The 144,179-nt window shown below is 40.5% G+C and overlaps 2 protein-coding genes across 10 annotated transcripts; both read right to left on the reverse strand.

Moving 5' to 3' along the window:
• Positions 1-18,257: 18,257 nt before the first annotated feature.
• zc3h13 (zinc finger CCCH-type containing 13) lies at positions 18,258-116,999 on the reverse strand. Of its 9 annotated transcripts, none has more exons than XM_041211263.1 (21): positions 116,907-116,999; positions 100,918-101,050; positions 94,677-94,786; positions 90,626-90,737; positions 88,704-88,818; positions 83,585-83,724; positions 83,399-83,446; positions 82,369-82,520; positions 72,395-72,595; positions 70,411-70,596; positions 64,573-64,877; positions 55,422-57,278; positions 52,605-52,796; positions 50,026-50,515; positions 46,845-46,942; positions 43,194-44,198; positions 39,572-40,033; positions 33,843-33,992; positions 25,802-26,002; positions 22,344-22,507; positions 18,258-18,706 (listed from the first exon to the last, which is right to left on the reverse strand). In XM_041211263.1, the coding sequence occupies exons 2-21, from the start codon at positions 101,032-101,034 to the stop codon at positions 18,536-18,538; spliced, it is 6,276 nt and encodes a 2,091-aa protein (XP_041067197.1). In that variant the 5' UTR covers positions 101,035-101,050; positions 116,907-116,999; the 3' UTR covers positions 18,258-18,535. The 9 variants fall into 9 exon arrangements, with proteins under 9 accessions (XP_041067197.1, XP_041067196.1, XP_041067199.1 ...); XM_041211262.1 differs by having other exon boundaries at positions 64,573-64,880; XM_041211265.1 differs by lacking the exon at positions 116,907-116,999 and adding an exon at positions 96,227-96,363 and having other exon boundaries at positions 64,573-64,880; positions 100,918-101,052.
• An 8,644-nt stretch (positions 117,000-125,643) lies between these two features.
• LOC121290870 (carboxypeptidase B2-like) lies at positions 125,644-144,043 on the reverse strand. The gene is made up of 8 exons (XM_041211892.1): positions 143,954-144,043; positions 143,756-143,864; positions 143,596-143,601; positions 142,005-142,102; positions 134,258-134,348; positions 129,523-129,725; positions 129,319-129,403; positions 125,644-125,848 (listed from the first exon to the last, which is right to left on the reverse strand). The coding sequence occupies exons 1-8, from the start codon at positions 144,041-144,043 to the stop codon at positions 125,664-125,666; spliced, it is 867 nt and encodes a 288-aa protein (XP_041067826.1). The 3' UTR covers positions 125,644-125,663.
• Positions 144,044-144,179: the final 136 nt, after the last annotated feature.

Below are 144,179 nucleotides of genomic sequence, written 5' to 3' on the forward strand. Positions count from 1 at the left end.
TCATGTAGAGTCTACAAGAACAGTCACGTGACCCCTGATAGGCTATACCTTCATTAGCTACATTTCCCCCCTTTTTAGTTTTTTTCACATTTCCTGTTTACAGAAACATTTTAATCCACAACATATACGTGTGTACAGGTCAGGAGTGATTAAAGATCAAGTCTCTGAGGTGGTTTTCTAATTCAGTTAGAGCAGTGTCACTCTACCACTTGAGGTTCTCCCACTGGATTGACATGTTCAGGGACTGCAGCATCAGGTACATCATTATAAAGTGGCAGTTCAGAGTTGGGCAACTCTACCTCAGGGATTAAAGGTTTGACATTAATCACCAGCGGAATAGTTGGTTGCTGGAATGTCTCTCTACTCCTAAGATGAGCCACATGTTTTCAAACAATTCAGACTTTCACTTCCACCTGTAAGGACAAGGGACCAGTTTCTGAGACAATTGTACCAGGAACTCAACAAGGTCCATTTCCAAAATTGTGCACGGAAACTGTATCTCCTACAGTAAGTCTACGAGCTTTGTTATGAATATTGTGATTCAATTTTTGATTACTCTGATTCTTCTCTACCCTCCCCTCTAAGTTTAGAAACACCAGAATTAACCTTGTACTTAGGTGGTATTTCATCAATAATTCAGAGGACATTGAACCCCTAGTTGAATGAGGCTTCGTACAATAATTGAGAAGAAAGCAGGAAAGTCGAGTTTTTAAGAGTACCTTCGGATAACCTCTTCATTCCAGGTCTGAAAGTGTACACAGCTCTTTTAGCTAACCCATTTGATGAGGGATGATATGGTGCTGGTTTAATATGTTTGTTATGACCGAGCTATTGGTAAAACTGAGTTATTTAAAAATCCCAGAGGGAAACTTTAAACAACTGTCATAACCTATAATTTTAAGTGTTATGCTTCGGATGCGACTCTAAATTCAGTAATCAGACCACCAGTTCTTGAGGTTTTACATTAAACTAAATGAAACATTTTATTAATTTACACAGGTTAAAATATATATACACATGGTTACAAATTACTACTATCATAACTTTAAACAAATTCCCAAACTAATCTCCATTAAGGCAACAGCAAGACATGGAATTAACCAGACACGAGGCAAAGCATTTTCACCTTATGAATTCAAAATGAGGCTCTTTTCACTTTGGCTCCTGTGGAGACAGTTGGAGGCTTATAGCTGTTTTGATCTCACATTGCCTCTGCTCTGCACACACAAAACTGCTAAAGTTATACTTAGCACCACTCATTGAATGTAAGTTCTCATTGTATCACCAGCCTCTTTGAACTCCACCTTTTAACAATAAAACCCCTTTCATAGTACCAATTTTAGTAGTAATATAAACATATTGCTTGGTATCTGCTAGCCAGGTAGTAGTTTTCACCCCATTTCTTGAATGCTCTATTCAAAAAATTCAGATACATTCCATCTCTCTTACATATCAAAACTAGTACACATCAAAGTACCCAGACTAGTTGGCATTAATCTAATTAAGACACATCCACAGACTAAACTTCTATTTAAAAGAAAAATATTTTCCAATAATATAATATACATTAATGGCTTCATGACAATGTCTTATTCCATTTAAATTTGTGAATCTCTGAAACTCTGTACTGGTAAAGACTGTACCATTATCCGAAATGATGAGTAGGTTATGTATACCAAAACATTGACACAGCTTTTCAATCGTACAATTGATGTCGATGATCTGACTTCATACCTATCCATCTATTTAGAATGCACATCAACGATTAATAAAAACATAGTACCTAAGAATGGTCCAAATAATCAATATGTCGTCTAACCCAAAGTCGACCAGGCCACTCCCATGGACGCAGTGGAGCTGAAACAGGCAACTTCCATTGTTGCTGACACTACAGACAGTGCTCGACCACAATTTCAATGTTACTGTCTATGCCTGGCCACCAGGCATAGCTTCATGCAAGCATTTTCATCTTCGATATGCCAAGATGCGCACTGTGAAGCTCTGTCAAGAGTGGTTCTCTTCCTTGCGAAGGGATGATGATTCTTAATCCCTACAATAAGATTCCATGTTGACAACTTAATTCTGTTTCTTGGGCATGGAATGGTCTCATCACTTCAGACACTGGTGAAATCAATCGCCCTTGCAATACAAGGTCTTGGACTTTTGACAAAATTGGATCTCTGTTCGTCCAATTCCTAATTTGCTTCACACAAACAGGCGAAGAGTCCAAGAAATTCAGTACAAGCACAACTCCTTGTGGCACAGGAGCATGTACAATGCTATCTGGTAATGGGAGATGACTGAGTACATCCGCATTTGCAATATGCAAGCCAGGGCAGTGTATAAAGGTAATATCAAAGTCCAACATTGAATTCTTGCTGTTGCTATTGATGGAATAGCTTTATTCTCACTGAATAAACGCATTAATAGTTTATAGTCTGACATAATAGTGAAATGTCGTCCATGCAGATACTGCTGGAATTTCTTCATTCCAAATATCACTGATAAACCTTCCTAATCTATTTGGGAATAACTCTTTCAGAACCATCTTCCATCCTGTGTGATAACACAGCTTACGCACCATCAGGAGGCGCATCATAGGTTAATATGAATTCTTTTGATGGGTCAGATGTACCAGTAGACATTGTGAAAGTTAAGAAGTTATTAGATCCATCAAGGCTTCTTCTTGTTGCCAATTCCATGACCAACGATGATTCTTTTTTAGTAACAAGTGTAATGGTGTTAACACTGTTGACAAGTTTGGCAAGAAGTAGCCATAATAATTGATCATGCCCAAAAAAAGACTTGAGTTCAGTTACACTGGACGGAAAGGGTACCTGTATGATTGCCCTAACTTCCTCTTTTACTGGATGCAACCCCAAGGCATCCACCTTATGACCCAGGTAAGTAACCTCTGGTGCTTGGAATGTATGTTGCTCTTTCTTTAATCGTATACTGGCTTCCAAGAATCATCTTAACACCTCTTCCAGATTGGACAAATGTTAGGCTTCTGTTGATCCTGTGGTCAGAACATCATTGAGGTATATGCTACTTGGGAAGGTCCTTGCAAAAGACTCTCCATTGTCCTGTGGAAGATTGCACGTGCATATGATACTCTAAAGGGTAGGCACATATATTGATACAGGCCCTTGTGTGTGTTAATGGTTACATATCCTCTAGACATTCTATCCAGCTCTAGCTGTTGGCATACATGGCTCATGTCCAGTTTGGTATAGGATTTGCCTCCAGCTAGCTTTGCAAACAAGTTGTCTATCCTCGGGATAGGATATTTATCTAGTTTAGTTGCCTTAGCCTCCACAAATGCATATAGTTTGATCAGGTTTCACTACAGGGACTGTGGGAGCTTTCCATTCCAAATATTGGACTGGTTGGAAGATGCCTAGCTTCTCTAAGCAGCACAATGCTGCATCCACCTTCTCCTTTGGGGCATGTGGCACAGGTCTGGCCTTAAAAAAAGCAGGGTGTTGTTTGAGAATCTACATATATTTTTGCTTGCAAGCCTTTTAACTTTCCCAGTTCATCATGAACTACATTGTTGTATTTTCTTAGCAGCTCAGGAGTTTTTCCTGTTCTCACTTGAAATATTTTGGACCAGTTGATCTTAATTTCTGTAACCAGCCTTGGCCCAGAAGACCAGGTCCTTCACCTGTCACTATGATCACTGGAAACTGAGCTGCCTGTTGCCTGCAGGTCACAGATATCATGATGATGCACTTCATCTGTATGGGTTCTCCAGTGTATGTCTTCAATTGAGCCCTTGTTCGCTCCAGGTTCAGTGGCTGGCTACCTTTATTTAGGTATTTCAATGCGTGCTCTTCCATCACTGTGGTTGAGGCTCCTGTATCTACCTTCATTATTAGTGGCTTTCCATTCACTTGAATTGTGATGGTTATAGGTTCAGTTTTTATTGCTTTGACATTGTACACAGAATAGATATTGATATTGGCAGCATTAGGTTGTTATATTATTCACTTCAATCATTTTGGTGTTCTGCCTTATGGGCTGTCTCGATTTCACCCTGCATTGCTTTATTGCGCGCCCTTTCTTATGGCAGTAATGACATTCTGTCTCCTTGAATCTGCAGGTGTCTGGTACGTGGTCACCACACATCTATAATGGATTAACCTTGGAGTCAATACTGAAATGCTTCCACTAGACCATTTTGTTTATCTAGTAGCAGAGACTGTCTCTTGCTTCACTGCTGTGTCTCTGGTTTCCGCGCCACGCCCAGTGGTAGGTTCTCACCTCACATGAAGAACGGCGCCAAGTTATACATTCAGTAAAGCCTGCGAGTCTCTCATAGCACTTTCCATGGCTAGTGCTATTTCCATGGCACGCTTCAAATCATTGTTGATTTCTACAAGTAAACAGTGCTGAATGGTGTAGTCATGAACTCCACGAACTAATTGGTCCTGAACATATCACTGTGTCTCCAAAGTCGCAGTGTTCAGTCAATTGCCTCAACTTCACTTTGTGGGTTGAAATAGACTCTCCCGAGGCCCTTATTCTGGAATTAAACTTAAACCTCTGCATTATTACGGATGGCTTCATCTGAAAATGTGTCTTCACGAGGTCTACTAATTCATTAAAAGATTTAGAATTGAGCGTGTTTGGGGCTATCAGACTGCAGAAGAGATTGTATATCTTGCTACCACATACACTCAAAAAGGATTGCTTTCTGCTTAACCTCCACAGTAATTTCATTCGACGCGAAATAAAAACCAAGGTGCTCTACACACTGGCTCTAGTCTTTCATAGACGTGTCATAAGGGTCAATTCTGCTGAAGACTGGCATGACTGGTGAGTATACTTTTCTTTCTGTTTCTTAAGAACTGATGTATTCACATTCACAAGGCGGGGTGCAGCATCGGAGCTATTTTACCATTGTCACCAAATGTAATGGCTTGATGTACTGGACAGGTTTCTACTTGAAACAGATAACTTTATTACAGAGAGCTTTTCAGAAGCTACATGCTTGAACCAAGTCCTCGACTAGAAAGCAACACTCCCTTGATTCATCCGTTATTCATCAGTCTACAAGAACAATCACGTGACCCCTGACAGGCAGTAGGAAAATGCTATACCTTCAATCACTACTCTTAGCCAGGAAAATGTTGGACTGGGATTGAAACTGAGATCATGATATCAGGTTGAAATATGGAGATGGATTACTCAGCATAGCTTTTGTAGGGTGGAATTGAGGTGAAATTTGCTCCTTCACTTTGCGAGTGAAGTCATCACAGGCACTGACTGAAGATCTGGGGAACACAATGATACTGACCTTTCATTTAAGATGTTGAGCATGTGCAGGCTCTAATTAACAGATCATTTATAGTAGGAATACGCCATTCAGCTCCTGCACCCTACAAAACATAGTGCAACTCCAAAAATCAATTATTTGGGAGCCATGGAGAAGGCTGAAATTTCACTCTGAACCATGTCCAAACTTTTCAGCTTTTAGTTAAAAAAAATTGCTACCAACATTGATGCTCTTTACTTGTAAAAGCAAACAGAACTCCAGTTAGGTTTGCAGTGCATCCCAGTTATTTTGATCATAGATCACTGCAAATATGCCACTGTTACTGGCAGCTCTGCTAAGCATGTGAGCAAGGCTGGTGCCAACCTGACTGGCTGGAGAGAGCCATTTCCTTGTGCACTCCCATCACCATGAGTGCCGTGGTAGACTTAGTCATATTAACCATCTTGGCATGTCCCTAAGTCTAAAATATATATGTTGGGGTGTTGAGGGAGAGAGTTTAAAGTGTTTAAGCTATGCAAACTGCTCTGAACGTATTGGCACACTTGCACACGAGCCTTTCCTCCTTCAAATGAATTTAACCTTTGTTTTTTTAATCAAAAACAAGTGGCTTTCCTCCATTAGCTGAGATAACTTCAGCTGCCCCCTTGAAGCCTTGAGGAGCCATGGCTTCAATTTTGTCAAAACTGAGTTATTTATGCTTTTAGCCCCAAACCAAAGATATTCATTTTTGTCCTCAGCAAGAAAAAAAGAAATAGCCTTAATGGACCCCTACAGCAATGTTAAAAGAATTTGGCTCAGTTCTGTGAAAATATGCAACAGTAAGGCTAGGATTTTACAGCCCATCCCGCCCAGTGGGATATTACAGTCCCGCCGAAATGAATGGAGATTTAAATGGCTCGTCACATCCATTGGGGGGAGACATGCTGCAGCAGGGCCATATAATCTAGGCCCAATGCTTAACTGAGGGCTATCATGGTAGAAAGAAATACACTGAGTTCTGCCATCCAGAAAAAGAAATAAGTTGTTTTTCAATAAAACGTTCAGTTAATAAGAACATTTTTCTGCTGCCTTGAGCACTAAGAAACCATGATAAAGTGGCACAGTTGATTATAGTGGCCAAGCAGAGAAATGAAGCTACATAAATGCTTAGGGAGGTCATTTACAGCCAATCAAGAAACCTGTACTTGGTAGCTAAATCTACTCCATAAACTATGCTTGTAACCAGTTTTTTTCATTGTCTAATATACTATATCCCTCAGTTTCTAACACTGAATATCGAATTCAGGTACTAGGAGATCTTCACATTCTTGGTCATACTGTGGACCGTGTCTGCAAAAACTAGACAACACAGCATAACATTTCCCAAAAACATGCCAGTTGCTAAAGAATTTGCTCAAGAAGCAACAGGTCAGCAATCTTAAAGGGCCCACAGGGTGCAGAATTCAGGTTTAAACCCAACAGAACTAGCTCGAGCCAATATTGCTTCAGTACCTGGAATACATGATAAATGAAAAATAATAAACAAATATTAACTACCCAAATACTACAGAGAATGATTGAATTTTTTAAAACAAATTTGCATCTCTAATTGACTTCACAAGAATAAATGAATGTACACACTAAATTAAGATTACAAATTATAGTTCTAATATTAATGCCCTAGAACTTTAGGGACTTACTCTGGTGGTGAAGTTCAGTATGGTTGCACACTGAGGTGTGACTCCCTGAACAGGAGCACAAATGTGTAGCATCCTGACTTGGACATAAATCATTGCTGCTTTATAATTACTATATCAATACCTTTGCACTAATTTGGGAACAGCATCACCCACACACTAGAGCAGTCCAAGGAATTGCCACCCCCATCCCCAAAGCCTCACCTTCTCAAGGTGACTAGGGATGGGAATAAACGCTGACCTTGCCAGCACCACTCTCATCCTGAGAAGAAATGTCACAGCTCCTTAAAACTGCACCAGCACTCACTGTTGTGGCATTCTTTGATATGTGTGATATTATACTATGTATTTTTGAGATGCAGCAGGAGTCTGACAAGATGAACAGACGACTGGGAGATCATCAAGCAAAGTGTCTTGAATTGTAGCAGTGGCAGAGCTGAAGCCAACAAAATGGAACTAACCCAAAGAAACAAATAAATGTAATGCAAAGAAGCCAAGCAATTTTGCTTAGGTAAGGTCCCACGTAGCTATGAGATGAATACTCAGTTAATTTGCTTCTTTTCTGGTGATACTGGGGTAAGTTGGGATTTGATCTGGAACAGAACTACCTTTTCTTCTTCAAATAATATCATGGATTCTTTTACATTCCTGAACCTTGGTTTAATAATTCACCTAAATGACAACACCCCCTACAATGTAGTTCTTCCTCAGTACTGCAATAATGCCAGTTTTCATACTAGGTTCAGGCACCACTCCAGAACTTGAACACAATCTAGGCTGGCACTTCAGTGCAATAATGAGGGAGTGCTGCACTGATGGGGGTGCCATTTTTCAGCTGAGACTGTCTCTTGTGCTTTGGGAAAAGCCTGTATTTTCTTTTTGTACAATGTCCTCGTTAAGGCCAAAGTGAAACTAAGGTAAACCTGGCAATGTGTTCTTAAACTTCTGGGAAGTGCTCGTGTGATCTAGATTGCTATGGAGCTGAAAAAAAGTAAATTAACAGCTAATTGGATTTGAGGGCCAAATTTGCTTTTTTATTTTAACTATCCTTTAAGTATCCTTTACCTGTTAATTAATAATGGAATTATGTTGATTTTGGCGATGGAAGCCTTCCATAAGATGATGGTTTGCAGCGTGGTGGTTGACTCTGTGTTAAGCATTGCCTGGTGTGGCTCAGGACCCCCATTCTGGACTGGCAGTCCCTGCCACATTTGCTGCTGAGGAAGACAGTGGGCTGAGAAGGTGAATGACTCGCTGCCCTCCGTTTTCTCTGGGCCCTCTTCTTAGCCAGCTGAGCTTCTTGTTTTTGCTTCTCTTCCAATGCCCTTCCAAACAATCAGCCTCCAGAGGTCACAGTGGTTAGCTACTGTCTCCCAGTTGTCAGTGTCAATGTCCACCATCTTCATATCTCACTCGCCAGTGACCTTGTAGAGGAGGTACAACTCAGATGCCTGCAAAACTATGATCCACAATTTGACATGCCGTGAAACTCTTTGGGAAGATGCTATATAATGCACACCTCTATTTCTATTCAGCATAAAAAACAGCAATGAAAAATCAGTATTTAAATGTCAAAACAGAAAAGCCAATAACTTTTAAAAATTACTTTCATTAGCTGAACTAGTTGGGATCGTAAAGTTTAACCATCAGATTTAACCAGCTACCTGTAAACATCTCCTTCAAACTGACAGATTTGGAACCTACAGGTAATGTACAGTAAAGTCCCGCCATTCACGAATTTACTTCTCCACACAAAACATCATGTAAATCATTTCACCAATTGCAGACCTAATGCTTGCTTATCTGTGGTTTTCTGAAAAAACCCAAAAGAAAAGTTGGAGAAAAAGTCATAAAATAGTAAAAGTGTCAAAATGAATGCTAAAAATAAATACGATACAGAAGGTGTCCATGACTTATTTCCTGGACTAGAAAGTGCACACTTCATGTGCCTCATCTGTCATGTTGCTTACTGGAATGTTTACATGTGGATGTTCATAGCTGTTACGATTTTATTTGTACAGTACAATATCTGGGCAATCTTTAAGTCACCATTATTGAAAAATTAGTGAATCTGAGCCAAGCAGTAAACATCTTAGAAAAGCAAGAGGCTATGACACAAACATGGAAAGAAACATTGAGATAAAAACAAAAAAACTGCGGATGCTGGAAATCCAAAACAATAAGTTCTGTCGAAGGGTCATGAGGACTCGAAACGTCAACTCTTTTCTTCTCCGCCGATGCTGTCAGACCTGCTGAGTTTTTCCAGGTAATTCTGGTTTTGTTTTGGAAAGAAGCATTGTCTTTTGTAAAGTGATCGACGATGCTATTACTCCTTACTGAGAACTTTACAAGATTGAAAAGTAAAAGGTGAAGCAGTCAAAAATAACATTGTTCTTTTTTATCTATTGCCACATCAATATCTACACCAGCCACCTTACCCATTCCCTCCACCTCCAGGTAAACGACCACCAACTCCACCTCTAAACCCATCACATTCTGCTGGACAGCCTTATAAGGGTAAGTATGACTAATATATGTTTATCTTGTTAAACAGCAGGACATATTTATATTTATTAAAAACATTGCTTTTATTGTCTTTTATTCTCTATACCAATCAAATTTTGTATAGATTGAACCTATCTAATTGACTCCCATTAGAAATATGTTTGCCATTGTGAATTTACTGCTTGCCAAGTTTTCCAAGAACATAATCCCACAAACAGCGGGGCTTTACTGTACTACAGGCAAGCTAAACCATTACAGTCAGCAACACAGAAGAGCCCAGAGTAATGCTAGAGTAATACTGTCAGTAAGCATGGAAATAGGCATGATACCAGGCTGAAGAAATTTTATTTTGATTTCTGTGCACTGTTGGAATTTGATTTCACCAAATGTCAAAATGGGCTCACCTTTCATTTCAATGACAAGCAGACAAGGTGTGAGTGCAAATAAATTCAAAGTCACTACCATTGTTTTTCTGCTAATTGAAACACTGAAGTGTTATTAAAATACAGAATTTTGCATGTGTTCTCGAGCCTAGACACAGGTTATTATAATTCAGAATTTTGCAATATTTGGCAGCACCTGGATAAGTTGATAACAGGTTAAAACACAAGGATAGAATATCATTTAGTAATTACCATTTACTTCTGAATACTCCACCAAAAGCCCCCCCACCCCCACCTTTTAATCCTGCAGTGAGGGTGTCTCAGCTATGACTCTTGGGTTGTTTCCAGTCTTCAAACCCTGACAATCTGACCCACAAAGCCAGTCCTATTTGGGCCAGTTTGACTTTTGAGCCTCGAGGTTTGGAAAGGAGATCTCTTAATGGTGGTGGATAAATCCTTGACCAGAATACAAAGATTTATTACTTTCAACAACCTGAGATATGTAGGAATTAATGGGAGCATCTTTATATGTAGTTCTCAAATCTTCATATGTACCCAAGAGATCCACAAAGACACAGCATGTAGACATACCTGCTGTAGACTTCTCACACAATAAGGGACTATCACTTGTTTTATGTTGTCCCTACAACTCTTACTAAAAAGAAACACTATTTGATTTTTAAAAAATCAATAAACTATATACAAAGGAAAAATACTGCAGATGCTGGAAATCTGAAATAAAAAGAAAATACTCAACAGGTCAGGCAGTATCTGTGGAGAGAAAAACAGAGTTAATGTTTCAGGTTGATGACCTTTCTGCAAAACTTAAGTTAAAGAAGTAACAGATAATAAACTGCATGCCACCGATAAAGACTAACCAGACACTGTTGAGTTTAAGGAACTAATTCAATCTTGGGATTTTGTTGCTATTCAGAAGTTACTCAAGTTTCATCCTTACAATTTATAGCATTATCGCAAATGTGAGATTTCTGAATACATCTTATACTGAATGCACTAAATCCAAATGAATGAGCATTTATTAGCTTTGTTAATAGCAAGACATTGACTCTTACACATACACAAAATTTGTATTTAAGTTTGAACAAACTACACTAAGGATGGTGTTAACTGCTTCAAAGTTCCCACTGGGCTTCAGTATATAGTCACACAACAGGATAGCCATGTTGACCAGGAAGGTCTCAGGTTTGGTCATTGATTGTGCTGAGTCAGTGGATCTAAGCCATGACAGCAATAAGATGCTATAATTACTTGGAATGTACAGCATATAAAATTTGCTCAGTTCTACTGGTTTATGCCAGTGTTTAAGCTCTACATGATCCTCCTGTCATCAATCCTTATAGTCTGGGCTTGTATTGGAAGAATAGCCACTTTAGCAAGATAATGAGAGCCATTACAAGACCACAACACTTAGGAGCAGAAGTAGGCCATTTGGCCATCGAGTCTGCTCTGCCATTCAATGAGATCATGGCTGATCTGATAATCCTCAACTCTACTTTCCTGCCTTTTCCCCATAACCCTTCATTCCCTTGCTGGTTAAAAATCTACCTATCTCTGCCTTGAATATACTTAGAGACCCAGCCTCTACAGTAAAGAATTTCACAGACTAACTACCCTCTGAAAGAAGAAATTCCTCCTCATCACTGTTTTAAATGGGCAACCCCATACTCTGAGATTATGACTTCTGGTCCTACACTCTCCCACAAAGGGAAACAACCTCCCAGCATCTACCCTTTCAAGCCCCCTAAGAATCTTATATGTTTCAACAAGGTCGCCTCTCATTCTTCTAAGCTCCAATGAGGCCAGGCCCGACTTCTCCTCATAAGAAAATCCCTCCATACCTGGGATCAACCTAGTGAACCTTCTCTGGACTGCCTCCAATGCCTGTATATCTTTCCTTAGATAAGAGGACCAAAACTGTTCACAGTGTTCTAGGTGTGGTCTAACTAGTGCCTTGTATAGTTTTAGCAAGACTTCCCAATTCTTATACTCCATTCCCTTCGAAATAAAAGCTAACGTTCCATTTGCCTTCCCTACTACCTGTTGAACTTGTATGTTAGCTTTTTGGAATTCATGCACAAGGACTCCCAAATCCCCCTGTGCTGCAGCCTTTCTCCATTTAAATAATATTTAGCTCCTCTATTCTTCTTGCCAAAGTACATTTTCTCACATTATATTCCATCTGCCACTTTTTAGCCCACTCTCTTAACCTGTCTATATCCCTCTATAGACTCCTTGTGTCATCCTCACCACTTGTCTTCCCACCTATTTTTGTATCATCCGTAAATTTGGCAATAGTACATTCTCTTCCCTCATCTAAGTCACTAATATATATTGTAAATAATTGAGGCCCCAGCACTGATCCCTGTGGCACTACACTAGTTACAGGTTGCCATCCTGAAAATGCCCCCTTACCCCAGCTCTCTGTCTTCTATTAGTCAGCCAATCCTCTACCCATGCTAATATACTACCCCCAACACCATGGGCTCTTATCTTATTAAGTAGCCTTACATGCGGAACCTTATCGAACGCCTTTTGGAAATCCAGATAGATTACATTCACTGGTTCCCCTATGTCTATCCTGCTTGTTACCTCCTCAAAGAATTCTAATACATTTGTCAGGCATAATTTCCCCTTCATGAAGCCATGCTGACTTTGCTTGAGATCATGTAATTTTAAATTCTCTGCTATTCCATCCTTTATAATAGTCTCTAACATTTTCCCAATGGCAGATGTTAAGCTAACTGGCCTATAGTTACATGTTTTTTGTCTCCTTTTTTGAATAAGGATGTTACATTGGCAGTTTTTCAATCCTCTGACACTTTTCTAGAATCTAACAATTCTTAGAAGATTACTACCAGTGCATCCACTATCTCTGTAGCTACTTCCTTTAATATCCTAGGATGCAACCCATCAGGTCCAGGGGACTTATTAGCCTTTAGCCCCATTAGTTTCCCTAGAACTTTTTCTCTAGTGATAGTTAATGTATTTATTTCCTCCCCCTCTTTTGCGCCTTGATTATTTAGTATTGGAAAGCTAAGTGTCTTCTACAGTGAAGACTGAGGTATTTATTCTACTCTTCTGCCATTTCCTGGTTCCCCTTTATTATTTCCCCAGCCTCGTTCTGAAGGGGCCTATGTTCACTTTGGTCTCTCTCTCCCTCTTTATATATTTAAAGAAGCTCTTACTGTGCGTTTTTATATTACTTGCTAGTCTACCCTCAAAGTTTACTTTCTCCCTCTGTTATTTTTTGGTCATCTTTGGCCTGGAGGACAATATGGAGCTGGATCAGTTCTTCTTGTTTAGACTTCGCAGGTTTACAAATGCAGACAAGTTATACTCAGATGAGGATTATCTGGCTGCAGGTTGATAACCACACACGGAATTTCAGGCAAGGCAGTGGGGGAGCCAGTTAGGACAACCTTCTTTCTAGGCTTATTTCTCAAAAGACAGAGTTCAAAACCAACAGGTTCAAAACTTAAAGCTTGACTCGGTCATATGATTTCCAATGAATTACTAGCCTTTGCCTTTACCAGATCCCCACCCCACCCCCATCAATTTAAATGATTACTGTTCAAAACAAACAGCTCTTCCCCCTAAAGTACCATGCTGGTCAGGTCATTTTTTGGAAACAGCATTCTTGTTAGCAGTTCCAAAGTGGCCTTTTATTAAAAAAACTTCAGGTCCAAGTGTCCAGATAATGCAATGTCTTTCCATATTTTAAAAGAAAAATATAGTTTTGAAAGAAGTGGTTCTAACAACATGTCTTACATTTACTTAACTGTGTTTTGAAAATGTATATTGTCCTGTTAGCATGGAAGCCTTCGAATACAGGTTCTCTCCCTAGGAGGCTATGTTTTGGGATGCAAGTTATTGACTTCATTGAAACAGAAGCCTGGGCAGAGAAGGAGAACATTTTTGAAGGAGCTCCACGCCAACAGGAAAATGTATGCTTTGGAGATAAAATTAAATGAACCAAAGGTGAGGCCGTTATTTTTCCCTTTAAAAAGAAAGTACTTTGAATAAGAAGTGCTACTCTTGAATTTTCCCTCCTACAAATGATTTCAACTGAAAGGGTACACTCCTTTAAGTTTGGGGTAAATATGTACGATCAGGGACTTTTGGCACTGTGCAAACTAAAGGGATGCAATTTAATAGCAATTTTAGAATTAAAATAAAAATCCAAGTAATAGTAGAACACGTAGTGAGGTAACATTCAGATTAGCTGCTGAACACACTTCCTGAATGGTAAGTTGAGTGCTGAAAGCTGGTACCATTGCTGAGCCAAAAACAAGCTACTGGCATATGTAACTAAAAGCTGAATTTCCCACAGAATCAACACTAACATTTATTTTAAGTGAACAGCCATATGTTAATATGCCTTCTAAATTCTTTGGTTACGAACTTCTGCCATTTACATAGTTTGAACCATCAATAGGCTATGCACTTTGTCGTGCATTCCAGGACATTTTATACCATGAACTCCCAAGCTTTTTATTTCTTACTGAGCATTTCATAAGCACATAAGAAATAGGAGCTGAAGTAGACCATTTGTCTCATCAAGCATGCAACACCTTTCAACAAGATTATGACTGATCTTGTACCTTAACTTCTTGTTCCGGAAATATCCCTATATCCCTTAATTATCTCAGAACCAAAACATCTATCGACCTGAATCCTGAAGGTACTCGATGACCAATGGCCCTCTGGGGTAGAGAATTCCAAAGATTCACATCCTTTGAGTGAAGAAATTTCTTATTAGTCTTAAATGGCTGGCCACTTATTTTAAGACTGTGGACCCCATGTCTAGATTACCCTGACAAGGGAAACATATTCTCAACATCCACCTGTCAAACCCCCTTAAAAATTGTGTGTGTCAATTAAATCATCTCTCATTCTTCTAAACTCCAGAGGATATAGGTCTAGCGCATTTAATCTCTAATCATAGAGCAATCCCCTCATCCCAGGAATCACTCTAATGAACTTTTGGTTGTACTTCCCCTGGTTGTACTCCCCATATGTCCTTCCATAGGCAAAACTACACACACAGTCCAGGTGTGGCCTGGACTAATTGCAGCAAAGGTTCTTTACTATTATATTCCAATCCCTTTGCAACAAAAGCTAACATGTCATGTGCTTTCCTAATTGCTTGCTGCATCTGCATGTTAACTTTCTATACAAGCACACCCAGGACCCTGCTTGCTAGACTCTTGGTTCCCCATTAGTTCCAGAATTATTTTGTCTTTTACTTCCTAATTTTCCATTATAATTTCATGTGTCTCTACTCTAATGGGCCAACACTTACTTTCACTAATCTCTTCCAATTTACATACCTATAGAAACTTTTACAATGTTTTTATATTTCTGTTAAGTCTACTCTCATGTTCTTTTTCCTTATCAATTTCTTGATCCTCCTTTGTTGAATTCAAAAATCCTCTCATTCGCAGGCTTACTATTTTTGGCAACATTATAAGCCTCTTCCTTTGGTCTAATATCTAATACCATGTATAAATCGCCTTGGGAAATTTACTATAGTTACCAAAAACATGGTTAATGCAAACAAGCTTTATTGCTGAAACATTAACAATTCTAGAGAAGAATTCTCCTTCAATTACTGTTCGATGTGCCAAGGGTTAATATAATCTTGGGCACTGTACCTGTATTAGGTACAGCCAGCAAATAGTACATTGATTAAATGGCAGAGCACTTCATATTTCAAATAATATTCTGTAATGTAGGCCATTGATCTGTATAGAGATTTATAGCTGTGGCTTCACTACATGGAAGTCTAGGCATCAGTGAGGTTGTCCAACAAGGCCACCAAAGCCATATTTATTACAGATCAATAATTTGTTCACAACACACATGATGGGTTGGTTTGTTTATTCATTGATCTGATTTACATTTTTCTTCTTTACAGAGGATGATTCATTATACTGGTCTACCTGACAGCACATTCTGCTCAGCATCAGTATAGGGTCACTTTATTTGTGTTGTTTCTTCATACTCTCCACGAGGATATGCATCACAGGTTAGTGCAGTACTTCTGGTATAAAATGACAAGTTGCTAAACATACAAACTGACCCTGAGAGAGAGGAACATGCTGTAAGGGGCTGGTTAGTGCCTCTCATGTACTGCAGTGATAGATCCAGTCTCTACAAGTGCAAGGACACCTGTCTGTGGGTTTGCCCCAAAACAGTGCCTAAAACAGGTAGTATTTAACAACCCTGCAAGCTGCTGTCTCTGTTTACTTGGCAGCTATTAAGCTAAAGCAGTTGGCTCCAAAGACTTTCTTTATCATCTACTGAATCAATTACAACTCATCCCCCCATTATGAGTATAGACATGAGGTCATTAGCTGAGGTTAGAATTTAACATGTACACATGCTAGTACTGATGTTTACATCAGCACACTGGTAATTTGATCACATAATTCACATCATTAGATCTGTCCACCTCAGGGATCTTCCCTGCGTGCCTGCATTTGTACCACTTCATCTTCTGTAAAGCTATACAGTAATCTATGAGCACTTATAACAGTTGTATGAGAAATTTCTAAGGATATGATCTGGTTGTAGTTTCAATGAGCACAATACTTTCTCATTGTTCTAACTCTGATAAGGTTATGGTCCTGACAAAGCCTCTATGATCAATGGCAATGGCCCGTCTAACAGTCATTATCAAAGGGGAAGGTACAAATAAATGATTTCCTTTGCCTGGGAATCATGAAAAGGGAGACATGACCTTAAAATTGTTCTTATTACAATCTTAACATGTAAGAATGAAATCAAGAAGCATTTTTTCCACACAAAGTAATGCAAATCTGGATGCTAGGGCAATTGGAACTTTAAAAAGTGAGATAGATAGCCTAACCCAACAACAATCTATCAGGCCATAAGGAACAAAGGTGGGAAAATGAAGTTGAGATGCGGACCAGGTTATGATCTAATTGCATAACCCTTACTCTAAGTAAACAGTACACAGTGAGCAATACCTATAGGCTGAAAGGCCTATTCCTGTTCCCAATGTTCCTGTTGCGTTTCACATTTTTTTCCTTGAATTTGTCAGGTTTCACCTTTAAACAAACTGATCAGTGAGAGTAATACACCCTAGCATTGCCACCAATCGTCACAATTCAGGCGTTTTCTGGAACTAATTTTTCTTTCAATGGCAGTGCCCACAAATCGATCTATGTGTTTATTCTCTAGAAGTTGTACACTTCCAATACTCTACCCTTATTCAGCTGTTCCATCCGAAGATGACCACACATGTAGAAATGTGTTTACTAAAGTTAAACGTGGATCACGGTAGGGTCTATTGCATTTATTTCAGAATGGTGAATATTAAACTGAGACCCAATTTTACAGGCTAAATCAACTAATATATTTATTTAAAATGAAATAAGGATGTAAAGCATAAAAGTTCATAAAAAATACGAAGTGCAATATATAAATAGGAGATAAGAAAATTGTCTGCCATGGGCTAATTACACTTTGCATGTATTTTTGAAGAAATGTAATAGTCTTATAAATTTGGCAAAATAAAATCTTTGTTAGCACTGATGTAAATTCAGTAAGTTTTGTCTTGTCACGCTAATGTAATATATAGTGTAATGTATAGTGTCAGATTGACTCCAACGAATGACTGAAGTAAGTTTTGTGTGATCAGTTACCAGAAGATACAAGAGTGTGGTACTTTCACAGACCTGCGTTAGCCTCTTAATTTCTTTGAAGTCATGTTTTCAATTGGTGATGGCATCCTTCTGTGTTCTTTCATTCGATTATTCTATGGTCTTGACAATATAAATAACATGATGTATGAAAATATTCTAATGCATTTATGCAAGTTCAGAACCCAACAAAATTCATACCCTGACAATAGGAACATTGAATTTTGCCTGCAAAAATTCACAACTGCCCATATTCAAAGAGGTGTTTTAACTTACGTGTAACCAGACATTCACAATAGTCACACAATTGCTTTGTTTAGTTTGAAGGAAATCCCTGTTGCTTACATCAATATAATCAATATATCTGTAAGAAATTTAAAACTGGTGGACCAACCTGCTCTAAAATCAAAGGTATCGTCTGGTTCTTTAATGCAAAATTAAATGGAGTGAATATGTTTACTTATTAATTGACGAGGTTTCCTTCATTCAAGGTTGCAAGTGTTTCTGGATGAAAAGAAGTGAGAGTGTGACTCAGAATATTAAGTTTAAAGATAGAATACACAAAACGCTCACCTTTCTCTATGTGTCCAACGCTGAGGCTGAAAAATCAATGATCGTTACACAGAATGGTAAGATATTAAATTGTGATCGCTTACAATTTGAATAGATCACCTGCTTTTGCACACACCTTTAAACAAGAATCAACACTTTTAAACAAAAAAAGCACAAAGCTGACAAGGTTTTATTAAAGACTTCAAAACTGTACTGCAAAAATGAAACATTCACTTGTCCAGTACATAGAATAGAACAGTATTTGACAAGGTAATCTGAACTCCTAAACAAATACTCTTGAAAGCTGGAACTTTAAGTTTGACCATTACAGGCCCTGAGTCAGGCTTGTAAATAAGCAAGTGGTATCCGTCCAATGTTCAGGTGTGGGGTCCAGTTCGTTATATACAGATTCACCAAAATCAAAAGCAATCCATGATGCTTGCCAAATATTTATGTAACACAAACTTCTTGTTTAACCTTTGGTCGAGAAATCTTGGTCTCATCACTTTTCTCCTGTCCAGGGCCATGACACAATGCCTTCCGTTTGAACAACCGAAGGCTTGATCTTAGAAGATCGTTGTCCACCACTGGTTGATTTGTATACATCTGTTTGATTGTACCCTGATGAATACAAAACCAACAAAATGAATGTCTCAACACTGATCAATACTTAACATTTTCTTATTATGTATTGCTGTCAAAAAAGGTGTCTCATAAAAATCCCTCAAGTGGCCAATTCAACACCAGACTTATGACAAATTAGGACCTGGTTTCTAGATTGGGCATTGGTACATAGAATCTTTTGGAAGGTTCAGTGAGAAGGAGGGGCACGTGAAAAAGGCACCATGGTACCAAAATGTTTCATAAAGATAGGAGGCAAGATACAGGTGTCAAGCCAAATGAGATGAGATGAGTTTAGGATTGTGGGGGTCGGGAAAGGTGGGGGTGATCAAAGAAAGGACAATGGAAGTGGAGTGGTAGAGGTCTTTAAGATGAATGAATTCTGACAGTCGGACCTAGGCGACTGAAGGCTTCTACAATAATGGTGCGGTTTGTTTGGAATTTAAGATAAGGAGCTTTCAGGAACACATCAATTCCTCTAGGGACCAAAAATAAACAAGTCTCTGACATCAGGTGATATTGTGCCAAAGCAGACCAGGGATAAAATTTGTTAAGGCAATTTGTAATCAACAAAAGCTTTCATTTATATAGTGCTTTAGAAATACAAAACATCCAAAAGCATTTTACAGAGAATAACAAGCACAGCTTTGGAGGGGTGAGTGAATGTGTGGGTTAAAAAATGATTTTAAGGCTTTTTTTTTATAAGGAGATAGAAAACAAGAAGAAAAAAGGAGACTGCATGAGGAGAAAAAAACTAAGAGGGAGATGAGTTTAGAGAAGATGTTCCAGAAAGCAGAGATCAGGTATTTGAAAGTTCTGCTGAAGGAAGATGCATAGGTGGCCGGAGTTGGATACTGAATGGTGTGGGAGAGAGGAAGTCTGGAGGAGATTGCAAAGGAGAAGTGGAACACATAAGGATTTGAAGACAAAAACAGGAATTGTAGATTTAGTGCACCAGGACAGGGAGCTGGTATGGGTCTGCAAGATAACACGGTTATGAAAGAACTTATAGTGGGCTAGGACATAGACAGATAGGTGTATTTTGAGAAAGTTGGAATTTATGGAAGGTGGATAAAGGAAGGGCTGCAAGAGGAATTTTTTAAATTTGTTCATCGGATGAACGCATCGCTGGCTAGGCTAGCATGTATTGCTCTTCCCTAATTGCCCTTGAGAAGGTGCTGGTGTGCTGCCTTCTTGAGCCACTGCAGTCTATGTGCTGTAGGAACACCAACAGCGCTGTTAGGAAGGGAGTTTCAGGATTTTGACCCAGCGATAGTGAAAGAACAGTGATTATAGTTCCAAGTCAGGGTGGTGTGAGGCTTGGAGGGGAACTTGCAGGTGTGGAATTTCCATGCAACTGTTGCCCTTGTCCTTTCAGGCTGTAGAGGTCGGGTTTGGAAGGTGTCAAAGCGGTCTTGGTGAATTGCTACAATGCATCTTGTAGATGATACATACTACTGTCACTGTGTCAATGGTGGAGGGAGCAAATGTTTAAGGTGGTGTGTAGGGTGCCAGTAAAGTGGGCTGCTTTGTTCTGGATGGTGTCATACTTCGAGTGTTGTTGGAGCTGCACGCATCCAGGCAAGTGGAGAGTATTCCATCACAATCCTGACTTGTGCCTTGTAGATGGTGGACAGGCTTTGGGGAGTCAGGTGGTGAGTTATTTATCGCACGATTTCTAGCCTCTGACCTACTCTTGTAGCCACAGTTTTTATATGGCTGGTCCAGTTCAGTTTCTGGTCAATGGTAACCCCCAGGATGTTGATAGTGGGGTATTCAGTGATGGTAATGCCACTGAATGTCAAGGGGCGATGATTAGATTCTCTCTTGCTTGACTAGCACTTGTGTTGCATGAAAGTTACTTGCCACTTCTCAGCCCAAGTCTGAATATTTCCAGGTCTTGCTGCATATGGAGCACGGACTGCTTCAGCATCTGAGCAGTCCTGAATGGTGCTGAACATTATGCAATCATCTGCGAACATCCCCAACTCTGACCTTATGATGGTGGGAAGGTCATTGGTGAAACTGCTGAAGATAGTTGGGCCTAGTGATTAAATAAAAGTTGAGCTGAATGTCGTTGTGGATCCACCATAACAGAGGTGGCCATGGGATCAAGAGAAGAGGCAGACAGCTAAATTTGGGTGTCATCAACATTTCTACTTAGGAGATGATGCCACTGAGGAATGACATGCAGAAGTGAAAAGAGGGGGTAAGGCTAAAGAAAGTGAATGATAGAATTGTTCAGAATTATCAAAGGGTTTGAGAAAGTAAACAGTAATTTTTTTTTAAAAAACTGGTCTATAAATGGGTAACAAAAGATTATAAATTCAAGATTGGTACTAGATGGCTGGGGCCAGTTAACTCATTTGGTTAGATGGCTAGTGTGTGGTTCAGAATAATGCTAACAGCGTGGGCTTGATTCCCATTCTGGCTGAGGTAGACGAGGGACCTGCCTCCTCACTTTGTCCCTGAGTGTGAAAAGCAATGGCAAACTACCCCAGACAAAAGGTGCCAAGAAAACAGTTCAAGATGAAGCATCAGCAGACAATCAGCCAAGGACCTGCCTTCAGGCACAGTACCCTTGAATTAATGAACTAGGTGGACGAAGAGGAAGATTCTGATTTTATCTTGCAAGCAACGGCTTATGAGAACAAGGAATGCTTAAAAACACACCACGACTATTGAAGCAGAATCAAGTATATTTTTAAGAGACAATTAAACAGGAGAGGAAGAGTACAGGAAAAATCAGGGAAAATAGGATTCCAGCAACACAAGGCTGGGCCAAAAGAATTTTCTGCACAAAGGAGACCAATGAATTTTTGAATCTATAGATTCAATCAGTAAAAAGTTTGAAATGACTACCAAGAAGAACATTTTTAACTCTCAAAATGATACATTTTGGGAATACTCTGTCAGGCAAAGTACTGGAAGAAAAACAATGGCTGTTTTCAAGATACAGTTGACTGCTATAATGAGAGGTATGGTGATGAGCTGCAACTGGGAGAGCAATCTTTTCACATGCCTATCTTTTCTTATTTTCTCACCAGACATTTAGATAAATACACTTCAACTTGGTCACTGGATGGTAGTCAGGAGTCAGGACCTAGAGATGGTTTTTCTCCTATTAGGTTGTGGGGCCACGTTGCTTGCGACTACCAAAGCTGAGCCAGCTAATTCAGCACAGGATCAAGAAGCTTCGATGCTTTTCCAAATTACTCTAACCAAGCCAAGACCAGCTAACGGAGCACAGGGATCATACCTGGGGCTTGTCTGGTCTTTATGACTCAGTACAACACTGAGCCACAGGGCATCCCATGACAACCACATACTTTATCTTCATGATAAGGGTCCCAATGAAATTACTTTGACTTGTTTAATCTACATTTAATGCCATACTTTTAGATGTCCACACAGCATACATTATCATTAGCCTTTAAAATTAACAATTTATTCCAAAGTCTGTGTTATGATGGCAAATTGAATAGGAAGAGTTTACCAGATTCAGAATTTATCTGGACTCAAGCTATATGAAAGTTACTCAGACCTAATCACAGTCAAATTTGAATTTATTCCACATACATAAAATTCCGCTTGGCATACTAACGCAGTTATTGATAAATAATGGAAAAATATTTACCTTTTCATTTCTTACTAACTGTTTTCGAATGGCAAGATCCCTACGAGAGCAAAGTGCTTTACAGCAGGGTCCCAGATTACTCAGCAGACTTGCTCTCTCTTCTTTTCTCTGCATAGCAGCCATGTTGAGGGCTCCAAGCTCATGTTCAAAAAGATTTTCTGCATCTTCAAGAAAATTACAAGTACTGTGAATAAACACATTTCAACGCAATACAAAAACTACAAACATACAAACTTGGACAAGAAAAAGATGAATAAGTTAAAACTATAGACCATCATTTATTAACAGAGGTATTTAAAGTTGTGGGAGGTTTTGACAAAGCAGACACAGATAGAGTGTTGTCAAGTAGGGGTTAGAGCAAAACTAGAGGCTATCAATATAAAATAGTCATCAAGAAATCAAATAGGGAATTCAGAAGAAATATCTTTACCCAGAGAACAATGAAAAAGTGGAACTTACTGCTACAGGGCATAGTTGAAGCTAAGGGTATAGATACATTTAAGGTGAAGCTAAATAAACATGAGGAAGAAGGGAATGGAGGGTTATGCTGATAGCGTTAGATAAGAGAGGACGGGGGGGAAGCTCAAGTGGAGCTGGCATCGACTGGTTGGGCCAAATGGTCTGTTTCTGTGCTGTATATTCAATTTTTTCTTGCAATTAACAATCAACATTAGATTGCCTCATTATAACCTTTTATTCTTTGAATGTTATTTACCCTTCACAAATAACATCTAACCAGGGATGTACACTCAAATTCACTGGATCCTGTGCTTGAGGATGTGCAGACCAGATACAGAACATGAAACTGTAGTACTAACTCTCCAATAGCATTCCTATTGAACATGGTTCCATGCTACATGGATTATCTGTCCTAGGATTCCTCTAGGAAGCTGCACAGTGGTCATTTCTAATGACTGCCACAAATTCACCAATTCTAGACTGTGTACGTAGAGAGCTGCAATCTCCAGTTTCTTTTTCTGTCCAATGTAATTAAAAAATAAGGGAACTGGAACTGCATATAAAAGGAACATGCACCAAAATATTTGCCTTGTATATACACAGATAATTATGAACATTCCAAAACTGGGAAGGGAGGTGACTAAGGGCAGCAACACTTGGTATATGGGGAATGATTACACTTAAAGGTAGAAATACTAAGTTTTTAAATCTGATATTCCACCTTTGTTCAATCTCCATGTGGAAATTAATAATTTGGATAGACAGAAAGCTAATACAGGAAGCTCCATGACTTGGGATGCATACCAACTAGAAGCTCCATGACTTGGTATCAACACCAGCTGGAAACTCCATGACTCTGTATGAATGCCAGCTGGCAGGTCTACCTGCACCTACATGCCTTTGGCCTTGGTTCTACAAACCACCCAGTTGAGGAGCTTCAGCATGCTCAACCCAAGCTCAGCTTGCTTCTTTTGCACTTGCTTTGTTACCAAGATTAATTCTTCCACTCCCATAACAATGTTTACTTTCACCCTATTGCTGAAGAATCCTAGTCCATACTTTCATCATTTGGAGGTTAGAATCATAGAACTGTACAGTTTAGAAGTTCATCAGTGGGCAACTATGCCTGTGCCAGCACTTTGAAAGAGCTATGCAATGAGTCCCAATCCTCTGCTCTTTCCACATAGCCCAACAAATTTCTTCTTTTCAATATTAATCCATTTTCTTTTGAAAGTTATATTGAATCTGCTTTTGCCAACCTTTCAGGCAGTGCATTCCAGATCATAACTAACTGCCATGAAGCACTTTGAGATGTCCCGAGGACAGAAAAGGTGGTATATGAAACCAGTTCTTTCTTCAAAAAACATTCTATTTAGCACCAATTCTTAAAAGGACAATGTTCAAAAACTAGTGTTCAGATTACAGGAGAGTGATGTTTAAGCGGAGCATTTTATTAGCACCACTCTCCCTGTCTGTAGTCCTGATAGAAAGAGGTTTACACTTTCAATTCCTCCATCTTATTTTCAGGATTTTGAGGTTGTCAGAGGTGCAGATTGTGCCAGATCATTCCTTTTAATTTGGATATTCTACTCGTTTATATGTGGAGCTACTTAGTCCCATCCATTAAATCCCATAGTTTCAGAAGTCCTCACACAGGCACTGTTCTATTCCAGAGCTCTATGAGGTGAAAGATAGAACAGGAGCCAATCTTTATACACTTTTATTTATGGAGGTACACATTACAAATGTATAACTCCTAAGCCAGCCCCTACAGTTTCAGTCTGTTCTCATTTATAGAAGCGCAAGTGAATCCCTAGTTAATGCCCACCACCTGTCCATAATTCTAAACCTGTCCATAATACTAAACATAATTAATTTATAACTAACAATACTGAGGTTAGAAAGAAATAAAATAAAGCAAAGAGTACACAGCGATGCATTTTTGGTTAGAGTACATTCAATTTACTCAGACCTCTTTCTGGTCTATTTGATCAATAGAAGGGTTATTTGATTTGGAAATAGATTGTGAACCTGTGCAGAGACTAATCCATACGCTCCTACCAATGGAAGAAGTATAATCAATACTGCAGACTTAAGCTCATTTATCAAGAAAGCATACAATGCATCACATTGATTTTTTGATACAGCAATCATTTTTTGGCATCTTTTCTATCGAACACTATGATTCTGAATTCCTTATATAGTAGATATTGCAGGTAAACTAAAATCCTAACCATCTTATGTTCCATCTTTGTAACATTCAATTTACGTAACTTTTTAGTCAAGTAATATTTGTCTGCCTGAGATTTACTTCAGAAAGATGAAATATCAGCCTAAGGGTCTTTGCTATATTTTGAACAATATGTATCCTTCATTGGTGATTATAGTCTAGCTTGAAGGATCAGGGATAAACAGATGCTGGAAATGCACATGAAAGCATCATCATGAGGGCCCATATCATACACAGCTCGTAGTCCTGCACCATTATGCCAACTGGTTCAATTTCTTCACTCAGAGTTGCGAATCTTTGGAATTCTCAACCCTTGAGGGTTGTGGATGCTTTGTCGAAGAATATATTTAAGGCTGAGACAGACAGATTTTTGGTCATTCAGGGAACCAAGGGGTATGGGGAGAGAGTAGGAAAGTGGAGTTAAGGCTGATGGTCAACCATGATCGTACGGAAAGGAGGTGCAGGCTTGAGGGGCCAAATGGTCTACTCTGCTCCTTTTTATGTTCTTAACTCATGACTACAAAAACACATCAAACACAATTTACTATCTTTAGGGACAATTAAATCAGATACTTTAACTGCAGAAATATTTAAAAAGAAAACATAAAATATGTAGTTTCCCACAAGACCATGAAGGTCAACACATTCTCAGTATGGAATGCTAATCAAATACATGTAATAACTGGTCTTCTGCCACTCAGGTAACGCTATTCACCAGATGGGTTTGCAGCACATCAAAAATGATAATGTGGTATGATATTACCAATACCTTTAGTGTTGTTCATGGCGGCTCGGCAAGTTTCATTGACCTTTGCAAACAATTCTGCACCAGCCAAGCGCCTGGATATTCCAGCTCGTAGCAAGATTGCACCAGGGGTGAATTTTAGCAGAGCAGCTCCAGGCTCCCTGGGCTCTTTGGGCTGCTTGGGCAATAGGCTTGACCAATCAACATCAATCACATCCATGGGATCTACAAGATAAGTTGTTTTCTTCAGTTTACTGTGCAAAACACATTCTGAATCGAACATCAAAACACCAACACATATATTCTGAAAAGCATGTACATTATTGTTAAAGTAGCAAATGAGGATCCTCACTCAACAGACCTGGCCATGCTTCAGAAAGTCTTAGCCAGCATTTGAAATTTTTTCATGATTACAGGAAAATTTGGAATAGCCAATTCATATACAAATAGAACTCCTGGCATGACTAGGAATCTCAGTTCACACACTTTACTTGTATATACGTCTTTCTAATAATTAAAACACAGTGCTACTGGTTTGTACTTAAAATACTCCAGTTCCAACTGGAGAACTACAAAAACTACTCCCTACCTCAATTCATTATTACAGATTCCTTTTAATGTTAATTTTACAATTGGCAATATTTTTATTTGTTAATCATATATTATCAATATATGATTACTTGAATAGAGAGGGACATATTAGGAATACCCAACACGGTTTCAGAAAAAGGTCACGTCTTAAAAATGTAATTGTGTTTTTTGAAGTTATGAAATTAATGGATGAGGTAAGCCCAGTTGATGTTGTCTCCTTTGGCTTTCAACAGTACTGCACAAGAGGCTTCTCTATAAGATTGAAGCCTCTGGTATTAATACCTTGAGCTGAACTGAGAACTGGCTGGCAGTATGCAAACATAAAGTAGTTATAACTAGATTTGGATCTATGTGGACACTGGTGGTGTCCTGCAGAGATCAGTTTTGGGACCATTGTTCTTTACTATTTTTATTAATGACCTAGTTAGTTGTAGGTATGATCTGTGAATTTGTAGGTGATACTTAGATCTGTGTAAATGTCAGGACTGTTGATGACGCTCATCTGTTTCAGGTTGATCTTAATGCGTTGTGAGATTGGGCTCACCATAGGCAAACGATACTTAACTTAGATAAGTGAGGTGTTATGAATATGGGCACAGTGAATGCTCAACATTCAAACATTCTTCAGGGAAATGCATTAAAGAAGATGTAGAAAGAAAGAGTTCTGGGCATTAAAGTACATCATCTCTGTAGTGTTATGATCCCAACTGATGTTACTACTGGACAAGCCAGATCCAAAGGTGGAACCCAGCTTGATAGATCCTAACTTTTATTTTTCATTTAGATATGTGGAGAGTACTGAACAGAGTCACAGGAGTCAGCTGATGAACTTTTAACAAAAGAATAAAACATATTACAATACTCCTTCCCCCACAACTACACCTTTACAGATACATACAAATTTGTAAGGATAACACAAGTTACAAAAGCTATCTCATACTCTAATGTTCACAGTAAGTACACAGTCCATGTAAACCAATTGGCACACCACAATCTGAAGTCAAGTGACAGATGCCACCCAAAACAGATGCCAAGGATCTCGCCTCAACTCCTCCCAGACGCTTGTCACACCATGAGCCAACCAGTCCGTATTTCACATGAGGGCTTCCAATCTCCACTCTTGAAGAACTCGCTCTGGAATCTACTCCCAAACAACGCTTTCTCTCACACGCCTTCCAGCAGCATCCACCTCCAGGTTTCCGAACTCTCCTTCCGATGTTCCTCTCCCCTGGATCGCCACGTGCATTCAAGCTTCCTTCCACGCCCTCACTTTCAAATGCTCAGCCATGCCAACAAAACACCACTGCTTCACATGCCCATGGTAAAGAGTTACAGACCTTCAACTGTCTCCTTGGACCTTCTGGCTTCTCGCACGCCTATATTGCTTGAAATCTGCATCCTGCAGCTTTCTTCTCTTTAAGCTTGAAGCCTTCTTCTCTGCTCCTCACTTTCACTTCTACAGAACAGGACCTTTTCCAGATTATTGTCCTTGTCCTTTGACTAGACTATCCTCTTGGATCTTCCTTGTTCCATTTCCCTAGATTTGGGACTTTCTACTTTAGCTTCTGGAACCTGCCCCTGCAGTTCCTTCTCCTGTGTCCAGCTTCTCTTGGCAGCAAGTTTTTACTTTAGCTTGGGACTTGCTATCTGTCTCTCTGTTGTCCAGCCTCTCTGGAATTCTGGCTTCAACGGAACTGAAACTGCAATTCTAGTTTTCTCTGTCTCTATGGGTCCCTCTCTCTCTGGACCCCTGTTGCTAGGCAACAGCACAGTTTTATTTTAACCTTGTATTTGTTTTAACTTCCCTTCAAGAGTTGTAAAGCCTTCATTAAAATGCATGCTTCTTTTAAAGCGGAACTAAAACTCAACCTCCCCCTTTTAACACACAAATACAGAAATACAAATTAAACTTAACTTAAGGCTAAAACTAAAATTTAAAGAGATACCTCATTCCTAACACACTCAAAAGCACATAAATAACTTAATTAAACTCTCTCTATTTCCTAACAGTAGGGACAAGAGTAATACAGTGAATTGAAAGCTAACGCAAATAATGTCAATGTGCATTAAGAGGGCAGCTGTGTGTTAGAGGGGGCACACTATTTTGCCTTTGTACAAGACCTTGGTCAGGCCTCAGTTGGCATACCGCAACCGGTTTTGGTCCCCTCATTTGGTCAGTGATATTGAGGATTTGGGGACTGTGCAGACGAGGGCCACCAGGCTAATTCCCAATATAGAACATCTTAGTTAGGACTCTACACTTTATTAAAAGCATAAACTTAGGGATGATCTGATTAAGGTTTATAAGATTGTGAAAAGAATAGACTGCATTCAAGTTGACAGTTTGTTCCAATTAAATAAGTTGTATAAGGACAAATCTAGGTTAGATCTTAGAAGGTGGTTCTTTTCTGAGACAATTGTGAACCTCTGGAACAGACTTGTTCAATTCCTTTGAGAGAGAGAGAGAGCTACATCTGTTTTTGCTTGGGATGGACATCACCTCTTGCAAAAGGTAGGTACTTTAGAGAATTCAGCATCAGAGTAATTTTCTGGACTAGTTTCGATCTGCTTGATGGGTTAGAATTTTCAGATTCTTCCCCCCCCTTCTGGTAGTCTGAGTTTTGATCTGATTTTTCACCTCTGCCAAGCGATTACATGATTTCAGGTGGGGCAGTTGTGTGTGTCTTGTGTTCCACAAGGTGTTGCAATTCTGTGGGGCAGACTGAATGGACCAGGAGGTCTTTGCTGGTCTGTTATTGTTTGTAGGTTGGTATTTTCACTGGCATCCTCTACATATCACTGAAACCATAACCACAGAGGAGTGAACTTTTGGCAAATTCTAAACTGATATAAGCAATGTTTAGTACAATATGAAGATTGATTTTCAGATATTTTGCATTCCTACATTGCTGAGGTTAGCACAAAATACCAATCAAATAGATTAAATAATTCTTAATTATCATACAAGAATTCCTTCTTACTAATTGATAACAATGGGCACATTTACTTATTTAGTGATGAAAAAAATTGTGCCCAAATTCCATTTGAAATGAGAAGCGAACAGATATAATAGGGAAGCTGAACACAAAAACAAAGCTGACCTTTTTATTTATTCATTCACAGGATGTGGGTGTTACTGGCTGGGCCAGCATTTATTGCCCATCCCTAGTTGCCCACGAGAAGTGCACAGCTCACATCCAAAATAACCAGGAAACAAGCATGTTAAACTTGGTTAATTAAGAGGTTAAACTACAGGCCCCACTAATAGGTTAGGATGATTCTCTTTATTTAACGTCTATGATTCCAACTTCACTCCTGGTGGTGAAGGCGCTCACTGGGGACCAATTCCATATGCAATGGCAACCTTCTGGTACATTTCTCAAATGGACGTTGGCAGGCTGCCTGACTGTAAAGGGCAAGTCCAACCTTGTTTGAACTTATTTTCTAGCTGAGGTTACTGGATATTGATCAGGAATTGACCCCAAACAATCCCCCAACCCCAACCCACCCAAGGCTACCTAGGCCATTTGTAGCATCCAAACTAGTGCTCCTGCTGAGATCAGCGAACTCAGTGTAACACAGTGTACCATAGAATAAATTAACAGCTTGGTTTAAGTAAAGAGCATCACAGACTAATTAGCACAAAGGACTAGAATAAAGGGGAAAGGTGTAGGAACTGCAAATGTACAGTGCCTTGATTCAGAAGGCATTGAAAACCTGTTGCACATTGAGCAAAAATAGCTTAATACGCAAGTTATTATTCATATCTGTGTATTATGAGAATTTATTCTAAGATAGAGGGCAACAGAGTTTCAGATTACATAAATTGATTCTGCAGGGCCAGCAAGACAGGAAGTGGTCATGCCCGAGTTTAGGTCAAATTAAACTGAAATCTATAATTCATCAGAAGATGTGTATAAAGAACTATGGCCTAGTCTACAGACTGCATTTCTGGGCTAGATTACTAATATCCTGAGAAAGGATTGTCAGGAAGATATAATAATTTTCATAATGTTATTGGAATTTATCATTGAGTAATAGTGACGTCTGTGTCTGTGTGTGTGTGTGTGTGTGTTGTATCTGTGTGTGCATGCGTGAGGCTTAATTGAATTAAAGGCAGCTGGTCTGAAGGCTTTGATGTATCAGAAGATAAGCTAAATTTGAAATGTTAAGTAGGTAAACATGGGTGGAGTTTTAGAATGTGAGGTGTGAAGGGAACATCTGCATTTTTAAATAAACTCGACTAGCTTGAATTCAAGAGGGGGTGAAATGTTTCACCTAGCCAGGAGAAGTTAAGAAACAGTGTGTTTATTTTTCTCAAAGATTACTGGTAAAATTGGTGCTATGATAGATTTTCTATTTTTAGAGAGGTAAAGTCCAAAGACATAGTGAAACAATGGGAATTTGCATTTGAAGGGGAAATCCGTATAAAGGAGATAAAGTTGTGTGTAAGAGAAAAGGCAATTTAACATGCAAACACAAGTGTGAAAAGCCTCCAGCATTGAAACCTCAAGCTGCTGTCTACAAGGAACTGAAGCTGAGAAAACTCACATTGAATTCGACTGTCCAGGGTGTATGCTTTGCTTGGGTCTGTTTAAATCTATGTTGTTTTACTGAGGTGTAACTGGGAATTAGATTAATTTGGGGATGTAGAAGTTCTCATAGTAGTAATTTGTAGATCTATATATGTGTTTAAAATCATTTCTTCTGTTAATAAAGGTTTAATTTAGTTTTCTAAGAAACCTATAAGACTCGGTGGTCTTATTACTACTGAATTCAAGGCAAGCATCTCGAAATACATACAAATTGCAAAACAGTTGTGGCGGTTGTTTCAAGTTTCCCTTTAGGATTTGAGCAGCTCAGCATTTATCATCGGTTGTGCCATAACAAGGATGGATAGTAACAATCATATAAGGTTATCTTTTCTTCTGGTAAAATGAAACAGGGCCACCTACATTCCATTAAGTATACGTGATACAAGGTTGTTACCTGTCTGTAAAATAGCATATGCCTCATAAGAATCACATGACAGTCATCTCAGAATTCTGCTATTAACACCTACTCTGGACCAATGTTTTGTTTCTGTACTACGATCATTACCACTCCTTTTGTCTTTTGATCCATGACTTCTGTGGTATTTAATCTCCCTGCTCTCTAACCTATCCCTGACTTTCCCTTCTGTTCCACTTGATGTCCCCCCACCCACCTTTTTCAACAGCATAAAGCCCATCACATTTCTACCTCTCCTCAATTCCAAGGTTCAATTGGACTTAAAACATTAACTGTGTTTCTCTCTCCCCAGATGCTGCCAGGCCTGCTGAGTTTTTTTCCAGCATTTTGTTTTTAATTTCAGATCACCAGCAGCTGCAGTATTTTGATGTTATTGCAGAATTAATGGGTTCAGAATAAGTCATCAACCTTATAGTTGTGTAGTTATGAACCACGTTTAGAGTTTCATCACTATTCAGCACTGAAAACTAGCCTGTACAGGCTGTAGTTCATGGTCTCCAATGTTATTCTACTTTTAAGTATATAGACTTCTTTGAACTTTTTGTCAATATTTATTAAACCAATAGTCTAATTTATCTTTAGTGTCCAAACCTATATGATTGAATTGACCTTTTAATTAGTAAACTGATTGATTGATAAATTCAACACTCAGTACCAATTGGTAATTGAACCTCATTTCCACAGGCCTGAATTGACTCACTGTATACCATGTTTCACCTTTACTCACTGGGTTATCAGAGCTGCTCACGTCAGATATTCAAAAATGTGTTCAACTTCTAAATACAATTCATTGTTAACGTCACACAGAAAATCATATATGGAACTCTTTTATAGTTCAGGGCTGAAACTAGATGGAAGCACAGTATCAGCACTTTAAGAAACTGGATCAAGAACAGAGATTCTTCACAAAATATGTTTATAAGTTTATAAAGCTCTCTTGCAGTTATCATTGGGAATACTATTGCCTACAGACCCATGAGTCATCTTACTTTTCCTAGTGGCACTCTGTTATGTAAGAAATAATATAATTGAAGATATTAAACATGCCATTTAGGTAGTCACATTTTCCAGGATTTTGTTACCACGGGAAAAAGGACTATCTGGTTGGGTGTGCACCCTTAGACATAGAATGATCAATAAAATATATACTTTCCTTAAACTGTGTGTTGACAGACACCTTTTGGTACCATAATTTCCTGAGATACTGAAACTCAACACATTTATGATTAATTTTCAGTTCTGGTCTAATGACTGCATTAAAAGTGGTGAGTGTACTAGCTGTAGGATTGAAATGAAGTTGAATAAAGGCCTTGGATGGAGGAGAAATTGAATGAAAATCAAAATTCTGGGTAATTTATCCATTAACATACCCTGCCAAGAATCATGTATTTTATCACTTACTGGCAGGGTGCAATTTCAATTTAGGCTGTGGCATTACTCACTTCCAGCAGTTTTGTAATGGTTAAGCTAGAACAACTAGAGGAAGAATGTGCCAAGAGATAAGTACTAAACAAACAGTTGGATAAGGTAAATAAACAATCAGAAGAAGCACAGCAACAATCACATACAGAACCATAAGATGCACACAAGAAAAAGGGAAACTCTGACAAACTCATCAACGACGGAGAGCAGATTTCATTGAGCTCCCACTCCCCAGATTGTATAACTGCTTTGTTTGATAAACAGTCAATGAAACAGTTATTCAAACATTATTTTAAAATAATGTCTGGTTGGTCAGTAACCAACAAGTTGGATCCAAAAATCTAAACTCTTACACACTAGAACATTGCCAATGTATTCTGTTCCTCATTTCTCAAATAGATCACTCGTTTGAAGGAATTTCAAATAATTTGACCTGCAGATGCTGGAGGATATTCTCAACCAGGCCTAGAAGGAAACCTTGGCTGGGCTCCTCACACTTATTTCAAAGCTGGATAACTGGTGCCAAGAACTGTGAAATAGAGTGAGGCAAACTTGCAACAATTGAGTGAACTACTGATCAGACACAACTGAACACCAACAGTGTAAACTGCTAATTGAAGATCTTTTTCTTGCTGGTGTAAATCACAATAAATCACGACAAAATGAGAACAAAACCAAGGGAGTCTAGAATGAATCCTTATGTACTCAAGGGTCAGGGAAACATGATGGTTGTAATTCCGTTGTGAGGAAGCCTGTCTGAAAAGGGACAGTGTCCAATGCAACCTTATTTAATACAGTAAATGGCAATATCCTTTTACAAATAAAAGGAAATAATGAAACACGCTTGAGCATGACCAGGTTTAAATCATTAATTATTTTGCATTAAAAGACAAGTCATGCACTACAAAGAGAAAGTTCAATTTAGATTTTGTGAATATGCCTTGTTATTTCTTAACCATGTGTAATTATCAATTAAAAATTACAAAGTAACTATTACAAAACTCATTGTACAAAAACATAATGCAGGTTTTTAAAGAGGTACCTGATATTTTTTCTTCATCCTGGTTCTCTTCTCTTTTTCCTGCATCATCTGCCAGTATTTCATCCAGCTCATCATCACTAATTGGCTCATATTCTTCACAAGGCCCTGACACAGAGGACTGTGCATCATCTACTTTCCCATCTTGCTCACCTAAATGCAAAAGAAAAGCATGTTGGTGACTAAACTGATGGAATGAATAAACAGGAAAACTTCAGATACTCAGTCTCCTTACCCCTTCCCTTAACAAATTTAAATGAAACAGACCATTTTGGTGGTGTCCATTGCTTCTTTTTAATATAGTTTTACTTCAGTTTTGCTATAACTACTTATCTCAAATTGATAGTGACAAGGTGCATTTGCAGCTGGTAGCACCTTCACAGTAACTGCTAGATCCAAGAGAAACCTAAGAGCACACATCCTTGCATGTGCAGTGGCGCTCCCTGTTGTTACATTAAGAACATGGCATTAAATTAATGGAAAGTATGGACTTAAATTATTAAATGTCCAGGAGGACCAATGTATCCTATCAACATTTTATACATCTGGTTTGACAATCTACTGCATCTATACTCCACACTGTCTGAAACTCGAACAACATGAGAGTGTCTCTGACCACCTCCTCTGGAAACAGAATGGGATCTGAGTTATATTGTAACATAAGAGAAAAAAATTGTCACATGGCAACACTAACAATGTTGCTTTCACTTGTTCATGGGACATGGGCATTGCTGGCAAGGCTAGCATTTATTGCCCATCTTTAATTGCCTTTGAAGCAGGTAGTGGGGAGTTGCTTTCTTGAACTACTGTGATCCATGTGAAGGTACTACCAGTTGTAAGCACACACGTAGTGCTGTTAGGCAAGGAGTTCCAGGATTTTGACCTAGCAACAATGAGGGAATAGTGATATGTTTCCAAGTTAGCATAGTAGATGACTTGGAGGGGAGCTTGCAAGTGGTCGTGTACTTCAAGTCTACCCTTGACTTTCTAAACAGTAGAGATTGAGTTTAGAAAGTGCTGTCAAAGAAACCTTGGCAAGTTGCTGCAATGCAAATTGTAGGTAGTACACAGTGCAGCCACAGTGGAAGGAATGAATGTTTGTGATCAATGGGGAGTCATTTATGTGGGCTGCTTTGTCCTAGATGGCAGTGTGTAACTCTTGAAATTAATGGGATAAATTATTGACTGCAACATGGACTCCACACAAAACCACAGCCCATTTGCATTACACTCTGGTGCAACAGGGAACTCTAAGAAACATTTATCGTAAGTATTTTCAGAAACTGTGACAAGGAAGGATATCGCCAAACTTAAGCAAGTCTTCTCAAGGTCAGATGTAACAACTAGCTGACAAGCTCCACTCACCCAAAAGTACATGTACCAGCACTTCCAAGATATGTGATATTTCTTAAACTCCTAAACAAAATAAATCAATGCCCTCAGAATGGCACCTCCTCAAGTCCAAAGGTATACACTGACATAAATCAGCTGTGTTCACTGGACTTACTTCTGCATTAGCAAACCCCATAGAAAGCGTGGAGCCTGGAAACATGACCAAGACTGCCAGATAACGGGAGAAATGAAAGTGTTTGAGATACAGCATCATTAATATACCATGTAACAACACACAGGAGAACCAAGGTGAATAAGTTTCAATCCTGTCTGACAGACAATTGCTGGAGAAACTAGCCACACACGTGCACACCTTCTTATCTCATCCCTAGGTCCAGTTATTCCAGATGGCAGTTCAGGGTGCCACAGTCCTTCTAATCACGTCAAATCCATTTGCCTGCACATAAGAAATATGAACAAGAGTAGGCCATTCAGCCCTTCGGGCCTGTTTTCCCATTCAATAAAATTATGGCTGATCTACCTCAACTCCACTTTTCTGTCCATATCCCTCAATTCCCTTAGTATCCTAATATCTATTGGCCTCTGTTTTAGATATACTCAACAACTGAGCATCCACAGCCCCTTGGGGTAGACAATACCAAAAATTTACAACCCTCCCAGTGAAGAAATTTTCCCTTGGCTCTGTCCTAAATGGCTGACCCATTATTCTGAGGCAGTGGCCCCTAGTTCTGGTCTCCCCAGAGAGGGGAAACATTTTCCCAGCATCTACCCTGTCAAGCCCTTTAAGAATTTTAAATGTTTCAATGAGATCAACTCTCATTTTTTAAAATTCTAGGTAAAACAGCCCGGTCTACTTAATGTCTCATCACTAGACAATTACCTCATCCCAGGAATCAGTCGACTAGTGAACCTTAAATGCATTTCCTCTAAGGCAAGTAAGGTAACCAAAATGTACACAGTCCTCCAGGTGGGGTCTTACCAGGGCCCTATATGATTGCAGTAAGGCTTCTTTACCCTTACATTCCAATACCTTTCTGATAAAAGCTAACATACAATTTGCTTTCCGATTTGTTTGTTGAACTACATGCTAACTTTGTTATTTACGTACAAGGACACCCAAGTCCCTCTAACAATTAACATTTCCCAGTCACTCATCTCTTAACAAATATTTTGCTTTTCTATTTTTCCTACCAAAGTGTATAACTTCACATTTTTCCACATTACATTCCATTTGCCATCATCTTGCCCACTCATTTACCTGTCTATATCTATTTGCGATCAATGTACATCTTCCTTACAGCTTATTTTCCCACCTAGCTTTATATCCTAGATGACACAGATTGCACACATTTTCTAGAGTAACTTTCATTACTGACAGTAATTAACTTGCTACAGTGGAGGCACACATGGTGCTTCACCGTAAACATGCAGGGTAAAACACCTATGGAACCAAGCCAGTCAAAACAGTAATGTTCAGACTCTGCCTAAGGTTGGAAAAATATTAGGTCCACTTCCTAGAATCCTACACCTCTCCAGCAATGAACAAAGCACACATACATCAACAAATGAGAAGTAGGAGTATCATTTCTCCCAATTTGCTGCATGTTCAAGAACATTAACCCAGCCCAATTGTCCTCAAGGCGAGTGAGGAAAAACTCCTGAAAGGCCAGGCCCAACCACCCATTGCAGACACCCTGATCTTAGCATGTAATACTACATACTGTGTCAGATTCACTTTATATTTGTAGTGTCTTCAGAAACATAATATAAACAAAATGTACTAATTGATTATTGATAAAGAAATCAAATCCAAAAGCTCTGGAAAATGGAACAGTGAAAAAAACTCGCGAGTACTTAACGATAGATCAAAGTCAAAAAAACTGTGGCACTCCTGGACCTTCTTGACCCCTCTGTAACCTTTGACATGCATGACCATTACAATCTTCTTAAATGCCACATCTATGATGACCAGCTTAGTAGAACATCTTTCCTGTTGTTCCATTCTGACTTTTTCAATTGTAGCTGGAGTAGCTCCAGCAATGGTTAATCTTCCCTTCCCCACACTGCTACCTTTGGAGTCCCCATTGGTCTATTCTTGACATCCTCTTCTTTATCTAAAGGCTGTCCCTTGGCAACATGATCTGACGATATGGGGATAAGATGACAGCCAGCTCAACTTCTCCACCCACTCACCACTGCCTCTATGATGTTAGATTTCCGTCTGACATATAATCCTAGATGACCACAATTTTTTTTTTTACAGTTAAACACTGGAAAAATTGATGCCATCATCTTTGGTCCCTAACATGAACTCTGTACCCTCACTACCGATTCCATTTCCTTCCTCCTACTCGGGTAGAATCAAACCATTTACAACCTCAATGAGCTTTATGAAGTTTGGCTTCCAACTCCAGACATTGTGTGCCTATACTCCATTCAGCTCATCTTTTGCTGAAACACATCCAAACTGTTGTCATCACTCAGATTCAATGATAATACTGCTTCCCTATCTGGTCTCACGTTCTCCACTCTCCATAAACAGCAACACATCTAAAATTATGCTCTCCATGTACTATCCTGCACAGTCCTGTTCATTCATCACCCATGTGCTGGCTGACCTACATTTGGTCCTGGTCCCTCAGTGCTCTTGAGTTTAAATTCTCATGCATATGTATAAATTAAAAATAAATTCAACAACTCATATTTATATAGCACCTTTAACATAATAGAATGCCTAGCTGCTTCACACAGCATTATAAAATGTTAATAGACACTGAGACACATAGGTGATATTAGGGCAAAGAGACAGGTCTTAAGGAGTGCCTTACAGGAAGAAAGAGAGGTTTCAGAAGGAAATTTCAGAGCTTAGGGCCTAGCGGCTAAAGGCATGGCCACCAGTGGTGGAGGGCAGAATCAGATGAGTGCATCTTGGCTGTGGCTGGAGGAAATGACAGATATGGGGAGGGGTCAGGCCATGAAGGCATTTGAAAACAAGGATGAGAATTTTAAAATTGAGGCGTTGCTTGAATAGGAGCCAATGTAAGTAGAAAGTACAGGGGTGATAGGTGAAAGGGGCTTGGTGTGAGTAAGGACTTGGGCAGTAAAGTTTTGAATGACCTCAAGCTTTCTTTGGGAGACCAGGAACATTGGAACAGTCATGTCAAGAGGTAACAAAGGCATGACTGAGGGTTTCAGCAGCAGATGAATTGAGGCAGGGTTGAAGTTGGGTGTCGTTATGAAGGCAGAAATGAGCAGGCTAAACGATAGCGCACATATGTGGTTGGAAGTTCATCGTGAGGTCAAATACGACACCAAGGTTCCGAACAGTCTGAAAATTTTGAAAATCCTTTCAAGGCCTTGTCTTCCCTGCCCTTGTAACCTTCACCAGTCCTACAAAGTTCAGACAACGTAATACTTCTCTTACTCTGGTCTCTTGTGCATCTGCCAATCCCATTGACAGTGGCACTTACAGCTATCTAGGCCCATTGGAAATTCTCGCTGAATCTCTCCACTTCTCCAATTTTGTGGCTTTCCTTCAAACACACCCTTTTTCAGCATAGCTTTTATTTTTGTCTGATTATGCTTCCATGCATTTTCTGCATAAAAGGTGCCATATAAATGCAAGTTATTAAGATGCAGTGACAAAACTTTAAAATATTCACATTTATTTGCCCTTCATTTCATTTGTAAACAATGGAGCAAATTATAGAGAGGTGTTCAATATGTTTTGAAGCATATTAGCAGTGTTGGTGGGACTTGATTTTTTCCAAGAGAAATGGCAAGCCACCTTCGCAGGCCTCCATTAATGCCACTCTATAACTCATTAGCAATTGCACAGAATGAGCTCTGCTCCCAGGCCTCCATCAAACATAAAAACTTACAGTCGAGGAGGCTGCCATTCTGACACTGTACTTGTGCCAGCTCTTTGAAAGAGTGATTCAATTAGCCCCACTCCCTTCCTCTTTCCATGATAACCCATAGCCCTGCAACTTGCTCTTTTTCAAGTATTTATCAATTCCGTTTTGAAAGTTACGAATATACTCGTATCCATCATCCCTTCAGGTAATGCATTTCAAGTCTTAATAACTCATCACACTAAAAAAAATCTCATCTCACCTCTTTGGCTCTTTGACAATTACTTTAAATCTGTGCCCTCTGGTTACCGACCCTTCAGCCAGTGGAAACAATTTCTCCCTATTTACTCTATCAAAGTCTTTCAATGCCACTCTATAACCAGCTACTAGAAAGTGCACGGAACAAGAGGCGAGGTAATTCTCCAATGATTTTCTCACTTATATAAATATATAGGCACCTTTGATTAATGCTTGGTTCAGTTAGAGTTTTAAGCAAATTTTCTCTGTTCTGTAGTTAAACACTACCTTCAATGCTATCAATGGGTTCATCAGCTTGTATCTCTTCATTCTCTGGCTCTTTCACCAGTTCCTTTACATCTCTTTCACAGCTTATTACAGCTGCAGTTTCAACTTGATCAAATTGTTTCTCAGGTTCTCTTCCTGGTCTTGGTTCTACTCGGGGCTGTTCCAATGAGGAAGCAGATTCTACAGTTCGCTCTTTCTCCTTATCAGGCACTTCTGCTGATGGTTTTTCTCTCTCCTTGTTGACCTCTCTTCGTCGGTCTCTATTTCTGTCCCTGGTCTTAACCCAGTCCCGGTGTTCCCCATCCCGCTCCCATTCCCTTCTCTCTCGTCGTTCTCGATCTCGGTCATGTTCACTCTCCTGAAGCTTTTCTCTACTCTCAAAGGATCCAGCCCTGGAGCGCCCTTGCCGATCAGATTCAGGGGAACTTCGTCTAGAACTGTGACTCCTTGAATCTTGACGATCTACGAAACACATTAACACCAATTAATCACTAAAGTGAAAAAAAAACTTCTGAAAGCATTTTTCCATGAAAAAGACTTGCATTATTTATCAAGAAGATGGCACAACTATTTTGACTAGCTACATGATAACACCATCTCTTGTCTTCCCTCAATCAATAGCTACAGTCACAGTTACACAGGGTGCATGTTTAGCAGCGAATCCATCTGACAAACCAGGCCCTTAAATAAAAACTGAATAGTCAAATCAATAAGTAAATTCAGAAAACAAGTGACATTCCAACCAAGAGTTTAATCTATTGTGTTTTCAATTCCAGAATGCTCTTGCTGTGATACAAAGCCCTTTTAATATAACTAGTGCACACGTTATGCTTTTGGCATTGGTTTTGGCACTATCACGCTAAAGATTGTGGGGATAGATGTTTGCCATACCTTTATTTCCCATTGATGGCATGCCATCCTTTGGCATCTCTAAACATCAAAAAAAAATTGGCAACTTAACTTACTAAATGAGTCAACAGTATTCCAATTAGTATGCACGTTAATTTTAGGATCATCCCTCCAAGGTTGGAAAGTAGTGTCTACATTTGTTCTGATATCTGGAAAAGCATGGGCCCGGTGAACAGTTAAACTCTCTATGGACTAGGTTACATGCTTAATTCCAGAACCATACAGCAGGGTGTATCATATTAATTTTTCTGTTTTCCACATGACCAACCCTAATTCAGCATAACAGGCACTAAATTAGTAAAAATTAGAAGGCAGGTGCAGGAAATCAAAAAATATCACAATAGGGGATGTCTTTCAGATGAGGGGGTTAAACCAAGGCCCTGTCTGCTCTCTCAAGTGGGTGTAAAAGGTCCCATGTTTTGATGCAGTGGAGAGTTTGTGTGTCCTGGCCAAAATTTATTCCTCAACCAGCATCACTGAAACAGATTATCTGATCATCATCACCATGTTTGTGGGAGCTACAAGGTGCAAATGGACTGCTGTTTTTTTCCCAACAACTGTCACCATACTTAAAAGTACTTCTTTGGTTATAATAGTGCTTTGGGGCAGGCAGTGGTCATGAAGGGCACTATAGAAATCCAGGTCAATCTTTTCTTCCGAAGTTTGAGGTGAGACATATTGTAGAGCAAAGGGAATTTTTAACCATGTTCTGATCTGGGAGTGTTAGTTGTGTGAAATCAAAATTGTACTAACTCTCAGCTCAAACATCTTTAATTTTGTTGAGAAAGAAAATTCTCAAAGAGAATTCATGAAAGAAAAAAAAATCAATATTTCATTGGATAAATTCTTTTAAAACTACTGCCTGCTAAAGATGTAAGTAATTCTGGAAACATAATGCAGACACTTATAATTTCCAGATGAAGCAACGTCAAAAAGAGCCGAAAGGTAAAGAAAGATTCTTCATGAAGTTTTGTGAAAACATATTCTGCTGAGATTTAATGGATCTCAATCAATTAATAAAACAAAAACGGATCTGCAGAATTATTTAGTTTTAAAAAATCAAGAAACATCTGCTTTTGGGACCCCTAACCCATTTGGATTGCATCCATGTATTTTAAGAGTCCAGAGAAGAAATGGCAGAGGCATTAAATTTCACTGCTTTTCACAATTTACATCAATAATCAAGACTTTGGAATCAAAAACACAATGTCTAAATTCGCAGATGACACCAAATTGTGGGGGGAGGGGGCGCAGTGGGGATAGCCAATATTGAGGAGGACTGCAATAAATTACAGGACATGGATAAACTTGCAGAGTAGGCAAATAATTGGCAAATGACGATCAGCAGATAAATGTGAGGTAGAAAATATTTGGTACAATGAATAGGTAGGTCACATATTACTTGGAAGGTGCAAGTCTAAGTCAGCTAGAGGAACAAAGATATCATCAATCACTAAAAGTTGCTTCACTAACACAACCTTAATCAGTGGCCCTGGCACCTAGGGGCTGGAATTCTTCCTACTAATCACCACATAACTTTGGAACCCAAAGCCCTATGGATAGGGTAGCAATCCTGGCTAGACAAAGAGCAGAAACCCTATTCGCACTTTGTATTGGGAGGGTGTGCGATTGTTGATTGAAGTTTTGTAGAATTGCCTGAACATACCTGAGGTCTCCAGGTCTGGGCTCCAGTCAAAGTACTCCAAAATTCTCTGGACTTGTGTTTGTAAGCTGTGTCCCTCTGATGAGTGAGCACTCTATGCCTGGCGAGCAAAAATCTGCCTGGGTGAACTTCCCAGTAGTTTGGTTTGGAAATTCTTAAGCATGGTGATGGATTTGTATGCACATCAGGCATCCAGCTGAACAAGTAGCTTAATCTGATATTCACATGTCCAGCCAGGTGAGACTAGATAGAAGCAAGGGAATCAATATTCATTTTCTCCTTAGGCTTCAGTACCCCAACTGAAGTACAAGTCTAATTTCCTTATGAAGATCAATTAACAGCACTGGGGACAAAATCTGGGATCTTCCTAATTGGTGTGGCTCAGTTGCTAAGTGGTTTAACTAAACAACTGAGATTACAGCTAGTGTTCAAACAGACAGTTAAAATTATCACCTATTTATTCTTAATTCTACCTGCAGAATTGTACAGAGTACAGCAGAGCTTTCACTTTGGTGGGTAAAGAAAGAATGCCCAAATATTTGGTTTTATACTTACAGTGATACATGAGGCATGGGAATGAAGACAGGTACAACACGAATGACATAAAATGATGTTAATCTCGACTGGATAGTCGGGTTGGATTTATATTGAGTGGAAGGAAATTGGGTATGTGCAGGCAATGAGGTAATATTTTGTGCAAAGCTTTGTAGCATGAAAAGTCCTGGCAGGTAATCAAGGACAATTGCAATGTGATTAAGGGAAATACACTGTTCAATAGAATTTTAAAACTTTTAATAAACACTAACATTTATGTTGTAATAACAGAATAAGTCCTTTCTAATATCCTCAAGTACAACCATTCTTTGTATAGATTTATTCTGGATCACTACTTCATTAATGGTAAACCTAGCCATTGTTTTCTGCAGATTTCTTTACATTGAATAATCACAACAGTGTGTGAAAAAATTCCATGTAAAAAGATACCAATCTACTTTGCATATTGCAACACGTGCGTGCTAATACATCAAGGGAAGGTCAAAATCTTACTACCTGAGGAGGTGCTGCGGCTGGGTTCCCCCCGTCTGAGCTGGTCTATTCGGGATTTCCGTTCACCAGGCTCAATACTTCTATATTTCTGTCCATCTCGTGATGTTCCATGCTGCAGTCTCCTTCCACCACCCTGGTCATCCCCACTGCGGTGGGTAGATTCATTGGACGGTGATCGCAAACGACTTGAAGTCCGGCTTCGATTACTGCCAAGGCTGCTGCTTCGTTTGTGTTCGTTGGTTTTACGTGGACGATCGTCTGCTATGGTAGGAAGTTCTATTTTCTCCACCTTACTTCGATGACTTTTCTTTCGAGATTCATCGACACTCTTGTCAGAAATTATACTTTCCTCGCGATCCGGCACATCCCCATCTGACCAGTCACTGAAAACCACATCACCTCCTCCTTGGGCATTTCCTTCAACACTCTTTTCAGACACTTCTTCTACAGATTCTTCCTTTAGTGTTACAGGTGGAGTCCTGGGCCCCTTCCACTTTTTGGCTTGTGGCAACGCTTCCTCATCAGAAGGCTCTGAATCACCCTTAGAGCGCTTTCGCTTTTTATCAACGTTTTTCTTCTTTGTAAGCTTCCTGGGTGACAAAACCAAAGTTTCCTCCACCACAGGCTCCGGAATGTATTTTTCAGGTACATAGTCTTCATCCCTTTTGTTTCTCTTCTGAGATTTTCGCTGTCCTTTAGCCTTTTTCTTACCATAGTCAAGAAGCCCTGGAGGTACCTCTCTATCCTCAGCAGCATGGTGAACTGTGTTGTCTGACTCTCTGCCTCGTGAGCTCTCAACAGTATCTGCAACATGCTCCCTTTGCTTGTCCCCTGAAGCAACCCTTTCTCTCACTGTATGGTCTTCACGCCTCCTCGTGCTTTCCTTTTTGTCTGACTTTCTGTCATCCTCTTTCCAGTTGCTTGTTCTGTCTTCAATGACACGTGGTGGGCTAAGAGAGCGAGAATCTTGTGGGCGTACAACCTGACTCAACAACCGGTGCTTTTCACCTGAAACAAAAATGCATTTTATTCAGAAATTGATGGGACATTAACAAATTAACTCTACAACTGTACTAGCCACATCTGCTGCATTTGTGCATTGCTCCAATAGAATCTTGGGTATAAATTTTCATTTTGTTTATCTTTTTATCATCATGCTTCTTGTCTTGCAGGTCCAAAAGCATCATGTGGATATACTTTAATGGAAAGCAAAATCCAATTAATTGTTTTAATTTAAAAAAAAATCATTTTAATGCATTTATGTGCACCCCAAAGTACTGCCAGTTGAATTCAGGAAGCTTTTTACAAAGTTTAACAATTGATTCCATAGTTGGACATTGCCAGTGTAGAGAAGAATTCATAGGCAGCACTCTATGGGAAACTAAGGCTGGCAGCCTGGTTAATTTAAGCAGGCTAAAAATTAGGTAGTATGGGTCTACAATTTCCTGGCCAGGTTTCCCAGTGCTTCTAACTCAGTGTCTGCACATGTTGTTCTGTCCACACTGCTAAATCCAATAAAGAATTCAGGAGAAACTTTTTTGCTCAAAGAGCAGCTAGAAAGGAGAACTTGCTGACACATGGAGTAGCTGAGGAGATTGGCATAGGTGCTTTTACAGGAAAGTTAGATAAGCACATGAGGGAGAAAGAAATAGAAGGATACTGAGATAGGGTTAGATGAAGTAGGGTGGGAGGAGGTTATGTGGAGCACAAATACATTGACTGTTTGGGTCAAATGGGTTATTTCTGCGCTGCTAATTAATATAATTCTACGCAATATAAAGAGAAATGATGGACCTACAAGACCTAAAGGGTGCGTTAAGATATATAAGAACAAAGAAGAGAAGTCGGACTGCGGTAAAGGTTGGGGCACTTTAATTCTATCTATAGTTCACAGGATTGAGTTAGATTCTTCTTGACTGCCTGCTCCTAAACATAATGCAAAGGAGATTTCTGGAATTACAATGCAGCTTCAGGATTAACTGAGGACTCAGAGACATAATCTCTGTCGCTCACCAAATTCAGGAAGCAAAATCAAAACTTTTATACAGACGTTTATTGATTTGAAAGCTTTCAACACTATCAATCAGGCCGGATTTAAGATATAGGATGAAATTTTATTGAGAAGATCGTATGTTCTGAAGCAACTGCATGGTGGAATGCATGGCAAAGTGTACACTGTCTCTGTTCAGATTGTTCCCTGTTTCAAATGGTGTGAAACAAGACTATGTACTGGGGGATGGCTCCAAAGCATTTTTTCTTAAAGTTACTCTGGTGATGCAATTTGGTGTTTGAATATGAATTTGCACAATGGGAAACTCTTCAATCTATCTTGATTGCGAAAGTCAACAAAGGTTGAGATTTGAGATAAAAACAGAAAATGCTGGAAGAACTCAGCAGGTCTGGCAGCATCTGTGGAGAGAGAAACAGAGTTAATGTTTTGTTTAGATGTATCAGAGCTCTGAAGAAGAGTCGTACAGACTCGAAACATTATTCTTTTTCCGCAGATGCTGCCAGGCCAGCTGAGCTTTTCCAGCATTTCCTGCTTTTATTTCAGATTTCCAGCATTCGAAGTATTTCGCTTTTATTTTATTGAGATTTGAGAAACAAGGTTTCATCTCTATAAACAATACCATGGGTGATCAACTAAGTTACAATTAAATAGTGCAATTTTAACCTTGAAAGCAATTATTAAATTTAACACAAGTTGTTCATTCTGAAAAGCCTCCTGCATGATTAAAACATTTGAACCACTTCTAAGTCAATTTTCTCCAGCTGTCACCCAGATACATGGAAATGCATTGGATAAATTCAGCAACACTGCCATATGGCCAATTAATTTTACAGCCACCTGCCAAATGGCAGTTTGACATTTTTACCCCTGGCATTGCTTATTGTAACCTTGGTTCTCCACAACAACAGCTTTCCAAACCAGTGAAGTCACAGGAGTGAAGACCTCCATCTGTTGGTCAGGTCAACAGAGAGAACATGCAGGCAAGCAGCACTGATTTTATCGACCAACATGAAAGCTGACTGCAGCATAATCTAAATCAAAGTTCCTGGAGTAAATTCAAAGACAGGGAAATGGTCCATTATTATAAGTCACATGAGCAATGATACAAGGGAATAACATTAGTGCTATTTATTGCATATAATGTTGCAAAGCAAAAACTGGTGTTAATGATGCGCAAGAGATTGCACACATATGGATTGTACAAATTTAGGAGGCATCATACACAGATGGAATTGTTGCCATAATATTGCTGCAGTGGATTTTCACCCCATTCAGCTTGCATGTTGCTGTGCAGAGCAGGAAAGAAGAGTGGAGAGTTAGGTTACCTATGGACACTCCTGGCTTTGTAGCCAGCTTAAGGTTAGCATTAAAGAGAGCCCTTAGAGCAGATTTTCAGTCCGTATGTGTAGGTGAATAACATGGAATGCGAATAAGGAAGGGTAGACTTCCTCATGAGTAACAATTCCCCACAAATTAACTTTTAGAAAAACTCATGCAATTTCATATCAAGTAGTCAAGAGGTTGCAGTGATTAAAGCCTTTCACACAACGCAGGAATGCAGTGGTGTACAGAATATTTGTTAGCCACCATTTAATGACTTGAAAAAGCTGGGTTCATTAAATTAATACACACGCTAGACTTACCTTTCTCATCACTACTGTTGTAGGTATCACTGTCAGGAGATTCCTCACGGGCACGCTTTGCCAATGGACTGAGACTGCTTTCAGTTCGAGGTCGTTTTCTGGTTAAATACAAAATCAGTATAAATTCAGCATTTCGGACACACTGGATGCACAGCAACTCATAAGATCCATTTGTACAGCCACTTTTGAATCAATGGGAAGCAGTCTTGGGTACAATTTGGCACAAAAGTGCCTCAGGAATCAGAAACTGGTCCCAAAGCTCAGCTAAGTCTCCTGGAAAAGCGAGAGAAAATAATTGCTGCTTATATTATTCCTCAAAACGCAAGTAAAGCATTGCTTCTCCAACTTTTTCCCAGTGTGACTCCATTTTAATGCCTCAGACTTCAAGTAACCCCACAGAGAAAATTTGGGGTGGGGGAGGGGAGCAGTACGATAGTTGTTGAGTGGTGTGGGGTTAAGACAGGGGGGTGCAGGAATTGAAAAGCCAGGCTATAGAAAATGAGCACCTATGTTATTACTGGCGTTTTTTTTGCTGTTAATCAGGCCTCAGAAAGCAGTTCATTAGGCCATGCCCACCAACAAGCTGTCAGAAATCAGTCCAAGCTCTGCAGCAGTCATTGCTGCCAGAGCTCGTGACCCCAAAGTCTCATCGTGTGACCCCACTTGGGATCACGACTCACAGTTTGTGAAGCCCTGATTTAAATCAAAGCCTACGTTGCAATTTCAATTTATCTCAGCCATAGCTGCACTGATTGATCATCTGATTTTCTTCTTCTCGTTCTCAAGATATAACTCATGCTGGGGTATGGCTCCATGGGCTCTAGCAACCTTTTGGCAGGCTAAGTTTCTGCCACTCAGCTGTGAATGTAGACAGTTACAATTAGTGGGCTCTGCAGGGATCCTCACAGCCAACTGATCCTGTCCTCGCCCACTGCTCTACAGGCATACATTCCCAGCACAGATTATCAGAAAGCATTCAAGAGCAGGAAAATGGGCTGTTTTTGCCCCATGCATAGTCTGAGGGGTTGAAACCCACTGTAGTACCCAAATGCACATTGGTCAAGAACAACCAATTTGCTGCAAAAGTGACCTGTTGATCTTCACAGTGCAGTATCACAGTATGTGGTGCACAAAGTTTTCTTGAAAAATAATTTTTAAATGAAGGAAACATTACATAACAAGACCTTTCCCATTTTAACTAAATGTGCTGGGGATTGTGGGACAGTTTTTACTTTGGTTGAGGAACAAAATAATATTCATTGTCATTTTGTAGTAGAGAACTTGAGTACTGCTGAAAAAATAGACATGCTATCGAAGCTTTTCACCTTGCGCTCATCAGGACAGCTCAAGAAAATAACAACTGTAAAAGGAACAATAATTTATACTGCATGAGAAGAGAGTGCTGATTGGTTGGCAAGTGGACTCTGATTGGTAGAGATGTTGCCATGGGGAATGCAGCAGGAATCAGTTAACTGCCAAGCTTTTTATTCAAATTCGAACCAGGCAGATCGACTCTGATTGGTCGAGGCATTGCCATGGCGAAAGAACCAGGGAATGACTATCCCCCAAGCTTTTCAGCTTGGGAATAGCCATTCCCTAGTACAAACTGTTGTTCCCTTACTGTTGTTATTTTCTTGTGAGCTGTCTTGATGAGTGCAAGATGGAAAGCTTCAATAGCATGTCTCCTTTTCCAGAAATAATATTTCTTTCGAAAATTAACCCTTTAAATATTCAGCTCAAGGTTTTCTCAATTCATACTTAAACATGCATGTATTTGCATATTTATGCTTAACTGCTTAAATATTTACATGTATATGTTTGAACATCAATCCACTCATTATTTAAGACATTAATCAAACATTTTAATATCTCAATTTAAACAACCATTTTTGTAATCAAAAGTTACGTGCATAATCTAGTTAATGGTTTTATAATTGTTTGCAAGACACTCTCGCCCTTGCACGATGAGTTTCATTCTATACTAGCCTATGCACGTACAAATTTAGTAAGTCACATTTACATACTCCACATTAAAGATAATTGACGTTGACCAACTGTTACTACACATGTTATTTCCATCATGCTTGGAGCATCATTAACAAAATCCACAATACAGGTAAAACAAGCATGTTTTTAAGCAAGTTCTAACTTTCTCTTGACCTGATGCAGGCCAGTGATGCATAAAGGTTAATTATGTACCACAGAAAAGGTAAACATGAGTGGAAACTGATCTCAATAGGAGTTTTCTCTAATAACTGAAACAATCCTAACTGCATCCTAATCATGCAGTGCCATCTCTATGTTGATAAGGTATGCAAATTGGTCGCACAAGGTGTCATGGCATTAATAAGGAAGGCAAGAGTGTGAATTAGTTACGTACCCAATGCCTGCCATACAACTATGAAGCCGTAAGTAAAAGTTAGTTTCTCCTGAGGAAGGCAACAAAAATTAAAGAGTTACTCCAATCAGCTCTTGCTCAGCTCTGAGAGCAGCACTCTCAACTGCCTGCCTTATTGGCTAAGTGTGGTTTTTGGCAGAGAAAGACCCAAAGAAGGAAAAAGGAAAAGGTACCTTGCAAATGGGTGTCTCACAAAAAGACAATCTGCCCAGCCTCAGCCAAGTTTATAATTTAAACTATTTATGGTATGTCTTATGTTCCAATGTAAGAATTTCACGTTTATGCTTTTCTTGGTACATTCCCTATTAGGAATATCGAAAGATGCTTCTTAGTCTGCCATAGTATTCTGACTGCATCCTGGGACCAAGGATATTGTCATGTTTAGGATACTTAAAAGATCTACAGAAATTAAACAGTACTTCAACTTTGTTTCCCCATTGAAAAGAATCAGAATTACCAGAAGATTTTTCATTATGCAACAGCAACTGTGTTGCTTTGCTGTTTTGCGAAAGCTAACTTACATAGGTGCTGATAATTGATTAGCAGTCAGTATTCACAAAATTAGCCAAATCATGAAAATATTATTATGTGTGGGGGGGCGCGGGGGAATCAGTTAATGATCTTCCAACCTGCATTTAGCAACAGCATCAGACTTTGGACTAATTTTTCTTTAACCCAATGCATTCGTCAATTTGCCCTTAAGTAGTTCAAGCAGCGAGACTGAACATTTGTTCTGTTAAAACATATGGATTAACTTTGCAAATGTACTTAGAATGAATTTACCTTGTCTTTCTTTCTCCATGACTTTCTCTCAAATCTCGATCCTCTCGCAGTTCATCCTTCTTATCTTTGCGTTCATCTCTTCCTTTATCCTTCTCATCCCAGTCCTTTTGCTTCTCCCTCTCCCGGTCCCTTTCTTTAATCCTCTCCCTCTCTCTCTCCTTTTCTCTGTCCCTTTCTCTTTCTCTGTCTCTCTCCCTGTCTCTTTCCCGCTCTCGCTCTCTCTCCTTGCCCCTGTCACGCTCCCGTTCTTTTTCTCGCTCTTTTTCTCGATCTCGTTCACGGACTCTTTCTCGTTCCCGCTCTCGATCTAACTCTCTTTCCTTTTCTCGCTCTCTGTCCCGATCTTTGTCACGATCCCTTTCGCGTTCTCTTTCCCTTAGCCTATCATCCCTCCTCTCTTCTCGATCTGATCTCCGCTCATCTTTTTTGTCCTCATGATCATGATCATCAGTCCGCCCTGGATGTCGTGTAGCAGAACTAGCTGTGTGATCTGTAAAATAAAAGAGCACCTGGATCAGTAAAGAACAAGTCATATAGAATCTTAAGCACAGAAGGAGACTATTTGGTCCGTCATGTCTGTGCCCACTCCTTGAAACACCTATCCTAATTAGTCCTGCTTCTTTCTCTTTCCACCATAACGCTGCAAGAATTTCCTTTTCAAGGATATATTCAATTCCGTTTTGAAAGCTACTATTGCAAAATTCCATATCTTTTCTTTCACAGCCAAAAAGTCATCTTGAAGCTCACCTGCAATAATTTTTTAGCTGTTTTCTTGTCTTTTGTATGTTTAATGAGGGGAATAGAAAATGTAATTAATTAATTATATTCAGCACAGAGCCTAATGCGGAACTTTGAGGTGTGAAAGCTATATTTAGATATAGTTTGTTTTATTTATATTTCCTTGAATTATTTATTAAATTGTATGTTGGCCTTTATTGCAAGAGAATTTGAGTATTGGAGTAAATAAGTCTTGCTGCAGTTGTATAGAGCCTTGGAGAGACAACACCTGGAGTATTGCATACAGGTATGGTCTCCTTACCTAAGGAAGGGTATGCTTGCCATAGGATTACAACAAAGGTTCACCAGACTGATTCCTGGGATGGCACAACCGTCCTATGAGGGGAAATGAGGAGACTGGGCCTGTATTCTCTAGATTAGAAGAATGAGAGACAATCTCATCCAAACATACAAAATTCTTATAGGGTTCAACAAGGTAGATGCAGGAAGGTGCTTCCCCTGCCCATGAGGGTTTACAACCAGAGTCTCAGTATAAGTGGTAGGCCATCTAGGACTGAGATTAGGAGGAATTTCTTCAGAGGGTGGGATATCTTCGGAATTCTTTACCCCAGAGGGTTGTGGAGGCTCAGTTGTTGAGTGTGTTCAAGACAGAGATCGACAGATTTCTAGATGGTAAAGATATCAAGGGGTATAGGGATAGTGCGGGGAAAATGGCGTGAACTAATTGAATGGTGGAGCAGGCTCAAGGGGCTGAATGGCCTATTTCTGCTCCTATTTCTTAAATCTTTATGTTTAGATTATGTAAACACAAAAATTGTGCTTTATAGCAATAGAAAGATCCTGTGTGATTTTAATATGTTTCTTGTTGAATGTTGCTGGACTCTTGCTAATTTTGGATGTTACTGTCAGAAATTTTCACTCTTAAGATATTGTAGGATTATGATTTTAGCTAGTGTTCTCAATATCAGTTTTTTCCAGCTTGTTATTTAGTATTGCGCAGATTACGGAAAAGATGAGGGGGGCCGCGGCGGGATGAGCAACGCTGGGTGGGGGGGGGGGGGGCAGAGAGAGACATAGACATTTTCAATGGATTTTCCACCCACTGGTACCCTGACATTATTTTAGAGGCTGTTTGTGAGAAAGAGGTGATGAACATCATTTGATCCATTTCATCTGGAAGGAACCAGGACCAGTTGGATTAGAATTTAAAAATAATTACTTTCCAGAGACATGAAGGTGCAACGATAGGTCTTCAATTTTAAACAGATTCCAAAACGTTTGGCAAAATCATCTGAAAGCACCATGTCCTGTTGCACATGTATGCTGACAACATCCAGCTCTACTTCATCACCACTTTTTTTCAATCCTTCCATTGCCTCTGATTTGATGCTGCTTGTTCGACATCTAGTGCTGAATGAGCAGAAATTTCCTCCAATTAAACATTGGGAAGCACAGTCTCTGACCCCCATCAAAATCTCTGTTCCCTAGCTACTGATTCCCTCCCGTCTCTAGTCACAGTCTCAGATTGAGCCAGACCGTTCACAACTTCAGCGGACTTTCTAACACCCAGATGAGCTTTCAATTCCATGGCCTCCATATCATATAGACTGCCTACTTCCACCTCTAGCCCCCATGTCCCCATCTACCTCAGCACTCCTTAAAACTCAGAGTTCAAGAACAAAATTTCAAATTTACTTTCAACATTGAAAATAGGCCTTCCTGATCCAAAGAGTAGGATACAGAGAACTTTCAAAGGAAACATTTATCGATTTGAGGCAGGTTTTGAAGACGACTAATTTGGCTTCAAAGTACCAACTGTCATCATCAATTGCTGCCCATACCTCTTTCTCGATCTCTATTTTCACGCCTATCCCTTTCTGCATGAGCACGCCTATCAAAGGAAGCATCTCTGCTTTGGTCTCGATCATATCGATCTCTTTCTGTGTAGCCACTTCTTGTATCCCAGTTTTCATGGTAACTGCTGCTCGTGCTGTGTGTATCAAATTGGGTGCCTCTAGTTGTTCCGCGGCTCCCTGGAGAGATCAGAGATTTGTTTACTTTGTGATTCAAAATGAGCACTTAACAGGAATATGTAGACCCTCTTTATAATATAATCCTTGGCTCTATCATTGAAAAAGCACATGGATGTTTCTCTGCTAATGAACAAAAAAAGACTCAGAATTCAAGGCCAAATGCAAAAATTGATCGCACTCTCCTAAAATTGTGAAAATCAGAGTTGAATCTTGTTTCTTCTTCAGATTCCTTGCTGTAGTGAAACATCTCTAATTCCTAAATTAATTCCACAGTTTTTCTATGATAAAGGGCTGTGTGGTATGACAAGCCGAACAATGCAAAGTATTACACATTTCACTTTATGTGGATAACCTCCATACCAATCTGACAAACTACAGGAAGCACAGGTAGCAACACAGATTAGAAGAGGTAAAGTGAAGACCTGTAGGAAATGTAATATGTCAATTTGACCAAAATAGCAAAAAGATCATGTGAAGAGGCACTCTTTGTGTTGTAATGCAAATAAAATCACTTTTCCTGGTGCATCACAACTTGTTAAAGAATATCAGGGGGAAAATTCTACCAGTTGACAAACACTGCTTAACAATGGATTACTTAGAGATTATAAAAATGCAATTTCTTAGTTGAGCAAGGGTCCTCAGTTCCATCAAGAAGAGACAGAAGGGAAAAAAAAACTTGTTTGTATATAGCACCTTTCACGTTCTCAGGACTTTACAAATGGCTCACAGGCAATTAATTACTTTCGAAGCAATTTGAACATAAAGAGTACTGGTATAAAATGATAATTTTTTGGTGGTGGTTAGCCTTTTATTACTACACTGAAGTGTCAGACTAGATCCTGGAGTGGGGCTTGACTCAGATGTGAATGACACTAATGAGCCAATTTTTAGGTTTTGGCAACTACCTTCCTCTCGGATTGTTGGCATCATCCACCTTCTTCGACCAAGATAAGGCAATGTCACTAAGCAGGAACTGGATGTGTAGGTCAGATGTTGTTTTCCAATTTTTAAACCAGCCACCCAGAACTATTCTGGATTCTGTGAAATCATCGATGAATGTGACAAGGGGATAAGTTCCTTAAATTCAAGGTGCCCACTGCTTATGGGAATGGCATTACTTATGTATTAATTCAGAGCAAGTCACCCAAATTGTAGTCTCCTACTCCCAATTCTAAGCATACTCTCACTTCCAATTGTATTTTCTACACGTAAATAATTAAACTTTAAGTAATCATCGATGATTTCACAGAATCCAGAGTAGTTCTGGGGGTGGCTGGCTTAAAAATTGGAAAACAGCATCTGACTTGCACATCCAGTTCCTGCTTAGTGACATTGTCTTATCTTGGTAAAAGAAGGTGGATGATGCCAACAATCTGAGCAGTAAGGTATTTGCTACTTACAAAACCTAAAAATTGGCTCATTTGTGGTAATTTAAGAGAGGTCAACTTTTACTTTCACAATTCCATATACTCAAAATGTACATGAATCCAACCATACATCAAGACAACCAGGAAATTTAGGGTCAGGGGGAGATGGTGGCATAGCGATGTCACTGGACTAATAATCCAGAGGCCCAGGCTAATGCTCTGGGGACATGGATTCAAATCTCACCACAGCAGCTGGTGGAATTTAAACTCAATTAATAAATATTTAATATAAAAAGTTAGTCTCAGTAATGGTGATCATGAAACTATCATCAATTGTCGTAAAAACCCATCTGTTTCACTAATGTCCTTACCTGATTTGACAATGTGGTTGAGTCTTAACTACCCTCTGATTAGGCCACTCAGTGCATAGACAATTAGGGATGGACAACAAATGCTGGGCTTACCAGTGACGCCCACATCCCATGAAAGATTGTCAGCAAGGGAAGAAAATACAAACCATCAGCTAGGAAGCGATAGTTAGAAGATGGGACACTGCAGCACATGCCATTTGTGGTCAGGTACCTGAAAGAAGATGCTGAAAACTGCTAGATCAGGCCTTATCTTGACAGAGCTGAGCAGGCCAGGACATGAGGATGCAGCTGCATCCAAGGAGAAGGGCCAGAGAAAACAAACAGACCAAGCAAGTTATGACCCAAACACTAAAGCAAAAGAAATTGGGATTATGGCCATGAGCCAGGGAAATATCACATTACTGACAGAAGGAAAAGTGTGCTACACCCATCAGAGTGAGATTTACTTTAGAACAAAAGTTTGTTGCATTCTTTCAGCAACAAACTTTCCTTCATTCAAGGAGGTGAACTTTTTAAAATGACAAGTATTGGCAAATATAACTCATCAGCAGGGATGATTTGTAAATTGAAATTTGCTAACAGGCCTCTCACTCAAATTAAGTCACCCATCATTCACCTTGAGGAAGTAATGCATGAGATGATTTTCATGCTGTTCAGCAATGCTGGCAGAATTGTAAGTTGCATTTATGATTTCACTATTGTAACCAGCAGAAATTTCCCAGTGAACTTTCTCATCTAGTATTTATTTTGGGTTTTATTATCCTGGCAAGGTTGCACCAGAAAAGATTCTGGAAGTTTCCCTCAGGAATTGTGTGTGCTGGTGGTAGTAAACCTTGGGTAATGGACCTGGAGCTCATAAGACTAAAACAAAAACATAGAAATCTCACCCTTTTCGGTTAAATCTGATCCTCTCCCTCTCCCCTTGGCAATCCTTTCATTTCTGGACTCACTTCTGGCATCACTCCTGGTGTCGATCCTGCTCTCGCTCTTGGCGTCACTCCTGCTCTCGCTCCTTGCGTCAATTCTGCTCTCGCTCCTGGCGTCAATCCTACCCTCGCTCCTGGCGTCAATCCTGCCCTCGCTCCTGGAGTCATTCCTGCCCTCGCCCCTGGCGTCAACCCTGCTCTCGCCCCTGGCGTCAACACGGCCCTCGCCCCTGGCGTCAACACGGCCCTCGCCCCTGGCGTCAACACGGCCCTCGCCCCTGGCGTCAACACGGCCCTCGCCCCTGGCGTCAACACGGCCCTCGCCCCTGGAGTCAATCCTGCCCTCGACCCTGGAGTCAGTCCGGCCCTCGACCCTGGAGTCAGTCCTGCCCTCGCCCCTGGCGTCAATCCTGCCCTCGCCCCTGGCGTCAATCCTGCCCTCGCCCCTGGCGTCAATCCTGCCCTCGCCCCTGGCGTCAATCCTGCCCTCGCCCCTGGCGTCAGTCCGGCCCTCGCCCCTGGAGTCAGTCCTGCCCTCGCCCCTGGAGTCAGTCCTGCTCTCGCCCCTGGAGTCAGTCCTGCCCTCGCCCCTGGAGTCAGTCCTGCCCTCGCCCCTGGAGTCAGTCCTGCCCTCGCCCCTGGAGTCAGTCCTGCCCTCGCCCCTGCAGTCAGTCCTGCCCTCGCTCCTGCAGTCAGTCCTGCCCTCGCTCCTGCAGTCAGTCCTGCCCTCGCTCCTGCAGTCAGTCCTGCCCTCGCTCCTGCAGTCAGTCCTGCCCTCGCTCCTGCAGTCAGTCCTGCCCTCGCTCCTGCAGTCAGTCCTGCCCTCGCTCCTGCAGTCAGTCCTGCCCTCGCTCCTGCAGTCAGTCCTGCCCTCGCTCCTGCAGTCAGTCCTGCCCTCGCTCCTGGAGTCAGTCCTGCCCTCGCTCCTGGAGTCAGTCCTGCCCTCGCTCCTGGAGTCAGTCCTGCCCTCGCTCCTGGAGTCAGTCCTGCCCTCGCTCCTGGAGTCAGTCCTGCCCTCGCTCCTGGAGTCAGTCCTGCCCTCGATCCTGGAGTCATTCCTGCCCTCGCTCCGGGAGTCATTCTTGCTTTCGTTCCTGGAGTCATTCCTGCTCTCACCCCTGGAGTCATTCCTGCTCTCACCCCTGGAGTCATTCCTGCTCTCACTCCTGGAGTCATTCCTGCTCTCACCCCTGGAGTCATTCCTGCTCTCACCCCTGGAGTCATTCCTGCTCTCACCCCTGGAGTCATTCCTGCTCTCACCCCTGGAGTCATTCCTGCTCTCACCCCTGGAGTCATTCCTGCTCTCACCCCTGGAGTCATTCCTGCTCTCACCCCTGGAGTCATTCCTGCTCTCACCCCTGGAGTCATTCCTGCTCTCACTCCTGGAGTCAGTCCTGCTCTCACCCCTGGAGTCATTCCTGCTCTCACCCCTGGAGTCAGTTCGGGGATTTTCATCTCTGCCATGGCTTCGGCTGTAACTACGGTCCTCATGATACTGTTCATCTTTCCGATGGGAGTCTCTGCTCTCTCTATAGTCATGAGCATCGCGTGCAGAACGTTGCTCTCTCAGGTCTCGAGAGTCTTTGCTGTCCCTGTAATCTCGGGTGTCTCTGTTATCACGAGTCTCACGAGGTTCCCTGTACTCTCTGCGCTCACTGCTGTCTTTCACTTCTTTGCGATCTCGACTGTTTTTAGTATCACGGCTTTCCCTGTGCGTTCGCTCATCTCTTTCTTGAAGAGTACTCTGATCCAGTTCATAATCACGCTGGTCACGACTATCTTTGCTCTCCTTTTCTCGTTCCCGTTTTCCTCTGCTTTCTAAAAAGAAAATATGTAATTAGTGTTGGAACAACATTAGCTTTTAGTTAATTTGGACAAAGCATGTCCTGTGCAAATAAAACATCCAGGTAATTTTAATTCCTGTTGAGAACTTGAGCCACTTTATGTGGCTGAATGTTGCCTGTAACTGAAAAACAACAAGGTATTAAAACCTTTCTTAATGGTTTTAAGCATTAATTAATCATTCCTCAGGAATTTTATACAATTAATAGCCACAATGATTAGATTCTAGAGATGCCAGAGCAAGGTTCTTAATGAATGGTCAGTACCACTTATTACTGGGGACAATAGAAAAAACTTTCATTACACTAATTTATGAATTTAATGAAATAAAGACTCAACTTTGCAATTTCAGAAAGATATTAAAATCTGTTGATTTTTAAAAATCAGAATATTAGGATATAATAGGGTATTATTCATTCTCTCCATATAGCCCATAACCCATTAGAACAATGGAACATGTAGCAGACATAACCAAGGATGGCTGGTTTACATGGCATTCCTAAAGGGACAAAAATGGGTCTGTTTAGCAGTTCAAGGAGTTTTCCATTGATATCACTTTTACAAGTTAAAGAAACAGCTTGTATTTGTATAGTACATTTCAAGATCTCAGAAAATCCCCAAATGCTTTACAGCCAATGAAGTACTTTGTAGTCAAGTCACGGCTATAATGCAGAAAACAAAACAGCCAACTGACATACAAGAAGCTCCCATAAACAGCAATGTGATAATGACAAGATAAATTGGTTTTTGTGATGGTGATTGGTCAGGACACCAAGGATAACTCCCCTGTTCTTCTTCAAAATATTGCCTTGGGAACTTTTACATCCACCGGAGGGGGAAAACAAGGTTTCAGTTTAATGCCTCATCCAAATGAGCGGCACCTCCAACAGTGCAGCACGCCCTCAGGATTGCACTGCAATCAGCCTTGACTTCTGTGCTCAATTCCTGAAACCTACAACTATCTGAGTGATAGTGCTACCAATTGAGCCATAGTGCTCACTGTTACTTAAATGGTCACAAAACAATTCAATTTGTGTTAACGTTGCACTTTGGGGGAACAAGTTGGAAGGAGTAACTCAGCCATCGCAGAGTGGACTAATAGTCACATTTTAAATGATATGATGCAGCCTGAGGAATTGCCATGCAAAAATTAGAAATGCTTTCAGGTATGGGAAAAACTTGGGTCACAGGAATACAAGACAATGGAGAATAAAGTTAAAATATCCTCTGGTGTCAAGGACTGAATAATTTCCCATGTTTCTTTGGTGAACCTTGACACAAGAGGATGATCTCCAGCAGATTACTTGTTTACACAGAGACAGTAGATCAAAATAATCATTGACTAATGTGATAAAATTAAGAAAGAATGCGAGAACAAATTATAGATATATTATAGCCCCTTAGAGTAGGAGGGCTTTGGAACACAGGGATTGTTAGACAGAAAAAGACCAAGATCAATCTAGTTCATCTTCTGCTATCCTGGTAGTCACATGACAGAACGATAATGGAGTTGTTGGCTATGCAATCAGTCTTGTATCAATTAGTCTACAACAGAATCAGACATGAGGGAAGGAACATATAGTCACGGAGACCTTTAGGAACCACACATCCAAAACCTTCTGTTCCTCCTGTAATGATCTTTGAACCAGAATAGTAACAGTAAGGAAAATTTGTAAATACTTTAAAATGTTTGGGGAATCTGTAATTATTTTAAAGAATGTTTGAAAAGGACCTTTAAGAGTTTATCAGTTGTGAAGGGGTCAATTGCAACTTTCTTGGATAATAACAAATACTGCTCCAAGTGATCCGACAGCTGTTGACCCGGAAGCAGAATCAAAAGGGAGGAAATTAAGATACAAAAGCTATGCGGCTTGACACAAAGGAGAATTGGAGGCAGAAGGCAATCAGCACACAGATGTAGACACAGAGAAAGCAGACAGAAACAGAAAGAGGAACACAGAATTCATATGAGAAGAAACCAGCATCGCTCTCCATGAAAATATCAGTTTTCTGTTTCACAGTAAGGAGAAAAGTAGAACGCCTGAAACATCTGGGGAAATGATGTTCGAGCGAGTTAAAAGGGACTGAATCTTAAAAGCAGTGTGAATAGCTCAGGCATGCAAAAGAGCTGAGAGTTTGTATCAAAGGGCCAGATCATGAAATGGGTAATATTGGTTGGTCGGTTGAAAAAGAACGCTGGAAAGCTACCCTGCAAGTCTGACGTGACTCAAGTGAGAGAGGATCCATAGATGCATGGTTTGGCAGACCTCGGATGGAATCCGTCTGCCAGCGAACTGGGAAATTGAGAGATTCCACCCACCAGAGACCAAGTTAGAGAACTTTGGAACTGCACATGGTGTCACATTTGTGTGGGTAAAGATGCAAGCACTTGTAATGTTGTGAGGCGTATCCCTGCTGTATCAACTTTTTAAAGTGAAATCCATCTTTTCAAGTAAAATACCTTTTGTCTATTAATACATGTTTAATTTACATTGATTCTGATTCATGCTAAAATACAAGTTACAAAAAGTGAAATCCTATTGGTAGTTTCATCATCTGGGTGGTCATTCAGTTAATTCGGTTATTTTGGTTCACGATTTCCCCTACAGGGGAGGCGATGGCGTAGTGGTATAGTTGCTGGACTAGTAATCCAGAGACCCAGGGTAATGCTCTGGGGACCTGGGTTTGAGTTTGAATTCAATAAAAATCTGGAATTAAAAGTCTAATGATGACCATGAAACCATTGTCGATTGTTGTAGAAACCCATCTGATTCACTAAAGTCCTTTAGGGAAGGAAATCTGCATTCTTACCTGGTCTGGCCTCCGTGAATCCAGATCCACAGCAATGTGATTGACTCTTAAATGCCCTCTGAAATGGCCTAACAAGCTACTCAAACTGCTACAGAGTCACAGAAAAGAAATGAAAACAGACGGACCACCCGGCTTCGGCCTAGGCACTGGAAACGACAACAGTAAACTCGGTCCTGTCGATCCTGCAAAGTACTCCTCCTAACATCTGGGAGCTAGCGCCAAAATTGGGAGAGCTGTCTCATAGACTAGTTAAGCAACAGCCTGACACGTCATCCTCACGGAATCATACCTTACAGATAATGTCCCAGACACCACCATCACCATCCCTGGGTATGTCCTGTCCCACAGGCAGGACAGGCCCAGCAGAGGTGGCTGCACAGTGGTATACAGTCAGGAGGGAGTTGCCCTGGGAGTCCTCAACACTGACTCTGCAACCCATGAAGTCTCATGGCACAGGTCAAACATGGGCAAGGAAACTTCCTGCTGAGTACCATGTACCACCCTCCCTCAGCTGATGAATCAGTGCTCCTCCAAGTTGGATGCCACTTGGAGGAAGCACTGAGGATGGCAAGGGCACAGAATATACTCTGGGTGGGGGGTGCTTCCACGTCCATCCCCAAAGTGGCTCAGAAGCACCGCTACTGACCAAGCTGGCTGAGTCCTAAATGACATATCTGCTAGACTGGGTCTGCGGCAGGTGGAGGGAAAAACATATTTGACCTCATCCTCACCAACCTGCCTGCCACGGATGCATCATGGACAGATGCATCTGTCCATGAGAGCATCAGTAGGAGTGACCACCGCACAGTTGTTGTGGAGACAAAATCCCGTCTACACATTGAGGGTACTCTCCATAATGTTGCGTGGCAACCTCCTCCGGGGGTCCCAGCATCACAGATGCCAGTCTCCAGACAATTCGATTCACTCCACGTGATATCAAGAAACGGCTGAAGGCACTGTATACTGCAAAGGCAATGGGCGCTGACAATATTCTGGCCATAGTACTGGAGGCTTGTGCTCCAGAACTCGCTGTGCCCCTAACCAAGCTGTTCCTGTACAGCTACAACACAGGCATCTATCCTATGTGGAAAATTGCACAGATATATCCTGTACACAAAAGGCAGGACAAATCCAACCTGGCCAATTACCGCCCCACCATCAGTAAAGGAATGGAAGGGGTCATCAACGTGCTATCAAACAGCACTTGCTTAGCAATAACCTGTTCACTGCCTCCCAGTTCGGATTCCGCCAGGGCCACTCAGCTCCTGACTACATTACAGCCTTGGTTCAATCATGGACAAAAGAGCTGAATTCCCGAGGTGAGGTGAGAGTGACTGCCCTTGACATCAAGGCAGCATTTGACCGAGTGTGGCATCAAGCAACCTTAGCAAAACTGGAGTCAATGGGAATCAGAGGGAAAACTCTCCACTGGTTGGGGTCATATCTAGCACAAAGGAAGATGGGTTTTGGTTTTTGGAGGTCAGTCATCTCAGCTCCAGGGCGTCACTACACGAGGTCCTCAGGGTAGTGTCCTAGGTTCAACTATCTTCAGCTGCTTCATCAATGACCTTCCTTCCATCAAAGGGTCAGAAGTGGGATGCTCGCTGATGATTGCACAATGTTCAACATCATTGCGATTCCTCAGATACTGAAGCAGTCCATGTCCAAATGCAGCAAGACCTGGACAATATCCAGGTTTGGACTGACAAGTGGCAAGTAACATTCACACTGCACAAGTGCCAGGCAATGACCATCTCCAACAAGAGAGAATCTAACCATCACCCCTTGACGTTCGATGGCATTATCATCACTGAATCCCTATCAACATCCTGGGGGTTACCATTGACCAGAAACTGAACTGGACTAGCCTTATAAATACTGTGGTTACCAGAGCAAGTCAGAGGCTAGGAATCCTATGATGCGTAACTCACCTCCTGACTCCCCAAAGCCTGTCCACCATCTACAAAGCACAAGTTAGGAGTGTGATGGAATACTCCCCACTTGCCTAGATGAGTGCAGCTCCAACAATACTCAATAAGTTTGACACCATCTAGCACAAAGCAACTCGTTTGATTAGTACCACATCCACAAACATTCACTCCCTCCAACCCCGATGCACAGTAGCAGCAGTGTGTACCATCTACAAGATGCGCTGCTGGAATTCACCAAGGCTCCTTAGGCAGCAGCTTCCAAACCCATGACCACTACCATCTAAAAGGACAAGGGCAGCAGATACATGGGAACGCCACCACCTGGAAATCATTCACCATCCTGACCTGGAAGTTTATCTCCGCTCCTTCACTGTTGGTGGGTCAAAATCCTGGAACTCTCTTCCTAACAGCATGGTGGGTGTACCTACACCACATGGACTGCAACGATTCAAGAAAGCAGTTCACCACCACCTTCCCAAGGGCAATTAGGGATGGGCAATAAATGCTGGCCCAGCCAGTGACGCCCAAATCCCGTGAATGAATAAGAACAAACAGGGATCGCAACACTGCCAAGCATACTCTACTTTCCATATTTTATATGTTGTATATCAAATACTGTATCCTATATTGTCTGCTGGAAGAAATCTATCTTATTTGCGCTGGAATTATTTCATACTAACTGCCTCCACTATCTCCATAGGGAGCCCATTCCATAGACATCCACTCGTGCACTGAAATAATGGGCAGAATTTAATGTTCCCTCATGCATCCTGGGGTGGGCTGAGAGGTGGGTGGGCTGTTTAATGGGGCAGGGAAGGTGTGGAGTGGAGAACCTGTCACCTTTCCCACTCACACCTCTGGAAGAGAGGTTTGCTCACGTGCGGGCACTTTGCGCCCAAGGGAGTAACCCGGAGTAAAGTATCCCGCTGCCCTTCAAACTGGCCCGCAGCACTGACCCCCATCAATCCTCCCCCCTACCCCGGCTAGGCCCCAAGGAATGCCTGGTTCTGGGGCTCCTGGGGGGCTTCTCTTCTGAGGCCGTCTCCTGTGCTGGCACTGCCCACTGCTCCCTGTGGTACTAGTGGGGGCAAAGATCTATCAGCCTCTGACTGGCTGGCAGTTCTCAGAGGCAGGACATCTGCCCTGCAGAACTCAGAACCCTGATGATAACCAGGTAATTGCCTGTTTGGCTTTTAATCGCATTGAGGGGACTTAGGACGGCCTTGGCGTGGTTGCCACCAGTTCTTCGGCATTGGACGGGCCCATCACCACGGCCATTAAATCTAGTCCAATGTTTCTGCAGATTTGTTTAAAATTACTCCTTTGAAGTGCAGGACACGTCCCCAGATTCTACTCTTTTGGAAACAGTGAAACTGCTAGCCATGGTCTATTTTACCTAATCCCTTTCTAATCCCAAAAACAGTAATATCACTTCTCAGCCTTTCTTTATCAGTGCAAGCATGCTTAACTTACATAATTATTCCTCAAAATTCAAGCCCTACATTGCCTCAGTCATTCTGGTTCCTCTCTTCTGTATCCTTTCAATAGCTGCAATATCCTTTTGGTACTGCGGTAACCAAAGCTGTACAAAGTATTTTAATTATAGTTGCACTAATGATTTATAAAGTGTCATGACTACCTCACTATTTCAGCTTATAAGGTCATAAGAAACAGGAGCAGGAGTAAACCACTTGGTCGATCGAGCATGCTCCGCTATTCAATAAGATCACAGCTGATCTGATTGTGGCCTTAACTCCACTTTCCTGCCTGTCCCCATAACCTTTGACTCCCTTGAAGGTCAAAAATCTATCTAACTCAGCCCTAAATTTAATCCATCACCCAGTTTCCACCACTCTCTGGAGAAGATAATTCCAAAGGCTAATGATGCTGACAAGAAATTCCACCTCACCTCAATCTTAAAATGGGAGACCCCCTTATTTTTAAATTCTAGTCTCTCCCACAGAGGAAACAGCCTCTCAGTATCTACCCTGTCCAGCCCCCTCAGAATCTTGTATGTTTCAATCTGAAGACCCTTCATTCCTCGAAACTCCAATGAGTATAGACCCAAACCGCTCAGTCTTTTCTGATAAGGCAATCTCTCTTATCCCACTTTGTGAGCTCAAGCATCTATCATGCTTCAAGGTTGCTGTTATTACTCTATTACTAGCTATTATTCTAACTGGTTTCTAAAAAGTACACAAAGTCCAATGTATTGAGTAATATGCCAATTTTCTATCCTGTTTGTGGGACAATAACTTTCATCTATTTGGAGAATCTTTTTCTCTGTCTACTCACTCCTATTACTATGTGGAGAATTGCAGGTGTGAACTAGTGTCTTACTCTGCACATGAGTACTTGCACCAACATTTAAAAATGAAAGTTGAGAGATATGATTATCTCTCAATTGTACATCAATCATTGGATATTCAAATATGTTAATTCTGATGCAACAAATTAGAGCTTTTTGTTAAACAAATAGGATGCGCTTAAATTCAGCTTAATCTTTCTCAAAAGCCATTTGTTTTTACCTTCCCTTTTCTCACGACGTCGCTCTTGTAATGGCGATTTTTCTTGTTCATGTTTGCTTTTTTCCCTGCCAGAGGACCTATGTCTTACTGGACTCTGCTTTCTATGCGGCGATGAAGAACGTGGAGCATATGGTGAAGGGGAACGTCTTCGAGAAGGAGATGCAGCACGATGGTAGCTCGGCGAAGTGGATCGCTTGTGGTGTGGGGAAGTCGATCGTCTAGTTCCAGGTGAACCGGAGCGTGATGATGGAGAGTGATGTCTAGATACTGTGGGAGTTTGATGTTGTCTCTGGGAAGAAGGTGATCTGCTAGAAGGGTAACATTTTAAAAGTTAACTCAAATACTTAAAGCATTTATATAAGTCTTCAAATAGTGTTGTGATTTTACAAATATCAGAATTATTCCCTTGGTGTTGATGAAAAAGAGACACAAGAAACCAGTGTTTCAACAGCTTCACAATTAATGTTAGGTTTAGTTTTCTCATTCTGAGTTATGGCTAATGGGAAGAGATTTTCCTCATCTACCTTATCCAAATTTCTCATAATCTTGTACACCTCTATTACCCTCAATCTCCTTTGCTCCAAGGAGAACATCCCCCAGCTTCTCCAACCTAGCCTTGTTGCTAAAATCCCCAACCCTGGGACCATTCTGGTAAATCTCCTCTGCACCCTCTCAAGGACCTTCACATCTCTCCTAAAGCGTGGCGACTAGAACTGGACACAATACTCGCATTGTGGCCTAATCAGAGCTTTGTTCAGCATAACTTCCTTGCTTTTCTAGTCAGTGTTTCAATTTATGAAGCCCAAGATCCTATATGCTTTTCTAAGCGCACTCTCTCATTTGCCACTTGTCTGCCCATTCAGTTAGCCTGTGACCTGTTGTAGTCGATTTGTATCATTCTCACTGCCACTCCTCTAATTTTGAAATTTCAAAACTTGCTGATGATACCAATGTCCAAGTTATTTGTATATATCAAAAAAGCAGTGGTCCTAGCGCTAATCCTTGCAGAACATCAATCTACCATCCTCCAGTCTGAAAAACAACCATTTACCACAAAACGCTGTTTTCTGTCTTTAAGCCAATTTTTTATCCCAACTGAAACTGACCTTCTTATTCCAAGAGCCTCAATTTTATTAACCAGCCTTTTATGTGGTGCTTTGTCAAATGCTTTCTTAAAATCCATATAAATATCCGTTGCATTCCCTTCATCAATCTGCTCTGTTACTTCATCAAAAAATTCAATTAGATTAATCAAACACAATCTTCCTTTTACAGATTCATGCTGGCTCTCCTTAATGAAGGATAAATTGAGGTACATAAGATGCTAAAGGGAGTAGACAAAGTAGACGTGCAGCGGATGTTTCCCCTTGTGGGGCATTCTAGAACAAGAGGCCATTGTTTTAGGCTAAGGGGTGGTAGATTTAACTCAGAGATGAGAAGGAATTACTTTTCTCAAAGGATCGTGGGTCTGTGGGATTCTCTACCTCAAAGTGCAGTGAATGCCGGGATGCTGAATAAATTTAGAGGAGATACAGATTTTAAATTAGTAACGGGTTGAAAGGTTATGCGGAGAGGGTGGGAAATTGGAGTTGAGGCCAAAACGAGATCAGCCATGATCGTATTGAATGGCAGGGCAGGCTCGAGGGGCTGAATTGCCTAGTCTTGCTCCTAGTTCTTAAGTAATTAACTCAAACCTCTCCAAGTGCCAGTTGATTTTTTTCCCCTGATTATGGTTTATAAAACTTTACCCACCACTGATGTTAAATTAACTGGCCTGTAGTTATTAGGACTATCCTCACACCCTTTCTTGAATGTTTGTCACTTGCCACTCTTCAATCCACTGGCACTACCCAAATATCTAGGGAAGATTGTAGGATTATGGCAAGTCCTTTTGCGATCAACAACCCCACTTCCTTTTACAAGTCATCCAGTCCAGGTGACTTATCCGCTCTAACCATAGCCAGTATCTCCTGCCTCTCAATCTTCACCCCATCCGTTATCTCTACAATCTCCGTTTCTACAGATATTTTGTCAGCTTCCTCTTCCTTATTAGATGCTGATACAAACTACTCGTAAGTATTCTAGCCTTGTCCTGTGCCTCTAAGCATATAGCACCCTCATTATCCCTAATATTCTCTATTTCCCTCATAACCCAAGGAGTTCTGGCTTTGGTTTCCCTACCTTTCGCTCTTGTGGAATGTACCTAGCCTGTACGTGAATTCTGTCCTCCTTAAAGATCATCCAATGTTTCATGACAGTTTTTCCCATCAGCCTTTGGTTCTATTTTACCCTGGCTAGATCCCTTCTCACACATTGAAATTAGCCCTTTACTAATTTAGACGATCTACTTTAAATTGTTCCTTGCTGTTCTGCATTACTCTCTAAACCTTACGATACCATGATCACTCTTACCCAAATGTTACCCCACTGGCACTTAGTCCACCAAGTTGATTGAACATTTCAAAAGAAATTTTAAAAGTACAGTACAAAGATGTGAGGCAGAAACCAAGAAGGTCCATGACTGCCGAGGAGCTTCCTGGCCACAGATTAGAAGGTCCATTTAGTCTTCCTCTTAAATTAGTCTAGGGCCGATGAGAAGTTATAAATTTCTGAACAACCTCAAGAACTGTAAACTTCTATTAAATTGTCTTTTCTGATAAGACATCAAAAAACAAATGTGCTCCATTTGTAATTATATTGCCTGATAGTTATCCAGTGGCAGGGAGATGGTGGCAATATGGTAATGTCACTAGACTAGCAATCCAGAGGCCCAGGCTAATGCTCTGCGGACATAGGTTCAAATTCCACCAAAACAACTGATGAAATTTCAACTTAATAAATAAAAATTGAATATAAAAGCTAGTTTCAGTAGTGGTGGCCATGACAGCTATCATTGATTGTTGTAAAAACCTATTTGGTTCATGAAGTTCCAAAATCTTAACTCCATCGTTTCTCTCTCCACAGATGCTACCAGATCTACAGAGCTTTTTCAGCATTTTCTGTTTTTATTTCAGATTTCCAGCACCCGCAGTATTTTGCTTCTATCATCTGGTTCATTCATGTCCTTTAGGGAAGGAAATCTGCCATCCTTACCTGGTTTGGCCTACATGTGACTCCAGACCCACAGTAATGTGGTTGACTCTTAACTGGTCTCTGAAATGGCCTAGCAAGCCACTCAGTTCAAGGGCAAATAGGGATGGGAAACAAATGCTGGCCTTACGACACCCACATCCATGAAAGAATAAAGAAAAAAAAAAAAACACGTTGACCACTTTCATCTGAAAAACCAGATAGCTAGCCAGTGGGGTGTCATGGTACCAACTACACTAAATTTAACTTTCCCAAAGTATTTGATAGGAAAGAGGTGGAGTTGATTAACGCCATCATAAGTTACCTGAGCATTGAAACACCATTCTTTAAGTGTAACAACTTCCAAAATGGTTTCCTTGCCTTCGAAAGTCTCTTAAACCTGTTTTATCTCCTCTTGTCCATAAGCGTGGGAAAAATTGGAAGGGAACTGGACCAGTAATCCAGGAGCCCAGGCTAATGCTTTGGGGATACAGGTTCAAATCCCACCACGACAGCTAATTAGCTATAACTGAGATAGAGCTCACATCTGAAGGTACACAAGACAGTGGATCTAGTATTTTAATATGGGTGCCTTTTCAATATTCCATTGGGTTAAAATACAATCAAAAACTTGCACACAGTTTAATGTTAACTTGAACACTAAATTATGGCCTGTGACTGTTGCAAAATGTTAACCCTTCAAGTGGTCACTAGTTTTCTAATCCAAATACCTGCCAAATACCTGATCGAATTTAGACCCAATTGCTTCTTTCTTAACAAAAAATCTTAGGAATAATTTGATACCTGTATTCTCATCTCAGAAAATTTAAAAACAATTTCATGAAAGCATTCATTATTAGCATTTCTTAATCGCTTTCAGAAAGGAGAAAACAAAATTGAACAAAATCTTAATCACAGAATACAGATTATTATTCTGTTTCAGTTAATTGCTTCAGCATTGTCACAACTATCTGCCCAGTTATCACTTAAGATTCCCAAATTTAAAACTAAAGAATTACTCAAATACTTATTACTTCAAATTAAGGAATATTCCCCAAACTAGTAATAATTCCAAGCTTAATCAACTGTCAAAACAAGTTTCCACAACGAAATATTAGACAATAAAATAATTTAGTCATGCTTAACGGTTCTATAATTTCTGTCTTTCAATAAACCCTCTCAAAAGATCAAAAGGACTTCATCTACTTGCAAATGGGGGTATCTGTATATTTGCAGCTTTCTTCAAGAATGCTAGCTGGGAAAATCCCACCAGGTATGACCAAGGGAGAAACTGTAACAATGGGCAGAAATGTCACAGCTAATTCACTCCCAAAGCTGCTTATACCAGACATATTATTTTCACTTTAATTAACATAAGAGAAGGTTAATAGGCAGAATTAAAGAGCAGGTGGATAAAGGCTCTATTCTGCTCTCAACCACATGACAATGTATTGGACCGAGGCCAAGAATCTCTCTGCAAAGAGATAGGAAACTTACTGGACTGCCCCGACTGAACTGCTGTCCTTCACCTCTTGGCTTCTTGGACACAAAGAGCAGGATTTTACAACTCGGGCAGGCGCTCACCCGAACTGATCGGGCGTAAAATAGCACGAGAAGACTTCGGGCAAGCATCCCGTTGTCATCCCAAGCTTGTGCGATATTTCGCTTGGCAGACACGTGCAAAAGTCAGAAGTGCGCCCATCGACAATTAAGAGGGCAACTAAGCCCATTAACTGCACAACTGTCTCCAATTTTCTGTGGCCTGTCCAACCTTACAGGCGAGTCGGCTAGGCGGACTTTGCATTTATCATCAAACTTCATCCAAGAGCGGGATGAGATTTCCGTGATTAAATAAAATAAAAATAAAAATCTGTGGACAGATTTATCATCTATATATATTCGGGTGCCTGATTGTGATGCTTGGACTTTTTATTTCTGATTTTCAAAACTTTATTTGATGGTTTTCAGGTCTGCAGCTCCCTGAGGCAGCTCTCTGCCTTCAGGGAGCTTTCACTCAGCGTTGATGTCATTGCCCACTTTCCTCCCAGCAGCGCTGAGCTTTTCAGCACGCATTTCACACTGGCTTGGCTGTTAATTGACCAGCCAGCGTGAAATTATGGTTGGGGGCCAATCGCAGTCGGCAGTCCATTTCCTGGCCAATCCCGGGCCTGCTGATTGCACCTGCCTGCCAAGCTGAAAATTCAGGCTAAAGGCTGGTGACTCAGGGAAGAGTTTTCTGAAGAAAAAAAGATCCTTCTTCTTCATCTGAAGTTAATTATAATAGCCTCAAAAATTATAAGTATATTTACTGCAAAGTTAAAATTATTTTTCTTTCAACTTTGCAGAGTAAAATTATGCCTAGGTTTTTATTATAAAACAATTGGGAGATTTTTCACATCAATATGAAAAAAACATATCCATTACTTGCTACACCTGGAGAAAGCATTCCTTCTTTCAGCAAAAATGTTCTTGTACAACCAGAACTAATTAGAATCTGCTTTGGTTATACCAGACACACCAAACTAGTGAAACATCCCCCATTAATTAGAATGAGCTGCTTTAAATTCTAACCTGCTCAATCACATTATACTATTGCATAGATAATATATGCATGTTTACACAACACAGACTAGTCATCTACAAAAAACTTGCTAATTACTAAGCAGAGTATATGTATGCATTACACCCTTTTTAAATCATTTAAAGATATTCTATTCCCCTGTAGCCATCATCTTCTCATCCTTCTTGTCAACGTTGAGGATTCTATACCTGTGACGTGGGGAGAAAGAATGCTTCCGAGAAGAGGAAGATGAAGTTGACTTAGGTGGAGCTGGAGAGACTGATTTTCTCCTTGATGCCGGTGGGGAATATTCTCTGGAACGAGAAGAGGTGCTGCCAGACTGTTCCTCGGGGCTTATAGACCTCTTCTGTCTATGTAGGCTATCAGAGTGATCCCTGAAAGTTGAACAAGATAGAGATCTAACCTGCAATGGTCTATTATATAATTTCTTCACTCTATCCGCCAAGTGTGACAGAAGCCAAACATCATATAAAATAGTCAAAATTTTCAAGTTTGTTCCATTTGGGCAGAGCAAAAACATAAATGGATGTTTTAAGAAAAAATAATTTCACTGATGATATTCGTAGGAAGAATAATCTTTCACAACATCACAATTGGATTTGATGAACACAGATTTAACTTATTCTTTCTCTAATCCTCATCCCGTTAATGGATGACCTTATTAGGAAAGAGAAAACACTCGCATTTTCAGTGGGATTACAGAACACTCCCTGGTAGGTCATACTGATTTAAAGGGGAGAAAAAAAAGTACCATGAACTGCACTGCTGTGACATTTCAGATGACATGCTAGCCACTTGAAATTTATGATTAATTTTGACAATGTTTTTGTGACATAGTCATCTCAATTAAACAGCATTGTGAATTTCTTGCACATTTCACTGAGTATTCTGTCCAACCATTAGAAAGACCAGGCTGCTATTTTATTTGGAACCAGTTACAGCACAGAAAGAGGCCATTCAGCCCATTGTGTCTGTGCCAGCTAAAAAAGAAATAAATTTTAAAAAACTAGCTGCCCATTTTAATCCCACCTTCCAGCACCTGGTCCATAACCTTGCAGGTTACAGGACTTTAGGTGCAGATCCAGCTGCCCTTTAAATGAGTTGAGGGTTTCTGCCTCCACCACCAAACCAGGTAGTGAAGTCCAAAGACCCACTACCCTCTGGGTGAAGACGTTTTTCCTCATGAATGCCCCCTGGTAATTGATCTCTCTGTTAGAGGAAACAGGGCATTACTCTATCTAGGCCCCTCATAATCTTGTATACCTCAATCAGGTCACCCCTCAGCCTCCTCAATTCCAAGGAAAACAACCTCAGTGTATCCCACCTTTCCTCATAGCTGCATGATCTACCTGATCAAAGGTAAAAGGTTAAAGTGATAAATTTCTGAGACACCCATTCAAATAGTTAAACAGAATTAAATATTGCGCAAGATGGTCCCAAAATTCATAATTTATGACAATTTTCGGATTACTTTAATCCTACAGGACCATAATGAAGCCTTTCATGAAAGTTCTTTCCCCAGCAAAAATATTTTATATTTAGTGTCTATAAATACTGCAACACATTTTTTCAAATATATCCCAAACAGCCCATCTTCCTAATTATGTTTGCTGTTTGATTTGAAACAGATGTGCCTTGTGTAGCCGCAATCAAGTGACAGCTAAGTGTCTCTCAGCAAGAGTCAAAAATTGTTTAACAAGCACTCAAATAAAGTAAGAAACTTTTCTAGAAAAAATCTTAATGTTCAATGGGCAGACTGCTCTTCTAAATATCAACTTGAAATTGGAGCAAATTATTTACATCACACACTGGGGGCCATTTAACGGGAAGTGTAATTGGCTTCAAAAGCAATATTAAATCAATGCACAGATGCTTACATTTTGGATATACTTTCAACTCAAAGGTATCAGTAGTGTTCTGACTGAAAGCTTAGAATGGATAAAGTTGCTCAATTTAAGTCCTTATTAATAATCTTAAAAGCCCACTGAGACACATAGCTGGCACCTAAATGAAGCTGCACAGTGTACAGTAATTACAACTAAGATACCCCATCTCAAATGTAGTTTGTTCTGTATGGTCACACACAGTAGCAATGCGAGATGGTTAAGTATTTTGTAAGGAAGGGAAGTAATGCAAAATAGGTTTAAGCTTCATCAAGGCAGTATCACTCACCTGTGTTTTTCTTTTTTTTCTTTATGTCTTTCTACATCCCTTCCTTTTTCTCTACTCTCTCGGGTTTTCTCTTCGGTTCTCTCCTTTGCCCTTAGCTTTTCTTTATGCTTTTTAGTTACTGGAATCTCTTCATGAATAGGGGGTGGTGGGCTCGGAGTACGAGGCCCTTTCTTTTTACCATGCTGCACTTTTGAAGATCTTCTGGAAAGGAAGATAGTATATTGTTACAACAAAGGACTTTGCTTGGTTGAAGTAATAGAAGCACAAATGGTTTATTAGCAAGTTGCCAGCTTCAAAGATAAAAACAGTATTTTAGTAACGAACAAATGTACTGTGGTGGAAGAGCATACATCTTTAAAAAACCTTGTCCAAATGCACTTTGTAATAACTACTTGTTTTCTGAAGGAAAAAAAAGCCCTACATGGTACAGTCGCATAGCGGCTAGGTAATCCAGAGGACTGGCTCAATGAGGCAAAGACATAAGTCCAAATCTCATCATGGCAACTGGGGAACTTAAATTCAGTTAATTAAATAAATCTGAAAAAAAAAAGCTAGCATCAGTAATGGTGACCGTGACCACAGGATTGCAGTAAGAATCTGTCTGGTTCTCTAATATCCTTTAGGGAGGGAGATCCGCTGTCCTTGCCCGGTCTGGCCTATATGTGACTCCAACCCCACAGTAATGTGCAGCAGAAAAGTCAAAGCTGACACTTCAGTACAGTATTGAGGGAGTGCTGTACTGTAAGTAGTGATTTCTTTCAGATGAGGTGTTAAACCGAAGCCCCATCTGCCCTCTCAAGTGGAAACAAAATATCCCAGGGCACTATTACCAAGAAGAGCAGGGGAGTTATCCCCAGTGCCCTCATCAATATTTATCATTCAACCAACATCAGAAAAATAAACAGAATGTGTGGCCATTATCACAGTGCAAATTGTGGGAGCTTGCTGTGTGCAAACTGGAAACCTCATTTCCTAAAATACAACAGTGTCTACTGTCAAGAAACTAACATATTTTTTCTAGTATTATTGTGGGATATTTTAAAGCAGGGTTATGTGTCTGGGTATATGGTTCTGTGTATGGGGCTAATTTAATTAGAGATGACTAGACTGCAAGGTTTAAATTATCAAAGATTATCAAAGGTGTTTGAAATGGAGATAAGTAAAGCTAGGGTGAGGTCAGCAGATACGGTGTGAATGAGATTTGCATTTTTAGATAAGCGGAGAAGTGTTTTATTTTCACAAAGACATGGAAAATGTTTACAACTGGCAAGATAAATAAGGCAAGGGTAGTACATTGATTTTTTCCCAAACGTGCTGGCCATAATGAAAACATTAAAGATGTTTATATTCTGGGAAAAGTAGCTTCTAAATACAAGTGGGAACAATAGGATTTACAGATCAAAAAGGGAGAAATATACTTAAAGAAGGATGGAAGGCTGCGTGAGGGTTGGCCCTGGTGACTGCGCAAAACAGACTTGGGGAAAAGCCTCTTGCCATCCTGCAGAAGTTTGCTGTTCCAGTAACCAAAGGTGTGTTAAAAGCCTTTTGAAGTCCATTACCCAATGAGTGCTTGTGGTAAAACTGCTGGATGACTTTATAAATTTGGAATCTATTTGGACTGTTGCCTTAAAGAGGATGTGTAGTTGGGAGTCTGGTTAAGTAGAAATTTTGGGAACTGTTATAACTGTGGAACTGTAATCTTGTGTGTGTTTTAAGTTTTTTCTTCTTTTGTTAATAAATGTTTTAATTTAATCTTTAAAGGTGGTAGTGGACTCAATGGGCAGAATTTTCTGCCCTTGGGCGGGCCCGACCCAATCTCCAGCAAGCAGGGAGCCAATCCCCGCCAGCAAAGCAGGCCACATCACCATTTTACGTGGGCAGGCTAATTAAGGCCCGCCTAGCTTGATGTCCGGCAGGAAGCGCTATGCGCTTCCTGTGCGGGCGGGGAGATTCCTTAAAAGCGAGAGTGCACTCTTTCGCGCATGCGCACGAAAGAGCGCACATCTCCCCGAGGCTAAGTGCAGCCTCAGGGATATCGCTTTCACTTTGAAAAATATTAAAAATAGAAAAATAAAATTCCCTATCATGTCCCCCTCATGTGACAATGTCACATGAGATGGGACATATTCATAATCTACAGAAAAATGTTATTAAAATTTTTAAAACCCTGCATGAAACCTCATCCCGTTGCTGGATGAGGTTTCATGTTTTGTCTATTTACCACCGGGGCTCCTGGCCAACCCGCCAACCTTAAGGTTGGACGGGCGGGTCCTTTAATTGTTTAAATGATCCTGTCAATGGCCTCAATTGGCCACTGACAGGTCGGCGGGCCCGCAGCTTATTTTGCTGCGCCCCCGCCTTCCTGAAAATTTAAATGGGGCACGGTGACGTCGGGAGTTCCGCCAGACGTTATCCTACGTCATTTTACACGTCGGCAAGCGGGCACCACCCCCTGTTCGCCAAGGGCAAAATTCTGCCCAATATCTCTGACTTCAAAGCACAAGCTTTGAATACAAATACAAATTGCAAAACCATTGTGATAACATGGCCAAGTTTCCCTTGTGGATTTGGTCAGCCTGGCAAATGCCATCTGCCGTATCATAGCATTCATTTCAAAAAGTACTTAATTGGCTGTAAAGTCCTGTGGTCAAGAAAAGTGCTATGTAAATGAATGTCTGGAGACCGGAGAGGAGAGGTCAGCGACAGCGATATAAAAGGGCGCAAAAAACAAAGGCTGAAACCAGAGGGGAGAGGCTTACCCTCAAGACCTTCAGGCGGTGGAGTTCGAAGGGACATCAAGATTCAAAAAGTGACATAACGCAGGGAAAGGCAGCTGACTGGGAAGTAGGGTCAAGTGAGTACTTCTACTTCTACTTTTTCTACTAATTAAACTGCTGCAGTCCATTCGCTTAAACAAAATAAGGTGAGGACTTTGGACTGTAGTGGGAGCGTTTGGAGTGGAATAAGGTCCCTAGCGTAGTTAGTATTCTTTAAATGGATTAACTAACAAGCTTAATCTAAAGGGAAGTCATGGTAACAAAGCTCGCACCCGTGATATGCTCCTCCTGCGTTATGTGGAAAGTCATGGACACTTCCAGTGTCCCTGGCGACCATGTGTGCAGGAAGTGTGTCCAGCTGCAGCTACTGGCTAACTGCACTTTAGAGCTGGAGCTGCGGGTGGATTCACTGTGGAGCATCTGCGATGCTGAGATTGTCGGGGACAGCAAATTCAGTGAGGTGGTCACACCGCAGATAAACGCTGAACAGGCAGAAAGGGGATGGGTGATGACCAGGCAGAGTAGAGGAAGGCAGGTAATGCAGGAGTCCTGTGGCTGTCCCCCTCTCTAACAGTTATACTGTGTTGGATACTGTTGGGGGGGGAAGACAACTTCTCAGGGGAAAGCCGCAGGAGCCAAGTCCATGGTACCACGGGTGGCTCTGGTACACAAGAGGGGAGGAAGAAGAGTGGCAGGGCTATAGTGATAGTGGATTCAATAGTAAGGGGAACAAATAGACGTTTCTGCGGCCGCAAAAGAGACTCCAGGGTGGTATGTTGCCTTCCTGGTGCCAGGGTCAAGATGTCTCAGAAAGGCTGCAGGGCATTCTGAAGGGGAAAGGCAACGAGCCAGTGATCGTGGTACACATTGGTATCAATGACATAGGTAAAAAAGGGATGAGGTCATATAAGCTGAACAAAGGGAGTTAGGACATAAATTAAAAACTAGGACCTCAAAAGGTAGTAATCTCAGGATAACTACCAGTGTCACGTGCTAGCAAGAGTAGAAATAATAGGATATATCGGATGAATACGTGGCTGAAGAAATAGTGTAGAGGGGAGGGACTCAGATTCCTGGGACATTGGGTAAGGTGGAACCAGTACAAACAGGACGGGTCGCATCTGGGCAGGACTAGGACCAATGTCCTCCGAGGAGTGTTTGCTAGTGCTGTCGGTGAGGGTTTAAGGATGGGAACCTGAGCAGGGAGACAGAGGATAGGGAAACAAGAATAGAAACAAAGACAGAAAAATAAGAAGCAAAGCTGGAAGGCAGAAAGAACAAGGGCAAAAAACAAATGGGGTCATAGTGCAAAATAAAGCTAAGATTACTAACAAGGTTAAAAAGACAAGTCTAAAGGCACGGTATCTTAATGTGCAGAGCATCGCAATAAGGTAGATGAGACAGCGCAAATAGATATAAGAGGTCATGAAATAGTTGCAATTGGGGAGACATGGCTGTAGGGTGACCAAGGATGGGAACTGAACATCCAGGGGTATTAAATATTTAGGAAGGACAGACAAATAAGGAAAGGAGGTGGGGTAGCACTGTTGGTAAAGGAGGAAATCAATATAATAGTGAGGAAAGATATTGGCTCGGAAAATCATGATGTGGAATCTGTTTGGGTGGAGATAAGAAACACCAAGGGGCAAGAAATGTTGGTGGGGGTTGTCTAAAGGTCCTCAAACAGTAAAGGAGGTGTAAGGGAAGGTATTGAACAGGAAATTAGAGACGTAAGCAATAGGAGTATAACTGTAAGCATGGGTGACTTTAGTTTACATATAGATTGGACAAACCAAACTAGCAATAATACTTTGGAGGTGGATTTCTTGAAGTGTGTAGTGATGGTTTTTTTAGACCAATATGTTGAGGAACCAACTGGAGAGCAGGCTACCTTGACTGGGTATTGTGCAATGAGAAAGGATTAATTAACAATCTTGTGCCCTTGGGGAAGAACGACCATAAAATGATAGAACTACCCATTAGATGGAGAGTGAAGAAGTTGAATCCGAAACTAGGGTCCTGAATCTAAATAAAGGGAACTATGAGGGTATGAGGTCCAAGTTGGCAATGATAGATTGGGGAACCTTAATAAAAGGGCTGATGGTGGATAGGCAATAGCTAATATTTAAGGAATGTATGCATGAATTACAACAATTATTCGTTTATGTCTGGTGCAAAAATAAAACAGGAAAGGTGGCTCAATCATGGATTACAAGAGAAATTAGGGATGGTATTAGATCCAAAGAGGGAACACATAATATTGCCAGAAAAACCAGCAAGATTGGGAGCAGTTTATAATTCAGCAAAAGTGGATAAAAAGATTGATCAAGAAGGGGAAAATGGAGTATGAGAGTAAACTTGCAGGGAACATGAGAACTGACTGCAAAAGCTTCTATAAATATATGTGAAGAGAAAAAGATTAGCAGTTTTGGTCTCCCTACCTAAGAAAGAATATACTTGCCATAGAGGGAGTGCAGCGAAGGTTCACTAGGCTGATATCGGGGATGGCAGGACTGTCGTATGAGGAGAGATTGGTTCAACTGGGCCTGTATTCATTAGAGTTTAGAAGAATGAGAAGGGATCTGATTGAAATGTATAAAATTCTGATAGGGCTAGACAGACTAGATGCAGGGAGGATGTTTTCCTTGGTTGGGGTCTAGAACCAGGGGCCACAGTCTCAGGATACAGGGCAGGCCATTTAGGACTGAGATGAGGAAAAATTTCTTCACTCAGAGGGTGGTCAACCTGTGGAATTCTCTACCACAGAGGGCTCTGGAGGCCAGTTCACTGAGTATATATTCAAGAAAGAAACTGATAGATTTTTGGATATTGGGGGCATCAAGGGGTATGGAGAGAAAGCAGGACTATGTCATTGAAATAGAGGATCAGCCATGATCGTATTGAATGGTGGAGCAGGCTCAAAGGGCCAAATGGCCTACTGCTGCTCCTAATTTCTATGCTTTGTTACAAAGCATAATATTTGCTTCTGAGGCACAAAGGAGGCAATCTGAATTAAGTTCAGTAAATGGTGATGATCCAGTCCAAAGGTATAGTATTCCAATAGTTACAATGCAGGCAATAACATCTGATCATATACAGGTGCGAGAAGTAGAGGGCTGGGGATTTGTAGAGGCACTGATAGCATAGGGCTAAGGATGAATGGAACAAAGGGAAGTATAGTGTGATGTGGAATGTGCTATTGTTAGGAAACAGAGATAGTTTAAGTAAGTTATATTGGTATTTGTGGGTGTTCAGAATGAGTTTTAGCTCTAATGTTTAAGTTTGATTTATATTTCTGTATCTGTATGTTAAGAAAAAGTCAAGTTGAGTTTTAGTTTCACTTTAAAAGGTGCCTGCATTTCTAATGAGAGTTTACGACTGTAAGAGAAGTTAAGCAAACACAAGAGTAGAAAAGCTGGGCTTAACAACACGGGTCCAGAGAGGCAGGTCCCTCCCAGAAGAAACTAGAAACAGCAGTTATTTAGTTTAGTTTTGAAGACAGCTGTCAGGCAGAGGCAGCCTAGAAGGCTTAGATAACCAGTTCCAAGCTAAAGTGAGTTGAAGGTAGCTGCCAGGGAGAGACTGGAGCAAAGGGGACATTTAGCCAGTCCCAAGCTAAAGAAGAAAATCCCCAAGAATCCAGGGGAGTGAAAGAGGAGAAAGTCCCAAGCACACCTTCTAGTCAAAGGAAGGACAGGAGCCCAGAAAGTGAAGTTAACAGTGAGGGGCAGAGAAAGGCTCCAAGCTGCAGAAAACAGAGTCAATGCGATATAAAGGCTTGTGAGAAGTCAGAAGGTCCAAAGAGACAGCTGAGGGCCTGTAACTCTTTGCCATGGGCATGTGAAGCAGTGGTGTACTGTTGACAGCCGAGTCGGTGAGAGAGAGTGCTTGGAAAAAAGCTTGAATGTATGTGGTGACCCAGGGGAGAGGCACATTGGAAGGACAGTTCAAAACCCTGGAGGTGAACCCATGCTGAAGGTGCCTGAGAGAAAACATTGGTTTGGGAGAAGATTTCAAAGCGAGTTCTTAGAGAGTGGAGATTGGAAACCCTCGTATGAAAGACGGAGTTCAGTGAGACTAGTTGGCTCACATGTAACAAGCATCTGGGGGGAGTTGAGGAAAGATCCATGGCATCTGTCACTTGATTTGAGTGTGGTGTGTCTGACCACAGGGTGCCATAGGTTTACATGGACTATGTACTTACTGTGAACATTAGAGTATAAGATAGTTTTTGCAGCTTGTGCTATCCTTACAAATCTGTATATATCTGTAAAGGTGTAGCTGTGGGTGAACGAGCATTGTAAAATAGTTCATATTTTCTTGTTTAATAAATGTTTTATGCCTTTGTTAAAAATTGATTAGCTGACTCCAGTGACTCCGTTCAGTAGCCCCTCTCCCTACAAATGAAAGTTAGGATCTATCAAGCTGAGTTCCACCCTGGGATCAGGCTTGTCCAGTGGTAACCTTAGCTAGGTATCATAACTATGGAGAGGGCTAAATAGTACATGAAAAAGATGAGTTCAGTGAAGAAATGATTCTACAGAGCTGATGGGGATTGCAAAGGACACCTTAACGGCTAGCTTCTCAATAGTTGAAGAAAGAACCAAAAAAGCTGGAAAAACTCAGCAGATCAGGCAGCATTTGTAGAGAAGAACAGTGTTGTCGTTTCAGGTCGATAACTTTCCATCAAAACTATAGCAATACTCCAAGCATCAGGGAACCAAATCGGAAATTGTATACTTAATGGTACGATTGCAGGAAAATGCAGCCACTACAACAATAGACAGATGAACTTATACTTCATATTATAGTCCAGACTTCGATGTAGACTAACTGCAGTTTGGTAACTCAACGAGCCAGATACAGAGGGTTTCTTTATTGCAATTTCTGGATAAGCATAAACCAGGTTTAACTGAATAATTATTGATTACTTATAAAAGGTAACAATGGTGTAATTTGTAGCTGTCCTCAACAGCTACAATACATCAGATAACCAAGCAAGTTCATGTTTTGTTTGCTGATGACTATTGCCTACAGAGAAAATGACCTGAGTTAGCATGGACCGTTTCCCAGATGCTTGGAAGAAAACTGGCCTCACTATCAATCTGAAGCATATGGAAGCTTTATACCAGCTTATACCATCAATGAGAAACACATGCTGTCTGAATTGAATAGATTCACCTATCAAGGAAGCACTATGTAATGCAATGTTCACCCAGGAAATGAGGGGAACTATAGATTGTTTAAAGCCAGCAGTGATTTTGGAAGGCTATGTGAGGTTATGGAATAAAAGGGGCCTTAAACTAATACGAAAACTTAAGGTTTACAAGGCAATAGCTGTAACATCCTGACTATAAATTTGCTATAGCTGGGCCACTTAAAGTTGCCCATCAGGAAATATAATGATTTTCACCTAGATTACCTCAGAAAGCTCATGAAAATTCAATGGTGGCACAAGGTCATTGAAATCCTCAGAAGAGCAAATATGCCAGGCACAGAGGCAATGATGTTACAGGCACAGCTAATGTGGGCTATCCCCATATTCTGAAGACCTGATATTAGTGGCAAAAGTTGATTCAAAGTAGTGTGGCCAAACTTGAATAAAGTCAAATGCAGTTAGCCAAAGAAGAGAGCCCAAAGGAAATGAAGGAGAGATCAGGCCTTCAGACAATGGCATCCGATGCTTCAAGTGTGCAGAAACATTTCTTATAAAAATCGGACTTTAGTCGCATGAGAATCCACAACCTGCATCAACCAGGAAATGAATCACAGGCTGCCGTTATCAACAACGATGGACAAACCACCAGCATCATGACAGATACTAAGGATGATAGAAGTCCAGATTTTCATGGGCCCAGTGGTGACATAGGGCAGAATCTTCTGGCTGGCATGCGGGTGGAGGAGCCCGCCCATCAGTGCTTAAAATGGTTAAAATGTTGCGGGGTGACGTCACACAAGTGTCCCGACGTCAGCGCGCGGCATCGCGATACTTAGGTCAGCAGGCGCGCTATGCAGCAGGACGTGCGTCCGCCATTAATTAAAGGCCTTGTTAAGGCCATTAGCTCACCAATCGACCAGGATTTTGAGAGGCCCGTGCAAACTTTGGGTCAAGTGATTTTCTTTACGAATCTCATCCAGTGGCGGGATGAGGTTTGATATCGGAATTACAAAATTGTAATAAAGTTTTTGTGCATTTCATTAACAAGTCCCATTTCGTGTGACGTTTTCACGAGGGGGACATGTTAATGAATTTTAAATTTTTCTATTTTTCATGTTTCAGTGCCCTTCAGCGATCTCCGAGGCAGCACTTTGCCTCGGAGATGTGCGCTTTTTCGCGCGCATGCACGGAACAGCGCACTCTGGCAGTTGGGCAATCCCCCTCCGCCCGACGGGCAGCCCGCTGGGTGGGCCTTAATTGGCCCGCCCACTTAAAATGGAGGTGGGGCCCGTTTCGGTGGCGGCGATCGGCTGTCCACTCAGCGCCGAGTCGGTCGGGCCTGCCTGCCTATCAAGGGCAAAATCATGCCCATAATTTCTAGTTAACAGTATTATTTGCAAGGAAAGCCTCCATATTTTTTGACTATACAAAAGAAAAACAGAAAAGAGGTTGTGCTTCGCCACAGTCAGTTCTGCCACTGTGGTGTAGCTATATACTAGTTTTCAGCTACACAATTTGATACAGTGGGTATCAGGACCCACGGAAGGGATTTTTAAAAACTGAATTTCAGCTTTACCTACAAAAAGCCCCCCTACTTGCAGATCTGTGAATGAGCTTCCAAGAATAGCTTGGTATCTGAGGAAAGGTAATTATTAGGAACCCATTTTGACCCAGGTCAACGGGGAGTTCCTCAAACCATAATATTGGGTAGACCATTTAGGACTGAGATGAGGAGAAATTTCTTCACCCAGAGAGTGGTGAGCCTGTGGAATTTGCTACCACAGAAAGTAGTTGAGGCCAAAACACTGAATGTTTTCAAGGAGTTAGATATAGCTCTTGGGGCAAAAGGGATCAAATGATATGGGGAGAAAGTGGAAGCAGGCTATTGAGTTGAATGATCAGCCATGATTGTAATGAATGGTGCAGCTGGCTCGAAGGGCCGAATGGCCTACTCCTGCTCCTAGTTTCCACGTTTCTATAACGTCCCCCCCAACTTGCAGTACTGATATTTAAAATACAATTCAAACCATCACACCAACCTTTGTTGGTCTCCCACAGGAGAGGAAAACCTTGATGCTTTTTTCTCCTTCTTACCAGATGAAGATAACTTTGGACTTGTTTTACGCTTAGGAGATTTGCTTGCCTTTCTTGGAGATGGGGAGCGCTTACTTCTCACTGGTTCTGGAGAAATCTATAAAATATAACTTCTTTAAAAATCTGAACTGAGACATTAAAATTTGTGAAAGAAATGAAGCTATGGTGGTCTAACAGTTGTCTCTGAATTATGCACATAGGCATCTACGATAGCTGTACTGGTAACCTATATCATTGCCCAAAATGCAAAGTTTATTTTGCCATTACTGTCTACCTGCTAATAGGCTTCAGGTGAAAGTCAAACACATACTTTCAAATTTAAATAGCCTTTGTGATTGGGAACTTCAGTTACTGGCAACGATTTTTAAAAAAAGGTTATATGTATAAGAAATGAAATTTATAATGTAACAGTTTAGCAAACAGCCTTTCACAGCTTTCCCTTTTGAGGAGACAGATGAGAGAATTTCTATTATATCCATGTATATTTCATATTGTTACAAATTTGTTATTTCATTGTTTAATAAATTAGTTTAATAGTTTAAAACTTGAGGGAGGAGCGATGGGATTTTCTTTTACTTAGTGAGAATTGAAAAGTGATCCTGTAGCAGCATAGGAGTAATTCCAATAGTTTGAAAATAACCAGAGATCACTTTCCTTTTATCTTGGGTCCTTATACAACATATACTGGATTGTAAGAATGGTGCAGATACTCTCAAAGACATAGGGATTGGAACTCACCTAAGAGTGTAGTCCAAAATACGAGAAGTGTAAAAATGGTGGTGGGGGGGTGGTGGGGGGAGAAAGACCAAAAAACATAACAATGCTGTTTCTAGAAGATAAAAGTATCAAACTGTCATTAGGTAAACTGGATAATTGCACACTCCCCCCTCAATTAATCCTTAAATACTTGCTCAAAAACAAATGGTCTGCCTTATTATTACATCATTATAAATATAAGTAATAAAAAGTTCAAACCTGTTGTAAAAATGTTCCAAATGTTTGGCACAATATGTTCAATTCGGGCTGTGGTAATAAGAGTTATTCAGTTTTAATTATTGAAACACATGTCACACTCTCAATTGTTAGCATGCTTCGGCCCATCACTATGCCTAGTTCTTACTACTGCAAGATTACATTTAAGAGGTTTCCTTGCTCACAAACCTCCTTCTTGATGACTATTTCCTCTCTTTTTTCCATGTTCTCCTGCTCAAGTTTCATCAGTTCCCGCTGTATTTTCTGCCGCTTCAGCTCAAGGGACAGTTCATGATCATAATCATAGTTAATATCTCCATTATCAGAATCTGTAAATGCACAACATTAGCATGAAAGATAAAAAAGTCACACTTGAAAAATGAACATGCTTAGTAAATACTATGTAATTTCTCCCACCATCCACCTCCCCAAAAGGAGCCAGAAATACTGAAATTATGAAGCCGTAAAAACATATTTTCAAGCAGCCTGCGAATTCTTAAAGTTTCCCATTTGTGACCAGACAATTGTGATTCATTTACTTGCAAAAGAAATAAGGTGTTCTTGGCTGCTGATTAGATGCCTTGACTCAGTTGAACAGTTCAAAATAAGACCTACATTGTTTTTAAATAATCAGAGGTTAGAGCTTGTATAACTTCCTCAGACTCATTCCTCTGGGTTGCTTATACAATGCAGCATTCCACTCGCTCTGATGATTTCACGTCAAGTCACTGCAGAATAGCATAGTGTACTAATATTCCAAGGTCTCCAACACTATTTTGTGTACACTTTATACACACATCTTTGTATTTAAATTCATCAGTTGGGAATTCATTTATTAAATTCAGTTGGGAATTCACTTATCAAAAGAGTCAACAGAATTAATAAGGAATTGCCTTCTCCTTCTAAATGCAAGTTAATATTTATTTTATTTAATCATATGGGAGAGTTCAAGTTTACCTTTGACAGCCAATTCCATTATTTTTTCTGATGGGTTTGTAATTACTTGGCTTGGTCTCGCTATATTTTTGAATTAGATTCCATGTTAGCTCATATGGAATTCACAGAGGCCCAAGTATTCAATTGACATCCTCATAATTGGCACCTCAAAAAGTCTCAGCCCTCAAATTCATTGCCTCAGAATAAACTTCATCTTTTCGTTAGGGTTTGTGACCCCAAAAATTTGGAGGTTCCATTGCAGCAGCCCAGCAAAACACACCAGAGAAGAACAGGGTTCTGGTTGTGCTGAATCCTTACTGTTTCAGGGATTTTTCTCCACCAACACCTTAGGAGACAAATGTTTCCAGAGGGACAGTGACTCCCTACACTGGGGTTCACAGTTTCTTGGATTAGTAGCAACCTGGTGTAGCACTGAGCAAGATGAAACCTGTCACCCTCCAGATGGACAGAAGTGGACCCTACCTGGAAAAGTCTACATCAGGCAAAGCAGATTGAACCTGTTAACAAAGTTAAGATTCATTTTATTTTAAAATATTGATCCAGTGCCAAAGAAATATAGTGATCGAGGGTACTAGCGGGTGCAATCCCAGCATGGCCACCAGTATGGCATTCAAGTATTTTCAGTACCATGCTATTCAGCTCTTTGAGAACCTCCAGCTTATTACATTGAAGCTGTTAATCTTACTAGAATTATCACTGTCAGGAAGATATAATAATTCTCAAAATGTTCTTGGAATTTATTGTAAAATAGAGTAATAGTATAATAATAATAACAATAATAATAATAATAATAACAGGTGGAGCTTAGAAAGTGTGCGTTTATTTTTCCCCAAAGGTTACTGGTAAAACTTAGTGCTGTAAGAGATTTTTATTATCAGAAAGATAAAGTCCAAACACATAGTGAAACAATGGGATTATGCATTCAAAGGAGAATATATGTATAAAGGAGCGAAGGCTGTGTGTAAGGGTAAGGATAGGCAGTTTAAGATCCAACAAGGGTGAAAAGCCTGTAGCCTAAATGTAGCAAACTGCTGCCTCCAGGGACTGAAGTTAAGAGGACTCATTTTGAATCTGACTGTTCACGGTATCGTTTACTTTGCCTGAATCTTTTAAAATCTGTGTGTCTTACTGTTGCCTTAATGAAAGTATAACTGGGAGTTAATTAGGGAATTTAGAAGTTATTTTAGGAGTAATTTGTAGACATACTCATGCGCTTACAATCTTTTTATTAATAAATATTGAATTTAGTTTTATAAAAACCTCTTAATACTCGGTGGTCTCATTGCTGAATTCAAAGCCCGCATCTCAAAACATACAAATTGAAAATTAGCTGTGACAGTTGTTTCAAGTTTCCCTCTGACCATAAGATACAGGAGCAGAAGTAGGCCATTCGGCCCATCGAGCTTGCTCCGCTAAACAATGAGATCATGGCTGATATGATAATCCTCGACTCCACTTTCCTGCCTTTTCCCCATAACCTTTGATTCCCTTACTGATTAAAAATCTGTCCATCTCTGCCTTGAATATACTTAACGACCCAGCATCTACAGCCGTCTGAGGTAAAGAATTCCACATATTCACTACCCTCAGAAGAAATTCCTCCTCATCCCTGTTTTAAATGGGTGACCCCTTACTCTGAGATTATGCCCTCTCAGCATCTACCCTGTCATGCCCCCTAAGAATCTTATATATTTCAATAAGGTCACCTCTCATTCTTCTAAACTCCAATGAGTATAGGTCCAACCTACTCACCCTCTCCTCATAAGAAAATCCCTCCATACCCGGAAATCAACCTAGTGAACTTTCTCTGGACTGCCTCCAATGCCAGTATATCTTTCCTTAGATAAGATGACCAAAATTGTTCACAGTATTCTGGATGTAGTCTAACTAGTGCCTTGTATAGTTTTAGCAAGACTTCCCTATTTTTATATTACATTTCCTTTGAAATAAAGGCCAACATTCCATTTGTCTTACCTATTACCTGTTGAACTTGTATGTTAACTTTTTGGGATTCATGCACAAGGACTCCCAAATCCCTCTGTGCTGCAACCTTCTGCAGTCTTTCTCCATTTAAATAATATTCAGCTCCTCCAATCTTCCTGTCAAAGTGCATAACATAACATTTTCCCACATTATATTCCATCTGCCAAGTTTTTTGCCCACTCACTTAACCTGTCTAAATCCCTCTGTAGACTCCTTGTGTCATCCTCATCACTTGCCTTCCCACCTATTTTTGTCATCTGTAAACTCGGCGATAGTACATTCACTTCCTTCATCTAAGTCATTTATATTGTAAATAAGTAAGGTCCCAGCACCAATCCCTGTGTCACTTGACTAGTTACAGGTTGCCATCCCGAAAATGCCGCCCTTATCCCAACTCTCTGTCTTCTATTAGTTAGCCAGTCCTTTACCCATACTAATATACTATCCCCAGATCCATGGGCTCATATCTTATTAAGTAGCCTTACATGTGGTACCTAATCAAATGCCTTTTGGAAATCCAAATATATTACAGCTACTGATTCCCCTTTATCTATCCTGCTTGGTACCTCCTCAAAGAATTTTAATAATTTTTTTAGGCATGATTTCCCCTTCACAAAGCCATGCTGACTCTGCTTGATTAGATTATGTATTTCTAAATGCTCTGCTATTACATCATTTATAATAGATTCCAAGGCCAGCATCTTCTGGTCGGTGAGAGGAGGCGGAGCCCACTCGCCGATGAGTGGATATGTCAGGCATGCGTCCTGACGTCACCCTGTGTCATTTAGATTTTTAGTTCGGTGGTCGCACAGCCAAATTGGCTGCGCGCCCGCCGAACTGTCAACGGCCTATTAAGGCCATTAAAAAATTAATTAACCTGATTGATGGACCTGCCCATCCAACCTTAAGGTTGGTGGGCAGGCCGAGAGCCCAGGCGGGCCACGGAAAAAGCATGAAACTTCATCCACCGGCAGGATGAGGTTTCATGAGGGTATTTAAATTTTTATCAAATGCTCAAATAAAAGTTATGGACATGTCCCAACTTAAGCATAGCACTTCTTGGTAGACGTCATGCTGACCCACCAGCCCGCGCCGGCACTTCCCCTCCAACAGTGGGGAAAACGTGGCCCCAATATTTTCCCAATGACAGATATTAAGCTAACTGGCCTATAGTTACCTGATTTTTGTCTCCCTCCCTTTTTGAATAAGGGCGTTACATTGGCCGTTCTCCAATCCTCTGGGACTTTTCCAGAATCTAACGATTCTTGGAAAATTACTACAGTTCATCCACTATCTCTGTAGCTACTACCTTTAATACCCTAGGATGCGACCCATCAGGTCCAGGGGACTTATAGGCCTTTAGCCCCATTAGTTTCCCTAGTACTTTTTCTTTAGTGATAGTTATTGTATCTATTTCCTCCACCCCCCCCTTTTGCCCCTTCATTATTCAGTGTTTTTGGAATGCTATTAGTATCTTTAACATGAAGACTAAAGCAAAGTATTTATTCAACTCTGGAATTTGAACAGCTCAGCATTTACCATCTGCTGTGTCATAACATCACTAGTTATGGAGCGCTTGTTATTTGTATCTTATCTGGTATTTTAAAGAAGCATTCAATTAGTTATGTATTCTTGTTCCCCCTCAGTTTTGGATTGTTGGCATTATTTGAATTCACAGTTACTCTCGCTCTTACAGTACCGAAAAATTTTTCATATTGTTATGTTAAGCATCTACATTGGACTTACCCCTAGATTCCTCTCTGCCCTGGTCCCTTTATAAAATTGTTTCTGAAAATTCTTAATTTTCATCCCAGCATCTGCCCTCATCCTTACACCTGCAGGATTTGTGAAATGTATTTTCTTCCTTATTTCACTTCTGAGTCTTTTTGGATCTTCATCACCTTGTTCCAGGCCAGGGTTAAGACAATTAAAACCATTGTTCTGTTTCCAGTAGATGGCAGTAGCCAACCGTCATAGAGCCACAATATTTCCCCCCTCCAGTTGGCAAAATAACATCACACTTAAAAAAAGGTGACTTGCTGAACAGGAATTATTTCCAAGCATAAAGCGTTTGTAACATTAAACACTGTTCATTCTTCCCCTCGGTCTCACCCTGTAGACACATGCAGTGTTCTGGTGGGGAACAGACAAGCGGCAAACATATGGAGAAAAGTTATTAAAATACTTGAAAGAAACTTTGGAATGTTTTGTTGATTTTGAATTAGCTTTATTTGAACTGCCTTACTGTATTTGCTAATGGTACTGATATAATTATGTTCATAACTTTGATCTCACATTGGAAGTGATTTTATAAACGCTATGTTCACATACAAGTCTTTTTTGATTATAGAACTAGAATCCAACTTACCATCCCTGCCTGCTTCCCAATCAGCCGGTTCTTCCTCACTTTCTGGGGTGCGCTCCTTTGTAATTTTCAGGTTAGCGTCTTCTTTTTCTCTGTGTCTGCTCCTTGAAGTATCCCTCTAAATAAAATGAGGACGTTTTTCATTGTACCACAAAAAAACAAAATGCATATATTGCAGGTTATTTCTTTTGATTTATTTTTTCACAATTTAACCTACAAGGAAAAGGTTGGAAAGGCTAGACATGCAACTATTGGAGGTTGGAAAATTGAGATGTGAACTTTGTGAACATAAAATCCTGAAGGGACTTGACAGGGTGGGTACTGAAAGGATGTTTCCTCCTGTGGGAGAGATTAGAACTAAGGGGGACAGTTTGAAAATAAGGGGTTTCCTATTTTAGATAGAGATGGGAATTTTTTTTTCCCTTCAGAGGGTCATGAATCTCTGGAACTCTCTTCCCCAGAGAGCGATGGAGGCAGGGTCAATGAATATTTTTAAGGCAGAGATAGATAGATTCTTGACTAAAAGGGAGTCAAAGGTTATCAGGGGTAGGCGGAATGTGAAGTTGAGGCCACAATCAGATCAGCCATGATCTTATTGAATGGCAGAGCAGGTTCGAGTGCTCCAATGGCCTACTCCTGCTCCTAATTCATATGTTCATTAGTTCTTGCATCGAAATTCATACAAATAAATCATAACAATTTTACAAGCACAAAATTCTGGTACACCTGAATTTTTCAGATGGCAGGGGTTCACCATTCATATCCCCGCTGACTCCAACTGCTCCACAGCAAATTTACACTCCAATAAGCGTTGATTGGCTGTAGGCGGGACTTGCGACCCTCATTCAGAAGGAATTCTCGCCTTAGAGAGCTGCCGGCCAACTTGATTGACTGGCAGTTCTCCAGTCCCTGCAGAGACAGCGCTGCAGTGTACAGAAGAGGAACTACAACAACCTGCCTGAGCCTAAGTCCAGAAGCCAGAGGACAAGGTAAGTGTAAGGAGTCCGAGGGTGGGGTGGATAGGGAAGGCCTGGGGGGATCACGAGGGCAGCGATCGGGGTCTCAGGGGGAACAGGAGAGCGGTCTGGAGGTCACCGGCCCTTAAGAGACGGGCGCCCCAAGAAGGGGGTTTCTGATGACAGCGGTCCCCAGCCCCTTCCCACCCAAGATCTAACTTTGATTCTTTCCAGCCTTCCCCCAGAGATTCAAAAAGTTCCCACTAACCTAAAAATTGAGGCTAGGCAAGAAATGACCCCTAATTGGCCACTTAAAGGCCTCAATTGGGGCAAGGGTGGGCTTCCCAATTGAGGCCTTGCCCACCCCAGCATAAAATCGCTGTGTGGTTGGGAGAAGCGGGGACCCAGAGGGAATTCCGTCACTGCACTCTGCAATTTCACGCTCTCCACCCCCCAACATCGCCTAAAAACCCACCAGGAGGGCACGTAAAATTCAGGCCCATGTCCTCCCTTTGTAGGCAAGTGTTATTTCAATCATAACTTTTTGGGCTATTACTATTCAACTTTCTCAAAAATGTTAACATCTAGAAACAAATTGAATTACTTTAATAAGCTTCAATAGATTCCAAAGTCCAAAATTCCAATGCAATTAAATCTAGCTTCCATTGTAATAAAATATGAAATTCAGTTATTCTATTTGAAATCTTTTTGAAAGGACTAAGCACCATCGGCAGCCTTCATGTTAGCTATTAATGGACACTGACAAATATTATTAAATATTTCTGATTTACAATCCAAAATGTTCCACTACCACTTACTCCTCCTTAATGACTGACAAAACTCTCAACAACTTGATTCAATTTTTTTTTATTTAGGAACAAAAATCAGCCCCTACTCCAAGGTGAAAGTTATTCACTGGAATATCTGTCAGTTAAATTCATAAAATTCTGAAATGGGATTCTTTCTCACCCTTGTTGGGGATGAAGTCTCATCCTGGGCTCTCTTCTGTGGCTCAGATTCCACATCTTGCCTTTTGTTCTTCATTCTCTCTCGTAAATCACCAGTTGGCCTTTCTGGAGATCTGTATACCCACAAAATAAAGTAACACACTTTTCTCTGTTGACACAAAGCAGAAATTTTCTTAAGGGATTCCCATTTCTAGTCTTTAGGTCAGAAACACAGTTGAGAGGGCATGCACGACCACTGCTTTAGAGACATGCAGAAGATATACTTATAGATGGATAACACAGCCCATGCAATTATCCCCATTTTAATTTAATTTTACAAGCCACAATGCAGATAATAACTGATAAAACTAAGTTCAACTTTAATATAGCAACAGGAATATCATGCATCTCCAAATTGTCTGACGTCATTAATTTTTTCCAATTAGCTACCATTAAATACTGAATATTAATTACTTTTAACTTGAAGGAGCTTCAAAATTTTGCTTCTGCCTGAGTTCAAAAAACAAAGGCAATTCTGTACTTAAAAAGCTTAATAACAGCTCGTCAACCAAAAAAAACCTCATCTTATTGCTGACAATTAATTAGACAAGATACTCCAGGCTGTGGGCTTCTACTTGGGTTCATTCAAATTGGACAGCCTTTGCCTAAATGATAATATCCTGACTGTGATCTGGCAGGCTTGAATAGCAGGACACCATGGGACTGTAATTTAGAATTATTCATACATCTCCGAGCTGACCATTTTAAGCTTCAATACATGAAAGTTAAACTGCTGCTCCCACAACATATATCCCAGCCATAATATTTTTTAAAAACTGCATATTCAAATATCAAAATATTTATATTGTACTTATCATATACATATTGGGTTAACAGCAATCAAAAAAGTCAAAATTGAAAGCCTACAACTCATTTGGACCTGTGGCACTGGCGAGGTATTCAGTCGCCCTGACGGATCGGGACAAATTACATTCCTTTCACATATGAGACAGACTCTGCATTCAAGGGCATTTAGTCATAAATTTCACTATCCTCAGAGAAAATATAACTTTATGAGATCATAATAACTATTCTGAAGTCACAACAATTTCACCGTGACATCATAAAGTACATCGTAAAGTATTTTCAAAAAATTAAATTTATCCTGTCATTTCTCCTTATAAAGATGAGCATGGGAACATAGGAGTTGGTGCTACGAAGAGAAGAATCAGTATTTGTATAATATCTTGTCATGTATCTCAGAAATATCCCAGATGCCTCCCGCACAATGCATTATTTTGGAACATAGTCACTGATGTCCTGTAGGCCGACCATGCATCAAAAGGAAATGTCCAACAAAGAGGATGGAGACAAATGACTATTTCATGAGTTCAGGCCCACAATTTCCCAAACAGCAGGTTTGGATCATGGCACTGCATCAATGAAATTGATGAATTGGAGAGACTAGCCACTTCTCCACTGAAGGATGGATAAAGTAGGTTGAAAGAGAATTACGTGGTATAAATATGAACCTCAAAAGGCAAAACGTCTTGATTGCTGTGGCTAATCTGTATAACTCTATATAACTATAAGGATAGGAAGCGAGGAAAAGGTCGAAGGGTGGCTCTGTTAGTTAATGATGGTATAAGCACAATAGCGAGGGATGACCTACATTCAGGAAACCAGGATGTGGAAACAGTTTGGGTAGAGATGAGAAATGGTAAAGGCGTCACTTGTGGGAGTTGACTATAGGCCCCCTAATAGTAGCCACATGGTAACATTGAGCATAAAGGAAGAAATAATTGGAGCTTGTCAGAAAGGCACTGTGATAATCATGGGAGGTTTTAATTTACATATAGACTGGAAAAGTCAGATGGGCAAAGATAGCCTAGATGAGGAGTCCATTGAATGTTTTTGGAATAGTTTCTTGGAACAGCATGTTCTGGAGCCAACCAGAGAGCAGGCTGTATTAGACCTGGTATTGTGCAATGAGATGGGAGTAATTAATGATCTCATAGTGAAGGCGCCCCTAGGTAGCAGTGACCATAATATGATTGAACTTTACGTTCAGTTTGAGGGAGAGAGGAGTGGATCTGAGACTAAGTTTTTAAATTTAAATAAGGGCAATTATGAGGTCATGAAGGCTGAGCTGGCTAAAGTGAATTGGCAAATTAGGTTAAGGAATAGGTCAATAGAGAGGCAGTGGCTAACACTTAAGGGGGATATTTCAGAATGCACAGAATAGATACATTCCAATGAGTAAGAAAAAGTCCAAGGGACAGAAACACCATCCGTGGTTGACTAGAAAGATTAAAGATAGTATCAAACTTAATGAAAAAGCATATAATTGTTCAAAGACTGGTGGCAGGTCAGAAGACTTGACAGAATATAAGGAACAACAAAGAATGACTAAAAGGCTAATAAGGAGGGAAATATTAGAGTATGAGAGAAAGCTCGCGAGAAATAAAAAAGCAGATAGTTTTCTTCATTTTCACTGTTTTATGGGCGGAAGACAGGGGGGATTTCATTCCTGTTGCTAATATGTTATACAAAGTAACACCCTAAAATCGATGCATTATTAGGCAAAAGAGAAATGAATGTGAACACTTACCATGAATTTCAGATTGATTAGATTCCACGTGATGTGATAAAAGCTGCTTGTATTAATTTGCTGTTAAACCTATTATATTCCCACTACTTAAAAATTGCGATAATCATTTTAGATTCATATTAAATTCAATTTCAAAATCGCTGGATATAGATCTTGAATTTTCTGTTTTTTGGGCAAAAACAGCTGTGCTTCCTCACTACTACTACTTTGTTAAGGTACACCGAATGCAAGAACAATTATAAGCAACACCTCAACAACATGTACTGAATGTAATAAAATAGCCTTTTGACGGACACTCACTTCCCTTAGACTTCTATTTCTTCTACAATTTAACATGCAAGTCTCCAGATATTCTTTTAAATCTTTAGTGTTCACCAAGTTACCTTGAGTTGTTACGATCGCAGTAGATTCCGATAACTTTTTAAAAAGATATGAATTTCCCAGTGACCAATGCAAAGAATTGCACAAGATTTTACATTTTAAGACTTTTACTGTAACAAACAAATTAAAATCAACGATAACAATTAAACATTATTTAGTAGGCAACTAAAACAGAAAAACCTATACAACCCCTTCCTTCTCCTGGCCTACAGTTCTCAGGCTCTTGGTTTCCTGCTCCATCTTCCAGATTCCAGTCTCCTATTTATTCCTGTCAATATGCAAAGATGCCAATACCTGAACCCATCTGTGACACTGAATGATAGATGATTTTGTGGCTGGCTAGTAAGTAGTTTTTTTAAATTGCAGCAAATTTAACATTTCATGGTCCAGTCCTTCATTTGTCAGGAACAATTTGGCTTGAGTAGTAGCTTAAAGCCCCTCCCTTACTTCAGTGCACTCAGTCATGTTGCCATGCACATGGTGACAATAGTTCAATCAGTGCTCGTTGATTGTAAAGAAATCTTAAGTTCAACACTAATGGTAGATCCTAAATAGAGGAATTTTATGAGAAAGATGGAGTTTTTTTGCAAAGTTATTTTATCTGTTAATTAACAAGTCTTTTTTTGTAACCTTTGTATTGTTAACTGGCTGAGGGTAGCATCCAAAAACATTTTAGACTATTTTAAGCATCAAATTGATTAATTCCCTCTATTTTTTTGTTGTCTATTGCTGATCACCCCATTTTCATTTTTGCTTATAAAATTCTAAATTTAAGGTTTTTGATTGCTGCTTAACTTGCTGATTGGAATGATGTCTCCCTGATTTGTAGATATGAAATTTGAGCCAATTTAGGTGGACATTGGCAGATGCAGTACCCTTTTTTAAAAAGAAATATTTAAATACAGCAGATTTCCTGTAGCATCACTCATGGTGATGGCAATTTGAAGCATGTTGTTTTATAACAGGATCAATGTATCAAATATACAAATTTTAGTGGATAATCCTGAAGAAATCATACTACAATATTCTACAAAAGGGTTATTAAAATCATTTTAAGTTTTTAAAAATCAGTAATGTTTACCTTCTATATGTGGCACTATATCCTTTACCTCTGGGTGAGGATCCATGCGTAAACCTACAGGTGTTCCCATATGGGCAGAGACCAGTTTTCATCCAATTACGGCATTGTGTCTAGATAGAAATACAGGGAATTTGTCATTATACAATTGTTGACAATAGCTTTTAAAAATAGATTTGACCCATATAATAAACACGGATTATCCTTTTTATAACTTATATATAAAACCTGCTATTGAAAACCTTGTCACACAACCATATTTTCATTACAATTAATCAAAGATTTCGCCTCTTCAGTGTTCAAGGCTAATATTTTGGTTTAGTATTTACAAGTTGTGTTACTGTGCCTTTTGATACAATGTAACATTCACAAAGACCTGAATATGCTCAATGGAGTGTACATATCTCACAAAAACATTCAAAGATGGTTCAAGATTGGTTCAAGATATACAGCAATGTTACTGGACCAAGCTACTGTGTGTGACTTATTAAAGACATTCCTAACACTGGTGCTAAATGATAATGCAAGTTGTGACAACATTTGGAAAATTATGAACTAAGATTCTATAAAGGCAGAGCACTATAGAGAATTTATAGAAAGTTACCATAGTACAGCAGACATCAGTTTCATCAATCTCCCTAATCCCAATTTTCCATTTTCTAAAATTGTTCCCAGCTTTAACAGAATTTCATGTCCAAAGCAACCAAAAACTCCCAATTTTCACTAACCAATGTTCCACCTTACAATGAAAATAAAGTTGAAATTGCTACTTCATGAATTATAAACTCCCACAGTGAATGAAACAAGCTATTACAAGATGTCTGCAGCCACTTTGGGACACAACTAATTATGCACATTCGGGGTATCAGAGATTTCCTGTCCTGTCCTGCTTGTAGCTACTCCTACCATGAGATCTGCTGTCATGGTATGTCATGACTATATATCTTGCACTATCCTCACACCCCCCACAGTAGCTTCTCTGACAATTGTTAATTACCAGTTTTGGGCAACTGTGGTGTGAAACTAACAGCTACAAGTGGACTGAAAATTTATAACTTTTTTTAAACTAATTTTTTTCTACTAATGCTATTGATGTTAGAAATTAGATACAGTTTTCCTGAGTTTATGAAAACTCGGCAGACATGCCTTCCTCTAGCTCAAGGTAATTTGATAATTATTTGTTAGTTTTAGTATATAAAGCTCATCACACCATAAAAAAGCCTCTGTTGATATGAGCAAATTATTAACATAGCATTGGTGTTTCTTTCAGCATCATTCTGTACAAAATAGTCCATGGAGTCTCAAATTGCTCAGGATCTGCTGACCTGTTAAAATATTCTGTTCAGTAGCTTCTTGTTTTTGGATTATTACGCATCTTTTGACACAAATAACGTTGCTAACCTTGTTTGCCCATTAAATATCCTGGTTCTGCAAGTTTTTAGGGTTTCATGGGCATGTTTTTAGTTCAGCAACTTAAGATTTAAAAACTTAGTTTTACAGGTATATAGTCCATCACCCTCACATCTCCTTAATTTAATTAAAGTAACCCGCACCTTTTCTTTGTTTTGAACATAAAATGAATTTGATTCGGAGTGCTGCACCATCCAAGGAAATTAATTTTCATGACTTCTTGTCACATTTGGAAACTAAGAAGTAAGGTCCATTTCCAAACTCAGCTCCTCTTTTTCATCTGTGCAGGTAAGAATTACAACACTTCAAACCACTGAAGCAAGCCACAGAATCAAGTCATTTTGCTAATATAGTTATAAAGGTACATTATTTCAATCCTGACTATTTAATGTAGCTATGAGCCAAGTACATTATGGGTCTCAAAACTGATTAGGAAAACCTTAATATCCACAATAAAAAATGTACATCATGATTGATTAGAGCTTCTGAAAGCAAATCTTTCACATAAGATTGCAATTTAGATACCTCTGCTGTTAAAAATTGTGTAATGTATAAATTGTTTAAATTTAAAAATGTGATTAAAAAACAAAATACTGCAGAAATCAGAAACAGAGCCAGAAAATGTTCAAAGCACTCAGCAGGTCAGTCAGCATTTGTGGAGAGAACAGACAAGTATATATTTTCTCAGTGGAGTCTGCCAATAAAAGAAGAACTTGGCAGCTTTACTGAATAAATGTTGACTGACCTGCTGAATGTTCCCAGCATTTTATAACATGGATGTAACATTGTAGCCTGATGTTCTGAATTTGTCTAGAGTTTTTGGTTTGATTGTGAATAAATAATTCATGGATATACAGAAATTATTCCTTTTACATATCTAATGGCATAGTGCATAAGTGGTTATTAACAGGACAATGTTCTTTTAAGTGAGAATACCTGGTACATTAAACAAGTATTCCAGGTAATAATGTTTATCCTAACTAGTACAGAGCAAGTTGTGAGGTCAACTGTCATCTAATTATAAAATCCAATATGCTTACCAAAAATGGGAGTCAACTAGAAAAATCTAACCAACGGCTGCAGACAGGTAAAAGTGGTAACAATCAACAAATACTACTACCTAATGCTATCTTATGACAAGATTATGTTATCGCCCTTGTTCATGTACAATACTCTACTTAGTAGTCTGGCTAAAAATACCACAAATGAGACTGGCAGCTGAGACTCAAACTCATTGCTCTCATTTTATCAATGACAATGACTGATGAGAAACGTTTTACGAGTAATGTGTTTAATGTGCGTTATGGCTGTATGGCCAAGAGTTTTTAGTTAGCCTTGTTGTGACTCAAATAATTCTGATAATTTTACCATAAACGTGCACCAATGTATTTATTCAGAAATGCTACTACAAAAATTACCAGAGCATTTTAACATCATATTATAAAATTATAGCTAAAGTATAGATACCTTCCATGCAATGTAATATCCTATATGACTGTCAAGCAGGGATTACAAAAGAATCTTTGAAAGAAAACTGATGTTGATACAGGTGATTTCTAATTTAAATCAAACTATACTACAAAGAAGTGCAGGAGCAGAGGGACCTGGGTATATATGTGCCTAGATCATTGAAGATGGCAGGATAGGTGGAGAGAGCAGTTAATAAAACATACTGTTTCCTGGGCTTTATTAATAGGGGCATAGAGTACAAGAGAAAGGGGGTTATGCTGAGTTTACATAAGACACTAGTTAGACCTCAGCTGATGTATTGTGTACAATTCTGGGCACCGCACTACAGTAAGGATGTGAATGCATTGGAGATAGTGCAGAAGAAGTTTACAAGAATGGTTCCAGGGATGAGAAACTTCAGTTGATGATGATAAATTGGAGAGGTTGGGACTGTTCTCCTTGGAGAGGAGAAGGGTAGGAGATTTGATAGATGTGTTCAAAATCATGAAGGGGCTGGATAGAGTAGACGGGGAGAAACTGTCCCCGCTCGTAAAAGGATCAAGAATGATTGGGCACAGATTTAAAGCAATTTGCAAAAGAAGCAAATGCGATGAGAGAAAAAGCTTTTTCACATAGCGAGAGATTCGAATCTGGAATGCACTGCCTGGAAGTCTGGTAGAGACAGGTTCAATCGAGGCATTCAAGAAGGCATTAGATGATTATTTGAATATAAACAATGTGCAAGAGTATGGGGAAAAGGCAGGTGAATGGCACTAAGTCATAATGCTCACTTAGAGGGCCAATGCAGACATGATGGGCCAAATGGCCTCCTTCTGCGCCATAACGATATTGTGATTCTGTGAAATGAACCTCATGGATTAAAAAAACATGACACCGTGGTTATGTTTTTCAAACGTACAAAGAAGCAGTATTTCACAGAGTGGTGTAATGCATAGCAACATTCAAGAGTAATCGTGAAATACAAGTATGAGTTTATGCTGAATTTTCACAATAGTTATATTTAAAATTTTCCAAACACTTCAGTCTGCTTCAGCATCATTGAAACCATTCTTTTCACTCCACAAAAAATGATCTACTATTCTAAGTAACACCAACTCTCCTAAATTAACCTTAGTTTCTTTCATTTCTGGAGGGAGACATTCTTCTCACAACAGTAGAAGTAAAACAGGAGAAACACCACATTTTATTTTGATCATCTAATAAGGCCTGTTGAGTGTATCATACAGTGGGCACTGCTGTACAAACTTTTCTCCGTAATGATTTTATAAAGAGAAAATTGGCAAACAGATGACTCGAAATGAGAAATATGGAGCACACCATGGCACAGCAATGAATCAGTAATATCAGTCAAACACAGTGATACCATAGTGTGAATTCTGCGCTTTACTTCAGGACACCACAGCCACACTTCTGAACAAAGTGCAATGTGAAAATACATACAGAACAGTATTCAAAATCATTTAACAGAAAATGTTCATGAATACATCTTTCCATTGTACGTTAAAAAGTTGTACTCCAGGAAACCAGAAACACATTGGGTCTAATTTAATATTTAAATGAATTTGGTCACCAAGATGACACAGTTAATACCTAGAATTGGAACTATGTCCCAATTTTGGCAGTGTTAGCAAGCACTTCCAGATCAGGAACATCCCAGGATTCTCTAGCCTGCTCTAAAAATGTGCCTTGACCCCCTTCCTCAGAAAATCCTTTGCTAGATTAGGGAAGGAGTAACCCCTTCACCATACATTCTTGTGGAAGGTGTATTTCCTTTACCAACTATTCTTGTTTCCTCTCTGAACGAGGCTGCAATCCACAGCCAAATGAGCTTTGTGCCATGAATTGAAATGCAACTATGTGAGCATTTCACTTAAAGCTCATACAGTCAGTAGAGCTGGGAGTTAAGGTAGGATTCGGCTATGTCGCAAAGGTAAAATGATTGAGTTCCCATACAGTACACTACCCAATTCCCAGATCATTACTCAAGTCGCTTCTGCTAAGCACATCTATATTTTCAAAATATAGCCCTAATTATTTAAGTTGACACAAAAAAGTTGCTCAGGGTACTGTCATAAATACCTTTTGAGAACAATGACTCTCTTATAGACAGCTGTAGGTTTTTAGTCCATTGAAGTACAGGAGTCAAAAAAACTGTAAATTGTTGTATTATACCTGCAAATGATCAAGACAATATGTACCAAACTAACTAGCTAGAGGTAGGCAATTGGTTGTCAGGACAACCCAGAAAAAACTAAATAGGAAGGACTGATTTATGGGGAGGAGGTGACATAGTGGTATTATCACTGGAGTAGTATTCCAGAGACCCACGGTAATGCTCTGGAGACCAGGGTTCGAATCCCACCACAACAGATAGTGAAACATGAAACCATTTAAAACCATGAAACCGTTACCGATTGTCATTAAAAACCCATCTAGTTCACTGCCATCCTTACCTGGTCTGGCCTACATGTGACTCCAGACACACAGCAACGTGGTTGACTCTTAAACTGGATGGGCAATAAACGCTGGCCTTGCCAGCAATGCCCACATCCCATGAACAAATAAAGAAATGTCACGTATAAAATAATAAGTATTCTAAAAACACTATGTTTAAATTACAAGAATTTTAATATCTGAGAAACACATCTGTGAAGTATCCAAATGTTTGAGGAGTTCCTACTTCCAGTCTGTATTAACATTTTGGCTTAGGATAAATTATTCTGCTATCCAATACTCAAAAGATTTAGGAGATACTTATGACACACCAGAAATCACCCAACCTCCTCCACAAGCTTCAACTTGCATTTGATTTAAGCAAATCACTGGATACTCCCTACCCTACCTCTTAGTACTCCACCTTAATCTATCCTCTTTCTCTGATCAATGATCATTTGCATCGATAATTCAGGAGTCCTCTTGATTAGCTGGTCGGTGTTGCTTCAGGGCAATAATGGAAAAACACAAGGTAATAAAAAATGCAAAGGGTGCCATTGTTTTGGGATACTGTGGAGGTAAATATATTTAAGCCTCACAGTGATAATCAATTTGATTTTAAATTTGCTTGACACAGTGGCACATGTATTAGAAAGTGTTATAACCCCTCAGCTTGAGAACAGTGTACAGTGAAAGTGGAGGAATAAATTTCAAAAAGGATCAAAAAATTCGTTCTTTTTCAGAATATCCATCCGAAAATATAAATTGAATTCAAAGGTATTATTAGATTAACAACACTGCAGTGATTAAATGCAATTGTACCATACATTATATTACAGTATTTGTTTCTGTTTGTCCAGAGTATCCTTTTAAGAAAATATTTAGTAGAAAAACTGGAGAGTAGAAGCTGTCCCCATTATAAAATACTGACCTCAGCACTTGACCCTGTGCTAGGCCCAAGCCTTTCAAACACACTGGGTCTACGAGACGTGCTCTCAGAAATGGTCTTTGAATTTTCAACAGTAACCTTCCTCCTCACTTTTGACATTCTGATTCATTGGAAGCTAAAAATAAAAAGACAACCATATGAAAGCGTACAGGACAACATCTAGCTTCTTCATTTGCAGTTTTAGCTTTAATCGTGATAAATGGAAAACTGAAATGCTAAATGTAGCTGTGAGTTAAGTAGATTATGAAATATGAATTTGCAAATTGAAACACCAGATTTATAAAAATAGGCTTCCTGTGTTAAAGAAGATGCACAGTTTTGGGGTTTACTTTATTCCCCTGGTAGGATTTATCGTGCAAATGACTAGATATGTTTATTTGATAGTCTATTGTTTTAAGAATTCACAACCATACTTTTCAAAAGGTCACAAAAACACAAGATAAATATGGATAGGTTCAGCCCAGCTTAGCTCAGAAATTCAGTGAAGCCTACAGTCCCCCATCTCTGTAATCAACTACCCATAAGTTCATTCCAAATAATAATTGCTCTTTGTGAAGAACTTCCTAATATCAGTGCTACATTTGCCTTACCTTACAAGGCTTTTCATTGGTCACTGCAGGGAAGATTTCCTTCATTATATTTGTAAGCAAATTTAATAACACAGGTATCTTAGGCATAATTTTGCAATGTTTTGCAATCAGAGTAAAGCTAGACTAATGGGAGCGTAGGCCAGACAGTGGGCCTCTCTTGTGTCATAGTTATGTCTAGCAAGGATCTGTACTATGTTATGATCCTAGACCAGAAGCCCCAGGTTTTTGGTAAGGTCCAGTTAAGGACCAATAATGCCTTGTTTAAGGTAGACAAAGTTTGAGATTCAAGACAATTGCTAAGAGAATAAAGCCACAAGATTCCACATTTTTGAACAAACAAAATAAACCACTATACAAGGTCAAAAAGATAAAACAATTTACAATATCTAAATTAAATTTGAACATTCAGGGTTAATGTAAGGTACATATGAATTAACAGGCAAACTGGTCAAACACACCACACTGTACAATAAATAGGAAATGCGATGAAGACAGCTCCCATGTATTTCTCAGCAACCCACCCAGACGTCAGTAAACACTGAGTCAACGAATCTCTTTGAAACTCCTGTCTCCCACAAGGGACTCTAAACTTTTCACTTTCGAATATCAAGTCTCTGAATTCCCTCAAAGCCGCTCCAAATCAGGCTGCCTCAATAACTGCACACCTCCTAGGGTTTCAATTTCGCCTCCCGAGATTCCATTCCCCTGGATTTCCAAGGCTGCACTCCAGACTCTATTTATTGGTGCAATTTCAACTCATAAATAATTGGGCTAGCACTGTTCCTGGATTTCCATTCTATGCCAAGATATAAATGGCTTCCAGAGCTTCTTCTGAACCCTAACCTTTCCAGCACAGAGCCAATGAACTTCTGCCACCTTCTCAGCTCCTCAGGACTTCTCCTGAGCCCCAACTACACAGAGCCAGCTAACAGCAATGTTTTAGCTGTTTGGAGCCTGCTAACAGCAGCACCTTTTCAGTATGGCATTTTCCCCTGCTACAGAACACACTCCCCCAGCAAACACACAGGTAAATTGAAACCCTAGAACTTTCTTAAGCTTCACCCATCTCCATTACAATGTAGGTTTCCAGCGTTCATTGAATGCTTAATTAATTAATTGCAGCTCCAACCCCCAAAACTAAAGAACTCTCTGCTGCATTTCTTTGCTTGCAGTGTAGGCACCTGGTCTCCAATTCTCCAGCTAAGGAAGCCCATTGCTGTTTTATGATCTTATCTTTTCTAGCTGTTGACCTCTTAAGTCAACATAGTCCAACCTTTTAAGCATAATAGTCTTCAAGCTGCTTAAATTGCATTTATCCCTTTCTCTAGTTAAATCTCCCCAGAACTAAAAGTTACCTCTGAAATATTACTATGAACCATGAACTAGGTATTTATAACTGACAGCAAAATTTTGTGATATCACCTGTTTTGTCTGTGTAGATACCACCTGTCAGTATAGCTGGGCAATATAGAATTAACACAAAAGGGGGAACCAGATAATTGTCCCATAGACGTGAATACAACTCTGGGAAGTCCAAATAGAAACATAGGCTGGGATTTTTTGGTGAAGAATCAGCTGCCAAGAGTCTGTTTCATGCTGCTGGTGTTTTACTCCCAATATATTTGCCTTTTCTCAATACCCTTGCCTAACAAAAATCCATCAGTATTAGTCTTGAAAATTTCAACTGACCCAACATCCACAGCCTTTTGGGGGATGTTCAAGATTCCCCCAGCCTTTGTATGAAAGAATGCTTTCACACTTACTGGCTGAGCTCTAATTTTAAGATCATGATCCCTTGGGTCGGATTCTCGTACTAGAGGATATAATGTGTCTTTGTCTCCCATACCAAATCTCTTTTTCATTTGAAAAATCTTAATTAGATCAACCCCCAGCCCTCTAAATGCAACATGATACAAGCCAAGTTAGGCTGCATGGCCTCACAATTTAACCCTTTAATCCCCAGCATCATTCTAGTGAATGTGCGTTATATCCCCTCCAAGGGCAATATATCTTTCCTGAGGTGTGGTACCCAAAACTGGAAGCAGTTCTCCAGTTGGGGTTAGGCTATGACTGTTCAACTGAAGCATCACTTCTTCACTTTTGCATTCTAGGCTCCTTGAGATAAAAGGCAACACTCCATTAGCCTTTTCAATTATTTTCTGTACCTGTGGTTTGCGTACACAGACACCCAATCCCACGGCTCTTCTCAATTCCTTGTCTGTCACCATTAAGAAAATGCTGAAGTTTATCTCTCAGGTCTAAAGTCAATGCCCCCACACTTCACCACACTGAACTCCATCTGCCAGGTTTACCCACTCACTTTGTCTGTGTCACAAGTCAAAATCTCAGTAGAATTCTCTAGGGAACACCATTTGTCACATCCTGCCAGTCAGAGAACACACTCTCCTACCTCCCAAACAAACATCAACCCATGTGTCACAAGGTTCCCTTCAATTCTATGCACCTTCACCTCTGCCAATAATCTCTTGTGTGGAACTTTATCAAATTACTTCTGGAAGTCCAGAAAGGTAACACCCATGGACATTGCTCCATCCATGATGCTACTGATCTCCTCAAAAGATTCAAGAGTCAGGCATGATCTATCCTTCACAAATCCACACTGCTCTTTTTTGACCAGCTCATACTTGCCCAAGTACTTAAATGCTCTGCCTGATCATAGTTTGTAATAAATTTCTCCACAGCAGTAAAATACCTTGCTCCATCATGTCTCTTCTGGTCACATTGTGTAAAAGAAACTAGTGATGTCTTTATATACACAAGGCAATGGCATAATAACTATTGTAACTATGGTACAATTAGTTCAAATGAAGATCTACTGTAGAAAAAGATAGTGAGATTAACAAGGATAAGGAATGTCTTAAAAGTGCTGGTGAGATGAATTAACATTTTGTGGGAAAATACATTAAATAAGATTTGTCAAGTGATTTTTAAAATTTATTTCATTCACAGAATATGGGTTACACTGGCAAGGCCAGCATATATTATCCATTCCCAATTGCTCTTCAGAAGATGGTGGTGAGCTGCCTTCTTAAACCACTGCTGTCTGTGTGGTGTAGGTGCAATCACAGTGCTGTTAGGGAGGGAGTTCCAGGAATTTAACCCAGCAATGAAAGAATGGTAATATACTTCCAAATCAGGATGATGTGCGATTTGGAGGGGAACTTGGAGATGGTAGTATTCCCATGCGCCTGTTGTCCTCGTCCTTCAGTGTTACAGGTTAGGATTTGGAAGGTGCTGTTAAAGAAGCCTTGGTAAGTTGCTGCTGTAGATAGTACACACTGCTGTCACTGCGTTTTGTTTGTGGAGGGAGTGAATGGTTAAGGTAGTGGATGTGGTGCCAATCAAATGGACTGCTTTTTCCTGGATGCTGTCGAGCTTCTTGAGTATTGTTGAAACAGACACTTATCCAGGCAGGTGAATAGTATTCCACCAAACTCCTAACTTGTATCTTGTAAATGGTGGAAAGGTTTTGGGGGAATTCAGGTGATTCATTTGCGCAGAATACCCAGGCCTCTGACTTGCTCTTGTAGCCAGAGTATTTATGCACATGGTCAAATTTCTGAGATTGGTGAATGCTTCCCACCACCCATGGACTTTGATGGTGGGGATTTGACATTTTCTATCATCAAGGGGAGGTGGTTAATCCTTCTCTTGTTGGATATGGTCATTGCCTGACACAAATGTTACTGTTGTCCAGGTTTTGCTGAATGTACATATGGACTGCTTCAGTATCTGAGGAGTTGTGAATAGAACTGAACATTGCGCAGTCATCAGCGAAAATCCGCACTTCTGACCTTATGATGGAGGGAAGGTCACTAATGATACAGCTGAAGTTGGTTGGGACTAGGACACTACCCTGAGGAATTCCAGCAGTGATGTCCTGGGGCTGAGATGATTAACTTCCAACAACAATAACCATATCTTCCTTGCTGCTAGGTATGACCCCTGCTACTGAAGAGTTTTTCCCTTACTAGGACTCCTTGGAGCCACACTTGGTCAAATGCCCTGATGCCACCTCATCTCTGGAAATCAGATCTTTTGTCCACATTGGACCAAGGCTGTAAAGAGGTCTTGAGCCGAGTTGACCTGGTGGAACCCAAACTGAACAATGGTGGGCAGGTTATTGGTGAGTTTTATAGCATTGTCAATAACATCTTCCATCGCTTTGCTGATGATTACTACTGATGGTAGTAATTGACCATGTTAGATTTGTTCTGCTTTTTGTGGACTGGTCATACCTGGGCAATTTTTCACACTGTCAGGTAGACTCTGTTTATTAACTAAACTGGAACAGGTTGGCTAGAGGCATGGTTAATTCTGGAGCACAAATCTTTAGCACTGCAGCAGGATAGTTAGGACTCCTAGCCTTTGCTGCATCCAGTGCATTCAGCTATTTCTTGATATCATTTGCAGTGAACTGAATTGGCTGAAGACTAGCTTTTGTGAGTGGGGACCTCAGAAGGAGGCCAAGATGGATCACCGGTACTACTGACTGAAGAAGATTGCACTCAGTGATTGCCCTTAACTTAATGAGGATGAATATTTTAATGGAGCTTCCTGTGCCCATTAGTGATTTAATCATCCACCATCATTCATGACTGGATGTGGCAGGCCTGCTGGGCTTTCATCCGATCCATTGGTTTTGGGATTGCATAGCACTGTCTACAGCATGCTGCTTTTGCTGTTTAGCATGCATGTAGTTCTTTGTTGTAGCTTCAGCAAGTTGGCATCTCATTTTTAGTTGCGCCTGGTGTGGTTTCTGCTATCTTCTATATTCCTCATTGAAACAGGGTTGGTTCCCAGTTTGGTAAAGATTAGGCTCACAGTGCTTTTGGAGATGGTGGCATAGTGGTAATATCACAAGACTAGTAATCCAGAGGCCCGGACTAATGCTCTGGGGACAAAAGTTCATATCTCACTATGGCAGCCGGTGGAATTTAAATTCTATTAACTAAATCTGGAATTAAAAGCTAGTCTCAGTAACAGTGACCATGAAACTATCATTCATTGTTATAAAAACCCACCTGGTTCAATAATGCCCTTAAGGAAAGGAAATCTGGTGTCCTACATGTGACTCCAGACCCATAGCGATTTGGTTGACTCTTAACTGTTCTCAAAGGCAATTAGAGATGGGCAACAAATGCTGTGTTTGCCTGTGACAGCCACATTCCATGAACGAATAAAAAAAAGGTTTGAGATGCTAGATCTGTTCTGAACCAATCCTATTTAGCATGGTGGTAGTACACACAGTAAGATGGAGTGTGTCCTCAGTGTGAAGACTGGACTTCATCTCCAGAAGGGCTGTGTAGGTTATTTCTAACTATACTGTCATGGATAGTTGCATCTGGGAAAGACAGACTGGTGGAGACAAGGTCAATTAGGTTCTTCCCATGTTAGTTCTCTCACCACCTGCCAAAGGCCCAGTCTGGCAGTTATGTCCTCAACCAGCCTGATCAATGGAGGTGTTACCGAGTCACTATTGTTGGACAGTGAAGTCCCCCACCCAGGGTCTATTCTGTAACTTTGCCATCTTCAGAGCTTCTCCCAAGCGGTATTTGATAAAGAAGAGTATCGATTCATCAGCTGAGATGGAGTGGTAGATGGTAATCAGCAGGAAGCTTCCTTGCCCATATTTGATCTCGTGTTCAGTATAAGCAGGGTTTATTTAGCATATGGAGGAGGAGTTGAAGAAAAATCAACCAAATCACATAAATTAAAGCATCTTGGCTTGTATAAGATATACTTCCTGCATGATCTTCTGATTTCATCATGAAAATTATGCACAATACTCATGTCAGACCAGCGAGTACTAACACTTCACCCTGATGTTATACGGCTCAAGATGGCCAATCCACAAACAATTCAAATATCAGAAGAGAAAAAGATTACAATTGTTCCTGTTGGGGTCCCCCCAACAATGGTTCAAGGGGACACTATTAAAATTTCATCACACTCTCCATTATGTTCCACTGGAATGACAGCAATATGGCAACTATCATTAATCAATTCTTCCCACATGGCAATATCACAAACTTAAACATTCTCATTAAGCAGTGTTTCAATGGGAGCTTGAGATTGTAATGCCAAGTTCACCAATTGAAAAGTAGACAACAGTACAATTTTGGATAGTAAATCTTAAGTTATGTCCTGACATAGTTTTCTATCACTCAAAGTATTGTATGGCAAAGCACTGGTAGTTAAAGAATTGTCAATACTGACAACAGTCATAAGGACAATCTGAGATAATGGTCTACAAGCCTCACTCATGAGGCATAATTGCATTAGTGTGTATTGGTTCAGGTTTCATCAAAGGCAGAATGCAACTGAGTTATTCAGGTGGAGGACTCAGGCTCAATTCCTGACCTGTGTTGATTTGAACCTGGGCAGCAGTTGGATTTCTGTAATTAACCCCAGTGCCCTCATGCAAAGAAGAGGAGATAGAATCAGTTGGATTTCTACTTGATCAATATCCAGTGATCTTGGCAGTGAACGTGTGAACATTTGTGGGAGGGCTAGGACATAGCATGGCCTTAAAGCTGACTATTGGGCAACTGCCTGCCAGTAGTCACCATCCAAACTTACACCTGAAGAACATGCCCTGGATCGCAGCCACAGCTGTGGAAACAGCACCTAGGAGTTAACTGTCTTCAGAAGAGAAGAAAACTGGCAAAAGAAATTCAGAATTTGGTAGGGGATGGAATAACATTTTAGTTTAAATTTAATTTTCCTATAGTTTGTTAACAATGCGCTGAATAGATCATGTGGAAAAACCGTTAATATGAAATTGTACAGCAAAACCCAGCCAGGACAAATATGTCAGCATCCATAATTAAAATACAGAATGAAGGGGAAAACCTGATAAGAGAAACTCACCAGGAGGAAAGAGGGCTGACTGCATTTACAGTACAGACTGACAAAATACTGGAACTTTTTTCCATAACTAAAATTTCACTCATTTATGTCATTTGAATGAATGTTAGAAAGTGAACAAGGTGGTGTGAGGATAATTTGCATTCCCTGACTGTAGGGAGGAACTTGGGGTAGATGACTGAATGAGTACCCTCCCAATCTGAGATCCAGGCGTGCACTCTAAATGAACAGGTTGTATGCTTTTTGTATCATAGCCCAAAAAGTAAATTTTCTACTTCCTCCCCTCCCAGCTTAGCAGCATGGACTGCTCACACTCATGACTGAAAGAGGTCACAGACATGCAGCATGCAATGCCAGTGGTGCATTGTTGTAACCGTATTAGCTATATTTAGGGCTAAAATTTCACCCAACAGTTGGAAAATACACCATTTATTTTCGTTGTGCCACTATTTCCATGATTACCTTTGTACCGATATGCTCTTCCTCATTCATTCATTCTCTATATCAGCACACCATATATTCGCAGTCATCCAAACACTGGGGATTAGAGGTAGAACCTACTGCAGTATCTGAGAATTTGGAACCTCATGTTGAGTCTCAGTATGGTATCTTACTTCCATTTTACAATGTCATTCTATTGCTCTCTCGCTCAAAAATTCTTCAACACTCTAAATTCAGACCATGCCTGACTAAACTGAATTTGAGCAGCTTACGGTCCCTTTAACATTCAAAGCTTTTTATGTTGTTGCTGTTCCACACAGTCATCAGTACTGATTGAAGGTTTAAGAACATCTACTATTTCTCATGCTAAGTTCATTATTTAATATCCACACATATTCCTCAGCCAAAGGCTCTTTTGACCGATTTGGTGGTTTCAGCTGGCATCTCGATCCAGATTAACTTCTATATATTTCAGTAAACCCTTTCAAGGAGATAACCAAAAATGGTATCTATATCCCACCGCTCCTACCTGCACAAATACAAGTGTAGTTTGCTCAGAATTGTCAACAGGGCTAAAATGGAATACAGGGTTGACAGAAATCAATGCTTTACATAACAGAAAAGAATTGGAATCTACCTCATTTATCAAACTGAAGAATAAGCTCCCTAACACAGACAGTAAACTGAGTGAGAACATCAAAACTGTTCAAGGTTATTGCATTAAAACCACCAGCAAGTTATGTTCCTTGTTGACACATATGGTTGGGAACATGGACAGGGTCCTCTGGGTCTCTCACTCCATTCAAGATTTTTCTCTGAATATTAATGCCAGAGCACAGACATTGTATTCAGGTCAATCTTCGTCTCAGACAGTCTCAAAGACTGCAGAAGTATCAGCTATTTCTGTCAGCGAAGACCAAAGCCTCATTAACAACCAGAAAAAATATGAAAGCAAGAAACAGAATGCATCCGTAACAATCCTCATCCTTCTCCCGAGTAATATGGTATATGAATTTCAGAGCTAGTGCAATGTCAGGTACGTAGGCTATACGCCCTAACGATCAGCTGATCATAACAAACAGCACGTCCTGTTGGCAATAGGTAGAATACTGACCGCAATGAGGTAGCCCATCTTGCAAAACTCAGAACATAATATCTAACGTTAAATGAGATGCCGTAATTGAGCAGAATTCCGCGAGTGTACTAGCAATTACATTAACAACCAATTAAAAATTATCAGTCGGGCTTGCAATGTAGCTCGCTTATGCTTGCTAGAAGCTACATATATTCAAGTTCAGGGATCTGTACTCTGCAGGCAAAAGGAATACGTCCAGACATTGCACCTTTTTTGAATAAACAAAAGCACGGGGGACAGTAGCTCCCTGGTGCATTTGCCATGGCAATGCCTCGACCTAATCAGGGCCGACTTGCCAGCCAATCAGCACCCCTTTTCTCATGCAGTATAAATTGTTGTTCCCTTTGAAATTTGGCATCCTTACATCTGTCCTGAACAACTGCAAGACAAAAAGCTTTGACAGCATGTCTCTTTTTTCAGCAATACTCAAGCTCTGTATTACCAGGTGGCAACTTAATGAACGCTTAGAAAGTCATGAGTTAATTATGAACAGTCAACACAAAAATGTAACAGGCAGCTTATGCTTCATTAATTTAATGTTTCAGGAATATCACACTATGTGTAAAGGGCATGGAGATGATGTTGTAGATCATTAAAAGGCATTTGACAAGATGCCACATGAAGACTAAGGCGTATTGCCTCGTAGGGGGTATAGCGACATAATTGGATAGGTGGGTGGGAAGGGACAATCGAGAAGTAAATGAGTGTTTTTATGTTGGCAGGATGTGATTAGTGGCATATACCAAGGAACTATGTTGTTATTTCTTTTGCTCCTATTTTATAAATAATCAGACGTAGTCATAAGAATAATTTATTGAAGTTCACTGATCTTACCAAATTAGCAAATATCCAAATTAAGGGATATTGCAAACTAGGAAAAATTGTGCAGATTGCAGGGCATGGAGAGGGTAGTAGACTGGGTAGGTAGACAGCAGGTATGATCCAATATAGAGAAATCTGGGAAGGAAGCAGATCCTAAATAGTAGAACTCCTAACAGCACAGTACTAGAAAATCCAGGGTATAGACACCACAGATCTTTAATGATGGGGTTTTGGGTTTTATACACATGTTGGATACAAAAACAAGGAAGTATTGTTGATTTATTCTTGTGGAATATTGGTGAGGCCACAGCTACAGATTCTTCACACTGAGGATGTGGCTGCAGCCTTAAAGGGTGTTTGACTGATTAGATGTAATTGTCAATAGAAGTCCTCAGCAGAGGATAGAGTCTCAGGCGGATCTTAGACAAGAGTCACTCCAGCAAGTTACAATTATTAATGAAGCCTCTTCCTACACCTGGTCTGATTTAATGTTTGAAGGACTGAAGACATGGCAGAGCATTTAAATAAGTTCTACTAAAACTCAGAAAGAGTGAGAAAGCTCAGACACCACCTAAATCAAACCTGTCTCTGTAATAAACACAAGTTAGTATCTCTGTTAATGACTGCCTAAAATAGAATTAGGTTTTGTAGATATGAGCCACAGTTAATGGCAGAATAATGAACAGCTCCGTCTGAAGGCAAAAAATATTAAAACAAGATACAGACTGGCAGTTAGCAAAGAAGTGAATCAAAATGGAGAAGAGCGTTCATGATCTGAAGTTGTTTAGTCCAGACTGGAAAGTGCCTAAACAAAAATAAAAATACCTGGAAAAACTCAGCAGGTCTGACAGCATCTGCAGAGAGGAACACAGTTAACGTTTCGAGTCCGTATGACTCTTCAACAGAACTAAGGAAAAATAGAAAAGAGGTGAAATATAAACTGGTTTAAGGTGGGGGGGTGGGATAGGTAGACCTGGATAGAGGGCCAGTGATAGGTGGAGATAACCAAAAGATGTCACAGACAAAAGGACAAAGAGGTATTGAAGGTGGTGATATTATCTAAGGAATGTGCTAATAGGTGACATTAAGGTTAGAAAGCAGGACGAGCAAGGTACAGATATCCTTAGTGGGGGTGGGGTGGGGGGAAGGGATCGAAATAGGCTAAAAGGTAGAGATAAAACAATGGATGGAAATACATTGAAAAATAATGGAAATAGGTGGGAAAAGAAAATCTATATAAATTATTGGAAGAAAGGGGGTAGGGATGGAGGAGAGTTCATGATCTAAAATTGCTGAACTCAATATTCAGTCCGGAAGGCTATAAAGTGCCTAGTCAGAAGATGAGGTGCTGTTCCTCCAGTTTGCATTGAGCTTCACTGGAACAATACAGCAGGCCAAGGACGGACATGTGGGCATGAGAGCTGGGTCGAGTGGTGAAATGGCAAGCGACAGGGAGGTCTGGGTCATGCTTGCGGCAGACCGAAGATCATGAATTCTCTCCTCCATCCCCAGCCCCTTTCCGATCCCCTTTTTTCCAATAATTTAAATAGATTTTTCTTTTCCCACCTATTTCCATTATTTTTAAATGTATTTCCATCCATTGTTTTATCTCTACCTTTTAGCCTATTTCGAATCCTTCCCCCCACTCCACCCCCACTAGGGCTATTTGTACCTTGCTCGTCCAGCTTTCTACCCTTAATGTCACCTATTAGCACATTCCTTAGATAATATCACCACCTTCAACACCTCTTTGTCCTTTTGTCTATCTCCACCTATCACTGGCCCTCTATCCAGCTCTACCTATCCCACCCCCCCCTTAAACCAGCTTATAGTTCACCTCTTTTCTATTTTTCCTTCGTTCTGTTGAAGAGTCATACGGACTCGAAACATTAACTGTATTCCTCTCCACAGATGCTGTCAGACCTGCTGAGTTTTTCCAGGCATTTTTATTTTTGTTTTGGATTTCCAGCATCCGCAGTTTTTTGCTTTTATCTTACTGTAAAGTGCCTAATTGGAAGACTCTGCCATTAACACCTACTCTGGTGCTTTGTTTCTTTACTGCAACCATTATCACACCCTTTTGTTCCATGACATCCTTGTTATTTAATCTCTTCCGTCCTCTACCCTGTCCCAGACCTTCCCTTTTGATCTACCTCCCCGCTTTTTAAACAGCATAAAACCGATCACTTTTCTACCTCTCTTCTGTTCCAAAGAGTTATATTTGGCTTGAGGTGTTACTCTGTTTCTCTTGACTTGCAGGTACTGCTTGACTTGCTACGTTTTTCCAGCACTTTGTTTTTATTTCAGATTTCCATCATCCACAGTATTTTGTTTTGATTGTCTCTCTGCAGGGTAATTAACCACATAGTAAAATAGCCGAAACTAATACTGCCCTCGCATCTCATGCGCATCCATGTACTTGAAGCAGGTGTTGCACAACCAGCTAATTTTCTCTTCCTTAACCCAGGATGTCAAACCCAACTATTGCATCCTTACCACCGCCCTGGCAGAATTCAGCTGGAACCTGGTCTATGGGGCAAAGCTGTTCATTGCCATTAGCAGCGAAGCTACTGGAGAACATTTTTTTAGGTGCCTTATCTTTTCAAAGAACTTAATCACAAAACTGGAACAAGCCATCATGTGCACCAGTGGTTGAGGGAAAGATCACTCTTCAAATGGCCATATGGCACCATACTCTTAGGTGAGCATGCCAATACTTTCCTGCTATTTTGAAAATACCCTGTTCGTATTTACTTAGATCTTTTGAATATATTTTAACCTCTATCAGAGGAATATAGTAAATCTAACATTCTCAATTCATCAGCACAATGGGCAGTAACTTCATTTTGTGCTATAAGGTTCTTGACTCTGAAAAGAAAGGCAACAATTTTCTTCTTTAAAACTGCCAGAGTTACATTAAACCTGGTAAAGCATGACACCAGACACAGAAGAAATCTTTGCAGTATGCCTTCCTGGCACTCCAAACAGATGCCTGCAATGGCAAGCCTTCCAAAAGTTAAAAGGAAACCAAAGTTTAAGGGAATACTGTTTGCTGAATTACTCACATGGGATCTCCTCGACTGGGGTGTCTGTCCTTGATAAATCATTCCACAATGTCATGATGGGATGCTCTATTGAAATCAGATGCTGCAATTTCAGATTGGACCTGAAGGCCAACCTGGAATATTGGGGCCTCAACAAAGTGCTCTGCTTACTCAACTGGTAGGTTTCCTTGGTTCAGATATTACCAAGTCAGCTTTTGGGGCAGTTCAAAGTCATGGCCCCCCAATGTTTCCAATTGAGTGATTCCAAGGCTCAAGGGGGTAGAAATCCATTTTTGGTGGTGACACAAAACTGATGCTATCAGGTCAGCTGCCCATCACACGTCATGACTTTAAAGGAACTGAAAAGTGGGCTGGGGTGTAAAACAGGCGGCAGATGCGCAACTTCCCATTTTACAATAAATTTCTAACCAATATGTCAGCCATTTCTCAGTTTGTTTACTCTTTCATGGGTTGTAGGCATCACTGGCATGGCCAGCAATTGTTGCCCATCCCTAATTGCCTTTGAGAAGGTGGTGATGAGCTGCCTTCTTAACCGCTACAGTCCCTGTGGTGTAGGCACACCCACAGTACTGTTAGGGAGGGAGTTCCAGGATTTTGGCCCAGCTACAATGAAGGATCAGTGATTAAGCTCCAAGTCAGGATGGTGAGTGGCTTGGAGGGGAACTTGCAGGTGGTGGTCCCATGTATCTGCTGTCCTTGTCCTTCTTGGTAATAGAAGCCTCATGCTCAGAAGGTGCTGTTGAAGGAGCCTTGGTGAGTTGCTGCAGTCCTTCTTATAGATGGTACACACTGCTGCTACAGTGCAACAGTGGTGAAGGGAGTGCCAATCAAGTGGGCTGCTTTGTCCTGGATTATGTAAACCTTCTTGAGTGTTGTTGGAGCTGCACTCATCCAGGCAATTGTAGAGTATTCCATCAGGAGACTCCACAAACATCCCTATTCTAAACAATGGGAGAGCCCAACACATCATTGCAAAAGAGAAGGCTGAAGCATTTTGTAATCATCTTCAGCCAGAAGTGTTGAGTGGATGATCCATTTTGGCCTCCTCCTGAAGTTCCCAGTGTCACAAGTGCCAGTTTTCAGTCAATTCAATTCACTCCTTGTGATATCAAGAAACGGTTGAAGGCACCAGATACTGCAAAGGCTATGAGTCCTGATAACATTCCAGCAATAGTACTGAAGATATGCTCCAGACTAGCTGTGCCCTTTACCAAGCTATTCCAGTACAGCTACAACACTGGTATCTACCCAGCAATGTGGAAAATTGCCCAGGTATGTCCTGTATGCAAAAAAGCAGGACAAATCTAACCCAGTCAACTACCACCCCATCAGACTGCTCTCGATCATCAAAGTGATGGAAGCGGTCGTCGGCACTGCTATTAAGCAGCACTTACTCAGAAATAGCCTGCTCATTGACATTCAGTTTGAGTTCTGCCAGGACCACGCAGCTCCTGACCTCATTACAGCCTAGGTCCAAATGTAGACAAAACAACTGAACTCAAGAGATGAGGTGAGAGTGATTGCCCTTGACATCAAGGCAGCATTTGACAAAGCACAGCATCAAGGAGCCCTAGCAAAACTGGAGTCAATGGGAATCAGGGGGAAAACTCCCCATTGGTTGGTGTCACCAAGACGGTTGTGGTAGTTGGACGTCTATCATCTCAGTCCCAGGACATCACTGCAGGAGTTTCTCAGGGTAGTGTCCTAGGCCCAAACATCTTCAGCTGCTTCATCAATGACCTTCCCTCCATCATGAGGTCAAAAGTGGGGATGTCCGCTGATGATTGTGCAATGTTCAGCACCATTCGCAGCTCATCAGTCCATGTCCATATGCAAGACTTGGACAATATTCAGGCTTGGACTGATAAGTGGCAAGTTACATTCATGCCACACAAGTGCCAGGCAATGACCATCTCGAACAATAGAGAATCCAATCATCTCCCCTTGACATTCAATGGCATTACCATTGCTGAATCCCCCACTATCAAAATCCTGGGGGGTATCATTGACCAGAAACTGAACTGGACCAGTCATATAATCACAGTGGCTACAAGAACAGGTCAGAGGCTGGGAATTCTGCAGCAAGATGGTAGCACTCTCGCTTCCGAGTCATAAATTTATAGGTGCAAGTCCCACTCCAGGGCTTGATCACAAAAATTAAGGCTGAGACTCCACTGCAGTAGAGGGAATACTACATTATCAGGGATGCTGGTTTGGATGAAAGCTTAAATCAGTGTCCCATTTGCCTGCTTCAATGTATGTAAAAGATCCCATGGCACTATTTCAAAAAAGAGCAAGGGAATTGTCCTATTCAATATTTATCCCTCAATCAACATCACAAAAACAGATTGTCTGATGATTATCACATTGCTGTTTGTGGGATCTTGCTGTGCGTAAAAATAGCTTCTGCATTTCCTTCATTACAACAGTGACTACATTTCAAAAATACTTCATTGGCTGCAAAGCGCTGAGAGATGATCGGCAGCCTCAATAAGCACGAGATAAATGCATGTCTTTCTTTTAGAGGTGCTTTACAAGTGAGGCAGGCCATTCAGCCCATCTTAATACGCGCTTTCATCACAACCTTCCGGGTGCAGCTGCCCAGCAAGGTGGGTGACCCACAGGAATATAATTCTTGTTAATTTGTCCTTCTGAATATGGATGGGGGGGGCGGGGGCAATACTTTGTACAAAAAGCACCCGCCAGATCCAGACTTTAAACCGCACTAACCACGTTAATAAAACATGCTGGAATTTACAAAGCCAATAAGAGGGCTGGGGCTGAAACGCTGCGCCACTGGCAAGCTGCCCCCTGTCCCTATTGTTCCCCAGTGTGGGGAGCAGGGACAAGAGCAAAGCGGGCCGGGCCACGAAGCCGCCAAGAGAGGTCCCTCCCCGCGGTGGGCGTGAAGCACCGAGCCGAGGCCCAGGCTCAAGCTCACTCGCTCATAGCCACTCTCCCTCTCCGTTAAACCTGGTGGTTAGCAGTCTGGGTAAGGCAGCCACTCGGCTCAGCGTGTGTACCCACCTGGAGAGGTTGAAGATGCCGCTGGGGGTCCGGATCCGGACAGCCGGGGCCTCGCGGCTCGGTCACTGGGAGCGACAGGGCAACGTCATCACCCAGCGACAGTGAGAGAGAGAGAGAGTGTGTACAGTCCATTAGGTGACAAACTGAGCTGACTTCTACAGCAGTAACTCAAGCAAAGAGCTCTATGCTATCAAACATTGTTTCAGCCAGTTAACCCCCCCCCCCCCTCCACTGAATTAAGTACAGTTCTTTCCAAAAGGTACTGATTTTCAATGAGATTGGCCTTCTGATGTGAGTCATAGAGGTCTACAGCACAGAGAAAGGCCCTTCAGCCCATCGAATCTGCACCAGTCAAACAAGTGCCTAACTATTCTAATCCCATTTTCTAGCACTAGGCCCATAGCCTTGTACGCCATGGCATCGCAAGTGCACATCCAAATACTTCTTAAATGTTATGAGGATTTCTGCCTCTACCACCCTTTCAGGTAGTGAGTTCCAGATTCCCACCACCCTCTGAGTGAAAAAATTCTTCCTCACATCCCCTCTAAACCTCCTGCTCCTTACCTTAAATCTATGCCCCCTGGTTATTGATCCCTCCATCAAGGGAAAAAGTTCCTTTCTATCTACCCTATCTATGCCCTCATAATTTTATAAACCTCAATCATGTCCCCCCTCAATCTACTCAGTTCCAGCGAAGATTGACAAAGTATTTTTATGCAAACATAATTGTGATGATACATCTGTTGTAGACAGTCCCTCAGCTAAAGTAAAGCTAAAATCCCTTGTGGGAATACCAACTTGCACAGTGAAAGCTACAAAATACAATATTTTGATTCAAAAATAAGTGTACACATTGGTGTAATGAAGGATAGACAGATCCTTAACATGTTCTAGTTAAATCATATGTAGTCTTAGAAATTCATCTTCATCTTTCCTAATGAGTACTTTGGGCAGTTTTAATCTTGTATCATGTCAATGTTTGCATTGGACTGCCTATGTAACTGCAGTCATCTCATCTCAATTAAGTTAATTGTGAAGCATTTTGAAATATTTCTGAAATGTGCTATCTAATTTGGTGTTTTTTTTTAAATATAATATTAGGAATAACAGTGTGAGAAGTACAACCTCTCCATTTTAGCATAGTCTGACTTAATGGGTAATAAGGAGATTGAAAGGGTTAATGGAGGGGTTTCAAACAACCATTTGTAAAGATGTTCGGACTTCACATTTTGTCACCAACAAATGAATTGATAGTCAGTAGAGGCAGAGAATTCCTGAAAGCTCCAAGGCAGGCTGGAGAAATGATAGTGGTCTTGATGGAGTTTGATTTCTGAGGCTGGGGAATAGGATTCTGTTTGAGCTAATTATACCTTTAGTAGTTCATTATGTAATTTGCGTCTGTCCAGAGCAGGGGGAATTGTGGTGAGTCAGAAACTACTAAGGAATCTTGATGATATGTCACCTTCAATGATTTTTTTGGGTTGTCTCAGCAACTTTATCTAAATCTTTGGAGGTGTATGGAGAAACAGGCTGTATTTCCCCTTGTGAGAAATGTATAGGAGGAATCATGGCATTTAGAATTGAAAACGCTTCAAATCAGAACTTTTCAGATTCCAATCTGTCTCAAGCAGCACAGATTACAATGTACTACACAGAGCACTGTGGATGCCTCTCACTAAATCCTACGGTTAGACCATTGTTCAAGATTATGAATGGTACATACACAAAACATTGAAAAGCTCAGGAAAACCTAATGTTGACCTGAGCTTTGCACTTCTCTCATGAAGAAGTAGGAAGCTGTAAGAGTATGTTCCTGGTCTTAGATTAATGTTTGGAGATCTATACAAGGAACAGCAGGAAACTCCTAGAACCTATTTCTTTTGAAAGAGTAAAACGAGGTTGTTTATTATCAGCCAACCTGTTCAATATTGCCATGAGTGATGTGCTAGATACAGATGTACGGGGAATTTCTGAAAGAGCTACAGTGCTGCTTTTCACATGACCATGTGCTGTTGCTGGATTGTCAGAGAATCAAGTGTACTTTAAGCCTAAGCTTGAATAATAGACTAACCAGTGGAAATGTAAACTCACACATCAGGTGGAATCTTAAAGTTATTGATTAGATGTCCATTCATCTTGGAAACTGATCAGTTCTGGTGGGTGCCCAGTTTAGCCTGGACACAGTTCTTTGAATCCATGTTGAGGAGGAATGAATGGCGCAATGATCATTTTCATTTTTTTTCAAGCATGGCTATGTTCTTGCTGTGTAGGATGTGTGTCCAATGGTTCTTGGTGGTACAGAACTCCGAAATGTCCATTCTAGTGTTTCATAACCTGTGAGGCAGATTTGTAGTAAAGAAGGGAAACAATTGTCAGGAGAGAGAATGAAAGCTCCAGCCTACACCAACTTGTTGCTCATTAGCCTGGAGGAGGAATAAGTTCCTCACAAGAGAACTTGAATTAAGAACATAGTAACAAGAAAGTTTGGTGCATTTGTTTTAGGTATCTAGAACTGGTTGTCACATTGCAAACAGAGAATCCTTCCAGCACGTTAGATACAAATGTCTGTCATGTATTTAATGAGGAAACTAAAACTTGGGACAACAACTGGGACTGAGAACATGTAGTAATATATCCAGGATTCTGCTCTCTTATTGGAGTTGCAATAAGTCAAGCTATTGCTGTCACTCTGGGTCTCCACCAGTTGAGGCTATCACTCAACAGGTGATTACTGTAGTGAGAGCGACAGTGGCAGTGAAGAACTCCTGGCATTTACTATCTGCTTAATGAAATCTTGAATCCATAATTGACAATTATCTAATGACCAGGTAATGAAAATCATACATATTTGGGAGTGGAGTAAGGAGGAGAAGCAAGGTCTCTGTCATCCAGTTTAGTCTAAGATAACACCTAGTGATGCAAATCTAACTCTCTCTGGTAAACGGAATAATCTGATACTTCACTAATCAAGTCTGCAGAGCTCCAAGGAAGACGAGTGACCAGCCAGCCTGTCTCCCCAATGGAATAAGGACTTATCACCTGTTGGGGGAAGGAGGCTGGGTATTGGTTGGAAGAAGCAACTGGAAATTTCCCACTCAGTTCTGCATAACCCTGCAAGCAATGCCTTGATAGCTGGATTGGTTCCAACTAAGAAAACATTGTGAAACTTTCCAGTGATTTATCGTAGTATCACAGTTTCAATTGGTTAAACTTAGTAATATATGCACACATAGTTGGGAATACATAATTCTGACTTTTTCTAACTTCTGTGAATCCAGAGAGGTGTGTTTCCAAATGGCAAGAGAGTGTGTCCTTCATATCAGACCATTTATCTCTGTGGATTTTGCAGTTGTTTGGAGATTTTTAAGTAGGGTTAACTGAGATAAAAAGAACAAAAACATTAAACAACTCCATCCTTCCATCCATAAGGAAAACATATGCACAAAAAAGCCAGAAAAATTGGCTCTGGCATAAGGATCTTCCAAGATTTTCCCATTTTCTCCTCTGGGAAGTCTGTCTGACTATACAGATATTTTCCTAGACTTAAAGGGCTTTTCACAGAATGATTACAGCACAGAAGGAGGCCATTTGACTTGTCGAGTCCACTCCAGCTCTCTGTCCCACTCCCCCACCCTTTCCCCTTAACCCCGCAATATTTTTGTCTTCAGGGATTATCCAATTCCCTTTTGAAAGGCACAACTGAATCTGCTTGCGCCAAAGTTCAGGCAGTGCATTCCAGATCTTAACTACTCGCTGCGTCTAAAAAAAAAATCCTCAAATTGCCATTGGTTCCTTTGCAAATCACTTTAAATCTGTGTTCTCTGGTTCTTGACCCCTCCACCAAAGGGGCCAGTTTCTCTCTATTTACTCTGTCTAGACCCCTCATGATTTTGAATACTTCGATCAAATCTCCTCTCAACCTTCTTTTCTCTAAGGCGAACAGCCCTGACTTTTCCAATTTATTCTCGTAATTAAAATAGTTTGCACCAGAACCCATTCTTGTAAAATATTTTCTGCACTTTCTCTAAAGCCTTCACATCCTTCCAATAGTGTGGTGCCCAGAAACGGACACAATGCTCCAGTTGAGGCTGAATCTGTGTTTAATAAAGGTTCATTATAACTGCCTTGATTCTGTACTCGGTGGCTCTCTTTATAAAGCCCAGGACGCTGTATGCCTTGTTAACCACTTTCGGAGCCTGCTGTGCCACATTCATGACTTGTGCACATATATTGCCAGGTCTTTATGTTCCTGTACCACCTTTAGAATTATACCCTTTAGTTTATATTGCCTCTCTGTTCTTCCTCGCAAAATATATCACCTCACCGTCATGAAGCTATTAATGTACAAAATGTTATTGGAAATGTTTTTAAATAGAGGTTTAGTCTGTGGATATGTCTTTGTTTTAATTGGATTAAAGCCTGCTGGTCTGGGTGCTTTGATGTATAGTAGTTTTGTGACGTAAACACAGAGGTAGATGACATTTGCATTTTGTTGAATAGAGCATTCAAGAAGGGGAGTGAAATTTTGCACCTAGCTAGGAGAGACTAAGCAATGTTTACGTTACTAATAAAATTGGTACTATGAAGGGGGTTTTACTGTTAGAAGAGGTGGAGTTCAAAGGGCCTGGTGATACAATGAGAAATTACTTTCAAAGGGAAGTGCTGGGTATAACAGAAAGCAGTTTTGTGTTTGCAGAGCAGAGGCATGTAACATCAAAGCAATTGTAAGCCTACAAATTGTAAGTCTGCAAAGAAACCAAATTGAAAGAAACCTCATTTTGAATTTGTAAGGTGAAAATGTTTTGCCTGGTATCTGCTTAAAGTCTAAGGGTTGTTGTTGCCTTACTGGAGGTTAGTTTGGGAATTTGGTAAAAAGTTACGATAGTAGTAATTCGTAGCCATGTATATGTGTTTACTAACTTGTTGTAAATTAATAAATGTCTCATTTGGTTTGATATAAACACCTCTCAAGAACTGGTGGTCTTATTCCTGAATTTAGAGCTGCATCTCAAACATACCAATTGAAAATATAGGTTATGACAGTTGTTTAAAGTTTCTCTTTGGGATTTTAAATAACAGCTTCTACCAACTGCTGTGTCATAACACCCACATTATTTGCATTAAATTTAATCTGCCACATTCTACCAGCCTGTTTATGTCCTCTTCAAGTCTATCACTATCCTTCTCTCAGTTTACAATACTTCCAAGCTTTGCGTCATCTATAAATTTTGAAATTGTGTTCTATACACCCAAGTCTAGGTCATTAATACATATCAATAAAAACAGTGTTCCTAGTACTGACTCCTGGGGAACATCATTATATACCTCCAGTCCAAAAAACAACTGTTTATTTCATTCAGCCAACTTCATATCCATACTCTTGCCTTCTCTTTTGTTCCATTGGCTTGAAATTTGCTGACAAGCCTATTATGTGGCACTTTATCAAATGCATTTTGGAAGTCCATGTACACCATATTAACAGCATTATCCTCATCAACCCTCTCCGTTACCTATCAAAAAATTCAGTCAGGCCAGTTAAACAGAATTTGCCTTTAAATCCACACTGGCTTTTCTTAACTAATCCACACTTCCAGGTGACTGTTAATTTTGTCCTGGATGATTGTTTCTAAAAGCTTTTTCACCACCAAGGTTAAACGGACTGACCTGTAGTGTGGGGTTATCCTTGCACCATTTTTTGAACAAGGGTGTAACATTTGTAGTTCTACAGTCCTCTGGCACCACCCTTACATCTAAGGAGAATTGGAAGATTATGCCAGTACCTCTGCAATTTCTGCCATATTCGGATGTATCCTATCCGGATGCATCCTATCCGGTCCTGTGACAGCCAGCCTTTCTAATACCTCTGCTTTCTCTCATCTAATTTGCTCCTCCTTCACTATGACTTTGGCAACATCTTCTTCCTTGGTAAAGACAGATGCAAAATACACATTTAGTAGCGCAGCCATGCCCTCTACCTCGATGCAAAGATCCCCTTTTAGGTCCCTAACTGGGTCCATTCCCCACTCTTACTACTCTCTTGCTATTTATATCTGTAGAAGACTTTTGGATTCCCCTTTATGTTAGCTGCCAGTTTCTTCGCATACCCTCTCTCTGAGTCTCTGATTTCTTTTTTCTCTTTCTCTCTGAACTTTCTGTGTTCAGCCTATTTCTCACTTACATTGTCAACTTGACATTTGTCATATGCACCCTATTTCCGATTCGTCTTGATCTCTGTCTCATTTGTCATCAGGGAGCTCTGGCTTTGGTTGCCTTACCTTTACTCCTCATGGGATTGTACCTTGACTATACATGAACTATTTAATCTTTAAAGACATGCCATTGTTCCATTACAGTTTTGCCTGCCAACCTTTGATTTCAGTTTAACTGGGACAGGTCCATTCTCAGCCCACTGAATCAATTAATCATTTTTACTCTAGATTGCTCTTTGTTTTTTTTCCATAGCTAACGTCAAGCTTCTGACACTCTGATTACTGTTTACTAAATATTGCCCCAGTGACATTTGATCCACTTGACCCACTTCACTTCCCCAAAACCAGATCCAGCAATACCTCCTTCCTCATTGGACCAGAAATGTACCAATCAAGAAAATTCTCCCAAACACACCTCAGAAACTCTTCTCCTTCTTTGTACTATCACTATTTTAGGATAATGAAAGTCCTCATCATCACTATTCTCTAGTTCTTGCATCTTCCTGTAATTTCCCTGCAAATTTGTTCCTCTATATCTTTTGCATTAGTTGATGGCTGATAGAATATTCCCAGTAATGTAATGGCACCTTTATTGTTTCATAACTATAGCCAAATAGATTTTGTCCTTGACCGCTGGACATCCCATTCCTCCAAAACTGTAATATTCTTCTCCATCAATATGCCCATCTCTCCTCCTTTCTTTGCTTTACTCTCTTTCCTGAACACCTTATAGCCAAGAATATTTAATACGCAGTCCTGGCCCTTTTCAAACTATTATTGCCACAATATCATATTCCCAGGCAGCTATCTGCGCCTGTAATTCATCAGCCGTATTTACTATGCTTTGTGTGTTTATGTATGTGTACTGAAAATCTGCATTCGATTTTGCTGTTTCCAGCAATGTCTTTTGTGACCCCACACACTCTCCTGCAGCTAAAAAGTTCACAGCATGCCAAAGGTACAACCCAGATTTTCAAATAAGCTGTGTTTATGCAGGGAAAAAAAGAAAGACCTGCATTTATATAGTGCTTTTCACGACTACCAGACAACTCAAAGCATTTTACAGCCAATGAAGTACTTTTTTGAAATGTAATCACTGTTGTAATGTGGGAAACATGGCAGCCAATGTACACACAGCAAACTCTCACAAACAGCAAGTAATAATGACTGAATAACTTGTTTTAGAGATGTTGATTGAGGGATAAGTATTGGCCAGGACACTGGGGATAACTCCCCCACTCTTCTTCGAAATAGTATCATGGGATCTTTTACAGCCGCCTGAACAGGCAACTGGGGCGTTGATTTAACATCTCATCCAAAGGACAGCGCCTCCAAAAGTCTAGCAGGGTATCGATATTACGTTTGGGGATTGACACAATTTTCCATGTTGAAGACTTTTTAAAATGCCCTTTTGGAGAAAAAAACTCCCTCAACATTCCAAAAACAAACTGTGATAATTTTTGGGTCTGCCTTAGATACTCTGTCAGGTTAATTGTTACCCATAAGTGAACCTGTGTCCCTTATGGTCAGGAGTTTACTTTTGCTGCCTATTACCTAGATGTACATTAGTGTAGCCTGATGATACAGCTGTGGAATCCCCTCTTGTTGCACGAATTGTATACTTTGATCCTTGCACAACTTAAAGAGCATATTTCCAGTCTTCAGTAAGGTGCACTGCTAACGCTTCAATGAACCAAGGCCTGATGTGAATCATTAAGCTGCTTTATTTTACAGTCAGTAAGTGGAGGACATATAGAGTAACATTTATAGCTAATTTCAGCTTATTTCAGTTCTTTAGTTCCCCCTTGATAATGAAGAAACTAATAGAAAATATGCTGCATTGTTCCTATTAGCTGTCTCAGTAACACTTTCTTTTGGTCAGCCCTATTATAGAATCAGACCGAGGCTTACTTTGAGCCTGATCAAGTTCCCTCAAGGAAAACTGCCCTAAATCTTACCTATAAATCTAAGTTTTCCTTTCAATTTGCTGGTCTGAGGACAGGAAGTTGAGTACCATACCAGCAACTTCTCCCTGGTTCAGGTGTTAGCCCAGTAGGCCTGTCAATTAAACTGGCTACTGCCCTGATAGGTGGAGACTCAGCCAAACCATATCCAATGTATGCTGTCAGGGTCCCAAGTAAAAACACGAATCAGGCCCCCATGATTAGTCTTTTCAATAACATACTCCACATATTAATTTTAGTTTCTTTCCCTATCTGGCTTCATTCACATTGTTTTTCATGCAGTAAACCTATGTGTACAATACAATTGAATATTTCAAACATTGTTCTAAATAAAATAGTGAATTCTTAATTCAATGTCACTTAATTCAAATTTTAAGCATTAAATTCCCACATTGCATTATGGGTGTTGCTAAGTTCAAATATTTGGATAATTCAATTTACATGATGCAAAAATGATTTTGAATTACCAGGTGTAGACTGTGAGCTATGCTACCAAAATGAGAAGATAGTATTCTACGTAAGAACATCAGAGAGTGGTTGTAACTAAACATTTCTGTTGGTACTGTTGAGCAACACAAGTGTGTTCAAACGTTTTGGATGATGTGGCGTACAATTTCGGTCACAGCAGCTGTAGCTTCTTCACAAGTTGGTTTTATTAAGTGAGGTGGAAGCAAAAAGCCATATCTCCCAGTATCACGAAGTTCAAAGGTAAATGAATATTTAATGCCCAAGTCATAAGCCCAGTCATCTGAACATCCACTAGATAAATCTGTAACAATGATGAGAAAGAGATTTTAGGTATCTATTTTGGTTTGCTAGCCATCATTTCTTAAAAACTGCCTCAAAAGGAGAGGATCATCTAACAGGTCAATAAGTTCATCCAGCGAGTAGCTGAGCCATACAGATCCCGGATTCAATTTCCTGGTCTGGGTTGAATTGACCAGACTCAACTACTCCACCAGTGAAGATTTAGGGATGGCAAAGTTGGCTTATATTCTAGCTCCTCCTTGCTGTCCAGTGACCGCTAATGGAGATGAAAGTGTGTAGACATCAAGTGAATATTTAGCTTCTCTGTGACTCTCTCTCTTTCTCTCTCCCTCTTTCTCCCTCTCTTTCTCTGTTTCTGAAATCCATGAGGGCCAACAGGGATTTATAACAAGTAGGGCATGTCTAACAAACTTAATTGAATTTTTGAGGAACCAACTAATTTAGCAGATAGACAGATGTCTATGGATGTGGTTTATATGGACTTCCAGAGGCATTTAATAAAGTTACACATAGGCAACTGTTAACTAAAATTAAGGCTCATGGAATTGAAGGCAAAATATTGACTTAGTTAGGAGATTAGTTAGGCAGTAGAAGATATGGAATAGGGACAGTGAGCATGTACTCAAATTGGAAGTAAGCGACTAGTGGTATCCCACAAGGATCTGTGCTAGGACTTCAACTGTTCACTGTATTTATTAATGACTTGGATGCATGGCTCTGTTATGTTATCTAAGTTTGTCAATGACATTAAGCTTGATGGTATAGTAAGTAATGTAGATAAAAGCTACAAAGAGACACCGGTAGATGAAGTCAATAGGCAAAACTGTGGCAGCTGGATTTCAAAGCAGGCAAGTATGAGGTCATCCATTTTGGGCCAAAAAGGATAGATCTAAGTATTTTTTATATGATTCAAAGCTAATAAAGAGTAGTGGAGGGCCCAAGAGATTTAGGGGGCCCTGTACACGGATCATTATTTTTGTACTATATTTTAAACAGAAGGGCTAATGCAATGTTAAACTACAGGACTAGAATATAAAGGGGAGGATGTTTTGCTATAACTATACAAAGCCCTAATTTGCCATACCTGGTGAACTTTGTACAGTTTTGGGCACCTTACCTTAGAAAGGATTTATTGCTCTTGGAAGGAGTGAAGCACAGATTCACTAGAATGTTACCAGAACTTCCAAGGTTTAAATTATGAAGAGAAATCACATAAACACAGGGTCTTGCAACCACTAGGCAAACTAGGTGGCCATCTAGAGCAGTAAAATTGGGGGAGGGGGTGGGGTCTGGTGGCAAAGGATTGAATGAACTATTCATGAAACTACATAAATAAACAAATAGGTTTCAACAGTGGGAGTGAAAGGTCTAGATCTATTGATACACATCCACATATACTGACATACATTTAGACTTCCATGTATTCACATTGCAGTCTTTCCCAAAACTTCAAATTCCTCATTTTGTTCATGTGACAGGTTTACAAATTTATACATCTAAATAACTATTCCAATTCTGCAAACCAGTAAATAATATCAAAGAATGTAATTTAATCTAGCCCACACTGTCGTAATGATTATTGATTGTGTAAATTGTGCATAAAATCATCCAGTAACTGTTGCAGGAACGCAGTATTACATCATGTGTCATTTCTTCTAGTACATATCCTATGAAAAGTGTAGAACAATGAAAATGTAAAATCAGTATCATAAAGTTCTTCTTTTTCATGTAAAATAAATCTGTAATTGTAAATGCAGAATTTGTATTCATACTAATGCACAATATTAATTTTTGAAAGTTAATTGTAGAGAGGGAAGGGGGGGTGGAGTGGGGTGCCTAATACTCTTGCACAGGCTCTGCTAAACTAGACTTGCACTATTTGGAATATTGAAGATTAAAGATGATTTGATTGAGGTTTTTAAGGTTTTGATATTCATTGATAAACAGTTTCCCCTGGTGGGGGAGTCTAGGCCAAAAGGACATGATTTTAAAATCGGAGACAGTAAAGGGGTTGAGAGGTCGTGTGGTGAGGTAGAGCTGGGTGTCATCAGTGTGTATTTGAAACCTTGTTTACCAATGATGTCACCAGAAAGGGCAGCATATAGATGAGAAATAGGAGAGGGGCCAAGGATGGATCCTTGGGGAACACCAAATGCAACACTGGGAGTGAGAAGAAAAGCCATTGCAGGTGATTCTCTGACAAGACAGTTTAGATGACATGAGCACTGCCTTTAACTACTCGGCACCACTTCTGACAGAAAGGTTGAAGTCTGGCAGATTGATTCTTCCATTAGAAAACTTGCCAGCTTCTGCTAGACTAACAATTGAATTTAAAGTCTTTTTTACTAATTATACATTTCAGCCACTTCAAGCAATAAATAGTTTCCAGATTTTTTCAATGACTGGAGATCAATTGAAACCCATGTGACCTTTCTAAGGTTATTGATGGATTTAATTATCAAAAGTATTATGTTTTTCTGTAGTGTGTCTTCCGAATGATCAATACTTTTGTTCTGATTTTCTGTTCCCTCTCTGATAAAGCAATGATATAGACCAGACATTAATGAAATGTTCAGTGCCAATAACTCATTTTAAACATTTCAGTAAGGAAGTGAGAGATTTACTGTGACAAGTTTCATTCTGTTTGAGATTTATACAGCTTTCCTGCTGTGTTTCCTTGCACATGGTCACTATCAATTTTAACATGGATACCAAAGACTCCAAGATGGGTATTAAGTGGAATAATGTGACTAAGACACTTGAGTGTTGAAACCTGATGTGCCTCTCTTCTCTAGCATCAGAGGACATTTTGCTTTTAAATTACCTTGGAGCTACAGTCATACTGTACATGTATAAAATGGACGGTGTTCCGTTGTAAATTGTAATGATTAAAGTTGCTTTCATTAAAAGCTATGGGGTATAAGAATATCTCAGGTGCGGGCTCAAAGTGAGCGATAACTAATTGGCTGGTCGTTATATACAGCGCCTGATATTCACTGAACAGCAGGTGCTGTGTATAATAAGCGGCTGATCCAATATCGCCCATTTTACATCACCCACCTGAGATGGACTTTGACCCCTATGTGTTTAAGGTGATTGGCAAAAGAACCAGAGAGGTCATGAGGAAATTTTTTACACAGTGAGTTGTTTTGTTCTGGAATGCACTGCTTGAAAGCGCAGTGGTAGCATTCAGAATGGAGTTGGTTAAATACTTGAAGGGGAAAAAAAACTGACAGTGCCAGGGGAAAAGAGCATCAGAGCGGGACTAATGGATAACTCTTCCAAATAACTGACAAGGCATTATGAGCCAAACAGCCTCTCTGTTTGCTTTATCATTCTACATCTTATGGAAATCCATTTTATGCCTCAAAGAAAAATTTTAACCACCTGCCTGCCATAATATCTGCTTTGTGAACAGCTCTCCTTGATATGTGATCTGCCTAACTTTAAAAGTATAATAGCCATACTCACAGATAGCTTTTGCTGAGTTTCCATATTTGTAGCTTGTCCCATGCACAGACCTGACAGCAGTGACTGCCTTCCACGCTATATAATTCTATAGGACAGAGAGATTGTGAGCGTTAGTTGACCCACACAGTGTTACACAATTGGGCTGTAGGTTCACGTCCACACGTGTATATAATTTTATGTGAATATTTGAGTAAAATCTCTTACCAACTCATCATGATCTCTAGATTTAGACATTTTGTAGGAGTACGGAAACATAACCATTTGAGAGTACGAATGTATTGAGATGTAGCTCTTGATGTGATTTGATCTCTGTCTGATGAAGGTAGCTACAGCTTTCACCTCTGGTTCAGACTCAGGGTAACGTCCGCAGTAGGTTTCACTACATGGGTTGCTTGATGCTCCAGAAGCTGTACACAAGAGAAAGGCTAAAATGAGTACACAGACTAACTGTTAAATTCTCATCAAACACACTTATAAATGGAGAACAGTGTATACCTCTCAATGCCGTAAAAAGTGAGGCTTAAATTGTTATTGTTCTGTTCCTGAACCCTCTGCCAATTTAGATTACTGAACTATCTTAAATTAGTGGCAGACATTTGCTACTGTTTTTCATATAGTTTTACTAGGAAATTCTTGAGCAAAATGTTTTATTTTTATGAAAACAGTGGATCAATTTTCACAAGTTAATTTGGTTGGTCGTGCAGATTTCTCCACATTTCACAGCACTGACATGAGCATGAGCTCTACTTAGTTGAGGATGTGAATTTCAGAAAAAAAATTATATGCCAGAGGTTCTCCAGTGGAATTGCTCACAGATGCCCTGTGGCGTCGCACATGTGCAAGTCAGAAAACTTATGATGCACATTTTTTAATATGCTAACATTTCAGGGCTGCACTGAGGGAGTGCTGCACTGTCAAAGATGCCATCTTTCAGGAGAGCTGTTAAACCGAGACCTCAGGTTGACATAAAATATCCCATGGCACTACTTCAAAGAAGAGAAGGGGAGTTATCCCCTTGGTCCTGGCCAATATTTATTGCTCAACCAACATGGTAATGAAATGGCCATGATATCATTGCTGTTTGTGAGATCTTGCTGTGCACATTTTGGCCTCCCTGTTTCCAACATTACGATGTGACTACACTTCAAATATACTAATTGGCTGTAAAGTGCTTTGGGTTGTCTTTAAGTTGTGAAAGGCACTATATAAATGCAATTCGTTCTTTTGTTTTTAGTAACATGAGTTTGAGCAACCAGCTGCAGGACCTACTCTTCACTGGGCACTGTACAGAAATCTATATATACTATTCTACATGGACCGCAATGAGGAGAGGTCACTTCCACTTCTACAAAAGTGGATTTCTGGCTTTCCTTGGCAGGTGCATTATGCTCTTTTCTTTTTAGCATGTCGCCTGTATCTTTATCAATCCAGCATGGTAATTAACTACTGTCATTGAAACAATTGCTCTATTCGGCCATACAGATTGTTTTATTAAGGCCAAGCCAAAATTCCCAGCTGGAATATCAGATGGCCTGTCATATTCATAATGAGATATGTTCTCAGGAAACCACAAGTAATTGATTATAATATAAGAATCCACATTTATTTGATATGCTGTGACTGTGTCAGCCTTGGCTCAGTGGTAGCAATCTTGCCTCTGAGGCAGAAGGTCACAAGTTCAAACCTCACTCAAACACAGAATCTAGACTGACAATCAGTGTAGTACTGAAAGAGCTCTGCAATGCACCTTTGGGGGGCATGGGGGGACCATGGTTATGACCTTTTGAACATTACAAAAGGTTCCCAAATCCAGACTATGATTCATGAATTCTCTGAGGGACCTTGAACCATGCATCCTCTAGAAGCTCAAAATTTATAGTGGTTGGGAGAGGGGTATGAGGTGCCTACTCCCGCAATAGATCCGGCCATGTCAGGAATGCAAGGATCGTACTTGTTACCTGCACCCTTAGCCCGTGCTAGTGAAAATTGCTGGCACTGGAAATGGGGGCAGGAATTCTGGAATCAGGTCCCACCTGACATTTTTAAAAGCCTCCAAAGTTGGCCTGATTCCATGAAAATCAGGCCCTGTGTCTCACTTTTCCCTCTCCCTCTCTTCCCTCTCCCCATCAGCCCCTATCTTTCTGTTCCCAAATGAAATCCAGTTCTTCTTTGGAGAAAGACTCCCACAGACGTGCGTATCAGGCCATCATTCTTCATGTTCATGCCCATGTGTCCTTCTGAAACTTTTTTAGATCAAAATCCACCACCATATCAATTTTTTTTTTGGACAAGCCCCCAACAGCAAGTCCTCAAAGCCTTTCCCAATGGTCAGGCTACTCTAAGTCTAACAACTTTCTCTTTCTTCCTTTGCTTCAGTTTCAATTTTTGTTACTCTTACTTCACTTCTTGCTTTCTCCTTCTCCTTTTCTGTTGATCAATATAATGATTATTTTTTTCTATCAGTACTTATTTCTGTCTCTCTTTGTTCTGCTAATTATTTCTATCAGCATTTTGTTTGGTTTCTCCTCCTGGTATTTAATTCTGTTTTAACTTCCTGTATTATGTTTTTACTCAAAATTCTTCCTGTCAGTATTTTACTTTATCTCTCTACATTTCTCTTCCGCTACCAATATTTTATTCTCTCTTGTTATTTATTTCTGCTGCTACTAAGTTCTTGTCAGGTGACATGGCTTCATTCAATCTTCTCTAACTTTAATCATCCAGCTTTGGAATTAACCAGTTGGTCTGGCACAAACTAACTTCAGTGACTAAAGCATCAGTCAACAAATTTATGCCGATCAAGTTACTGTTGCACTACATCACTATGTAAACCACTATACTGGGCATGAACTGTAAGCCATTGATTCATCAACACCAAGTCATTGGTAATGTCTGTCCTAGAAAGCCAAGCAAAGCCATTTGTGGGACTGCCCAAACTAGAGGCAGAGGGCAGAATCGTCCCAGATTTTCATTAAGTACGGTGGTGGGTGGGAAAAAGGATGTTTTACCTGCCAGCCGCAATGGCAGCTTTTCATGCCATATCATCTCACTCTCACCTCAATAATTATGCAGCCACAGGAAATATGCCGTCTCGTTGGCAGGCAGCCTCTGATTTGCCTGCCACAATGTTACCTCACCACATCCTCATGCAGGGTGCCATATTTAAACTGCAGCTGTGCGCACACTTCTCAATGCTTGCAGCCCAGGAGGGCACCAGTAAAGACAAGGCCCCCAAAAGCCAAGAAGTGTGCTGCCCCCCCGGGACGCCTTCTGGACACTGTGGAGGCCCATCACGATGTCCTCTACCCCTAATTTAGCCGCAGGAGGCCCATCAGTCTCACCACTCTGGCTTGGGAGGTAGTGGCAGAGGTGGTCAGTGCCAATGCTACACACAAGAGGTTGGCCATCCAGTGCAGAAAACGCATGAATAATCTCATCCATGCTGCCAGGGTAAGGCAACCATCTCATCACTCTAAACTCAAAAGGCCATTACACATTCACTGGCATCTCAATCACTGCCAGCTTGAGGGACATCACCACTCACTCTCTCACACAATCCCTCACATCACAATCTGGCCTTATTTCCTCTGGAGACTGCCTCCTCAGCCCACACCATCTTGAGACCACTTGCACGGATCAACATGTGCCCCCCGCCCCCCTCACCCTGCACCACTCATGTTCTGGGATAACCCCCCTTCCCCAGCACAGCCCTGCAGCCTCTTCCCTTGCCTGAGGCCACTTCTCCCTCTTCCCCAAACAAGCCCTAGCCTTGCAGACGTGGAAAAGCCACACCAACTTTATGGCTGGTCTGGTAGGTAGAGACCTGCCCGTGAGCTCCCTGAAAAATGATGTGGTGCTGCCCGCGAAGTCTGGTGCTAATGACTGTGAATACTGCCCAAAGCAAGGTAGGCAAACAAACCTCGAAGTCCCTAGCGAAGTGCAGCTCGCCAGGTGCACGTCGCTTGTGTGGAGTTGCGGCCAGTGCTGAGATGACCCTGCATGGGGGGGATGATTCCAGCAAGCAGGGCTTATAATAATATGTAGATGTATTACAATGAACTTCCTGACGTGCAGCAGCAAGAAACAGGCGGAGCGACTGATCGCAAACCAGTTTCACTGCACCTTGAAACCGTTTTTTGGTCTTCTTGCCATATTGTCTGCTCACGCCTGCCATGATGCCCGATGCCCATGGGCACAGAAAATTCTGCCCAGAGACTTTTGACTCAATGCTCAGAGTCTCAGAGAAAATATGATTTTATTTAGACTTCACTCCTGACCCAAGCTGTTCTTTCCCATGATCATCATTCTTAACGTTAGCACAAATATCAATCACCCGTTACATCATACAATTAAGCATCACCTTCTGCAGCAAGTGCAGGACTGGTGTTTCAACAGTCTCCTCTCCTTTATACAATGAAACCATTTTCATAACCGCAGCCAAGTCAATTTTTTTCAGAAGTTTGCTCTCAGCACTCTGCAGCCCCTTTTTTTTGGGATGCTCTGCCACTGGTGAATTGACAATTGTTCCAGAAATGGAGAGCTTCCTCTTCAAATTCTCATCAATGGTAAAATCAACCTCCCATCTGGTGAATGTGGACTTACTGGATCTTTTTGATAAATTGCCATCTCTTTCTGTATTGCATTTCATTAGTTAAATCTATTGCTTTTTGGAAAGAGTGGCTTCCTTAATTACTGGTAATAACATACCATGTGGCAAATTGTCTCCTTACGGTTTACTGTGTTAAACATAGATATTGGTTTCACTTACCACTGAAAGTGCCAGAATTCTTATACACCTTAAACAGGCTTCATGGAGTTATGAAAACTAGTCATAGAATTGTTACTTTAGTTATTATCAAGATGGAGACAGTTCCAAAATAAAACTGAGAACAGACACAATGGATTAAGCTTTGTGCTTTGTAATGTTTAAATCGCTCACCGCACCAGCTTGCATCCCAATTGCGGTTTAGGTCGGTCCCTAAACATTGACCCCCGTTATGTTTAGAAAGATTCTTCCTCCAGAAGCGGTTCTGAAATATTCAATTCACAACATTTTGTTTTGTTTTTTAATATCATTAAGTTGTAATCCAGTGACAAAATGGAAAAGTCCAAGCTTGGGGATTTTGTTTTAATTTATCTTTTAAATGGAGCACTGCCTATTATAATTACAATTAGAAATTCTTATGTATATCCTTAGACTTCACTCCTGACCCAAGCTGTTCTTCCCCATGGTCATCATTCTTAACGTTAGCACAAACATCAATCACCCGTTACATTATACAATTAAGCATCATCTTCTGCAGCAAGTGCAGGACTGGTGTTTCAACAGTCTCCTCTCCTTTATACAATGAAGCCATTTTCATAACCGCAGCCAAGTCAATTTTTTTCAGAAGTTTGCTCTCAGCACTCTGCAGCCCCTTTTTTTTGGGATGCTCTGCCACTGGTGAATTGACAAAAATCAAAACAGTCTACTTATGGTCCAAAATACATTTGCAAATCCCAGCTGAGTGTTTATCAATGCTCCATAAGAGGAGAATGTCTCTTTACACTTCCTAATTTTCATCCAAGTCTGGATCAAGGTCGACTTCTGTGGTGAGTTTCAGATAAAAGAAACAGTTATGATCCTACCTATCTGCATTTCAGCCTTGTTTTACTTGAGCTGTGGGTTGACAAGTCTCCAGGTTCTGATGAACTTCATCTTAGGGTCTTAAAAGAGGTGGCGAATGAGGTAGTAGATGCGTTGGTGTTAATTTTCCAAAATTCACTAGATTCTGGAAAGGTTCTATCAGACTGGAAAGTAACAAATATAACCCCTCTATTCAAGAAGGGAGGAGGCAGAAAACAGGAAACGATAGGCCAGTTAGCTTGACGTCTATCTTGGGGAAGTTGCTAGAATCAATCATTAAGGAGGTTATAACAAAGAGACTCAAGGTAATTGGGAAGAGTCAGCATGGTTTTGTGAAAGGGAAATCATGTTTAACCAATTCATTGGAGTTCTTTGAAGGAGTAACATGCGACGTGGATAAAGGGGAGCATGTAGACGTACTGTACTTGGGTTTCCAGAAGGCATTTGGTGCCACATCAAAGGTTATTGCGGAAAATAAAAGTTCATGCTTTAGGTTGGATAGAAGATTGGCTGTCTGGCAGAAAGCAGAGAGTATGCATAAATGGGTCTTTTCCTGATTGGCAGGGTGTGATGAGTGCAGTGTGCTGGGCTTCAACTTTTTACAATTCATATCAATGACTTAGATGAGGGGAGTGAAAGCATGGTAGTTAAAATTGCAGATGACACAAAGATAATTAGAAACGTATGTTGTGAAGAGGACATAAGGAGATTGCAGACGGATATAGATAAATTGAGTGAGTGGGCAAAAATCTGGCAGATGTAGTATAATGTGAGAAAATGTGAAATTGTTCATTTTGGAAGGAAGAATAAAAAGTACAGTATTACTTAAGTGGACAACGACTGCAGAATTCTGAGGTGCAGAGGGATCTAAGTGTTCTCGTGCATGAGTCACAAAAAGTTAGTATGCAGGTACAGCATGTAATTTAGAAGGCTAATGGAATACTATCCTTTATTACGAGAGGGATTGAACATAAAAGGATGTTATGCTTCAGTTATGCAGAGGATTGGTGAGACCACACCTCGAATACTGTGTGCAGCTTTGGTCTCCTCATTTAAGGAAGGATGGAGGTGGCTCGAGCAGGTTTACCAGATTGCTACCTGGAATGAGCAGGTTGTCTTATGAGGAAAGTTTAGACAGACTGGACTTGTTTCCACTGAAGTTTAGAAGAGTGAGGGGTGACTTGATTGAAGTATATATGACCCCGAACGGTGTTGACAAGGTGGACATGGAAAGGATGTTTCCTATTGTGGGTAATTTCAAAACTAGGAAGCACTGTTTTAAAATTAGGGGTCACACTTTTAGGACAGCGATGAGGAGAAATTTTTTCACTGAGTGTTGTGCGACTTTGGAATTCTCAGCCTCAAAAGCAGGTGGAGGTGGGGTCATTGAATATTTTTAAGGCAAAGGTAGATAGATTCTTGTTAGGCAAGGGAATCAAACTTTATTGGGGGTAGATGGGAATGCAGAATTCAAAACACAAACAGATCAGCTATGATCTTACTCAATGGTGGAGCAGGCTCGAGGGGCCGAATGGCTACTTCTGAACCTATTTTGTATGTTCATATGTAACACCTGCATTAACAGATACAGGAGTTATGCCACTCCAAAGTTGGAGAAAATTCCAACTGAATTCTTTCAGATGCATATTGATGCAGCTTAGGATGAATTTTCAGATGTGGCGGTATCATACTCCATTAGCATTCGCGGCTGCTGGGATGTGGTCCATGTCGGAGAGGAAACCTACAATCTCTTTGTTGGGTTGTCAGTTACACTAAACCAAATCCAACAGCAAACTGCTCAACAGATCATCTGATGGAAGGTCATTGACCTGAAACTCTAACTCTGTTTCTCTCTCCACAGACGCTTTCTAACCCGCTGAGTGTTTCCAACACTTTCTGTTTTATTTCAGTTTTCCAGCATCCACAGAATTTTACTTCTGTGCTGTAGCAAACTGCTCAGGGCTGATTGACCCTGGAAAAAAGTGTGGAGTGGGTGCTACTGGCAGCATTTTCACTTGGCCTTTGATATTGTAATTGGATCCCTTTGGATTTATTGACAGAGAAATATACCCAGGCTAGCATAAATGAGAAGCTTGTTTGACTGAGATGTAGTCAGGGAACTGAAGACAGATCACAACCACCAGAGCTAAGAATCGGTCATAGCAGAAACCCTCACCAGTTTGTCCAAGATTCCAAGGACTGCCTCTGAATTGTTTAATATGTCTGTGGTATTGTTATTCTTAGGTAAGCGATTTGTTAGTTTGTTATGTGTTACCTCTTTGAGGCAATCTCGAGTGCAAATTTCATATTGATTAAATTACTTTGCTATAGAGAACAAGAAGTGTGTGAAACAAACACAAAAATATCTGGAACAACTCAGCAAGTCTGACAGCATCTGCGGAAAGGAATACAGTTAACATTTCGAGTCCAAATGACTCTTCATCAGAACTAAGAACCCCAGTTATGCCTGTCTCTTTATGGGGTATGTGGAACATTCCTTGTTCCAGTCCTACTCCGGCCCCCTCCCACAACTCTTTCTCCAGTGCATCGATGACTGCTTTGGTGCTGCTTCATGCTCTCGTCTGGACCTGGAAAAAGTTATTAATTTTGCTTCCAATTTCCACCCCTCCGTCATTTTCATATGGTCCATCTCTGACACTTCCCTTCCCTTCCTTGACCTCTCTGTCTCAATTTCTGGTGATAGACTGTCCAACTATATTCATTACAAGCCTACCGACTCCCACAGCTACCTCGACTACAGCTCCTCACACCCCGCTTCCTGTAAGGGCTCCATCCCATTCTTTCAGTTCCTTCGCCTCCGTCGCATCTGTTCTGATGATGCTACCTTCAAAAACAGTTCCTCTTACATGCCTTCCTTCTTCCTTAATCGAGGATTTCCACCCACTGTGGTTGACAGGGCCCTCAACCGTGTCCGGCCCATCTCCCGCGCATCCGCCCTCACACTTCCCTCTCCCTCCCAGAACCATGATAGGGTCCCCCTTGCCCTCACTTATCGCCACGGCATTTAAAGGATCATCCTCTGCCATTTCTGCCAACTCCAGCATGACCACCAAACACATCTTCCCTTCAACCCCCGGCAGCATTCCGCAGGGATTTTTCCCTCCGGGACGCTCTGGTCCACTTCTCCATCACCCCCTACACCTCAACCCCCTCCCACGGCAGCTTCCCATGCAACACTGCCCCTTTACTTCCCCCCTCCTCACCGTCCAAAGGTCCAAACACTCCTTTCAAATGAAGCAGCATTTCACTTGCACTTCCCTCAATTTAGTCTACTGCATTCGCTGCTCCCAATGCAGCTTCCTCTACATTGGAGAGTCCAAACGCAGACTGGGTGGCCGCTTTGCGGAACACTTTTGGTCTGTCTGCAAGCATGACCCAGTCCTCCCTGTCGCTTGCCATTTCAACACACCACCCTGCTCTCATACCCACATGTCCGTCCTTGGCCTGCTGCAATGTTCCAGTGAAGCTCAATGCAAACTGGAGGAACAGCACCTCATCTTCCGACTAGGCACTTTACAGTCTTCCGGACTTAATAGTGAGTTCAACAACTTTAGATCATGAACTCTCTCCTCCATCCCCACTCCCTTTCCGATCCCCCTTTTCCCAATAATTTATAATTTTTTATATATATTTTTCTTTTCCCACCTATTTCCATTATTTTTAAATGTATTTCCATCCCTTGTTTTATCTCTACCTTTTAGCCTATTTCGATCCCTCCCCCCACCCCACCCCCACTAGGGCTATCTGTACCTTGCTCGTCCAGCTTTCTACCCTTAATGTCATCATTAGCACATTCCTCAGCTAATATCACCACCATCAACACCCCTTTGTCCTATTGTCTATGACATCTTTGGCAATCTCTTCTTTGCCTCCACCTATCACTGGCCCTCTACCCAGCTCTTCCTGTCAACCCCCTTCAACCAGCTTTTATTCCACCTCATTTCTATATTTCTTAGTTCTGATGAAGAGTCATTTGGACTCGAAACATTAACTGTATTCCCCTCTGCAGATGCTGTCAGGCCTGCTGAGTTTTTCCAGGTATTTTTGTTTTTGTTTTGGATTTCCAGCATCCGCAGTATTTTGCTTTTATATTAAAGAAGTGTGTGAATGTAGATTTTAAAATCCATGGTGGGAGGATGGTGAGAGGAGAAGATGCATGTTTCCTGACCCTCATGCTCCACTTGTTAAGAAAAGAATGCACTAGGATGACATTTACTACGCACAATATTCTCAACAGAATTTGCCCGAACAATATGGAAACTGTCATCTCTGTCTTGCAGGATATGGTAGTCTAGCGGTCATGATATTGGGTGAGCAATCTTGATGCTGTGAGTTCAAGTCCCAGCAATGCAAGTTGTGACATTGCAATAAATCCAAGCTCACACTATGTGATTGATCCTTCATACCCCTTTGTACCTTACTGCAATGGTCCTGTCCGTTCTTTCACTTTCGCTGGGTTAATTTGCTACCTAACACCACTCCGAAAGCACCATCATCACAAAGGCTGCAGTGGTTCAAGAAGGTGGCCCACCAACATCTCCTCAGGTCAACTAGGAAGGGTAAATTGGCTGAGTGACAGGAAACAGAGCATAGTGGTTAATGGATGTTTTTTGGGCTGGAGGAAGTTTTGTAGCGGAGTTCCCCACGGATCAATGTTGGGACCCTTTCTTTTCCTGAGATATATTAATGGCCTAGACCTTGGTGTACAGGGCCCAATTTCAAAATTTGCTGATGATGCAAAACTTGGAAGCATTGTGAACTGTGTGGAGGACAGTATAGAACTTCAAAAGGACATGGACAAGTTAGTGGTATGAGCAGACGGGTGGCAGATGAAATTCAATGTGGAGAAATGTGAAGTGATTCATTTTGGTTGGAAGAACATGGAGAGATAAAATAAAGGGTACAACTTGAAAGAAATGCAGGAGCAGAGGGACCTGGGTGTATATGGGCCTGAGTCATTGAAAGTGGCAGGACAGGTTGAGCTACAGTAATAAAGCTACAGTATCCTAGGCATTATTAATTAGGGCATGAGGAGTTTATGTTGAACTTATACAAGACACTAATTCAGCCTCAACTGGAGTATTACATCCAGTTCTGGGCCCCACACTTGCAGACAGATGTGAAGGCATTGGAGAAAGTACAGAAAAGATTCACCAGAATTGTTCCAGGGATGAGGAACTTAAGTTATGAAGATAGATTGGAGAGTTGGGACTGTTTTCCTTGGAGAAAAGAAGGCTGAGAGGAGATTTGATATAGGTATTCAAAATCATGAGGGGTCTGGAGAGAATAGATAGGAAGAAACTTCTCACCTGTGAAAGGATCAAACATAAAAGGGAACAGATTTAAAGTAATTGGTAAAAGAAGCAAAGGCAATATGGGAAAAAACTTTTTCACACAGCGAGTGATTAATGCACTGCATGGGAGTATGGTGGAGGAAGGTTCAATCAAGGCATTCAAAAGGGAATTAGACAGTTATCTGAAAAGGAAGAATGTGCAGGGTTACAGGGAGAATGGCACTAATTGAATTGCTTATTCAGAGAGCTGACGCAGACATGATGGGCTGAATGGCCTCCTGCACTGTAACAATCCTGTGTTTCTGTGAAACCTTTCTGGTGTCATCTACACTCTGGGGCAAAATTTGAAAAAAGTAGGCTCCATCATTCATTTTAGACCTCAGGCAGTGCACTGGAAGTCTCAAGGTGCCATATTCCTAGTAGTAGGAGAAAGTATGCCATTTAGAACTTGTGGAGTATTTCAGACATCTTTAATTATTTTTCGTGTTTACTTTAGGCAAGCCATAGGTTTTACTTTTTTAAAATATTGCTGTCCGTCAGCTGTGGCTCAGTGGTAACATTCTTGTCTCTGAGTCATGAACTAATCAGTTCAAATTCTGCACAAAGTCTTGGCTGACACTCAATGCAGTACTAAGCTCCACTGCTGGTCAAAGAAACATGTAAAATAAAAGATGTTACTAGTACTATAATTGAATTTTTTGCTTGAATTGCTGGCATTTGAGGGAGGGGAATAAGGAGGGAATTCTGTAAGTTTGCATTTTCACAATGGGGAATAGAGCTAAGGTGGGTAATTGGAGTTGAGGTGCAGATCAGCTCCAGTACAGAGCAACTGCATTACAACAATATTTCCTGCATTACAACAGTGACAACGCTTCAAAAGTACTTCCTTTGTTATGAGGCGCTTTGGGATGTCCTGAGGTTGTGAAAGACTATATGATCTTTTTAATTCTTCTGAACTGAAATAAAAGCAAAATATTGTGGATGCTGGAGACCTCAAATATAAAGAGAAAGTGCTGGAAAAACTCAGCAGGTCTGGTAGCATCTGTGGCGAGAGAAACAGAGTTAATGTTTCGAGTCTGATACGAATCTTCTTTGGAACTGAAGAGAGGCAGAAATGTGATGATCTAGCTGAATGTTGGAGCAGGTTTGAAGAGGCAGAGTGGCCTGTTAATATCCCTGTTCCTAATGATTTCCTGAAATGCATTTCCACTCTTTTTTTTAACTCAAAGGCTGCAGATTTTTTTATCCACATCCAGCACTACCACTGTTGTACTGCGATTGACTGGGGTGATGCAGTCAGTGGGCAAAGGCAGGCAGTGCCTTTTCCAAGGTGGGACACACTACAATTCCTTCTTATTCCAACCTTAAAACAGAATGTGAGCTTTATTCATTATTCTTTTCAGGATTTATTTATTCTAATGAGTATTCCTGAGATACATTTAACAAAACAACTAGGAAGTCAGTGACTTTTGATTTAAACCTATTTAAACTCTTTGCTGTTTTCTCCACTCTATCTTTGTGATGTGGAATTTCCTCCAATCCCTCCTTTATTTTCTCCTTAACTCCCCTTTTCACTCTCCATTAAACATCCCCTGTCCACCCATATTGGAAATGTAAATAGGGTTCAGATTGCACAATTGTGATAAAAACTTACATTTAATCAAATTTTTTCTCTCTGCAGAGTTTCTTCAAATGCAGTTATCACATTAAGTATAATGTTAACCCGAACCAACTAAAAAACTTACAGTTGTCCATGTGTACTCATAGCCATCAACGTTCCAGATGGGAAGGATATATATTTCAAAAGATTTCAGCATATTGGTGATCATCGTGTCCTGTGTGTCTATAAGCTAAAAATCAACAGATTCAAGGTGACACATCGACAAGCCCATTAACTATATGAAACTAAAGTCGGGTATGTGTGAGGCTAGAATTTCCACACATTTATAATGTGTAAAAAATGAAGCCCAATATTTGTTGTGACAGAACTGTAAGTAAGCAGGTAGAAACAGGAGCAGACCATGCAGCTCTTTAAATCTGTCCTGCCCTATTTACTAACCTTAGAAACTTGTTTTAATTCCATATGAACACCCTTAATTCCCAAGTAATAATTTACTTTCTGAATACCTCAATTGATTTACACCAATGATCTCCTGAGATAGGTATTGCACATTCTCAAAACCCTTTACGTGGAAAAAAATTTGTTTTTGGATTTATTTTTAACTAGTTTGAATTTCAGGAGGCAGGAAGGGGAACATCTCACCCTATGCTATTCATACATTTACTTGCCACCAGTATGAAGTCACATTAAAAGAAGCAATGAGTCTTTCAAAGAGCCAGCACAGACCTGAGGGACCATATGGCCTCTTCCTGTCCGATAAGTTTCTATGATTCTTTGGGTCACCTACCAATTCTGTCAGTCAGGGTCTGAGAAGTTTGTACCTTGCAAAGAGGGAGCAACAGATATAAGGATATAAATTTACAAAATAAATCAAAAACTGATAAAAAAAGAACAAAACCCAAATATCTGTGCTGAATCTCTAGTGAAGGACTGCTGGCTGCTCAAACATTACCAACATTTTGTTTCTCACCCTACAACTGATGAGCCCTGAAACGTATTGATTATAAAATGTGGGCCCTATATTACAGAAAGTGCCGCCCAGCAGCAACAATTCTCTGCCCATTGCAGGCTGCCTCTTCAGCCACATCATGGGAAAGCTATGATTTCAACAAATTGTCTTTTTTTATTTGTTGATGGGATGTGGGCATCACTGACTAGGCCAGCATTTATTGCCCATCCCTAATTGCCCTTGAGAAGGTGGTGGTGAGCCGCCTTCTTGAACCCCTGCAGTCCATGTGGTGTAGGTACACCCACAGTGCTGTTAGGAAGGGAGCTCTAGGACCTTAAGAAGCCTTGAGCCATTGACACTTGCATCGGAGGACTCATTGGCTGCACAGCAAGCCTCAGGAGTTTGACCAATAACATGAGCCAGGCTTTAGCTCAACTAATGGCTGTCATTGTATTACTGGCTCCATTCTCTGCTATGTAAATTGCAGAGTTTTCAACTCTAGTGGAAAATGTTCCTGAAGGTGTTATCACATGACTTCCTGCCTCCAACTGCCCTGTGTCTCCACAGTCCCACCATTGGCCACCATACTTGCAAAGCACCACCTTCCCATGTAAATTGAAATGGGAACAAACTCTGCAGTATCTGACTGGTTGATTCTTGCCTTTTTACCCTGCTTCATTATTTTTATCAATAGTAAACAAAAGTGTTCAAAGAAAATTCTTTTAAAACTCAAATTTAATGGCTTTCTGCCATGGTTTCTCACAACAGTGTTCTGAAGATTAATTTCTAATTCCCAGAGGTGTCAGGGCAATCCTAGCATATGGATAACTTTAGTAGTTTGCTCTCTCCATACGGGGGGTTGGAGCTGGAGGGTGCAAAGGGAATCACAGCACCATGTTTGTATATAATCTGTCTTTCTGACACACTCACATATTGTACGAACCACTGACAGAACGCCGGTGCTATCCATTCTCTGGCGTGAATACCACAGTCAATCCACAATGCGCCTCTTGGTGTGGCAGTACCGTTAAAAATCTGGGGAAAGAAGAGCAACAACAGGACAAGGGCATTGCCATTCTTTAGAGAGGAAAAAAAGACACACATAAAATAGAAAACACCTTTACCTTTAAGACATAAATTAGACGTTTCTCAGATGATGGCCCAATAAGTATTTTTTGAATGAAGGATGGATATGCCTTTGTAATTTGTGACATCCATAAATAAATCTGTTAATAACATCAAGCCGTAAAGACAAAGAATGAATATGATTTGCAATATCATATAGGCCCAAAATAATTGGTTTCATGCAATACTATACATTAAAAGGCTTTGTTTGGAAGTCAAAGGGAA

The sequence above is a fragment of the Carcharodon carcharias genome, chromosome 18, assembly GCF_017639515.1.
Source record: "Carcharodon carcharias isolate sCarCar2 chromosome 18, sCarCar2.pri, whole genome shotgun sequence".
Classification (NCBI taxonomy): domain Eukaryota; kingdom Metazoa; phylum Chordata; class Chondrichthyes; order Lamniformes; family Lamnidae; genus Carcharodon; species Carcharodon carcharias.

Bases quoted from the DNA above. Each gene is read 5' to 3' on its own strand.
- LOC121290870 (XM_041211892.1), bottom strand. From the start codon at position 144,043: ATGTCACAAATTACAAAGGCATATCCATCCTTCATTCAAAAAATACTT. The intron at 134,349-142,004 runs GTAAGTTTTTTA...TGAATATTTCAG, and splicing joins ATGAGTACACATGGACAACT to AACCGCTTCTGGAGGAAGAA. The intron at 129,404-129,522 runs GTAAGAGATTTT...TCTGTCCTATAG, and splicing joins CTAGAGATCATGATGAGTTG to AATTATATAGCGTGGAAGGC.
- zc3h13 (XM_041211262.1), bottom strand. From the start codon at position 101,034: ATGTCAAAAGTGAGGAGGAAGGTTACTGTTGAAAATTCAAAGACCATT. The intron at 88,819-90,625 runs GTGAGAAAGAAT...CATTTTATTTAG, and splicing joins AGACTTCATCCCCAACAAGG to AGGGATACTTCAAGGAGCAG. The intron at 46,943-50,025 runs GTAAATTCATTC...GTATTTAACCAG, and splicing joins CATGGAGAAAGAAAGACAAG to AAAACGACCTCGAACTGAAA.